Below are 144,179 nucleotides of genomic sequence, written 5' to 3'. Positions count from 1 at the left end.
ATCTTAGAATCCTTCAAGTCTTCTCCACAATTCCTCATGTCATTTGTAATGATCATAACTCGACTAAAATAGTCTGCAACTGGTTCATCTCTCTGCATTTCTAGCACCTCAAAGTTCCTGCGAAGACGGTTGAGTTGAGGTTTCTTTACCCGCGCGTTGCCCTGACACTTCATCTTCATGGAATCCCAAAGTTTCTTTGACGTCTTTTTTTGTGTAATTGTTTTCAAAATCGTGTTATCAAGAGACTGAAACAAATAGTTTTTATCTTTCAAGTCTTTCAGCTTTCATTCCTCTAAAACTTTCCGTTGTTTAGCCGTCAGCGTCTCTGGTTTGTCAGGCTGCTCGTTACCTGATTCCACCACATTCCAGTACTCCTTGGATCTCAACAGGTTTGCCATGACCATGCTCCAATGATCATAATCTCCATCAAATTTCGGAATAGCAGGTTGAGAAAAATTTTTGTTTGCTTCTGCCATACCCTTTTCCCTCTGTATTGTTTACCTCGCTCTCAACTTATATATTCAGATATAGCTCTGATACCAAAATGTTAAAACAAAGCTATTGCTCTCTGAATAACTTAACTTATTGATAGATAGCATTGGCTTATATAAAGCCTTACAAAAACAGAAATACATAAGTGTGCCGATAAACCAGCAACAAGCCTACGTGCCTACAAAAAAAGCAACAACCTAATTCTAATTCAAATAAACTTTGACTGATTAACAACTACTTACCTAAATAATAGGACAACTTTATTCAAATCAAAACTAATGCTAACTACTTCAAATATGCACAACTCAACAATTACACAAAGTATGTAAAGAGCTTTAAACTAAACACATGTTTTTGACGCAAAACCATAATGACAGGGGTGATCACAGAAAAGGAGTTTCTTACTTGATCTTCGGTTAATAATATGTTAAACAATTAACAATGGCAGTATAAATCGGAAATGATTTAATCATACCCGAAAAAGAACTGGTCATTGACAGCCCGCTCTGAATTCACTTGACTGAGACTAAAACCTAAATATCAGTTTGTACAGTTTTATAAAATGGATTTTCTGTGGTGTGTCCATGGGCACATAATAAGCACAAACTTTTATAATTTTGGCTTATTTTGATTGGTTAACACTTCTTAATAGTAATGGACCCCCTGCATCCACAACAACCACACCAATCAAAACACTCCAAATTTATAAATTTTAGTGCTTAGCATGTGCCCATGGGCACATACTAGACAAACTCTTTATAAAATACTTTATTGTCTAATCTACATATGATAGAAATCTTATGGCTTCCACTTTTGGGCTGGATAACAACAGATAAGATTAATGAGCAATAATATAAAATTATTAAAAATCAAAGAGAATTTACATAAGGATTACAATAAATATGAATAATGTAATTACTTTATAAAATTAATTTTATATGAAGAAAAAATTATACATACAAAATTACAGATTCTTACATTTGTTTCTCATTACAATAATTTCATCCTCGAAATTAAGGAATTTACCCGACTCGAAAAAGTGTGCATGACTTGAATAAGCAGAAAGATTGATTCTTCGCCCAAAATAGAATTTTCTTTTTCTTTTTGAAACAATATGGCTACTTAGTTATATAATAAGGACACTGAGTTTGCATGCGTAAACAGAGTTGGTCACGCACTAAAATTTTAAGGTGAGAGGAAGGCCCAAACATGATTATATAACTTTTAAGATTCACTCTCAATAATGGGAGCGGGAGGACTTGAACCCGACTCCCTCCCTAAACTGAAATCTTATACCATGTTAAGTAACCACTCGCACTAAAATCTTAAGGTGTCAGAGGAAGGCCCAAACATGATCTCATACTCTTTAATAAGTATCAGTTGTAGCACCTCTAGTCTCTTTATTATTTCCACCGTCGTCATTATCCTTGTGATTATTCAATGACTCCTTACAATTTTGAATCGTGTGACCTTGTCTTCTGCCCTTAAACATGCGCTAGTAGTCCAATGACAAGTGTTTTTACCGTGTATATTCCCGTAATGCTGACAACAGGACTTTTCTCCATTATGCACATTCCCATTATTTTTATTTCTTTATCGAAAGCTCCAAGTGTTGTATACATGTTCATTTTTTTGGATCCACCAAAAGATCCATTAGTTTTAAAATTATGGTTTTGCTCAGTAGTGTCATCATCTCGCTTCCTCTTCTGATTTTGCACCTCAAGTTTCTTGGCATAGTCAACTTGATGAAGCTCCTGGTTTTTAGCACTATCCACCAAACTGTTCATTGAAATGTAGTGGTTAGCTGTGATCTTGTTACGGATCGAAGTCTTCAGAGCCTACTTAATCATCTCGCTTCCTCTTCTGATTTTGCACCTTAAGTTTCTTGCATAGTCAAATTGATGAAGTTTCTGGTCTTTAACACTATCCACCAAATTGTCCATTAAAGTGTGGTGATTAGCTATGATGTTGTTACGGATCGAAGTCTTCAGAGCCCACTAAAATTTTATGATTTTGTCTTCTTCGGTCCCAATAATAGATTGTGCAAATCCGGCTAACCTATGAAACCGAACCTGAAAGTCAACCACAGACTCATTCTGCCTCTTGGACATACTCTTATATTCTCGAGCGTACTCCTCACGAATGCTAGCATGAAAATTTTTATAATCAAATTGAGCCTTGAACACATCCCAAGTGACAGTATCCTTGTAATCAGCTGCGTGAAAGCCACCACTGACTTCCACCAAATACTAAAATCTCCCTCAAGACGGTATATACCAAAACGAGCCTTCTCCTCCTCAAAATAATTCAGCACCCTAAATATTTTATCCAGATGATCAATGTGCGTCTATTGAAATTTTCCTGTCGGCCAGGGTATCCGATGTAGTGTCACCACCTCAAACATAAACAATTCTTGATGCACAAGGAAATGTTACACACACAAAGGAGGAGTTGATGGAAACAAGAGTTTCGACCATTTTAAGGTCAGATTCGATTGTTTAAGGTTCTTTAATGGACCAATTGCCTTTACAGGTGTTAGGAAAGGATACTGATCCAATATCCATATGTCAGTGGTCAGTGTCTACCTCCCCAGGCTTAAATCCACTGGATGCATCTGCGGATAGTGGATCTGACATAGGTGCAGATCGGCAACTTGTTGACAATGATTCAGATATTACCTGATGAGTCACAAGGAAATGTCTTCACAGACATTAGAAGGGAACTTTGATCTTTATGCTAAATTCGTTGGATCATTGTTTACCTTCCCAGAATTCAAATCTGGAACCCTAAAAGGGAAACTAGCAACTTGTAGATTATGACTCAGATTTATCTGACGAGTTTAACAAGGATGGGGATTTGCGAACTTCCATTGCACCACCTGTGACCTCCTTAAGGATGGCTAAGGTGATTTTCCTTGCAGGTACAGCTAAATTCTGGAGCTATGAGAGGAGTGATACACTTGTGTGAATGAGTGTAAACATGAGTGGAGAGAAGAGTGAAACACATGTGAGGTACACTAAACAGAATCACACACTCACAGTGAGGAAGAAAGAGAAACTACTTGTTATTTCTTTTCCAACCAAGTGAAATATGAGAACTCCTTCAGACAACGGCATACATTCCTTCTCTAAGGGGGAGATAAAATCTTAAGTAATAGTTTAGAGGATTCCTCAACTAAGGGGGAGAAATAGCAGGGAGGAAGAAAAAGATCCTACATATGTACACTACACCACATCATTGTTGTTTGTAACTACGGATCCTATTGTATGGGAGAGGTGGTAAACACAAGGTGATTTCCTAGTAATCAGAAGAAGTGGTTTGGTTCATCACTATTCTTCATAAGGGAAGAAGCTGTTTTCCAAAAGGGGAGTACCATTGGTTTTTATCTGCGGATCCTATTGTACGGGAGATGTGGTAAACAAAGGTGATCTCTTTTAAGCAGTTGATTCTCATAGGGGGAGAAACAAGAGAGATATGCGCTTCTCAACAGGAAATGTGGTTGTACAAATGAAGATGAAACTACTTGAAGATATGTTCAGTCTAGTGGAACATCTATTTGGAATCTGGAAAGTGTTAAATATAATCCAGAACTTTTCTGCTATTTACTTTGCATTTATGTTTACATCTTTTTCTTATTTATTAGTTGAGTTATCCTCTAGGTATTTGTTGTTATTGTCTAACAAACAAATAGGGGGAGATTGAAAGGCATATGTCATAGCATATTTGTTTATTCGAGGATTTAACTCAACTCAAATAAGAATGTAACAAGTAAATAGTGGATCTACCGTCAAAGAGATCTCTCAAAGTAACATTTGTCAAAGGATTCAGAAACAATGTTCATCTACAGACTTGAGGAATTAATTCATTGGAAGAAGTTCAAGAAATTGTTTAAGCCTCAGTGACATAAATCAAGATTGTGGATTTAATCAAGTGACAGAGATCTTGTCAGGGTATCAAACAATTACAGGGATTTAGTCTGAAGAAAATCAAGTTATCAAAGTCAAGACATGAACAAACGTCACGGAAGTTAGTCACTCATGAACTAGAAAGTACATCGAGTGTCAACATTGAAGTGGTGGAATTGATTCATAATTGACAGTGATTTTCAGAAGATTTTCTGAAGAATGGTTGTTGTTCAAGAGTAGTATTAATTCTCTATTAATTAATTAAGTCATATAATTTAATTAAGAAAATAAATTATATCTGCAAAGATTAATTTATTTATTAATTGAATTAATATTATGAATTTTCAGAATTGATTTTGAATTTATATTCAATATTAATTCAGCATGACAATCAATTGAACTGGTATGACAATCTGGATTGTCATACCGAAAGTCATACTAGTTCAACAGATTGTCATACCGAAAGTTCTACCATCTATGGGATTGCCTTGCTAGTTCAACAGATTGTCATGCCGATTGTCTTGCTAGTTCAAGTGATTGTCTCACCGATTGTCATGCTAGTTCAAAAGATTGTCTCACACTACAACATATTTGCAATCATACAACTGTTTTTTACCGTTGTGTGACAAGTATGTTTTTCGTTGTCTATCCAACACTCGTGTGATTGAACATGAGACAATGGTTATTTTTACCCTTGTAAAAAGAGAGATTAAACAACATGTTAGAGTGCTTGTGTTAACATGGAACATACAATAATTATTCTAAACAAACCGTTGTTGGAACTTTTTTAAACAACTATTTTTTATTCAACTATTGTCTATCTAACTTAACAACAATGGTTTTGTTGGAAAAACCATTATTGTTAACTTATTGGATATTTTCATAAACAACAGTTTATAAACATTTTTTAACTAGTTAAAACCATTGTCTTGAATGTTTTATATTTAAAAGACAATGGTATAAAAAATTTAAACCATTGCAAAGAATATCAAAAGACAACAGTTTTTTTAAAAAAAAATAAGTGCAATGAGACATACAATGGTTTTCATCATTTTTTAAGTGGTTTCACACAACAGTTTACAAAATTAATCTCATTATTTAAAATAAATCAATTTTATAATAAAATGATATTATAATAATTCAATTGTTATTTCACAATTGAAATTAAATTTATAATACAATGTTTTTCTACAAAAATAATAACTATAACTTAAAATCTATTTCTAAACATGCTCATTAAGGTACACATTTTAATGTCTCGGCTATTAAAAACATCAAGTCCCATTTCTGTTGGATCAGTGGCTTGCAACTCAACCTTGATGTTGTGGAGTTCCCTCTTGAATCTGACCTTAGAGCTTGTATTCTCGTCAATATACTTGTAGTTGCAGAACCACAGAGAGTAGCCTTCTGTGTTATACATGTCCAGACCAAAAGCAGTGTCTCATTTGATGTCAACTTCGAATACTTTGCACCAGACAGTGCTTCCACCGAGGAGCTCCCCAACAAGTAAAGCTGGTAAGATTAAATAATATTTTAGCTTCACCAGTAACCAGATATTCTACAGAGGAAATAAATCATGAACCATGTAGAATATAACAAAAAAAATCCCACATCTAAAACCGGAACACGAGTTTTATTAATGAGATGTGAAGCTGTATATAGATGCACAATCATATTTTTTAAACTTTCTGGGAAAACATTTACATTGCTCTGTGTAAACATATATTGAATGTAAAAGCTCAACAAGAAATATCTGAGGAGAGAGTGGTCTTTCTTATTTGACTCAATCATAAGGGCCTTCACCTGCAGAAAGACAGGCTATGATAACATATCAAGTGTTGTACAGAAGCTGGTGCACTACATAGCATACAATGTTGAGACCATTTCTTCTGTACCATTAGAAGCTAGGAAACCAACCACTTCATCCTCTCAAAAGGATGGAGTGAGTAAAAAGAAGAGAAAGTAGGAAAACCTGTCAATTATAAATGAGAGTGGTGAGGAACAAACTGAAAAAGAGTCACCCTTGGTCAAGAAAACAAAGAAGGCTAAACAAACTGAGCTGACCACTCAAGCCACCTTTGCATCCTCTCAAAAGGGTGTAGTTGTAAAACAGGGACTAAAACAGACTCTAGAGGCATCCTCTCAACAGGGTGTCTCTGTTGAATAAAGCATCCACCCTAATGCACCCTGTACAGAGACTACACCATCACTTGAACAAATTCAAGTGTATGAAATGAGACATAACGACGGCACACACAAGGAGAGCACATCACTTGAAGCTCCCTCTTCTACGCAGGGGGAGCTTCCAACACTCCAATATGAGATTCAAAGTCTAATTTCTAAAATTTCTTCATCCTATAATCAAACACTTGAATCTAATTCTCAAGTGTTGCCAACATCAAGTGACATGATTCTAGAAACTGTGCTCACCACCCAGAAACCAAATTTAGTTTGTGAGAGGCTACATGTTGGGGTAGACCTTGATGACACCAACACAAATACAGGGGTTTCATCAGTTTTCACTGAAGACTCTGTGATAGATACAAATGCACCTTCATGTACAAATCAACCTTCACGGGTTGTAAGGTTTGAGGGTAGTACTCCTGAGGGGGAGCTATTTAAATCCTCTCTAATTCAATTGGAGGTTCCTGTTGGGAGAACAACTCCCCTCAAAATACTAGCTGAGATTGCACTTACAGTTGAAGCTAGAAGTTCAATTGCCAATGACCCTGTTATGGGAGAGGCAAGTATATCACTTGTTGATGTGTATTTTAAGAGTATCGTTCGCAGGGAAGGACTGATATCAACACCAATTTCAAGTCTTTTATTTCTTACAGTTCGGAAGTGTGGAGAATAATTTGTGGTGTGTGATTATCAACTAATTAAACTAATAAATAATTAAAAATTATATAATCATTATGAGAGAAAATAATCCAAGAATCAGGGTTGTTCAATGACTATCATCAATGTCTAATTTGTGTTCTTGTTTCGTTAAAAACAATCATTCTAATGTTTATAAAATCCTCTCCCAAGGTAGATTATAGTGCCTACAAGTATCCATTGAACGCCACTCCCATGGTCATACAAAGTACAATTATAGACTATTAAAAGCCAGGGATTATAAGTTTCACAATTCTTTTTATCAATCTCCCGATCTAATACTTAAATTGTGTCTATCATATCATGTACTAGAATTACAACTCCTCTCCCGATTCGTTATAACTCCTAAAGATTCAATTAGAAGTTAGCTACTCCTCTAATTCTATAAAGCGCTCAATGACAAATTAACAATAACAAGAAAATCACAATATAATCAAACAAACATATTAAGCCAATTGAATACTACCCAACTCTTGGATAAAGTAATTAGCTACTCATGATGAGATAAACAAAATATATATTAAGAACTCAAACCATGAGTTTAAGAATTGATGCACAAAGAATACAACTTTAAAGTTTCTTTGAAATCCCGACGAATCCCTTCGCTCCTTCCTTCAACCTCTCTCTCAAAGTGTTTCTTCTCCTTTTCCTTCAAGAATTACAAAATATCTCTCTTCTATTCTCTAATACCATATTTTATGGTTCTCTCTATACAATATATAAAACATAATATATATTAAAGAGTTTTCATGCTTTTCCCAAAATTAATTGGATTCTATGTAAAATTCGAAGTCTTTTTTCCAGGCCTGATTCTGGGCTTCTCTATTGGGATTCTTGATGTTGGACCACTTCTAAACTGTAGATAATTCTTTTAGCTTCGCATGGGCTGTAAGATCGCCCAATTCTGATGTCTAGAACTCAAGTTACGGCCCAAACAGTGATGTATGTGCGTGTAGCCCAATAAATCCGAATTTCCTTATGATTTAAATCCAAATAAGCCCAATTCCATATAAAGTTGGGAATTCTTTATTTCCTATCATAAAACAATAAACTCTAATTAATAATATCCAATTAATGATATAATATTATAAATATGAGAATAAAATCCTTTAAAATATATATAAATATATACTCTATCATCACTTTCATGTGACAGTCCTTCGAAAGGAGCACAAGGGTTTGATGCTAGAGTGCATGACAGTAACCTAGCTAACTCCCCTCCAATTCCAATGGAGGTTCCCATCACAAGTGGAGAACAACAAACTATCAAAACCACAGAGCAATCTGTGAGTCAAACTGTGACTTCAGTCATAGGTGGTTTCACATATATACTCCCATCCACCTCCCACCCAACAGACCAATCCTCTACTTCTCAACCACAACAACCACACCTCATCTCCCAATGATTACAGGCAGATGATGCTCAACCAACAACTATAGATGATCTTCTAGTTAATCAGTCGTCTGGACTTGCTCAAATCTTTCAACAGCTACTAACTTTAGACATGTCCAACCAGGATTATCAGGCCATAATGCTCACATATCATACAGAGGTCCAAGAACAACAAGCTAAAATTGTCAATGAAGCTGAACAGGATGGCAACTATGATGCTTGGCTAAACAAAGACTACAGTCTTGAGATGGATGATGTTTTGCCAAATTCAGGGAAGACTATCTCACCATACTGAGCGGCAATACAAAAGCCTTAACTCCTGAAGAAGTCTATGATGCAGTTAATAAGGTCTACAAAGCTCAACTCAAAGCTTTTCACCTATTTGGTAAAGCACTAGAAGTGACTTTAACTGGTCATCAAGACAAGATCAGAAAGATGGTAAGAGACAAGATGGATGAAATCATTCCCCCACAAGTCAAGGTTCAATCAAGATTCAAGACTTTTACAGAACAAATGTCAAGATTTGATCTCACTTCTGTAGATACAAATATCAAGAATCTAAGGCAATCTTTTGTGGCCTTGCATGAATTGGTTCAACATCACATTGCTAAATTTAATGACACAAGACTAAAGCTAGACCAAATTCATCAAAGTAGGTATGAGCCATCTGCCCTTTTGATGGAGGGTATCAAACAGGCTGTGCAAGACAATTTTGGCATCTCTCATACTTCAAGCTCTCAACAACCCATCTCTACATCAACAAACTTACAAATTCAAGCTCTCCAAAATCAAGTTTTTACTCTTCAGTCTGTAAATGAGTCTTTAATATCTCAAGTCTCCCAACTCACAGCAATGGTAGCAAGTCAACAGGCTGATATCCAGACTTTGGTGGACTCTCACAAGCACTTACAAATGCAGAATTCTGTGTCTTTGGGAGCCATCATGGGAAAATTCAACATTCCATTGCCTGCACTTCCAGAAGCTGTGAGACCTGAAATCCCTACACCCCTTCTCATGCATGCCAACAAGACTAAGGGGGAGATAGAGGCTAGGCTACTAAGATCATCTCAAACATCCACATATGTTCAAGCTCAAGTTGCTAATAAAGGTGTAACACCCCCAAATCCGGGGTCGGGGATCCGGGTTGTCACGAGTTCCATTTCCCTTAATAACACCCAATCTTAATAAACAATCAACTACTCTGTACTGTGACCCCGCAATAAACACACACACCACAAGTTATAGTCTCAGAGATGAATACCAAAAATAATACAAGTCATTTTATTCCACAATTATAAACCATTTCGCCATAAAAAGGGTTTCTGAATAATTTACATATTTTTTGCCGTTATTACAATTCATAAATATACATAAGTTTGGTACATCAAAAGTTGAAAGCCTAGCCTATTGGTAGATCCTACCTCAGCTACGACGGGATCAACGCTTCCAGAAAACTGCGGAACGTTTCCTAACCGCTTGCGAATTGGAAGCTTGGTCCTGTTCATCTTGTCTATTTGATGTTGTGTGATGAAAGAAGAAAGCAAGGGGGAGTAACAAGCTCACCGAAATAATATGTATAATGATTAACAATATATGAGCATTCTCATAGTACTCATAAAAGTCTTGGTCAAGAAGAAATGAACCAAGTTTGAAATCTTAACGCGACCAAGTCACAAAATATTCAGTATATAGGTATATATACTTTTCAAAATCTTAGAATCCTCTTCCATGCATAATATACATAGAGTTCCAGTTTATAACTGTATAAAAATATCGTTCCAAAGTGATCTCATATATCTAATCTTGTCTCAACGTTTTTCTGAAAATCTTTGTCATGCATAAGATAATCATTAACTAGATATAAGTTGAAAAGGATGAAGTTACAAGATACTCCAATGTACTTATATCTTTTCCAAATACTACTTGAACTACCACCGTTCAAGTTATAATCAGTTTTAAAAGTTCATCACACCGATGAGACTACAAGATAAGACTTGAATAGATTCAATCTTTGAAATATCATTTGAAAGAAATGAAGTTACGAGATACTTCATTAAGTCCCGATATATATATACACCTATATATATATACATTTCATACACTCCTTGAAAACCTCTGTTATGAAAATTATAAACAGAGTTACAATATCCAATGACTTTGGAAAGGAGAAAACCTTGGCATAAACTTGATATCTTGCTGATCAGGCAAAGATACCAATAAGTAACCTTTTCTACTAGTAGATGGACGAATTCCCCACTGGTCATCACCCTGGCCGCAATAGGACCTTATGCTGGAATGCCACTCAGCCACTTACGCCTTTGATGGACTACCACTGAGCCACTTACACTTTCATGGACGCCCACTGAGCCCATGTTGCTTATGCCGACTCAATAGATGGACTTACTTCCCGAACGTTGGGTAAGTAATCAATTCATTTATCAAAACAACAACCTTGTTGCGAATAAAAATACACCACAGAGCCGGATCCCTCAGGTTTTGAGCGAGTATTTAAATCCCCTTTGAAAGGAAGATCTTAAATATAAAAATGAGTTTTGGGATCCGCTCTAACTTTTAAAATCATTTTGAAGACTCGAAAACACTTTTAAGAATGTTTGGAGTAATGCTGATTTAATAAAATAAATCAGTCCCAATATATTAGAAAATATCTGAATATTATTATTTAAATAATATTCCCATAAGGATAATCTCTATATAAATAATTTGAAGTAGAAGTTTTAAAACTCATACTTGAAATGAATATTAAATAACCAAATATATACTTATACGAAAGTACTATCTTTATTTGAATAATCGAAAATGAGTTTGATTATCGAAACATTATTCTTTAATAAAATAAAGAATATTATTTAGTAAATAATCGGAGTCATAAGTCCTCGAATGAATATTCAAAATAATATTCATTTAATAGAATAAACAGAGTCATAAATCCTCGAATGAATATTCACAGTAATATTCATTAAATAGAATAAACAGAGTCATAAGTCCTCGAATGAATATTCCAAGTAATATTCATTAAATAAAATAAACCGAGTCATAAGTCCTCGAATGAATATTCCAAGTAATATTCATTAAATAAAATAAACCGAGTCATAAGTCCTCGAATGAATATTCCAAGTAATATTCATTAATAAAAATAAAGTTATCGAATAAACCTTATTCGATTAATAGTTTTGAAAACTATATCTATATATCTATATAAATATATATAATATACTCGGGAACATCGACTCCCGGTTTTAGAAAATGTTCACCTTTGGGTCCCCTATACTAAGGGTATACGCAACTACTGCTTATCTCTGGCATATGTATTATGCAACTATAAGCATTGGAATCAACAGATAGATATCAGAATTACGAAACAGACATGCATATATCCCATATCATCATGCTCCAATATATCGCAAATTTTGCTAATTAACCATCATGCATCTATCACAAGATAATGCATATACATATATTTACATCACAACAACAGTATAACGGGTAGAAAACTTGCCTGAGTGCTCCCGGATAGACTTAAGCTTACAGTGGGTCCGATAACCTATGAACAACAACATAAGTCAGAATTAAACCCCGGTCGCTTAAAAAACTAGACTTTAACCAATTGAACCCTAACGTTCGCTTTTGCGCTTAACGATTCATTTAAGTCGCTCGAGTACCCTCGGCTCCACCATTTTTAATAAATTAACCATTAAGAATTTTAAGGCGATTCTTTCGTGAGTACCCTACCAACTGTCTAACCCACTTTACATAATTGTTTCATAATCCAATTAGTCATTTAAGGGCCTTAACCAATGTTTTAAAGTAAGGCGAGGGGTAATGGTTCGTTCGCGAAATGCCGTTACTTAAAACGGTCATTTCTCCTAAACCGTACATCGGATTCAAGCGAACCACATATCAAAACGAAGATCGTAACATGAACTATCTAATCATGGAAATGGTCAAAACCTAAATGTGAGTTCACGGGTCCTGATGTTAAGAACAAAAATAGTCTAAAGTAAATCGGGCATTACGACGGCTATGTTTACGCGATTACCAAAGTTTAAACTACTCCAAGTAACCACAAATCAACCCATAACCACCAATAACACCAAACTTCATCCAAACCTTACTAACTCAGTCCATAACCTCATGATTTTTCCAACTTATTCAATCTCAAACAAGAGCTACTAACTATACTTAAGGTTCATCAACCAACAACCAAGATTTATAACCCAAAATCATTATAATTCCAACCAAACTCTAAACATACAAGAATCATGCTCTTATGAAATATAACAAACAAAACCAAACCTAATACTCAAAGTAAAGTTAGGGTTTGGAGGGGTTATACCTTCCTTGGAGAGTGGAGAATCACTTAGAAAGCCTTAAATAACCACTAATTATCTCTACTAAGCTTGGATCTTGAAGAAAACATAAGAAAACACAAAGTTAGTTTCTTGAAAATACTATTCACCAAGAACTTTGATGAATTGATTAGCTATGTTAAACATGGAATCTTGAGCTTAAACTTATGGCTCATCTAAGTTATGAATTATGGAAGCTAAAGAAACAAACCTCTTGATTTTTGAAGGTGTGTAGCTTGAGTTTTGAAAATTTTCCTTTGCTTTTCATGGAAAAGCCGAGAGCAAGAATGAGGGGGGAGAAGAAATGCTTCTTGTTTGGTTGCCTAGGTATTTGTTTGATGATTTTCTTGTTAATTAGGTTGTTACCATGGTAAAATTTGTGTGGCTCACCATCATCCAACAATTCCTTCCCTTTTGGTCATGCTTATGTCATCCTCCCACACTTGTCCTCTTCTTGTTGGTGAGATGACATCATCCTCCACTAACTCTTTGATTAACTCCTAATCACTTGGCTAATGATCGTTGATCTGTTATACGGTTCGCTTAACTTTCGTTCTCTTTTATCGTTTGAGGGATCATAACCGGGATCTTATTACTTGGGTTCCCTTAACCTTTCTCAATACATTATATTCCTTTTTATGATCATCTCTTATACTCCTTGAATTTAAATCCTTTTTATCCTGTTACCTTATACTCAATTCTTTCGGTATCTGGTGGATTTTCGGGAAAAATCGAAGTGTTCGAATTTGGATTCGGACGATCTTTACATACACTTATATACCATATAGAGTACTAATATGATCTCAGAATGACAATAAAAGAACCTCTACAAAGTGTGGCATGAAAAGTTTTCTTATTCAGCATAATCAGTAAAAACACTATTCATAAGGGTTTCAAAAATTCCAAAAATTAGGGTTATTACAGTCTCCCCTCCTTAAAAGGATTCCGTCCCGGAATCAGATAAAAATGAATAGGGATACTTTCTTAGCATTGCGCTTTCTAACTCTCAAGTAAATTTTCCCACATTGTGGTTCTACCACCAACTCTGACTAGCTTGATAATCCCTTCTCCTAAGCACTTGTCCCTTTTTGATCTATAACCCTTCCTGGTTGCTCCATATAGGTTACGTCTGGTTGCATGTCTATGCGCTCATATGCCCCTATTTGTCTGGCATTCGAATTACACTTCCTTAACATTGATACGTGGAACACGTTATGAACTTGCTACATGTTCGGGGGTAGGGCTAGCTCATATGCTAACTTCTCAATATGTCTTAATATATCCAAGGGTCCAACAATTCGTGGGATTAGCTTTCCTTTCTTTCCGAACCTCATCCATCATTTCTAAGGGAATACCTTTAACAGCAATAGGTCCCCTACTTCCTATTCTTTGTCCTTTCGTGTCAAATCAACATACTTCTTATGTCCATCTTGGGCTACTACCAGCCGTCCTATGATTAGATCTATTATATCTTTGGTCCTTTGGACCACTGCTGGTCCAAACATCTTGCGCTCTGCAACTTCATCCTAACATAAGGGAGATCGACATTGTCTTCCCTCAAGGATCTCATAAGGCGACATCTCAATAATGACATATCATCTATCGTTGTAAGAAAACTCAATCCGTGTTAAGTGATCGTTCCAAATTCTTTCAAGTTTATTGCACAGACCCTCATCATAGTTTCTAGTATTATAGCTTTTGCTTCTCAATACTCCTTCTTTTCTTGTTCGTAAGCGTTACTATCTTCCGTATAGAATACTATTCTAGATATGCCTTTACTTGCTAGAGTTTTATAACCTTTTAATAACCACATCAACCTTAGTATCACGAACGTGTTAGATTTGGAATGCCACCGTACTTGGTACCACTTCATCTCTAGCTGCCTCCATCTTCGAAAGCTTGGTCCTTCGTGTAGAAGTAAAAGAATTTATTGAGAGATCACTATGATCATGAACACTTGTTCTATTGCATAGTTAGTACAGAAGGTGGCCAACCTTTAGTACTTGACAAGCAATTAAATAATAGATGGTATCCTACTAGGCTTCTATCACACAGATAGATAGTCATTCGGCAATACCTCCCCTTCTGGAAGTGTTTTTCTTCTCAGCTTATACAAAATGAAAAGGAGAGAATAGAACGAATTGAAGAGAATTGTATATATGAAAAAATATACTGCCACAAAATATCTGGCTTGGAATCTACCTCTGAAGTATAGAGGTTTGTCATAGGAGAACAAAACATATATGTATATATATATCAACATCAAATATTATCGCATCGCATTTCACGTGCCAGAATATTTACTATTCCGTCCATCATTCCATGGACCCATGCTCTTGCTCGAGCTCATAAACACTCACTTTTTAAACTCCCTCGACATCGAAACTCGAATAAGGGATTTCGTTCTAGATATCATCGTAGCATTACTATAGTCCACCACGGACCTACTGTAGTCATTCGTTTTCCATGAAATCTTAATATCTAACCATACAGAGTCCATACGTGTCGTATAGAACTCTTCTAAGGAGGTAACATAATCGCCATTCATGAGTCATGAAGAACATTCCAGATCCTGACATACATACATGACATGAAGCAGATAAAATTGCAGAAGAGTTTCAATCAAAGCAATGATAGCAGGTTAGTACCATTCTAAATCATATGCCTTCAATAGAAGACTTAACTCAAAGGTTTGTTTAGTCCTTTTTGAAACATGGTCCTGGCTTATTCTCAAGATAGGACCTTCTAAGATAGATAGCCTGCTCAAGGCAATTATATGAATCAAATCTTACCAAACTACTATCACGATTGAATATCGCACAATCATCAGAAGGAATGTCAATATTCCAAACCATAATACAACCTTCACGGCTTCAACCATCATCACTGTATTCCTCTGGCACGAGCGCCTATAATTATCCTCTTACATTTAAAGTGTCGGCCGCCTCATTGGCCTTTCCTGATAGTAATAGTTCCTTATAATAAATGTCTTTTGAACGATCTCCAACTAAATTTTCTACCTCATTTCAAATCACTGCTTATGTGAAAATGCTTTTCTTAAGTCCTTGTGATAAAATAAGTAAAAAAAAATTACCATTTTTTTTCCATAAGTCACTGCCTTAGTCTTTAAATGTAAACATTATCATGGCTGACTCTCGATCATACTTAGGACGTCTTTTATCTTGGTCCCTTCTTGCTTTAATAATTCTGACCTTCATTGGTTCAATCTATACTTCTTATGGTTAAACCCGTGCCCACCTGGCATTATTATAATTACGTCATATTTCCTTCATCAAAATTTCTATTCTTGAGAATTTTGAATATTACCTTTCTCCTTGTAAAACCTCTAAGGTTATCATGAAATCCTCCCTCCTGTATTCCCTAGATACAGGGCATATCAAAATACCATTTACTAATACTAGAACCATTATCTATATAGTTCTGAAAAATTCCTCTACTAATCTTTAAAGGTTGTTGTTACCTTAGTCCTTTCCAATTCATACTGTCAAAACTCATGCTGTCCCTATTAAGGGCGAAATGCCAACCTTTATGCATTCCCCTAGGATTCATTTTAAGTTACCGAGGTTCTATCCTTAATTCCACCTTTAAAAAGGTAAATGCATCCTTCCATGGATAAATCAAGTCATATATCCTTGATAGATTATCTTATTTAATCATTCCCATCTCGATAGTCTATACCAAATTTCACAATAGCATCCTTATTCAAAATGAGGTCAATCAATATGGCCTCCAAAAGATAACAACGGTTATCCGCTTTTCTTGCCTGATTTAGTAATGATAACATGGATGTTCTGGAAGATATTGGTCATGTTTAACGTGAACCTTTTAGTTCTAACTACTCATTTACCTCTTTTATTTATCTCCACAGTCATCTCAATGTTGGGATATCTTTCATACCTGGCGTCTCCCTTTCTGGGTATCATACCCCCGGTCTTACACTTCACATTCTTGAAGGTCACTTCCTTCATCCAATTTTCCTAATTTCTTACTTTCTTGTCTCCTTAATCCATCCGTGTTTCCTTATTAATCAATCGATCTATCTCAAATTTTCATCGAATACTTTCAACTTCAAGGGAATTAACTATACGTATCGCTTACGCCTTCAAACCTTGAATTTATCTCATGATCAGTCACCATCACACTGATGATGACACACTTCTCTATATTTATTAGAAGGGTTTCTTAGGGTTTCCCCATACCTAACTCCCTTATCACTTCTCAACTCTATTTCCTTTTTATTCATTTCCACTCCGGTCTTTATTTTAGTTTCTATTACAACCATTATATGAACCCACTAATCATTGACTTCAAACATCACGTCGTTCTGGGATTCTTGTCCTCAGAACGAATCTTTACAACTTTTACAACTTAGATTCATAATTCATCATACTCGTCCGCCTTTGTTCTGGCTCTAAAGCTTTTACACTATCTCCATAACCTTGGGAATTACTTTCCCGAAAACAATTGACTGAACTTTAATCAGTTTATTATAACCTCTAGCTCCGTGCCTTCCTTGGATTTTCACCAGCGGGTGGCCTCTCTCTTAGGAGGGTAAGTGATAAAAACAGTCTTTTGTGATTCGTCCATCATTTAGAATCTCAAATGATTCCTATATTTCCTTTAGCCAGGCTCTCGCCTCTACTGGGTTCGCTTGTTCCTTGGAACTCTGAGAGCTTAGCGACTTAAAGGTCATGAAATAATTTCCCACCGCATTGATTCCTCAGGGTGGTGGTTGGGGGTAAAAGTATAAGATTTGTTTAGGAAGGTCCATGAGTTGCCCCATAGGAGTACCGTCTTGGTGCTCCCTTCCTTGCTCGATTTCTGTTTTCTCAGTATGAAATGTTTCATCCTTCTCCCACAATCAAGGTTATCTTATACGTTAAAATCCTTGTTTTCCACTTCATTATATTATGGGCTCCTTCTTTCTTAATGGCAACCTCCCTGGCTATCACATTCGGGGTTTGTCCTAAATCTTATTCCTCGAATCATGGATTTCATCTAAGATCCAGTCCTTAAGCTCTTAAACGTTTGGAACCCAAATTCTATAGGAATACCTCATTATTCCCTTATCATCTTTCTTGGTATTAATCTCTTCTCCAGTCATTGACTCTCTACCTTCATTCATCACTTTTTCTTGGCACAATATGATCTTTTTCGATAATTTGGGCTGCATTGCATTCTCAAATAGCTTTTCGGTACCGGCTCCGATTACCTTCACTTCTATTTCCATTTTCTCAAAATCTCTTATCAACTCTCCCAAAGACATTTTCATCTTGAGTCTCTCTTTTATACTAAGGGCATTAGCCACCATTTTCGCTTTCCCTGGATGATAAAGAATCTCATAATCGTAATCCTTGATTAGCTCTAACCACCTCCTCTGGTGCATGTTGAGCTCTTCCTGCGTGATGTACTAGAGCACTTATGGCTTATGTAAATCTCGCACTTCTCTCCATACAAGTAGTGCCTCAAATCTTTAGGGCAAAACTATTGCCATGAGCCCAAGCTCATGGGTGGGGATATCGAATTTTATATTCCCTTAATTGTCTTGACGCGTACGCGATTACCTTGTTGTGCTGTATAAGAAGCACCCTAATTCCTTATGCGAAGCGTCACTACACATCACAAAATCTCCTTTTCCATCCGACAACGCCATCATAGGGGCCGTCACCAACCTTTGCTTCAGTTCTTAAAAGTTATTCTCGCATTTCTCTGTCCATTCAAACTTCTCAGTCTTACGAGTAAGCCGCGTTAAAGGGGCTACTATCTTTACAAACTTGAACGAACCTCCGGTAGTGACCGGCCAATCCTACCTCTAGTAGTCGCTCTAACCATAGTTATCAATTCCTCAGCGACCATCTCTTCAGTCTTGTTAGGATCCTCCACGAGATCCTTCTCAGCAACAATCCCTTTTGGGACAACATCATCAACCGCTACATCCTCAATATTAACATCATCCGGTCCCGCGTTGGGACGCTCTATCGGATCCACAATATGATCTCCAATAAGTAATAAAACATCATCGCGTTGTTGCTCCTCAACCTCAGGGTTCAGAGTCCCGCTACCATATACGATAACGAACTACGCTTCTATCACGTTATTTATAAGGGTTCCCATAAGGGTTTTAACTGTCAGTACTACATTAGGTAGTCCGACTATGAACTTGGCAAGAGTTCTTAATATCTTAGTGAACTTATTATTTTAACGTCACATCATCTCTGAGGTTTATAACGCTTAGCTCTGATACCATTTCTGTAACACCCCCAAATTCGGGGTCGGGGATCCGGGTTGTCACGAGTTCCATTTCCATTAATAACACCCAATCTTAATAAACAATCAACTACTCTATACTATGACCCCTCAATAAACACACACACCACAAGTTATAGTCTCAGAGATGAATACCAAAAATAATACAAGTCATTTTATTCCACAATTATAAACCATTTCGCCATAAAAAGGGTTTCTGAATAATTTACATATTCTTTGCCATTATTACAATTCATAAATATACATAAGTTTGGTACATCAAAAGTTGAAAGCCTAGCCTATTGGTAGATCCTACCTCAGCTACTGCGGGATCAACGCTTCCAGAAAACTGCGGAACGTTTCCTAACCGCTTCCGAATTGGAAGCTTGGTCCTGTTCATCTTGTCCATTTGATGTTGTGTGATGAAAGAAGAAAGCAAGGGTGAGCAACAAGCTCACCGAAAGAATATGTATAATGATTAACAATATATGAGCATTCTCATAGTACTCATGAAAGTCTTGGTCAAGAAGAAATGAACCAAGTTTAATATCTTAACGCGACCAAGTCGCAAAATATTCAGTATATAAGTATATATACTTTTCAAAATCTTAGAATTCTCTTCCATGCATAATATACATAGAGTTCCATTTTATAACTGTATAAAAATATCGTTCCAAGGTGATCTCATATATCTAACATTGTCTCAACGTTTTTCTGAAAATCTTTGTCATGCATAAGATAATCATTAACTAGATATAAGTTGAAAAGGATGAAGTTACAAGATACTCCGATGTACTTATATCTTTTCCAAATACTACTTGAACTACCACCGTTCAAGTTATAATCAGTTTTAAAAGTTCATCACACCGATGAGACTACAAGATAAGACTTGAATAGATTCAATCTTTGAAATATCATTTGAAAGAAATGAAGTTACGAGATACTTCATTAAGTCCCGATATATATATACACCTATATATATATACATTTCATACACTCCTTGAAAACCTCTGTTATGAAAATTATAAACAGAGTTGCAATATCCAATGAATTTGGAAAGGAGAAAACCTTGGCATAAACTTGATATCTTGCTGATCAGGCAAAGATACCAATAAGTAACCTTTTCAACTAGTAGATGGACGAATTCCCCACTGGTCATCACCCTGGCCGCAATAGGACCTTATGCTGGACTGCCACTCAGCCACTTACGCCTTTGATGGACTACCACTGAGCCACTTACATTTTCATGGACGCCCACTGAGCCCATGTTGCTTATGCCGACTCAATAGATAGACTTACTTCCCGAATGTTGGGTAAGTAATCAATTCATTTATCAAAACAGCAACCTTGTTGCGAATATAAATACACCACAGAGCCGGATCCCTCAGGTTTTGAGCGAGTATTTAAATCCCCTTTGAAAGGAAGATCTTAAATATAAAAATGAGTTTTGGGATCCGCTCTAACTTTTAAAATCATTTTGAAGACTCGAAAACACTTTTAAGAATGTTTGGAGTAATGCTGATTTAGTAAAATAAATCAGTCCCAATATATTAGAAAATATCTGAATATTATTATTTAAATAATATTCCCATAAGGATAATCTCTATATAAATAATTTGAAGTAGAAGTTATAAAACTCATACTTGAAATGAATATTAAATAACCAAAGATATACTTATACGAAAGTACTATCTTTATTTGAATAATCGAAAATGAGTTTGATTATCGAAACATTATTCTTTAATAAAATAAAGAATATTATTTAGTAAATAATCGGAGTCATAAGGTCTCGAATGAATATTCAAAATAATATTCATTTAATAGAATAAACAGAGTCATAAATCCTCGAATGAATATTCAAAGTAATATTCATTAAATAGAATAAACAGAGTCATAAGTCCTCGAATGAATATTCCAAGTAATATTCATTAAATAAAATAAACCGAGTCATAAGTCCTCGAATGAATATTCCAAGTAATATTCATTAAATAAAATAAACCGAGTCATAAGTCCTCGAATGAATATTCCAAGTAATATTCATTAATAAAAATAAAGTTATCGAATAAACCTTATTCGATTAATAGTTTTGAAAACTATATCTATATATCTATATAAATATATATAATATACTCGGGAACATCGACTCCCGGTTTTAGAAAATGTTCACCTTTGGGTCCCCTATACTAAGGGTATACGCAACTACTGCTTATCTCTAGCATAGGTATTATGCAACTATAAGCATTGGAATCAACAGATAGATATCAAGATTACGAAACAGACATGCATATATCCCATATCAGCATGCTCCAATATATCGCAAGATTTGCTAATTAACCATCATGCATCTATCACAAGATAAAGCATATACATATATTTACATCACAACAACAGTATAACGGGTAGAAAACTTGCCTGAGTGCTCCCGGATAGACTTAAGCTTAGAGTGGGTCCGATAACCTATGAACAACAACATAAGTCAGAATTAAACCCCGGTCGCTTAAGAAACTAGACTTTAACCAATTGAACCCTAACGTTCGCTTTTGCGCTTAACGATTCACTTAAGTCGCTCGAGTACCCTCGACTCCACCATTTTTAATAAATTAACCATTAAGAATTTTAAGGCGATTCTTTCGCGAGTACCCTACCAACTGTCTAACCCACTTTACATAATTGTTTCATAATCCAATTAGTCATTTAAGGGCCTTAACCAATGTTTTAAAGTAAGGCGAGGGGTAATGGTTCGTTCGCGAAACGCCGTTACTTAAAACGGTCATTTCTCCTAAACCGTACATCGGATTCAAGCGAACCACATATCAAAACGAAGCTCGTAACATGAACTATCTAATCATGGAAATGGTCAAAACCTAAATGTGAGTTCACGGGTCCTGATGTTAAGAACAAAAACAGTCTAAAGTAAATCGAGCATTACGACGGCTATGTTTACGCGATTACCAAAGTTTAAACTACTCCAAGTAACCACAAATCAACCCATAACCACCAATAACACCAAACTTCATCCAAACCTTACTAACTCAGTCCATAAACTCATGATTTTTCCAACTTATTCAATCTCAAACAAGAGCTACTAACTATACTTAAGGTTCATCAACCAACAACCAAGATTTATAACCCAAAATCATTATAATTCCAACCAAACTCTAAACATACAAGAATCATGCTCTTATGAACTATAACAAACAAAACCAAACCTAATACTCAAAGTAAAGTTAGGGTTTGGATGGGTTATACCTTCATTGGAGAGTGGAGAATCACTTAGGTAGCCTTAAATAACCACTAACTATCTCTACTAAGCTTGGATCTTGAAGAAAACATAAGAAAACACAAAGTTAATTTCTTGAAAACACTATTCACCAAGAACTTTGATGAATTGATTAGCTATGTTAAACATGGAATCTTGAGCTTAAACTTATGGCTCATCTAAGTTATGAATTATGGAAGCTAAAGAAACAAACCTCTTGATTTTTGAAGGTAGGTAGCTTGAGTTTTGAAAATTTTCCTTTGCTTTTCGTGGAAAAGCCGAGAGCAAGAATGAGGGGGGAGAAGTAATGCTTCTTTTTTGGTTGCCTAGGTATTTGTGTGATGATTTGCTTGTTAATTAGGTTGTTACCATGGTAAAAATTGTGTGGCTCACCATCATCCAACAATTCCTTCCCTTTTGGTCATGCTTATGTCATCCTCCTATGTCATCCTCCCACACTTGTCCTCTTCTTGTTGGTGAGATGACATCATCCTCCACTAACGCTTTATTAACTCCTAATCACTTGGCTAATGATCGTTGATCTGTTATACGGTTCGCTTAACTTTCGTTCTCTTTTATCGTTTGAGGGATCATAATCGGGATCTTATTACTTGGGTTCCCTTAACCTTTCTCAATATATTATATTCTTTTTTATGATCCTCTCTTATACTCCTTGAATTTAAATCCATTTTATCCTGTTACTTTATACTCAATTCTTTCGGTATCTGGTGGATTTTCGGGAAAAATCAAAGTGTTCGAATTCGGATTCTGACGATCTTTACATACACTTATATACCATATAGAGTACTAATAAGATCTCAGAATGACAATAAAAGAACCTCTACAAAGTGTGGCATGAAAAGTTTTCTTATTCAGCATAATGAGCAAAAACACTATTCATAAGGGTTTCAAAAATTCCAAAAATTGGGGTTATTACAAAAGGCAAATGTCAAGTTGTTGAAGTTGATGTTGGAATGGAGAGGCTTATCAAAGCAGCTGAGGGACCTAGTTTAAGCAAGGAATTTGAAGATTTGCTAAAGGCTCTCAGGGCTTCTCTCAACAACAACTTCATCACCTACAAGAGGGCTTTGAACAAGACCATAAACTTCATAGCGGTGATCTTAGTGACTAAAGGGAATTTTCAAGAAAATAGAGTGGTGATAAATATCAATGACTCAGGTGTAGACAGATGCATGCAAGTGTCCCTGAATTTTCTTATATCAAGAAGGGTATCTAAACTGGAAATCTTCATTGAGAAAGTCAAAAGTGTAATTGATGAAGACACTCTCTTGCTGAGGGAATTACAAAAAGCTCAAGAAGTTGTTTTCCGAGAAGCATATCTTTATCCTTACAAGGGAGTGGCCTACATATGTCCAAACACCAAGGAACTCAAGAATTTTCTTGTTCCCAAACATTATGTCATGGCACACAAGAAGCTGATAATAACCCTGGAAACTGCTTTGAAGATCAAGAAAAACAAGACAGAAGAAGATATAGAGATGATAAAGACTTTGGGGAGATACTTAAGAGATCCTGGGATGATGATGAGCAGAAGAAAGATGATCAAAAACCATCTAGCTCAAATCCAAGTCACTCCTCTAAGGCATCTGGCAGCAAAGAAGGAAATAAGAAAAAAGATGCACAGAAGAAAGGGAATGATGAGAAGAAAGGAGAAGAAAGATGAGGGAAGAAAGAAGATGGTTCAGAACTACAGAAAAATACCCTAAAAATCCAAATCAACCAATATCAAATCCCCAAACCAACAAACTCAAACACTTTACCACTTTTAACCTCTAAGCCTAAATTCTTATACAAACACATTGCTAACACCATACCGGAAATACAAATCACCTCAAGCCAAAATTCTCTAAAGAAAATCTCAAACCTACCTTCTTTTGAGCCACCAACCAAAACTCATTACAAATCTGTTGGAAGAAAACCAAAGAAAATGCAAGTTACTAAGAGGGCCATCTGGAACTGATTTAATCAAAAAGATTTTCTACCCTTGAACTGGTGCATCACATATGAAGACCACTTTCAATAATTAGCTGAAGAAATGGTCAAAGTTTAGGTTGTATCATTGAGGGAAGTAAGAATCTATTATCAAGATGGATCCTACACCTTATTTAGCATAAATTTAATGGATATATTTTCAACCACAGAGATAAAGAGCGTGACAGACTTATTGAAGGATAAGAATACTAGTACAATGGTATGGAGGTATGTGCTGTATGGTTGATAGTAAGGGAAGAAAGAAGAGCAAGAGAAAAGGCTGAAAGAGAGGAGAGGGAAAGAAAGTATATTGACGAGATAGAAATGTTTATACAAAAATCTGAAAAACTCAAGGCAAAGGGGATGAGCAGAATTACCAATGATGGACGTTTTTTGAACATCAAGGTTGACAGATTATCAAGAATTAGGGTTGGTTTCTTGAACAATTATTCATTAGATGAGAAGCTTAAGCTTGTAGAAGCTCTAAGAGGGACACAAATCATAGAGGAATTGGAAGTACTTGTAGAGTTAAAGGACCTCATTAGAAAAGAAACAGACTATGAGAAATTTATAAGATGAATGTATCTTTCAAACTCAAGAAATCACTTAATGTGTAAAAGTTGTATTTATGTCAATTTTTATGTAATGTTTTATTGTTCATTGTAACTTGGGGTTAGTCTTTTTACCAGGCATGAATTTATGATAAGCAATCTTCTCACAAATTGGGGAAGATTGTTGTGCAAGAAATGCCTATACTACAACAAGACTAAGTCAAATTGACAGCTCTAAGAATTAGTTTTATAATAATCTAAATTTGTATTTTGTATTATATTATTTGAGTCTATAAAAATATCAAAGATTAGACTGAAGTATTTTTCTGTAAACAGTCTCAAGCTTAAGAATAAACTCTGGAAGAAGATCAAGAAGATCATGCCTCAGAGAAATTGTGAAGAAGCTTGGAGTTGAATAAATCTGTTTTGGGAAAAATATTCTAAGTCAAGATATTTACAAGTCACAAATCAAATCATATAGAGAAGTCATTCGAGAACTCCAGAATGACTTATCGATAAGTCCAAAATAGCTTATAGAGAAGTCTCAGAGATATCGACAAGCCAAATGAAGACATGAAGATTGGAGATATCGATAAAGTCAAACTATCATTAGAGATCTCAGAGATATCGACAAGTCAAATTGCCTACAGAGATCTCAGAGTTATCGACAAGTCATTTCTGCATTAGAGTACTCAGAGATATCGACAAGTCAAAATGAATATATGAAGATTGGAGATATCGACAAGTCAAATTCTCATTAGAGATCTCAGAGATATCGACAAGTCATTTCTACATGCAGAAATTTGGGGACCTCGACAAGCCAAGTTCACTTATGGAGAACTCAGAGACCTCGATAAGTCAAAACACTGATAGAGAACTAAGATATCTCGATAAGCCATTATACTTATCGAGATATCAGTTCTCTATAGTTCAAACTGGAGATCTCGATATGACACTCAAGTACAGAATGCAGATAAGTTCAAGATTATCAATCAACAAATGATCTAATCACTTAGATTGAAAAGTCTACAAAAGCAGCTTGAAGAGTGCAAGATTAAAGGCCAAGATTAACTGACAAAGGAAAGTCATATATTCACAGGATCCGCAAAGATACACTAAGCCGAAAATCGAAAGCTTTAGAGATAACTTAAAATAGGGTTTAGTACATTCTATTGCATGCTATGTAAACCTGTATTTACTAATATATAAAGTAAACACTGGTCCTTTGCTTTTAAAATGTACCAAACAGATCTAGAATTTCTTGTAACTCTCTCAAGGAAGAAGTTGAGTTCTTAACATACAAAGAACCCAGAATTTGTAGCAAAATACTAGCTTGATTTTTGTATAAAATTAAGTGAGTTTTGGAATATTGTGTGCACTGTCTTTATTTCAGTTAGCATAATATTGTTACATTCCTTATCTACTTTGATCACCAAGTTAAAAAAAATCAAAAAGCCATTAAAAATAACCAAAACACCTTCACCCCACCCTCTGTGTTGTATTCATTACCTAACAAACATGGAGGGTGGGCATCCACGTCAGATGCCATGTGGGGGGACCCATCCATGTCATATGCCATGTGGATTTTTTTGGACATGTTGGTGGTAAATGGCAACATGTCGTGGGAAATATGGCAAATGACATGTAAAAAACATTTCCTACCACTCATTTACTACCAGCCTCGGTAGTAAATGACTTGAAGATGGTAGTAAACGATATGAATATGGTAGGAAATGACCTGGAGCTGATAGAAAATGGATTGAAAATGATAGGAAATGGCTTGAATGCGGCAGGAATTGCTGGTAAAGTTTCAAAAAAATATTCCACTGATTTCATATATTAAAAATTTCATAACACCAATGTCTAAATATCAAACATACAACCAAAATAAAAAACCATTCATCTTAAAACAAAATTTATCTCACCACTATCATTTTAGCCAACCAAAAAGTTGTCTTAAACTATAACATCAGCCAACCTTAAGGTTGGTCATTATCGCTTTTTCCGTTTATTTAGCTCTAATCCACAAATTCCGGCTTGCGTGTATTAAGTCCTATCAATTTACATTACAAGTAAAAAATAGAAAAAATATCAAAAAACAAAGAACTAATATATAAAGGAAAAACTAAAAAAATGCAACACACACTTGTACAATTAATACATATAGTTTTAGTAACAAAGAACTAATTACTAAAAAATTAAAACCTTTTCCTAATCGAAACAAAATAATAATAAGAATCAGAAACACATATTTATCTTTTATTTGAAAAGTTATCTTCATTAAAATATCATTGCAAACGAAGTTAACAAATTTTATTTTTTTGCAAACATTGTTACTTTGAAGTAAATTGGCATTTGTACAGTTAGATCACCGAAACAAAATTTGTAAGAATGTATTTCTTAACCCTAATCTAACCCCTAAATATCAATTATATTTTAAAACTAATTAATAAATAGCAGTTTGTGGGAAATATGAATAGGTGGTATAAAATTTAACAATAGTCTTGAGGAAAAACTATCATGTAAGCTCTTCCCTGCTTTTGTAAACTTGGAATACTTTTCATGATTTTAAACCCTTCGTTAATATCAGAAAACACTTTCCTTTATCTATTCATTATACACACTGTAGTTACCACGTTGTCATACACAAGAAGAAGTTCAAGAATTTCATCAAATACTCCTTACGCGGAGTTGAGAAACTAACCATTTGTTGAGACACTTACGAGCTTGGTTCGAACCACCTATATATTCCAATATCTCCAAACCCATATTCATTTATAAATCATTTGTTTGCATTCTTTAATTGTGTTGATTTTGGTAATCTTCCAGCCCATATGAAGATTATGAAATTATCTTTAATTAAGAGATGGCCCAATTAGTAAAGTCTGAGTGGAACATCCCAGGTCCCAAAAACAGAGGATAACAATCAGCTGCGAATTTGCGAATTTGAAATAAATAATCCTATTGGGTTATGGAAACTTACTTGTAATTGGTTTAAAATATTAAAATAGTTTTTATATTTTATATGGGACAGATGAGTAAAGACAAATGATTGTAAAGTAGAATAATTAGAATAGTATTAGGGTTTTATACAGAGAACTTAGAGAGAATCTATGGATTCTCATTCTCGTGAGAGGAATATGATTGAAGATTTTCTTATCTAAATTTCTTTTCCGTTCTTATTATTTTAATTATGTTTCTTTCTTATCTTGGTTATTTTACTTGTTTAAATTATTAGTGGGTGGTCGTTTTTAGGGCATAGAAGGGAAGCCATGTATACATTATAATCTTTGCATGATTTTCACAGTAATAGGCTGAAATCATGAATTAATTATATGCAAATAAGAGTAATAGATCGGGAGATTTTATTCAATAGAGGCACACATACAATTAGTAGAATTGAATTTGAGTGCGAGAGCATCAATTGAATTTCTGAGAGTGTTAATACTTGAGAAAGATTAACCATTTCTCTAATTATATAATCGTTTGAATTATCAAAGGTGATTATTTATTTAAAAATATTTTAGAAATTTTTGATACTTGAGAGAGATTAACATACTCTAGTTATGTGTGATAACCTTAATTCATTAGCTTAGAAGTTAGTTATTGTGTTAGCATGGTGGACTAGATTGTCCTAGGTTTTTAATTCATTGTTTAGCATCTTATAATTTGCATTTAATTTAAACCTCTATAATCGTTTTGGTGTTGAAGCAATTTGAAATAATTCGATTAAAATTGATAGAAGTTGTTTCCTTGTGCATACGACCCACTTGCCTTTCGTACTAACAATAGACACTGTGCACTTGTTGTTATATAATTAAACACATCAACAACCACATGGAAATAATCCCATATTTCGACATAAAGTCTAACATGAAGGGGGCCATCTATGTCAGATGCAATGTTAAGGGGGCCCCATCCACGTCATATGCTATGTGGATTTTTTTTTGACATGCGAGAAACCTATTAGGAGGAAATAGTATTGTGAAAATGTTATGAACTTGATGATTTAATTAACAAAACATCTTGGTAGATTTAACTTAGTGAAAAATGTAGCACTCGACGGATAAAGAATCTAGTCCCGTCGGATGACTCAATATAGTCCCAACGGATGATGCTTTACTTATCCATCGAGTGAGTAGCTTATGTAATAATAAGTCATGTAGCACATTCCTGCATACAGCTTTGTTTAGATTCTGTAGTGGCATATAAGTCATGATGACCTTAATTAGATATGCAGAATAGGTTGATTAATTATACATAGATGATGTCTTATAATTCTGCATAAATGAAATGAAGTCAAGTACCAAATAGCTATCCAACGGATGTTCAACAAAGTCATCGACGGATGATCAACAAGGCAACCCGACGGATGATCATGTACCCGACGGATAACTCAATATAGTCTCGACGGATGATGATGTACCCGGCGGATAATCAATTCAAACATCAGTCGACTGTGACAACACAGCCATATGCGCCAAATGTATGCAACAGGGATGTGGGAGCCCATTTGACAGGGTTTTGAGGACAAAGAAACATTGCCATTTCTATGCTAATATGAAGATGTTGACAGATACTGGAATAGAGCAATGAAGCAGCATTGTATTAGACTCGATGAGTTTTGTCTTACTTCGTCTTGTCTTCTTACTGTGTAATCTTGGTGTAATATAAACCAAGAAGTAGCAAATAGAACAAAAAACGTAGGCTACGTATTTTTTACACAGAGAAACATTTGTAAGCTGCATTCTTAGCATTTCTCTGTAAACTTAGTTGTTCATCTTTGTAAGCAGCTGTGAGCGTTAATTGCTACACAGAGTTCTCTTGGTATAATATATATCTCTGGTGGATACTTTCAAATCCACCAAAAAGTTTTTAAAGACTTGTGTTTTTAATTACTTGTGTTTTGATTCTATTAACTTGTCATTCTACACCTTGCAAATCAAACACTTATATATTATTAAGAAAGAATAAATTCTTTAATTAAGAAAAAGGTTCAAGAATTCTATTCAACCCCCCCTTCTGTAATTCTTGTTACATTGTTAGGGACTAACAATTGGTATCAGAGCAAGCTCTTAAAGAACAAAGAGTTTAAAGATCACAACAAACTGCAAGATGAACAAGAAGGATGTTGGAGTCAAGATCCCTTTTTTGGATAAAGACAATTACCATCATTGGAAGGTAAAAATGCATCTTCATTTGCTTTCTCAAGATGAGGCCTATGTAGGCTACATAGAGAGAGGCCCTCATGTACCAATGAGAGCTGCATCTGGGAATGAGCCATTGGTTGCCAAGCCAAGGCATGAATGGTCAGATTCTGACATTGAACAAGTCAGGAAGGACAAGAAGACCATGAACATTCTGTTCAATGGAGTTGATGGTGATATGTTTGACAACATCATCAATTGAAAAACTGCTAAGGAAGTTTGGGACACTATACAGATTATCTGTGATGGTACTGAAAAAGTCAGAGAAAACAAGATGCAGCTACTGATTCAGCAATATGAGCATTTTCATAGTGAAGAAAGTGAGTCTCTCACTGACATTTTTAGTAGGTTTCAAAAACTGCTAAATGCTCTTAAGTTGCATGGAAGGGTCTATCAGATAAAAGACTCCAATCTGAAATTCCTTAGATCTCTTCCAAAGGAATGAAAACCAATGACAGTCTCATTAAGAAACTCACAAGATTATAAGGAGTTTACTTTGGAGAGACTGTATGGCATCCTAAAAACTTATGAGCTTGAAATAGAGCAAGATAAGAGGATGGAGAGAGGAAAGAAGAGAGGAGGATCCATTGCACTAGTTGCTGAGTTGGAAAAAGAGAAGGAGGTGAAGATGGAAGCTGTTGAGTCAACTTCAAGGGTCTGTGAAAGCAAGGGCAAGGGGCTGGTATCTGAAAATGAAGATTCTTTGAGCTAAGATGACATGGGGGACATTGATGAACACTTAGCATTTATTTCCAGAAGATTTGTCAAGCTCAAGTTCAAGAAGAACTTTGGAGCAGCCAAGCCAAATAGAAACATGGTGGATAAATCAAAATTCAAATATTTCAAATGTGGCTTGGCAGGGCATTTTACCAGTGAGTGTAGAAAGTCAGATTCCAGCAAGAAAAAGTTTGAGCCTGTGGACTACAAGCAAGAATATTTTGAACTGCTCAAACAAAAGGAAAGGGCTTTCATTACACAAGAAAATGACTGGGCAGCAGATGGTCTGGATGAAAATGAAGATGTCAGCTATGTCAATCTAGCCCTAATGGCCAAGTCTGATGAAACAGAAACAAGTTCTTCAAGTAATCAGGTAATTACTACAAACCTTGCACATTTATCTAAAGTTGAGTGTAATGATGCTATAAATGACATGTCTACAGAGTTATATCATTTGCGTGTTACACTTAAGTCTCTTACTAAAGAAAATGCTAAAATCAAAGAAAACAATTTGTTTTTAATTGAGAGGAACAATGTGCTTGAGTCTCAGTTCATTGATTTTGAAAAATTAAGAATTGAGTGTAAGATTGCCAAGGAGGAATTAACTGAGTCCTTGAAGAAAGAAGAAATTTTGAAGAAGCAGGTCGAGCGTGAACAGAAGGTGATTAAGGCATGGAAAACATCTAGAGATGTCCATGCTCAAATCACCAAAGTTCAAGGAATCGAGTCCTTCTGTGATGCAGCCTGGAAAAATAACAAAGAGAAACTAGAACCAAATTTGGTGGATGGAGTGCTAACAGATGTAGACTCGACGGATGATGAGGATCATCCGTCGGACAACAAAAAGGGTTATCCGTCGAATGATGAAAATCCTCATCCGTCGGCTGTGAGCAAGCCTATCAGTAAAGCCAAACTTGTTAAGTTGAATGAAAAGTATGGATCTGTTTCCAAGAATTTTGTTCCAGGAGAATCGAGTCAAGTTAAGAAAGGAAAAAAGGCTAATGTTGGTCACATGACTGTCAAACAGTTAAGTGATAGACTTGAAAAGATTGAGGTGAAAACAGAGGCTAAAAAGAAAAATAATAGAAATGGTAAAGTAGGGATTAACAAACACGAAACTACACACCTGATAAATATGCTCCTAGAAAAATATGTGTCAAGTGTGGTAGTGTAAATCATTTGTCTGTTAATTGCAAATCTGCCATGCCTACTTCCATATATATACCATCTCACCTTCCCAACATGAATGCCATGCCTCCCATGCCTATGAATGCTATGTCTTCACAGAATATTAATGCACAGTTTGCTAATATGTCATTTGCACCTAATCCCTATTATGCTGCATTTAATATGCCACAAATGCCATTTAGCATGCCATACTGGAATAACATGTTCACAAATAACATGCCATTTCCTGTTAATTATAATATGCATGATAATTATATTGCAATGAATGGTTTCAAAGGCCCAACTCAAATGACTAAGGATGAATCTGAAATTCCCAAGTCAAATGAGATAAAGTCTAAGAAATAGAAAAGGAATGCTAACAAGGCAGGACCCAAGGAAACTTGGGTACCAAAATTAACTTGATTTGGTTTTGATGTGTGCAGGCAAATAGAAAGAATCTATGGTACTTGGATAGTGGTTGTTCAAGACACATGACTGGTGATTCTACCCTGCTCACAGAGTTCAAGGAGAGAGCTGGCCCAAGTATCACTTTTGGAGATGACAACAAGGGTTATACTATGGGATATGGCTTGATTTCAAAGGAAAATGTCATCATTGAAGAGGTTGCATTAGTGGATGGTCTTAAACATAATTTGTTAAGCATTAGTCAGCTGTGTGATAAAGGCAATTCAGTAATCTTCAACTCAGAAGCCTGTGTTATGACTAACAAAAGAAGCAACAAAGTGGTTCTCACTGGTGTGAGAAAAGGAAATGTGTACCTAGTTGATTTCAACTCATCTAATGCAGATTCTATTACTTGTCTTCTCAGTAAAGCAAGTCAGGATGAAAGTTGGCTATGGCACAAGAAGCTATCACATTTAAACTTCAAGACCATGAATGAGCTAGTAAAGAAAAAACTGGTTAGAGGCATTCATCTAGTGGAGTTTTCTAAGGATGGATTGTGTGATGCCTGCCAAAAAGGGAAGCAGATTAAAGCATCGTTCAGGAAGAAACTTGATTCAACAATTGAAGAATCTTTGCAACTGCTACACATGGATTTGTTTGGACCAGTCAATGTGTTGTCCATCTCAAGGAAAAGATTTTGCATAGTAATTGTAGATGATTTCTCAAAGTTCTCTTGGACATATTTCCTAAAGTCTAAAGATGAGGCTAGTGAAATCATCATCAATCACATAAGGCAAGTGAATAATCATCCTGATTTCAAGGTTAGAAGAATCAGGAGTGATAATGGATCTGAGTTCAAGAATTCTGTCATGAGAGCTTTTTATGAGGAAAATGGGATTCTGCATGAGTTTTCAGCGGCAAGAACTCCACAACAGAATGGAGTAGTGGAAAGAAAGAACAGATCACTTATTGAAGCTGCAAGGACAATGCTTGAAGAATCCAAGTTACCAACATATTTCTGGGCTGAAGCTGTAAATACTGCATGCTACACTCAAAATATTTCCTTGGTTAATCATGTTAAATGCATGATTCCCTATCAATTGTTCAAGAACAAGAAGCCAACCCTAAATTTCCTTCATGTCTTTGGCTGCAAATGTTATATCTTGAGGAATCAAACTGATCAGAATGGGAAGTTTGATGCTAAATCAGATGAAGGAATTTTCGTTGGTTATGCTGTTGGTAAAGCATATAGAGTCTACAATCTAAGAACCAACATTGTTGTGGAATCAATACATGTTGTGTTTGATGATAAAAAGATTGAAGGACTACAAGATGGAGATTACCATGAGAGCCTCAAATTTGACAATGTGGAGATGGTTAGTGATGACAGTGATGATGAAAGTGATCAAGAAACAGTGTCAAAGGATAATACAGAAAAATCTACTCTCAATGAAGCTGTTAACTAAACATCCATCGAGTTGCAAAATGCTTCATCCGTCGGTGGATAATCTGTATCATCCGTCGAGAGACAATCAGCCTCATCCGTCGGTACTCAAAATTCCCCATCCGTCGGGTTATCAAAAGGAGCTGAAAGTCAAACTAGATCAATTTCAGAAAATCCCTCTCTTTCAAATCATAGATTCACAAACTCAGGGAGAGTTTCTAACAATCTAAACTCAGTCACATATCAAGACAACAATGAGGCCTCTTCATCTAGAGCCAATCTACCTCTACAAAGGAAATGGACAAAGGAACACCCCTTTGAGCTTATCATTGGTGATGTATCTTCTAGAGTTCAAACAAGGAGAGCAACTCAAGAAGAATGTCTATATAGCAGCTTTCTTTCCAAGGAAGAACCAAAGAAGGTAGAAGAAGCTTTGTTGGATCCTGATTGGATTTTAGCTATGCAGGAGGAGCTAAACCAATTTAAAAGGAATAATGTATGGAAGCTGGTGCCCAAGCGTAAAGGAAAGAATTCAATAGACACCAAATGGGTATTCAGAAACAAGATGGATGAAAATGGCATAGTAGTCAGGAACAAAGCTAGATTGGTTGCTAAGGGCTATTGTCAACAAGAAGGAATATATTTTGATAAAACATTTGCTCCTGTTGCAAGACTTGAAGCCATCAGAATTTTCTTAGCCTATGCAGCCCATGCCAATTTCAAGGTCTATCAAATGGATGTCAAAAGTGCCTTTCTAAATGGAGATTTGGAGGAGGAAGTCTATGTTAGTCAACCTCCTGGTTTTGAAGATCCAAATTTTCCAGATCATGTCTACTATCTTTTGAAAGCACTTTATGGACTAAAGCAAGCACCTAGAGCCTGGTATGACACTTTATCAAAGTTCCTTTTGGAAAATCATTTCACAAGAGGTACTGTAGATAAAACTTTATTCTTCAGAAATGTTAATGGCTCAAGTATACTTGTTCAAATTTATGTAGATGACATTATTTTTGGCTCTACAGATGAGAAACTCTGCAAAAAGTTTGCCAAATTGATGCAAAGTAAGTATGAAATGAGTATGATGGGATAACTAACTTACTTTCTTGGTTTGCAAGTTAAGCAAGTTAGTGATGGAATATTCATTAGTCAAACTAAATACATTTTTAATCTTTTAAAGAAGATTGATCTAATGGATTGCACATCTGCAAAAACTCCCAAGGCTACTGCAACTAAGTTTGAATTAAACACTACTGAAAAGTCTGTGGATATTTCAAGTTATAGGGGCATGGTTGGCTCACTTTTGTACTTAACAGCTAGTAGGCCAAATATAATGTTTGCTACATATTTATGTGCTAGATTTCAGGCTGATCCTAGAGAATCTCAATTAATAGCTATTAAGAGAATTTTCAGATATCTCAAGGGAACACCAAAACTTGGCATTTGGTACCCTAGAGATTCTGGTTTTGATCTAACTGGTTATTCAGATGCAGATTATGCAGGTTGCAGAATTGATAGAAAAAGTATAACAGGAACCTGTCAATTTCTAGGAGACAAGCTTGTGTCCTGGTTCAGTACAAAGCAAAATTCAATTTCTACTTCTACAGCTGAAGCTAAATATATTGTTGATGGCAGTTGCTGTGCACAGATTTTATGGATGAAAAATCAATTGCTAGACTATGGTTTGCAAGTTGAGAGGATTCCTATCTTCTGTGATAACACAAGTGTAATTGCCATCACTGAAAATCCAGTACAACATTCAAGGACAAAGCACATAGATATCAAGTACCACTTCATAAGAGAACATGTAATGAATAGTACTGTGGAACTACATTTTGTTCCAAGTGAGAAGCAGCTTGCAGATATCTTTACAAAGCCACTGGATGAATCCACCTTTTCAAGGTTGGTAAGTGAGTTAGGTATGCTTAATTACTCTTAAATCTATATGAGATAATTTGCTAGTTGAAATGCAGCCAGAAATTTAATTGATTTTTCAGTCTTGGATGAAAATTTTGGCTAAGTCAAAATTTACATCTCGACGGATGATCATTATCCATCGAGTTTGATCATCCGTCGACATACAATTTGGAAATGAAATCAATTATTTTTCTGGAATATTTTATTTCTCGACGGATAACCGATTTATCCTCATCCGTCGACTTGTCTAATTATTAGCCATCGATTCTCTGAACATTATCCATCGAGTATACTTACAGTCTGTAAGTATAACACGACGAATAATGGATGGAATTTTTACAGTTTATTTTCAAACGGCTATTTTAGGCAATTTTAATTGGTTACTTTATTTTTACTTTATTATTTTTAGCAGTTATTTTTGAGATGGTATAAAAGCTTATTTCATTTTCATTGTTTTTCTTTTATCATTCTCAAATCAACTGCTCAAATTTCTTTCTCTTTCAAAGCACTTATTCTTTCTCTTCAAGCTCTCATTCTCTAACAATGGCGCCCGTTGTCAATATTATGTCTCAAACTGGGTTTATCTATGAGAAGAACAATTTCACTGCATTAGTAAACAGGGGTATTCAGCAATCTGGTGACTATCACAAGATAATGGACTTTGTGAAGAAATGCAAGCTTAGCTATGCCATGCTGGAATCACCCAAAATATTTTGTGAAGTTGTTGAAGAGATGTGGACCACTGCCACTTACAACTCGACAGATAAGACCATCACTCTAACCATTAAAGGTAAAGAATTATGTATCAATAGTGATATTATAAAGGCATGTTTCAAGATTCCTGACAACACTGTGACCTCACCACACACTGACACTTATATAATCAATATGCTTAATTTCATGAACTATGCTCTTTCTACCTCTAAGTTGAGTGACATTAGGAGATTGGGTCTTGGGAAAGAATGGAGTTTTATGTGTGATATTGTGACCAAGGTCTTTTCTGGTAAAGTCAGTAATTTTGATTCTGTTAATATTTCTATGCTCAATATGCTCTACATGCTAGTTACAGATAAGTATTTCAATTTTAGTGATCTTGTTCTATTTGAGTTGGGTTATTAATTGGGAGAGTTAAATAAGAGGGGTAAAAGTGTTTATCGTGCTAGATTTTTCATTATGTTAGCTAACCACCTCTGTAAAAGAATAGTGCTTGAGAACCCTAACAACAAATTAGATTGTTGGGTTTAAGAGAGAAGGATCATTACAGATTTGAACAGGGCCAATCATCACAAGGATGTGCCATTGTTCTATTTTCCTGTAATGGAAGCACCTCAGGTAAGTGAGGTAAGTTCATCTATCCCTTCTACTACTCCAACCTCACTAATTTCTTTGAGTTCCAGTGTAGCTATGACAACTGTGTCAATGCCCAAACAGTTGCCTACCCAAGCTACCAAACCATCAAAAATTTCAAAATCCAAATCAAAGAAAGCCCCCTCTGGTATCTCTCAAAAGATGCCAGTTGCAAAATCCACCAAAACCAAAGAGGGGAGTGTGCAGGTGGGTAAGACAGGTGAGGGAAGGGGTGAACATAAAAGAAACCCTAAGGATAAGGATGGAAAGTTGAGTGGTTCCCAACCTAGCCACACTGCAGTTTCCCAATAAACTGTAGTGCTTAAAAAGGATAAAAGCTCATTTCTTGCTGCATCCTCCCAAAAGGATGTAGTTATTGAACAAAGCTCTCAACCAAGAGCACATGCCAAGAGGGTTAGGGACACAAGCTCACCCCAAACTTATGCCAGAAAGAAGAAACCTAAAACCCTTGGGGATGCACAGGGTACACATACTGTGCAAACTGGTGCTAAAGACACAGTCACTGCACCTTCACAAATTCAGCTTGATGTGACTCCAATAAATGTGGAGTCACAACCAAAATCTCTAGTAATAGAAGCACCTCAAACACCAAACTCACCCACTAACTCACTGGATGTGGATATGATAAACACATCAATTCCTGATTCCCCTTCTTTAACTTTGTCGGGGAAGCCAAAATCTAGTGCAAGTGAGCATCATCTTTTAGATGATTTGTTGGCTCACTTGCCTATTCTTTCAGGAACTGTTGGTTCATATGTGCCCAAAATAAATTCAATCAGCACAGAGTCCACAATAGTTTCTATTCCTAGTTCATTCATTTCTACTCTCTCGATGGATATTGCTCATCCGTCGAGTAGTGATTGTATCCCGACGGATAAGCTTAACAGCAATTATCCGTCGGATATCAAAACCACTCATCCGATGGATATCACTCATCCATCGAGTATCTCTACACAGCCTCAAACTTTGTTTACTTCAAGTGCAGAAGAATTAGTGGTTCTACAGTCACTATTAGGATTGAGAGAGAAGAATGTTTTGAGTGAGAGTCTGGGTTGCTCCCAGGAAAAAGGAGAGGAAATGAGTGACATTATGCAATCCACTTCTTCAGGATTGGCAAAAGAAAGTGGGAGGAGTCCCACCTTAGAAGGTGAAGGTGAGGGTGTGAGGGTGGGGAGCCAAGGTGAGACCCTGATGTAACAAAAGGGAGAAAATGAGAGAAATGCAGGTACTGAAGCTATAAGAATGGATGTCATTGCTAGTGAGTCAATGAATGTCCAGGATGTAGACAGGGAGGGACTATCTCAGCAACCTAAAGTTGTTATAGATTCCACATCCCTTGATGCTGAGGCATTTACTCACCCTGTTCCAGCTTTTCAACTTCTAGCTGAACAGGGCAATGACAATGCAGAAAGGATGCTCAATCTGGTGCACACCACCCAGTCTATGATAAGGGCTAAAGATGTCATCACAGCTTTGCCTTCTACAGCTGGTGATGTGAATCATGAGACTGGTGGCTCAGCTGATTTCTTTGGTGATGATAGTGGGGATAGTGAAGCTGATGCAATAATAGGGGGATAAGTAGGCTCAAGTTCAAGATCAGGTCTGCCATCATGGGCACTTTCAAAGCACTGTGATGAGCACTACTTCAAAACAACCTTGATCCAACTAATCAATCAGACAAATACTGCTCTTCAAACCACTACAAATGCCAGCATCAAGAAGCTCCTTCAAGCACATCTAGCCTCTCTGCAACTTCAACAAATTCAAGGCCTCCAACATGCTAGAGATGTTAACACCATCAAGGGTGATATTGATGAGATGAAAAAGACCATTTCAGACAAAATGGATTCTAAGATTCCAGACACTACCATACTTGACATCAAGAGGCAATTAAGGAAAATTTTTGATCTTGCAACCAAGATAAATGCCTTGGATACAAGAATGTCATCCATGGAAGCATCTTTAACAGTCATTCATCTTCATCAAGCCCAACAGACAGATTTACTTCAAAAATTGATGGCTGCTCAAACCCCCTCCACAATTCAACTTGATGATAACAAAAAGGGGGAGAAAGGATCAAGTGAGGGGGAGAAGCTTCAAATTTAAATCAGTAAAATAATTGTGCCTTCAATTACTATCTCAAAGCCACCAGTTACAGACAGTATAGATCTGATAAATGCAACAACAGCATCCAACTTTAGAGTAGCCGAAAAGAAGTAGTTGAGTCCACTCAACTGGGAGAAAATTGATGAGGATATTCAAAAGAAGTTTGACCTAGCAAAGGAGCCAGAAAAATCAACCATTCATCACTTTCAAGTCAGGCAAATTTCAGTGAATAATATGAGCATGGACTATTTGGAAAGAGGCCAAACATCCTGCATCAAAACTCCAAAGGCAGATCTCATCATGAAGCGAAAGTTGAACTACTCAAAATAATCATTGAAGAACCTTTTGGATACGGTGTATGAGACACCTAAGCCTGATGAAAAGAAGATTCTGTCAAGATCAATTCCTCTAATAAAGATCCAGCTGATTCAGCTTTGAAAAAGAGAATTGCTAAAGTTTTCAGGAATGGGAAAGAAATTTGTGTGGTGTCTGGACACCCTCAATTTGCTCAAGCAAAGAGAGAAGAAAAGGCTAGATTGAAGCAGGAAAAGAAGCAAGCTGCTCTAGATGCAAAAAGGGCTAAATAGAAGAAAGAGCAAATTGCTATCTTGGCCAAGCTACATACTGTAAATCCATCACAACAAATTCCTGCTCAGCCATCTGAAATCACTGAATCTCAAGATCCAAAGAAGCAAGTTGAAAAACAGAAGAAAGCTCCAAGAACCAAGGAGGTGCCTAAAAGAACCAAAAGGAAACTGGACTTTGTTAATAAGGAATTGGAGAATCAGTTTCCCAAGGAATCCACTCCAACTAAAACTCAAGCATCAAAACCCACTGTGGTATTTGAAGACATCAAGGTGGTGGATCCTTACAAGAACATTCATGGTGAACCTATTGTGCCTAAGGATGAACCAATAGACTGGAAAAGTCTACCAATTCCTGACTTTAATCCGCCAATCCTTAGCAAGCCAAAAAGAACAAAGTCAAGAGCAGTCAAGAAAGTGAAGTTATCACCTCTCAAATCCAAATCTCTAGTCAAAGCTTAATCTAGAGTCAACAAAGGAGATTATATGTACTTGTATGACATCAAGGAGTTTTCTGATCTAAACCTCTATCTAGATGAACTAGATGAAGTGAGGGGAATTGATGCATACAGAAACCTACCTGAAAGGTTAGTGTTCAAACACATGGTGTAAGTCATATGTCATAGTCCTATTTGTATATTCGAGGATTCAACTCAACTCAAATAAGAATGTAATAAGTAAATAGTGGATCTACCGTCAAAGAGATCTCACAGAGTAATATCTGTCAAAGGATTCAGAAACAAGGTTCATCTACAGACTTGAGGAATTAATTCACTGGAAGAAGTTCAAGAAATTGATCATGCCTCAGTGATATAAATCAAGAGTGTGGATTTAATCAAGTGACAGAGATCTCGTCAGAGTATCATTAATTACAAGGATTTAATCTGAAGAAAATCAAAGTGTCAAAGTCAAGACATGAAGAAATGTCACGAAAGTTAGTCACTCATGAACCAGACAGTACATCGAGTGTCAACATTGAAGTGGTGGAATTGATTCATAATTGACAGTGATTTTCAGAAGATTTTCAGAAGAATGGTTGCTGCTCAAGATTAGTATTAATTCTCTATTAATTAATTAAGTCATATAATTTAATTAAGAAAATAAATTATATCTGCAAAGATTAATTTATTGATTAATTGAATTAATTGATTAATTAATTAATTCTGAATTAATATTAAGGTTTTTCAGAATTTTAATTGGATTAAAATCTGCATTAAATCAGCAAGAGAATTGAAAATGAACTAGCATGACAATCAGGATTGTCATACCGATTGTCATGCCAGGCCATTTTCAATAGTCTCACCGAAAGTTACACTGGGAGGAGATTGTCTTGCTAGTTCATTCTGATAGTCTTGCTAGTTCATTTGATTGTCATACCGAAAGTCTTGCTAGCTGTTGAGATTGTCTTGCTAGTTCAAAGGATAGTCTCACCGAAAGTCCTACCAGCTATGGGATTGTCATTCCAGTTCATTCCATTCTGTTGATTGATTAAAAAGACAGAAGCAGCCATTCAAGAATTATCTATCCAATACACAAGTCAAAAACAAGAACACAGCAGCCGCAGCAAATATTTCATTTTCATCTGCTTTATTCAAGATCAATTTCTAGATTGTAAAGTTAAATCCAATCAACTAGAAATCTTTATCTTGTTCTTGTGTAACAATCTAGCGGATCAAAATCCCTAGAACTTAATCTCAAATTGCGTTTAGCATTTGATTCTAATTATTACAAAATAGAAAAAGTTTATGTCGAATTTATTCTAGATTTGTGATAATTAATTTGAGATTAATTCCTTATAATCGATACAGTTGTTGTAACACCTTTCAAGTTTAATAATATTCTTATTTAACTTGAATTTTGTTTCACATTTTTTATTCCGCATTTATTCGATTATTTGGTACTGTTTGTATTCAACCCCCCCTTCTACAAACACATTGGGACCTAATAATTGGTATCAGAGCCTTCTGATTAACGAACAAATCAAGATCCTAGACTTTTGTGATTTTTCAACTCCTTGAATTTTTATTTATTCAAAAATTCATAATGACTTCACAAAAAGTTGGAACCGTTAAAATTCCACTATTTGATAAAGAAAATTATATCATGTGGAAGAAGAAGATGCTATTATTTTTACAAGTTGCAAATCCCAAATATCTGAACTTGTTAAAGAAGGGTCTAAAAACTCCGATGGTTATTGAACCAGAGGTGATAGTAGATGATGTTGTGATTACCAAAGCTAGAACCTATCCAAAAGAGCCTGAAGATTTTACTCCTGGTGAGAAGAAAGAAGCCTCCTTGGATGCCAGCCTTCAATTAATATTAATTGATTCCCTTGATCCCTTGATGAACAGACATGTGATGAACTGTAAAAATTCCAAACACATGTGGGAAACTATTAAGGTGATTAATGAAGGCACAGAGGAAGTTAGGGAGAACAAGTTGGAGATCCTAACCTCTGAGTATGAATATTTTAAATCAAATCCAGGAGAAGGAATTACTGAAGTGTTTGAGAGGTACAATGCGTTGATCAACAACCTGAACATAAATGGGAAATATTATTCAATCAGGGAGGTCAACAAAAAGTTCCTTTTAACACTGTCAACTCATCTTGAACATAGAATCACTGCCATTAGAGAAGCTAGAGATCTGAGTGAGATTTCTTTGGACAGGCTCTATGGAGTGTTAAAAACCTATGAGTTGGAGCAGATACAACAGAAGGAAGTCTACGGGAAGGATAGAATGGTCAGCACATCTACTGCACTTGTAGCTGAAGGTCAACAACAACAGCAATCTCAACAATTGGAGAGAATGGTACAGTGTTCCAAGGCTGAGGAAAATATGTTAGTAGCAGAATATGATCCTCCTACTACAAATTAATCAAGTGATGATTTTTATTCCTTGGAAGAGTTGGAGCAATTGGAAGACGAGTCAATGGCCCAAATTGTCAAGATATTCTCCCATGTCAGATTCAAGAGGAATCCCAAGCTTAAGTACAAGTCCAACTACAACAAATTCCAGAAAGGTGGATCTTCATCCTCTAACACCAGCAGTGGTGGATACAAAACAGGGATGGTTGATCGGAGCACCATCAAATGCTATAACTGCAATGAGTTGGGACACTTTGCCACAGAATGTAGGAAGCCAAAGCAAGTAAGAAAGAACTCTGAAAGGGCTTATCTGGCAAAGGGAAGAAGCTGGGATGATACTGACAGTGAAGATGAAGATGAAGGAAATCTTGCTCTTATGGCTATTGATGGAAAAGCTTCATCGTCAAGAATAGAGGTAAAACTTTCTGATGCTGAAATGGTTTATCATCTAAGAGGTAACTTAGATTGTGCACGTCGTGATAATGAACTGTTAAGTTTACAGATCACAGACCTTGAGAAAGAGGTCAATGAATTAAGACTTGTGCACATTAATCAAGACAAATTAAAAGAACAAGTATCTTTTCTAGAGAATAGAGTTGACTGTTATAGAAAACTCGAAACTATTCTCAAAGACAAGATCACCGGTCTTGAGACTAAGGTTAGAGCCTACTTCAATTCTTGTTCGAAGGCTAAAGAGTTCTACAGTAAGCAATCTGTTAATCAAACATCTAGAATAGGTTATGATTACAATGTTGCTATTGGAGAATTAGGCATAAACTCCCCTCCTCGTGTCTGTGCTAAAGGGAGGGAAGTACCACATGTGCTTAAGGGTGTTGATGAACCCCTCTATAAACCATCAATTGCTGAACCATTTGATGCGACCTCTTCTGTTATTCAAGAAGAAATACGTGCTGAAGATCTTGCTAATGAGAAGGTTGTTTCCAAGTCAAGTGTGTCGAAAGTTCCAGTCAAAGTTGTGAAAGCAACTGATACTAACTCAGACACACATGAGTTGGATAACAAAAATGCCATGTCTACCATACATAAATTGCCTACTATTAATCACTCTCATAAAGCATGTGGTGTTTCTAATTGTATGTCTTGTGCTTTTAATATGATGTATGCTTATTTTAATGGTAAGCATATTTCTAATGATAAGACTACTCCTCGTCAGCATGTGAATAACAAGAAGCATGATAGGTCTAAGACTGCTAGTCCTTCTAAGGCTAGAAAGGAGTCATTTGTGCCTAAGCTTAAACAAAAATTTGTTAAGGCTGTTTACAAGGTCAAATGTTCAGTCATTGAGAAAATTGAGGCAATTAAATTAAAAATGTTGTTTTGCCTGACAAAGGACAGTTCTACAAGTATGCCGGGCCCAACCAAGTTTGGGTTCCGAAGAAGGTCTAATCCATTTGTAGTGCAGGGCATTAAACAGGTGTAACCGGTAGTGTGGATTCTTGACAGTGGATCATCAAGACATATGACCGGAGATAGAGCCCTGCTATCAAATGTGGATTGAGAAAGCTGGCCCCCTGGTTACCTTTGGAGATAACAGCAAAGGTTTATCCGAGGGATATGGCTGTTTGCAAGCTGGTAATGTTATCTTGAACTTGTAAATAGTTTCTATATTTTTGCTATATTTATATAAGTTTTTATTTGTATTTTCTGTAATTGTAAATATTGTATGATATATGAAATTGAATGCTGATATCTTGTTGATAGATATTTGGTATTTAATTCATTGATATTTGTTTTTATTATTATCTGTATTGTATTATTATTTTTATTTATTTTATTTTTATTTTATTTTATTTTAAATTTTATGCAACATAACAATTAGTATCTAAAGTACTTGACAAGTATCGGTCAATGATATGTTGTTAACATTATGTTGCAGATATTTGTAAGCTTTTAACATGAATGAGAATTACTTAGACTTTACCCTAAGTGATCAATGTTTTATCAAAAACTCATTCATATTGAAAAACAAAATCAAACTTCTTTCTACAGTAGTGATTTCTTATTTCATGTAAAATCTTTTGAAATCACTATTGTACATCATTTTCTCTCTATTACCATATATTTTGTGTTACAGGTTCAGTCTCCAATGACGTTCTTTCATTGACAGTCATGAGGTTGAAAACCCACAACATCTATCCCAGACTGTAAAGACAAACACATAAACAGAACCAACCAACACTCTCTTACCACTAAATGTAGTATGAATGAGCGTGAGGGAGATAGTGCCTTAGTGCACCACATAAGGAAGGTTCTGTAGTCAACCCAGAGCTCTGTCTCCTACATAGATGAGTAGTATTTAAACCGAGACAACTGCTAGCCCCCATACATCTTCTCAAAAAGATGTAACGGCTGAAAAGGCACAAAAACAGTTACTAGATTCATTCTCTCAACAGGGTGCGTCTATTGAATTTTGCCTGTCGGCCAAGGCATCCGATGTAGTGTCACCACCTCAAATATAAACAATTCTTAATACACAAGGAAAGGTTACACACACAAAGGATGAGTTGACGGAAACAAGAGTTTCGACCATTTTAAGGTCAGATTCGATTGTTCAAGGTTCGTTAATGGACCAATTGCCTTTACAGGTGTTAGGAGAGGATACTGATCCAAAAGCCATATGTCAGTGGTCAGTGTCTACCTCCCCAGGCTTAAATCCCCTAGATGCATCTGCGGATAGTGGATCTGACATAGGCACAGATCGGCAACTTGTTGACAATGATTCAGATATTACCTGATGAGTCATAAGGAAATGTCTTCACAGGCATTAGAAGGGAACTTTGATCTTTATGCTAAATTCTTTGGATCATTGTTTACCTTCCCAGAATTCAAATCTGGAACCCTAAAAGGGAAACTAGCAACTTGTAGATTATGACTCAGATTCATCTGACGAGTTTAACAAGGATGGGAATTTGCGAACTCCCATTGCACCACCTGTGACCTCCTTAAGGATGACTAAGGTGATTTTCCTTGCAGGTACAGCTGAAGTATGGAGCTATGAGAGGAGTGACACACTTGTGAGAATGAGTGTAAACACGAGTGGAGAGAAGAGTGAAACACATATGAGGTACACTAAACAGAATCACACACTCACAGTGAGGAAGAAAGAGAAACTACTTGTTATTTCTTTTCCAACCAAGTGAAATATGAGAACTCCTTCAGACGACGGCATACATTCCTTCTCTAAGGGGGAGATAAAAGCTTAAGTAATAGTTTGGAGGATTCCTCAACTAAGGGGGAGAAATAGCAGGGAGAAAGAAAAAGATCCTACATGTACACTACACCACACCATTGTTGTTTGTAACTACGGATCCTATTGTACGGGAGAGGTGGTAAACGAAGGTGATCTTCTTTAATCAGTTGATTCTCATAGGGGGAGAAACAAGAGAGATATGTGCTTCTCATCAGGAAATGTGGTTGTACAGAAGAAAATGGAACTACTTGAAGATATGTTCAGTCTAGAGGAACATCTATTTGGAATCTGGAAAATGTTAAATCTAGTCCAGAACTTTTCTACTATTTACTTTGCATTTCTTTTTATATCTTTTTCTTATTTGTTAGTTGAGTTATCCTCTAGGTATTTGTGTGTTATTGTCTAACAAACAAATAGGGGGAGATTGTAAGTCATATGTCATAGGCCTATTTGTATATTCGAGGATTCAAATCAACTCAAATAAGAATATAATAAGTAAATAGTGGATCTACCGTCAAAGAGATCTCACAGAGTAATATCTGTCAAAGGATTCAGAAACAAGGTTCATCTACAGACTTGAGAAATTAATTCACTGGAAGAAGTTCAAGAAATTGATCATGCCTCAGTGATATAAATCAAGAGTGTGGATTTAATCAAGTGACAGAGATCTCGTCAGAGTATCATTAATTACAAGGATTTAATCTGAAGAAAATCAAAGTGTCAAAGTCAAGACATGAAGAAACGTCACGGAAGTTAGTCACTCATGAACCAGACAGTACATCGAGTGTCAACATTGAAGTGGTGGAATTGATTCATAATTGACAGTGATTTTCAGAAGATTTTCAGAAGAATGGTTGCTGCTCAAGATTAGTATTAATTCTCTATTAATTAATTAAGTCATATAATTTAATTAAGAAAATAAATTATATCTGCAAAGATTAATTTATTAATTAATTGAATTAATTGATTAATTAATTCTGAATTAATATTAAGGTTTTTCAGAATTTTAATTGGATTAAAATCTGCATTAAATCAGCAAGAGAATTGAAAATGAACTAGCATGACAATCAGGATTGTCATACCGATTGTCATGCCAGGCCATTTTCAATAGTCTCACCGAAAGTTACACTGGGAGGAGATTGTCTTGCTAGTTCATTCTGATAGTCTTGCTAGTTCATTTGATTGTCATACCGAAAGTCTTGCTAGTTGTTGAGATTGTCTTGCTAGTTCAAAGGATAGTCTCACCGAAAGTCCTACCAGCTATGGGATTGTCATTCCAGTTCATTCCATTCTGTTGATTGATTAAAAAGACAGAAGCAGCCATTCAAGAATTATCTATCCAATACACAAGTCAAAAACAAGAACACAGCAGCCGCAGCAAATATTTCATTTTCATCTGCTTTATTCAAGATCAATTTCTAGATTGTAAAGTTAAATCCAATCAACTAGAAATCTTTATCTTGTTCTTGTGTAACAATCTAGCGCATCAAAATCCCTAGAACTTAATCTCAAATTGCGTTTAGCATTTGATTCTAATTATTACAAAAATAGAAAAAGTTCATGTCGCATTTATTCTAGATTTGTGATAATTAATTTGAGATTAATTCCTTGTAATCGATACAGTTGTTGTAACACCTTTCAAGTTTAATAATATTCTTATTTAACTTGAATTTTGTTTCACATTTTTTATTCCGCATTTATTCGATTATTTGGTACTGTTTGTATTCAACCCCCCCTTCTACAAACACATTGGGACCTAACACATGGGAGGAAAGGAAACTCAATGGCCACTTCACAGGATCCTTTAAGAAAGCCAAGCTGTACTGATAAAGGTTTATTCATCTTTCAAGAAGAACTTTGGGTACAATGTAACTGCAAGAAGATTGGTTCTAAAGAAGATTGAAGAACTGAGGAGTATTAGAGCCAAAGATGCACTCCCAAAGACTCTATCTATTCCTTACACAGGGAGTAGAGTGCATCTAAGGCCCTACTGGCTGATGGAGTTAATGGATGACAAATGTGTGAGAAGATTTTTCAGATTAGAAGACCAATTGAGCATCTCTAGCAATGAGACTCTTTTGGAAATGCAAGAAATGCTAAATCTCTCAGAATCTGATGAATTGGAATTCCACAGGCAGCTCCAAAATTAGATTGAAGAAAATAACAGAAAGCTTGGAAAGAGATCCAGACATTCAAGGAACTAGATAAATCTGCTCAGACTAGAGGAGCATCTTGAAAATGACTGTGAGCTAAACTTTGTACATTGTGTCATTTGAAGCACTTTATGGTTTTATCTATCTACTTTCATTTAAATCTGTATTTTTAGGATGTTTTGTTATCATCAAATTTCTCTTAATTTATGGCTACAATTCTAGTAGACATAAATTGGGGGAGATTATTGTGAAAATGTTGTGAACTTGATGATTTAATTAACAAAACATCTTGGTAGATTTAACTTAGTGAAAAATGTAGCACTCGACGGATAAAGAATCTAGTCCCGACGGATGACTCAATATAGTCCCAACGGATGATGCTTTACTTATCCATCGAGTGAGTAGCTTATGTAATAATAAGTCATGTAGCACATTCCTGCATACAACTTTGTTTAGATTCTGTAGTGGCATATAAGTCATGATGACCTTAATTATATATGCATAATAGGTTGATTAATTGTACATAGATGATGTCTTGTAATTTTGCATAACTGAAATGAAGTCAAGTGCCAAATAGCTACCCAACAGATGTTCAACAAAGTCATCGACGGATGATCAACAAGGCAACCCGACGGATGATCATGTACCCGACGGATAACTCAATATAGTCCCGACGGATGATGATGTACCCGACGGATAATCAATTCAAACATCAGTCGACAATGACAACACAGTCATATGCGCCTAATGTATGCAACAGGGATGTGGGAGCCCATTTTACAGGGTTTTGAGGACAAAGAAACATTGCCATTTCTATGCTAATATGAAGATGTTGACAGATACTGGAATAGAGCAATGAAGCAGCATTGTATTAGACTCGATGAGTTTTGTCTTACTTCATCTTGTCTTGTTACTGTGTAATCTTGGTGTAATATAAACCAAGAAGTAGCAAATAGAACAAAAAAACGTAGACTAAGTATTTTTTACACAGAGAAATATTTGTAAGCTGCATTCTTAGCATTTCTCGGTAAACTTAGTTGTTCATCTTTATAAGCAGCTGTGAGCGTTAATTGCTACACAGAGTTCTCTTTATATAATATATATCTCTGGTGGATACTTTCAAATCCACCAGAAAGTTTTTAAAGACTTGTGTTTTTAATTACTTGTGTTTTGATTCTATTAACTTGTCATTCCGCACCTTGCAAATCAAACACTTATATATTATTAAGAAAGAACAAATTTTTTAATAAAGAAAAAGGTTCAAGAATTTCATTCAACCCCCCTTCTGTAATTCTTGTTACATTGTTAGGGACTAACAAATAGCAAAATGCGCTGGGAAATATGGCAGACGATATGTAAAAAGCATTTCCTACCACTCATTTTCTACCCGTCTTGGTACGAAATATCTTGAGGATCGTAGAGAATAACTTGAATATGGTAGAAAATGACTTGAATATAGTTGAAAAAGGCTTGAAGATGATAGAAAATGGCTTGAATGTTGCAGGAATTGCAACATGTTGCAGGAATTGCTGGTAAAGTTTAAAAAAAATAGTATTCGTATCATAAATTAATTTGCTGGTAAACTATTAACTTGTGTGCAATTTACTTCAAAATTTGTAAAATTAATTGTATTTATTCGTATCAGAAAAATTGAAATTAGACTTTTCGTTCAAAGTTTTAACTACCCATTTCAAAATTAATACACTCTGTAAAGTATCTAGTTAATCATACTAATATTAATTCAATAATAATTGAACAAATGCTACTCTAATGCTACTTTAATACTCCGTCTATTTTTTTGCATATTAGTTTGATTTTTTTACATACAATTTCAAATTCTTTGACTGCATATATAAAATAATATTTTTTAGATTTTTTTGTAATTAAGTTTTAGTTATATATTTTTATTCACAAAAAAAATTAGAAATTATTTTTAATGATGTGGTCAAAGACTTAAAGTACGTGTTTAAAAGTTAAATGACATATATAAAAATCTAAATTTTACTTAAAAATCTAAATTTCTCAAGACAACTGCAACAATGATCTAAACATCCAAATTTGTGGCAGATTTCCAATTTTTTTTGTCGCTGTGATTTAAATGGTGAACTAAATTTGGATCAAATTTTTCAGCAGTCGTGATTCAAATGTTGATCTAAATTTTGATCGGTGGACAATACTGATATAAATTTGGATCAACACTATTAACTGATCCAAATTTTATTTAATATAAAATAATAGTTTAGTACTTCATATATTTAGTTTATTGGATTTCAAATTGATTTTTGACTTTTTAATTATTTAATTAATAATAGTATGTAATTAATATTTGATAAAATATATTTTTTAAATAAAATTAATTATAAAGAGAAAAACATATTTCATTAAATTTCAAATAAAAGTACATGAAATACTTAATAAAAAGTACATCAAATGCATAAGATAAAAATAAATGAATGTAAGTAGCTAATAGAGCTTCCACATTAAATTTAAGATTAAATGATTTAACATAAAATTTTGTAATATAATATATACATATAATTTGAATTAAAACAATTTGGATGAGTGCTGAAATTCATCATGAATTTGAAATCGTTTGATAAATTAAATTTAAATTTTTGAATCACCTAGAGGTTCCGTCCCTCCGTAAAGTTGTACTCCGTAAAAGAGAAAATAATGGCGGTATAAAAATGTACTTGTAGTATTATTATAATTACAGATAGAAAATGGAAAGATACAGTAAGGGAAAATATAGAAACAGTGATAGAAAAAGTAGAAGGAGAGCATTAAAGGCACAAGCTTCCACACCCATCTCTCTCTTCTTTCATTACTAGTACCTTTTCCCCATTTTTCCCAGTTTGAAAAACCTGTTGCTAAAAGCCCCAGCTAGCTTTTCTAGCTTCAATCTCTATCAATTTTCACCCATACCCATGTACTGAAATAGTACTTATTTGAAGTTCTTGATCATTGTTTTGTGTAAAGGTCTGTGCTTTGAGAGAGTAAAGATCTGAGCTTTTTTGGGTTTGTTTTAAAAGGTGTTTTTAGTGTTCTTGAAGTTCAAGATTTGAGATCTGAGGGTTGTGTTGGTTGTAATTGGATTTTTGGCTTGTGGGGTTTCAAGATTGAGCTGAAATGTGATAAAGATTGAAACTTTCTTTGGAATTTGTGTGTTTGTGGTTTTGGTGAAGATCAGCATTTTATAAAGTTGGAGTCTTTATATAGTTTTAGGTGGTTTTGTTGGTTTTGATATTTGTTACATTGGGGGTTATTGTGGAGGTTAAGAGAAAGTGATTATGTTGGTTTTGGGTGAGAAAGAAGGGAAGGAAGAGTCTGTGAAGCACTTTGGGATTGGTTTATGGGGGAATTTGTACTCAATTGTTGGATTTAGTAATTTGTTTTGATCTTGATTTGTGGGTTTGATTTTGGGTTCAGGGTGTTGCATCTGCAAATATGAGGTTATCTTCTGCAAGTTTCAATAGGCAGTCACCTGAAGGTATATATGCCTCTCTCTCTCTCTCTCTCTCTCTCTCTCTCTCTCTCTCTCTGTGTCTCCCCCCCCCCCTCTCTCCCCCTCTTTCTCTATCCCTCTCTCTCTCTCCTCTCTCTCTCTCTCTCTCTCGCCTCTCTCTCTCTCTCTCTCTCTCTCTCTCTCTCTCTCCCTCCCTCCCTCTCTCCCCCTCCCCCCTCTCTCTGTTCCCCTCTCTCCCCCTTCATATCTCTCTCACTCTCCCCCTGTGTGTTTTCTATAATGTAAGCTATAATTGTTCTCAGAATGCTTGTTTAGACCTTTGTGTCCAAATTAGTTTTGATCTTTTCATTTGATATAGATGATATCTGTAAACTTTGGTTTCTGTCTTTAACATGTTCTTTGGTTTTGAGGGTAATCTTCTTTTCTCAGCAATGAAAATTATGACGTGTGCAATTTTTTTGTTGAATGTTAGTAGCTGTTAGACTTCTTTTTCATTATGATATACTGTAAAATAGTTTGGTAGAGGTTTCCATATGTGATTTTATTATCAATTTGCAACCTACAGCAGGTGCTTCTTTAACATTTACCGTTTCTCCTCCAATTTTCAGGTGAAAAAACTTGTCTAAATTCTGAACTTTGGCATGCGTGTGCCGGACCTCTTGTTTCCCTTCCTGCTGTTGGAAGCCGGGTGGTATATTTTCCTCAGGGTCATAGCGAACAGGTTTTTTTCTGATATAATCTTTCTGAACTCTTCATTCTTTTATGTATTTACTGTATCTATGTTTAAGGGTAAGCAGTAGCTCTACTAAATATCAAACACTGATATTGTATTTCCGAGTAGGCTAAAGCATGTAAAAAGATCCTGCTATGCTCTAGTAACATTCGTAGTCTCCTCATAATATTCTTGCCTTGAACTAAGGAGTTGCACTTGAATGTAAGACAGAAGTTTAAACGTGTAACATCTGATGAGAAGTCATAGAGCATATTTTTTGTGCCTGTTTAAATCTTCTGTTGACGTTCACTTCTGCTAGTGTGTTGATTAAAATGGTTTATCAATATAAATGGCTGAATTTAGTTTTGTAATGCAGCATATAGGTTACAATTACTCATTTCAAATCTTTGTGTAGGTTGTTGCATCAACAAACAGAGAAGTGGATGCTCATATCCCTAATCATCCAAACTTGCCACCACAACTCATCTGCCAGCTACACAACATAACTATGCATGTAAGCAGGCTAATACTCTCTCTATTCCATAGTGATAGTTGTTTTAGACTACTTTTGGTATTCCACAATGTATGTCATTGTCTACTTTTGATGTATAATGCATGTTTTCTTTTTTACCGTATACTTTTATTTCTTTTTTTTATCTGCTATTTCTCAATATTTAATTTTAAATGTGTTGTAATGACCTCTCTTTAATCAGTGAGAAAATTTCTTAAACGGCTAACAAAATGGAACGGAGTACTTGTTATTCTTCTCCGATTGCTAGCCCTTGTATCCCAGAGTCCTGATTTTTCACTTGCAGGCTGATGCAGAGACAGATGAGGTTTATGCTCAGATGACTTTGCAACCACTAAATTCAGTATGCAACTTTATCTATGTTTTCTTCATCTATTTGTTTTATTTCTTGATATGTTTTCCTCATAACCATCCAAATATGTAGGAAGAGCAAAAGGAACCATTTCTTCCAGCTGACTTGGCTGCCCACAACAAACAGCCGACCAATTATTTTTGCAAAACATTGACCGCGAGTGACACAAGTACTCATGGTGGTTTTTCAGTCCCTCGCCGTGCAGCAGAAAAAGTTTTCCCCCCCTTGGTGCAGTTTTTGGCTTCTCCAGTCTTAAATTATATAGCTATTTTCTTTGGTTGAGATTTCCCTTCATCAACTGCCTTGTAATTAAGACCATGTTTTTCTTTACAGGATTTTTCCCAGCAGCCTCCTGCCCAAGAGTTGATTGCGAGGGATCTACATGAAAATGAATGGAAGTTTAGACACATATTTCGTGGTGAGTATTATTTTTAACTTACTTTTACAGGAAGCATCAGAATAAGTAGCGTCAACCTTTTCTAATTTTTTCAAGTCCGTACCTCTGATATCATACTTACCGGAAAACTCAACTTTGATGTCCTTATCACAATCTTTGATTTTGTTGGCCTGCTGAAGACCTGAGCTTGTAATTAAATGGACTTAAAATTAAGTCTCTGCCCGGGTTATTATGATGAGTACAAGGCATTATATTTCTTAGAAACTTTTGTTCTTATTACAGGCCAACCGAAGAGGCATTTACTTACAACAGGATGGAGTGTGTTTGTAAGTGCAAAGAGGCTTGTTGCAGGTGATTCTGTCTTGTTTATATGGTAAGCTATCATTCTTATGTTAGGTTGGAGGCTTGGACCAACAAGTTTATTATGAGTGTTTACTTCTTATCCAATCAGTGCATTAAATCATGCAATATCTTCACTTGTAATGTTTGATTTCAATGATTTACATACAATATCACTGAAAAAAACTTGCTTTCTTTTAATCTATTGTGAAATTATCTTTATAGAATATAGTTAGCGCTGTGTTATCTATCTTTTAGATAGAACTTATAATTAATAGCTGAGATGGGACCAAATTGCTTAGTTCTTTCTCTTACTCCAGGAATGAAAAGAATCAATTGTTTCTAGGCATTCGACGAGCTATTCGGCCACAAACTGTTATGCCTTCTTCAGTATTATCATGTGACAGTATGCACTTGGGCCTTCTTGCTGCCGCAGCTCATGCTGCTTCCACTAACAGTCGTTTCACCATATTTTATAATCCACGGTGCGTTGGGTTGCATATTTGGTTACTCTGTCAATGTAGAATCGTTCTTATGTCTCAATTTCATTTTTTATTTAGGGCCTGCCCATCAGAATTTGTCATACCTCTTGCCAAGTATGTTAAAGCAGTTTATCATACTAGAGTTTCTGTTGGCATGCGCTTTCGGATGCTTTTTGAAACAGAAGAATCAAGTGTCCGTCGGTATGTTTCAAACTCTTATACAAGCCAGTAGAGTTTTCATCTGCAGTTTACCTCTTTAATCAGTTCTTAAATTTCAAATCTATTGGCTGGGTCTTTTTTTTCAATAGATTAATCTAGTAGAGAAGTATTACATGATAAGGTAACAAGTAAACAAATGCAAAGAGAAGACACATGGTAATGCCTTGCAAAGTCCGGACACTAGGCTACTCCATTAATTATTATAACATAAATCACTTTAAAATAATTCTGACATTTATATTAGGCTTTAATGGATATTATTAAGAACTAAAATTGTTTAGGGGCACTAGTCTCTTACTATATGACGCATGTATGTCGAATATGTCATAAAATTTAAAAATCCGTGCTTTCTTGCTTTATTAGATTAATCTACTGTTAAAGGGTTGTAGTTTGAAGTTTTGAACAATGAGATACCATAACAAGAAATTGTCAGTTTACTATGAATTCTCAAGGGTGGTATCTGGCCTAGCATGTTCCTGATATGCGACACTATGTTGGAGGTAGTCAAATGGCCCTACTCATGCTAGTATGATACAAATGCATTATTAGGATTGTTGCGAGTTGGGTCAAGTATCACACGGGTGTTCGAGGCTTTTTTGTAAAGGAGTTACCCTAGCTATTCTGTCAAGTTGACTCCGGTTACTAAATGTCTAGTAGGAAAAATGTTAACGTTAGTATAAGATCTTAAGACTTGTGATGGTAAACTTAATGTCACTACTACAGGTTGTAGAAGATTCTGTATACTATTTATGTAATTTTAGTTATTAACTAAATTTTTTCTTAAACTAATGTAATATTTGCAAGTGCTAAGTATATATTAATTAATGACAAGTTTAAGACATTAAGTTTATAATTGCAATTATGAGTGTTGAGACCCATTCGAGTGTTTTCAAACGTTTCACATGAGCAAAATAGCTTATTTAAGCAAGTACCAATAAAGTCTAAAAAATCCATTCAGCATTTTGTTTTGTTTCTAGTTGATATTATATACTTAGTTAAAAAGTACTTAATGTACTTGGCCCATTGCAGCTATATGGGCACAATTACTGGTATAAGCGACTTGGATACTGTTCGGTGGCAAAACTCACATTGGCGTTCAGTAAAGGTCTGTTTGTATATTAGAGCTGAAGATTTTGCTAGTTTTTCTTCCTGTCCTTGCATTTATTTAGTAACATTGGCATGAAATTTACATGGTAAACTCAGGTTGGCTGGGATGAGTCTACAGCCGGGGAGAGACAGCCAAGGGTATCCCTCTGGGAAATTGAACCTCTAACAACATTCCCAATGTATCCCTCCCCATTTCCCCTCAGACTCAAGCGCCCTTGGCCACCAGGATTGCCCTCATTTAACGGCAAGTTTATTCAGTCTTTATCATAATAGATATGATACAACTCATGATTACATTCTTTCATCCGCCTTGTACTCTTTTCCACTCTGTACTCCTTAAACACTCTTTAAAACATATACTCTTGTACTGCTATGGAAAGTTTCTACAACCTCATTTTTTTACTATCACTTATTTATCCCGAGTTACTATAATAACTGGTATTCGCTGTTGCATGCAGGGATGAAGGATGATGGTCTAGGTATGAATTCCCCACTTATGTGGCTCCGTGGGGATAATGGAGACCAAGCATTCCAGTCACTTAACTTTCAAGGGATTGGAGTAACACCTTGGATGCAGCCAAGAGTTGATTCTTCGATGCTTGGCATGCAAACTTCTGATATATACCAGGCTATGGCTGCTGCTGCGCTTCAGGAGATGAGGTCTGTTGATGCTTCTAAACATCCTAATCCATCAGCTGTGCAGTTCCAGCAAACTCAAGGTGTTCCTTACACGATGTTACAACATAATCAGATGTTACAACAGTCGCAGCCTGGAGCTTCATTTCTTTACAGTGGAGGGGAAAATCAGTCCCAAGCTCAAAGTCAGTCGCACCTTCAGCAACAGTTGCAGCACCAGAATTCATTCGGTAATCAGCTGCAGCATCAGAAACAACAGCATCAGCATCAGCAGCAGCAGCAACAGCAGCTTCAGCATCAGCAGCAGCTTCAGCAACAACAGCAGCATCAACAGCAACAACCTGTAACATCTCAGCAACACCAACTTATTGATGATCAGAAAGTTTCCGTGGTCGGTCCTCTCGTTACTCACTTCTCTTCTCAAGCTCAGTCACCATCCTTGGATAAATACACATCCATGCAACAGCAGAGTTTTTCAGACTCAAATGGGAACCCTGTCACCAGTCCTGTTGTATCTCCCCTGCATAATTTTACTGGTTCATCTGCGCAAGATGAAAATTCCCATCTTAATTTTTCTAGGTCTCCTGCCCTATTGACTTCAGCAGGATGGCCACCAAAACGAGTAGCAGTTGATCCTCTTTTATCATCCGGAGTATCACAAAGTTTTTTACCACAGATGGAGCAGCTAGAATCCCTTCAGACTAACATTACTCATAATGCTTTTTCAATGCTACCATACTCTGGTAGGGATTGCTCAATTGATCAAGATGAGGACAATGATTCTCAGAGGCGTCTTCTGTTTGGGGTTAATATAGATTCAACATCCCTCCTTGTGCAAAATGGGATATCAGGTCTTGGAGGAATTGGTGGTGATGGAGATTCCACAACTGTACCTTTCACTTCCTCCAATTACATGAGTACTGCAGGCGTTGACTTTTCACTCAATCCATCAATGAAAGCTTCCAGTTGTATCGATGAAACCAATTTTCTGCAGTCTCATGAAAATCTGGTACCAGAAGATACACCATCAACTTTTGTTAAGGTAATTTTCCATCATTTATCCAAGGACTCTAGATTATATCACATATCATGCGTACTACTGCTTTCTGTTAAGGTTGTCACTATTGCATCTTAACGCTAGCAATTCCTGTCAGGTGTACAAGTCAGGGTCCTTCGGTCGGTCGCTAGACATAGCCAAATTCAGCAGTTACATTGAACTGCGTAGTGAGCTTGCTCATATGTTTGGCCTTGAAGGCCAATTGGAGGATCCTTTGAGATCAGGCTGGCAGCTTGTATTTGTTGACCGGGAGAATGATGTTCTTCTCCTCGGTGATGACCCCTGGCCGTAAGTTCTTGTCTATAATGTTAAACCTTTTTTTTTTGCTAAGCATCTATAATGTAAAAGTTGCATTACCATAAGTTATACTAGCTTTTAAATTTTGGAGATTAAGCAAACTTTTTAGTACTATGTACTACATTGCACAGACATACAATTGTCAGATACTATGTATATCGGAATACAAAACATAATAAACTGTACAACTTGCAAACGGTATTTTTATCCATAATGAATGAGCATTATGTAAGCATTTGCACTCTTATGCTTAAGTAACTTCTCAACGTAAATTATGTAAGCATTTGCATCCTAAGGTTGCACTGTTATGCTTAAGTATCTTGATTGGCTTTTTAATAAGTAGATGTTGCAAACAAGAACATTATTGGTTAACTTTAAGTGTATATCATGTTTATGCATTCCAGGGAGTTTGTTAACAGTGTCTGGTGTATCAAGATCCTCTCACCGCAAGAAGTGCAGGAGATGGGTAAACAAGGTCTAGAGCTTCTGAACTCAGTTCCAGTTCAAAGGCTCTCCGGCAATAACTGTGACAACTATCCGAGCCAACAGGAGTCGAGAAATTTGAGCAATGGGATTGCCTCCGTGGGATCTCTCGATTACTGAAAAATATCAACCAGAAAAGTTACTAGTTTCGTAATTTAGCATTTCATCGAATATAGTTTGCTAGGAAGAAGTTCCTGATTCTAGCTTAAAAGCTTTCTTCAAGAGCTGATAATGTAATTATGATGTTTTCTATGTCATAACATGTGAGCTGTGTTTATTAAGAGACTAATGTTGTTAAAGATGAACCATGGGTATCAGTGGACTGTTATACTAAGGTAGCTATATTTTGGATTTTTCCTCATTGTTACCTCAATTGATATGCGATTTATGCGATTGCATGTGAGATTTATTAATGAGTAAAATTTTGGATTCAGCAAGTCAAATTAATCAGTTTGTCAGTATCATTTTCTCATTCTATACTTTTTCCTACTAAAAAAGATGGCCTTTACACTTAACAACCTTTTTCTTCTGCACATTTAGGGGTGGCAATTCGGTTTCGGGTCGTGTCTGTAAGGGGTAATTTCGGGTCAAGTTAAAATTATCTAAAATAAATGAAAATAAACTTTTAAGTAAAAATGAATGAAATTCTTAATAACGGGTCATTTCAGGCCACTTTCAGTTTGTGTGTGTGGGTCGTGTTCGGTTCACTTTCGAATTTTTTTTTAGTAAATCGGATTATGAATCGAATCGGATTAGGTTTCAGGTCGTGTCAGATATTATCGTCCCTACCGACACATTCACTTCATATCATGTGAAGGTCTGACATGTCATGCCTGATGACGTATACTAAGCGAGACATGCTGATGTCATTAATCAATCAATACAATATCGAATTTAACAATTAAATAATTCCAATGTCAACTAGTCTAACAACCAAACAGGCCAGCCTATTTATCATTATTAAATGTTATTCTGATCTTGATCGGTTGAATTCATTTCTAACAACTTTTTTATAATATCTTTAATGTGTCTAGTTCTAACAAAAAAACCACTAAATATACAAGCTAAAATGAGAAATATAAAAATTTATCAATTTTTTTTATTGAATCATAATTATTTCTTATATTTCATGTGTCGAATGCTTCATCGATGATTTTAGATAAATTCTCAATTGCAAGTAAAATTCTTACTATCCTATGAAACTGATACGTTTAGTTGAACCCTCCGTCTAAAATAAATTAAAACCGTTGAACCCTCCGTCTAAAATAAATTAAAACCGTTATCACTCGAATTATCTCAACATAAGATAACTCGTTATCACTCTAATTATTTCATTGCACTTGTATGTTTAGAATGTTGAATTTACATTACACATGCATTACATTTTAATATATTTTAAATTGCGTAATTATTAACAATTTTTTCTTTCATGAACACACAATAACTACGAAAATTTATAAATTTTGGATATTTTGATTAGTATTTTTTTTGTGGATGCAAAGGGTTCCATCACTATTAAAAAGAATGAACCAGTCAGATTAACTTAAACTTATAAAAATTTCGCGCTTATTGTATGCACCGTGGCGGAAAATTCGAAAGTCGGTCTACCACTAAGCAAGCACGTCTCTTGGTACCTCAAGCAACCATATCATGCAGGGTGCCTATAAATGCTAGTACTTTTTTAGTTTCTATGAACACACAACTTGATAGAAAAACAGAGAGAAAGAAAGGGAACATGGAAAACCCAAAGGTGTTCATGGATATAGAAATTGCTGGTGCAGCAGCAGGTCGCATTGTTTTCGAGCTTTTCGCAGACACAACTCCAAAATCAGCTGAAAATTTTCGGGCACTCTGTACAGGAGAAAAGGGAAATGGAAAGTCTGGCAAGCCTTTGCACTACAAGGGACAGCATTTTCACCAGTTATCTTCAGGAGCATATATCTGGGCTTTTGGCAATCAGGAGTCGATTTACGGGGCAGACTTCGACGATGAGAGCTACGTGAACAAACACCACAAGGGAACTTTGTCAATGGGAAGGTTTCAGAGTGATAAGTGTAACTCAGGCTTCTTCATTTGCCTCTCTGAGCAAAGCTATTGGGACGGGAAACGTGCTGCGTTTGGGAAGATTGTAGAGGGCATGGATGTGGTTCAGGCTATCGAAAACTGTGGAAATATAAGATGTGTGGTGATTGCTGATTGTGGTCAGGTGGAGGAGGAGGTGCCTTACTAGAGTCTCTAGTGTTTTATGTTGGCACTATTTATTTCCGTTGAGAATAAAAATTGTTAAGTAACCAGCTCATCTAAAATCTTAAGGTGGTAGAGCAAGACCCGAACATGATCTTATACTGTTTAACAAAAATGATCCGATCTGGTTTTTGATTCAGTTACTTTTCCGATGAATCTGTTTTTATGTTATTTTGTAATGTACCATTCCTTTTTCTTTGTTTTACAATTCAAGATGAGCTGAAGTTCTTATTAGCTTATTGGCCATACGAGCAACGAATCACAGCATGAATTCGATACAAGTTTAGATTAATTATCTTCCATTCTGAACTTTAAATGTTCAGCGCGGCCTATATCATACTCCCTGGTTCATAAGATGAAGCATTGACTTGAGCTTATAGTTCTATAAAGATGTAACTATGTGTCTCTGTCAACCAGCCAAACAGCTAGATTTACGCTTTAAGGAAGCATTGACTTGAACTTATAGTTCTTTAAAGATGTAACTAGGTGTCTGTCAACCAGCCAAACAGCTAGATTTACGCTTTAAGGGCAGCTTAATTACATGACTTGGTATTAGTGATTATCAGAGTTTCCCTTTAATTAGTTATTGCTCGATAGGATCATCTTAAGCATCACTTTCGTCAAGCTACAATAGAAATTGTTAGCTAACCACACGAAAGAGTGTTCTATGATTTTATACTTATCACCGGTAAGCGCATTAAGCGGACGCTTAAGCGGAATCGGAGGAAGCGCATTAAGCGGACGCTTAAGCGGGGGCTTAAGCGGAATCGGAGATCAAAGTGCTTGGATTAGTGCAAAATCGGATATTTAAGCGTTTAATAAATTTAAGCGGGTTTAAGCGGAATTAAGCGGATTTTGACCGATTAAGCGGTTTTTGACCAATTAAAAGGGGAATTAAAAATAATTAGAAAAAAATAAATCTTATTTTTAAAAAAGGTATAATTTGATATTTTTAAATGTTACTTGTATTTTTTAAGTTGATTATGACTTTGTGAATGATTATTTTATTGATTTATTATAATACGTGAATGTTATCTCTTTATTTAAAAAATACTCATTACTTTTAATATATACATATTTATTTATTTATTTATAATCCGATTAAGCGTCCGTTTTTAAAACCGCTTAAGCGCTCGCTTTAGGTGACCTCACCGCTTAGGTCCGATATGCGCTTTTTACAACACTGCTCATCACACGTAAAACAGACATGAGACAACTACTTGTGTGTGCACTGTGCAGCATTTCAAGAACTCAACTAGTCTAAAACTTAAACCAGTGCCTGGAAGTAGACACATGTATCAATAATATAACAAAGGGGAGAAAAAATTCTCTAACCATAAAATGGGATTGCTAGAAAGAGGGTGATCAGAGAAGTTGTAATACACAAGTAAATGTTCTATTATTTACTGTTCAAATTCTTAAGACCATCCACAGCACATATAAGGAGAAGATGGAACATGAACTGTTTCATAAGAGATTTTTCTCTTACATGTATAGGAACTGTACTGTCTAGTTAGCCCTGATTCGGTCATTATTAACCATTGCACTAAACAAAGCACATTCAAGCATATGTTTACTTGAAACTAAAATCGAGCAAAGCAAGATACAAAATGACTACGACTTGCAACCATATTATGCAGGGCACATGCATAACCTCTGTCAATATCTCTCTCGAATAATTCAGGACATTGCTTAGTACCAACGAAAAGTGGCTCACAATCAGTAAATAATGTGCATGATGCAAAATCTTGATATAGTATGTACCTTTTGCATTGGAGGTTTTTTAATAGGTGAGATGAGCTTTATCGCAGGAAGAACTGTTCAATAATATGATGCTCTGGTTTTCAAACAGAACTGCATATGGTACGAGGGACTTCACTTCTGTTCTGCAGAAGAGATCTATCAAAATATCTGTTGGCAAATACTTTTCTTTGTAAAGGCTTGATTTATATTTGCTAGTTCCTGTTTCAATTTTATCAAACCCTAATCCTTTATTTTTACACTATTATTCTAAATATCCATTAAAATTTAAGCATTCATAATAGTTTCTGTCCTATTCTTTCGTGTTTGTCTACTCAAAATATAAACAGAAATACTAAATTTTCGAGTCTTTTATCAAATTGAAGGTAGTAACAATAACCAACAAGGAACAGACGGGGAAGAAAACAAACACAAAAACACAAAAAAAAATGCATATGATCATCTCCGTTATTTTTTAATCCCAACAGCAAAAGGAGACTATTGCAGTACGCGAAAAAGCAAAGAACTGGACACCTGCAGCTGCACCTGAAGATAAGGAAAATCAGTTATCTTATTTGTAACTAGTTGAAATATGAACACTAGCTCAGTATTGGATAAACAGGCAAATTGTAAGACAAGCTAAAGGCTCACTTTTGAGCAAACAAAGAATCTCTGAACTGACACCACCGCAATGTATAAAGAAGAAATTTGTGCACTTGACCAAAAACTAACAATGTGATACTAACATGTGCAAGACCTAAAGTGGTATGAGAGCTTTAACATGTGCCTAATTCAGAAATCTCTGTCTAAAACGATGGAGCTAATGAAATTTAGAATTTTTGTGTTTCTTATAACTGAATAGTGACACATAAAAGAAGTACATTAGTGGTTTATCAAGACTCAGAGTAGATACTTTTCAGTTGCCAATTAAGTTTTTGTATAAAAAAAAATCTGCATAGAAGATTTTACCTTCTCACTTTTCTCACTCTGTCCTCTTGCCTCTTTTCTTTCACCTCTTTCGTTTTCTTCCATTCTTATTCAGATCATAATTCAATGTAAACAACATAGAACCGCAGTTAGAGTACTCCATCTCCATCTCCATCTCCAGCTCCATCTCCATGTCCACAAAAGGATCTACGCAGTCTTCATTGAGTAGAAGAAGGTTCTCTACACAAGCAGAATCTATTTTGCAGCAATAGTCTGGATAATCTTGTGGAGAATGATACTCCGTAACCTCATCAGATTCCAAGTCGTACAAAAAGAAAGCTGTCTGCACCCCATTTGGATACATGAAAGACGTCATTACCATATATTGATTATCATTATATATAAAACCTACAGGAAGAGGATCAGATCGAGCTAAGCCTATATCATTAGGATGATCACGAGCTTCTTTCAATTTAGTAACAACCTTCTTTTCCCAAGGTTATTTTGATGAACATTTGTCTCGATTTAAAATCAACATGGCTAGATTTCCAGGATAAGTATCACACACCATAACAGCTATCGTTTCTCCACATGCTTCCATAGTATATTCAACATTATGTCCAAGAAAATATTCATCCGGACACTTGAACTCTTGAATAGTCTCATCTCTTAAATCAAAACATACTGTCAGTGGCGGGGTTGCATTTGATATCGGCCTTCTCCTACATAAATCGATAATCATATATGCAATACCGTCCACAAACTTAGTAGGTTGCATAACACAAAAACCATCAAGCCGGCCTTCAATTTTGTGCTCATAGTAACAGTTAGTATCTATAACATTCCAGCAATTACTAGTCAATCCGTAAACAGAAACAACATATTTACGATCAACACAAGTCACTGCTATCACCTTATAATCGTTATCGTGATATCCAAAACACACACCACCCTTCGTGACAATCCCATCTTCTTTAGAATCTTTAAGTTCCGGGAGCTTTTTGACTCTCCTACAAATCGGGTTCACCAGATACAGATCATCACCAACACAATACCCCCGAAAAGGATTGTAGGTTCCAGTTCCATCATCAGAAATACATAACAAGCCATCCGAGATCCCATGAATCCTCAGATTACATGCATCACTAATGTCAACACCATCCTCGAATAATTCGGGACTAAAGTATATTCTAAATTGTTTAGCACAATCAAGAACTGGCTTAATATCAGTAAGTAACGTGCATGACTTAGAATCTTGATGCAGTATGTACCTCTTACTATTGGAGGAGGCTTTTTAATAGGTGAGATGGGTTTTTGCAAAAGAAGGAGTGTTTATAATATGATGCCATGATTTGCAAACAGAAGTGCATCGGATGATATGCTGTACTTCAAGTTTGCAGAATGCAAGCACCAATAAATCTGATGGCAAGCAAGATATGTTCTTAGAGGAGGCCATTAGATGTATTCTTTGGGAGGGCGAGAGGGTTGTTGTATTATTTTCTTCTCATGTAACCCTAATTTATACACAGATTTGGATAGTTTAACGGACGTGGTCACTAATAAAAAAGAGAGTTGAAGAGAAGAGTCGTGTAATTAAAAGCTGTAAGCGTTTTTTACTTTTAGTAACGTCATTATTAAGTTAAATTTTGAGTAATTGGACAATTTTTTAAGAGGGGTGTATATTTTAAAGGATTTTTTTGGATTTCTGAAATCAAGAGGTTTTCAATTTGGATTTTAAAAAATCCTTTAAAATCTGATGATATTCAATAGAGATTAGAAAAAGTTTATTAAAATCTAAGTGTATTCAATTTAAATTTTAAAAAGTTGACTCAAATCTGGCGGTATTCAATTTGGATTTTTAAAAATCCATCAAAATCTGATGGTATTCAAAAGTCGGTGGATTTTTTTTTATTTGAAAAAGTGGTGGATTTTGATGGATTTGCTAGTTCATTTTTAATCTTTTGAAATCTCTTTAAAATACATGAGATTTTGAAGGATTTCAGGAAAACTTCACAAAATCAGCAAGACTGATCTGCTAGATTTTTTTATCAACTCCGACAAAATCCACGAACAATTAAAATCAGTGAAAATCTTTTAAAATTTATGGATTATTTTCAATCCTTTAAAATCTGAAATGAATACACCCCCTTAGTTCAAATTGGTCGGTCATGGATTCCAAGGACTCCAAGTAAATAGGTGACTCCATAGAACATAACTTATGATTTATAATCTGTATATTTCATGGGAAATACTATTTGGTACATAAATTAACAAATTATCTGAAGGATGTAAAATTTTCTAATTTTTTTGTATAATATTTAATATTTAAATGATATAATATTTAATGTTTGGAGGCCTGCAAATGAACAAAGACGTTCATAAATAAAACTTGGTATTGTCTTGTTAAAGTACACTCGACGCCACTCGTTTCCTTAAACGAACCGGTCTCGAACATCAAAATAAGCTCGATGAATAAACGAGTCGAGCCAAACATGGGCTCGGACTCGGCTTGTTTAGCTTGGACTCGGCTCGAATTCGGTAACTCGACTCGAATCGGATAAAGTTTATAATTAATGCAAATAATAATTTATTACTAATCATTGAAATACTTTTATTAATACATTTTCTCATCACTTACTGATAATTAACATTATAGCTCGTGCGAGACATGGACCATTCTCTAGTAGTCATTAAAATACTTGTTGACTGTCACTTTGGACGTTAGATGTTAAATAAAAAAAATCGTTTTGTAATGAAATTTCTACATTTCTTAATTATGCAAGCTGAATGTGGAAGAAATAGGATGAAACCAGAAACTTAAGTTTGCAATTATTCATGACATACAATTATATTTATATATCCTTTACGAAAAGGAAAATAAATTGTAAAATATAAAGTTCTAAAGTTTGAATATAGAATACATAATATTTTTTATATCAAAAGAAAAAGTATTTTTTATGGGTGATTTAAAATCCTTCTGATTTTTCAACTTCGTACCAGAATCATTATCGTCGTCAATTTTTGTAAGTGATAAGCACTACAATACACATGTGATAGTGTATTTCTCAAAGTGTTGGATAATAAAATATATTTATGATTTTAATTTGGAATGCACAGAGTTTCAGAATGATATTCATTATATAACATCAAGTATTTTTGTGATATTTTCGGTGTGTTTAATATTAAACAGGTCACTGAAATGGAGCCATATATCATTTTGTTCGCCGAACTCAACAAGTTATCATTTAGAGTCACTTAAGGTGGTCTAATTATCAGTTTTTTAGCTTTCAATTTTAAAAATAAGTGAAAATATATTTAAAAATTAGAAAATAGGAAAAACAATATTGACATTAAAGTTATATAAAAAATTTGTTCTTAAATTTTATCATGAAAAAAGACAAAAAAAAAGTTACTTTTATTTTTAAAAAACTTTAATACATGTTTTGTTAGAAAATAAATGTATAGTACTTAAATTTTATTTGAAGTGTAGTAAAAATATCACTCGAAACAGCTTATACCCAATAATTGTTTAGACTTTTTAGTAATGAAATATTTTATAGTGTTTCAGTTTTTTTTTCAGTCATTGATGATTCTGGTTATAATAGATATTTTGGATAAATGTCATCTTTGAATTAAAGATTTTTCGATACTAATTGTAATTTGTGTAGGTCCAATATTTAAGATATAATTTTATTTAAGATAGAATTTTATTCGTATTTGATTCGGATTGAGTTTAATTCGTATAAAAAATGGATGAATTTCTTATATTAATTTGAAAAATCTGAACAAATATTCTTAATTATTAAAATATCTAAATGCTATATAATCTGTATATTTTATGGGAAATACTATTTGCTACATAAATCAACAAATTATCTATAGGATGTAAAATTTTCTAATTTTTTCGAATAAAATTTAATATTTAAATGATATAATATTTAATGTTTGCGGGCTTGTAAATAAACAGATCTTTTCATGAACAAAACTCGATATTGACTTATTTAGGTGAATTCAGCGCTACTCGTTTTCTTAAACGAGTCGATTTTGAACATGAAAATAAACTAGGATGAATAAACGAGTCGAGCCGAACATTTTGCATGTCTAGCTCGGACTCGACTCGTTTAGACAACACTTAACCAGAAAATTGTGTCCAAAAAAATCATATAATGGTCGGGTTTCACCCTGAAAACAAGCATTATCTGAATTGTGTAATTTTCACCTATATTTATTGGTTCCTCGTGTTCTTTAGTTTTTAACTTTTTCCATTGACTACTTTTTTTTTATCGTAGGTAACCCGCAGCCGCTACCCTTTGGGTGCGCACCGGGTAAATCCTACGGGTTCACGCAATAGCCTGCAAATCACGTGAACCAAGTTAAACTGCATTTAAACGACATGCTCTGACTCAGGAGGCATAAGCATAAATTCTCCTCCCGTGGGATTCGAACTTGTGACCAAGAGAATAGTTATCCCCTCTTTAACCAACTGAGCCAACCCTTGCGGGCCCATTGACTACTTTAACATCTAATGCTATTGTATTATAAAATTTTAGTTCATATCAAATATAATGTTGTGTGAATCAGTGCATACATGTGAAGAAATATGATTAGGTGGTGCAAATTTGTGTAGAAAATAATATGTATTGTATGTAGTCTGGTTGCATGCTTGGTATAATGCATTTCTCGACTCTATGGTTTGCTAAAAAATAGTTGGGATATATATAGGGATTTGCTCAAATGAGAACTTCCACTAATATGAGAACTGAGATCTAATCCCAGCCATATATTATTTATCCCAATTAAATCATAGCCACACATTTAATATCTTAAAATATACATTTTTTTTACTTCATCTCTCACCTATACCCTATTTTCTCTCCACCCACCATAACCACCTGCCTGCACCCACTACCTCCGTTGCCCAAACTCATGCCGCCGTCCACTGCCGCACTCCGCCAGCTGTAAGCGCAAATCTGTTCATCGTCGTCATCATCTCTCTCTCCCTCCTTCCCCCCCCCCCTCTTCCTCTCCTCCACTAACTCCGCCAAATACCACTCCAACTATTCTGTCACCACTTGCTCCGCCATTTCTGCTACCAAAACACTCTCAGATTCGCTCTCGAAACTCCGACCCGATTTTTTCCGATGAAACTCCGATTAATTGAACTCTCATCTAAATCTAGTAACACGATTTGATTTTTCTCATACTTTCATTCAGTGTTTATGATTTTATACAACCTGGTAATTACTTGGTGATTCTATATTATTGATCGAGTTATTTCCATTAAGTTTTGTTGAGTTTTATGATGTTTGTGTTGATTTTGGTGATTTTGTAGGAGGTGGTGTGATGGTTGTAGTGTTTATAGTTTATTTGTGGTGATTTTGTTATGATGTTGGTTGTCGGAGGTGATGAATGAAGCTGGTGGTGGGATCTGGTAGAGAGAAATAGTGGCTGAGTGTGGTGATTTTTGTTGGACGACGGTGATTTTTCATTTTTGGGGGTGATTTTTGATTTTTCGGTGGTGATTTTTATTTGATGGTGGTGATTTTTTATTTGACGCTGGTGATTTTCTTGTGGTCGTCGGAGGTGGTGGTGGTCGCCGGTGGTGGTGGTGGCCAAAAATGGTGGTTGCTGGATGTTTGAGGTGGTGGTGGGTGGTAAGTAGAAAGAAGAAGATGGAAGAAATGAAGGTTGGAGAAGATGATTAGATTTAAATGCATGGTCTAGATTAAAAATAGATTTAATTTTTTATGGTTGAGATTAGATCTCATATCTCACCAAAAAAAAGGTTCTCAATGGAGTAAGACCCAATATATATATAGGGCTACTCTAATAAAAAACCAATTTTAAAATATAAACTAGAAAATAAATAATTTTTTTTTAAATTATTTCAAAATATAACATATATGGTATGCAAATCGATCGTTGAGAGATGTAGAAAAATACAGTGAAATCGGATTTAAAAAAAAGTTACGGTTTGACGGGAAAAATCAAATTAAAAATGGAGGGGAAAAGCTGAAATTGGGTGTGGGATGGTGCAGAGTAGTTGGGTGAGGTGCATTTAGGGGGGCATTAGATCAAGTTGATCAAATGGTTGAGATTAGTTCTGAGTTTCTATTTTAAATTTGGTTTGTATTTGATCATTCTCATATATATATATATATATATATATATAGGGCTACTCCAATATAAACCAATTTAGATTAGTGACTAGAATTCAAATATTTTTTTAAAAAAATTACTTCGAAATATAACACATATGGTATGCAAATTGATCGTTGAGAGATGTAGAAAAATACAGTGAAATCGGATTTAAAAAAACTTACGGTTTGACGAGAAAAATCAAATTAAAAACGGAGGGAAAAAGCTGAAATTGGGTGTGGGAGGGTACATAGTAGTTGTGTGGGGTGATTTAGGGGGACCGTTAGATTAGGTTGATCTAACGGCTTAGATTAGGTTGATCTAACGACTTAGATTAGTTCCTAGTTTCTATTTTAATTTTAGTTTGTATTTGATCATTATATAGGGGAATGATCAAATACAAACTAAAATTAAAATAGAAACTAGGAATTAATCTAAGCCATTAGAGCATATTCAACGCTCCTCACCTGTTATGTATAATATCTACATGTCACCCTATTATACCTAACATGTAAAAAATGGAACACTCCAAGGGGAAGTCCTGTTAGGTATAATTTTAGATAACCAAAAACAAGCACGCCACATTTGTTGACCTATCATCTATAATACTCCACGTCATCTCCTGCCTATATTAACCCTAATCTAACCTAAATTTTATTCTAAATTTTATTATCTATAATTTTTTATAACATGTTTAAGATTTAAATATATAATATTATAATATGAAAATGATGTATATATCATCATCAAAATGTTGTATATATCTTCATAATTATTATATGTATAGATGTATATATGTATGTTTATTTATAAAAAAAATGTTATGTAATATTAAGTGTGATAAATAATTTATTGTTAACTAAATTTATAAAAATTCTGATATATTAATATATGTTTTAGTCATATATTTTATTTTGTATGTAAGTAATGTTCATAATAATTACTCATTTTTATTTTATAATGTTTACTTTAAAATATTGATATAAATATAAAAATGTTATAATATTATAATAAATATCTTTTTATTAAATATATTATTTTATTTCCACTAATATAAAATATAATTATTTAAACTCCTTTTCAAAAAAAATAAATAATTAAACTTATTTATTTATATATATAATTAATAAAAAGAATAATATTATGAATATAACTAATGGTTATAGTTAATGTCACCGGAGTTCAATAAAATTTTTGCAAACCATGTTTTACCCTTGGAGATGCTCTTAGATCAACCTAATCTAACGGCCCCCCCTAAATCACCCCACCCTACTACTCTGCACCCTACTACTCTACACCCTCCCACACTTAATTTCAGGTTTTTAACTCCGTTTTTAATTTGATTTTTCCCGTCAAACCGTAATTTTTTTTAAAATCCGATTTCACTATATTTTTCTACGTCTCTCAACGATCGATTTGCATACCATATGTGTTATATTTTGAAGTAATTTTTGAAAAAAATTTATTTGGTTTCTAGTTTCTATTCTAAATTGTATATATATATATATATAGGCATTTGTTCAAATGAAATAAAGTTTAAAATGAAAACTAGAAACTAATCTACACCCTTAGATCAATCTAATCTAATGGCCTCCCTACATGCAACACACATAATTAAACTACACCCTCCCACACTTAATCTCAGTTTTTCCCCTTCGTTCTTAATTTGATTTTTCCCGTCAAACAATAATATGTTTTTTTAATCCGACTTCATTGTATTATTCTCCATCTCTCAACGATCGATTTGCCTACCATATGTGCTATATTTCGACGTGATTTAGAAATTTTTTATTTTAAGTTCTAATTTTCATTATAAGGATATTTCTAGTGGAACAGCCTTATATATATATATATATAGGGGAATGATCAAATAGAAACTATAAACTATTCTAAGCCATTGGATCAATCTAATTTAATGGTCTCACTAAAAGCACCACACCCTAAATCTGCACCCTCCAACACACTATTTTAGCTTTTTCCCTTCGTTTTTAATTTGATTTTTCCCGTCAAACGATAATTATTTTTAAAATCCGACTTCATTGTATTTTTCTCCATCTCTCAACGATCGATTTGCATACCATATGTGTTATATTTCGAAGTAATTTTAAAAAAAATAATTTGATTTTTAGTTTCTATTCGGTAGCCTCATATATATATATATATATAGAAAATGATCAAATATAAACTAAACTTAAGTAAAAACTAGAAACTAATCTAAGTCATTAGATCAATCTAATCTAATGGCCTCCTTAAAAGCACAACATCCAACTAATCTGCACCCTACCATAGACTATGGCTTAGAGAATCCCGATCATGGTCTTACCAACCTGAAACAATTTCATCAAATTCTAAGAGATGACCTCTCTTTCTTAGACGAGGCGCTTTATTTCTCGTCTAGCAGAAACGAATCGAGCTCCGTTTGATCTCCAATAAGCGGAAGCTGAATCAGTTGCAGGCTATAATGTAGAATATGCGCGGGATGCGATCCTTAAAGTAGTTCACTGTTGGCGGAAGCCAATGTCCCGGGGTTTCAGAGACTTTCCCTCCATATTTAATTTGATTTTTCCTGTCAAACGTTAAGTTTTGTTTTTAAATCCGACATCCAACTAGTCTGCTGTTGTATATCTCTCCCCAACTTTTCACCTATTTTCCCCGTCATCCATTCTTCATCTCTGATTAAATCCACCTACTCACCTCCTTCACTTCTCCTTCTTAATAAATTAAATATACCTCCAATTGCAGTAGATCACTAACTTCTCTGGCCAACAAGATTGACGATATCATCAATCTATATAGAAAATACATGCTCATGTATATATCTCGTATATATTGTTCGGTAATCTTTATAATACAAGCCGGTGATTTGTGTTATACAAATTAGTGATTGTCGTCGTATGATTTGGTGATTAAAGTGTGAATCTGGTGAATTATTTCGTAAAATATGATATTTATGTTCATATATCATGTTCAAATTTCAGATCTGGTGAGTTTCATTAAAAGTTATTGGTTGTTGTTTACAATTGTCAATGATTATATATTTAATATATCTCCCTCCTATTTCACAGTAATCATTCAAAACTTTACTCACCTACATCTTTGCGGCCTATACATTCAACTCCGATCATCTCATCATTACATATTATATAAGTTACTGATTTATGTAATATAAATATTGATTGAATATGGATCAGAAAGTTTAGTTTTAGGTCATGGTGGCAGACAAAGGTAGATCGGAGATGATGACGGAGGTAGTTCGGAGATGGTGGGTTTGACTGACTAGTTGTGATGGAAGATGAAGATGGTGATCAGAGATGAAATGGTGTTACTATTTTTGTATGTATATCAAACGTTTATTTTTTAATGGGTTGGGCCATTTTAATTAAAAAGAATTAAGCTAATTTCTAATTTTTATTATAAGGTTATTTTTATTTGAACAGCCCCATATATATATATTCACTTTACTGTAACCCAAAGCCCCGACTCCTCCCCCAAATTCCAAAACACCGTCATTGACCCTACCAATTAGGGGTGAACGCGGGTCGGGTTGACCGGGCTTTAGCTCTAATAAATCGAACCAACCCAATTAATTCGGTTTTTAAAAAATTGAACCCGTTAACCAAAAAAAATTATTTTCAACCCAACCTTATCCTTTATACATTGGTTCGGGTTGGTTCGGGTTAAAACTCGAATAAAATTACTTAAATATTTTTAGGAGTCAAAATTACAAATAAATTTAATTAAAAGTTGAAATGTACCCCATAATTTAACATAAGATAAATATTATTGGATACTATACGTATCGTGCACTCTTCTAGTTTAAAATCAATAACTTGTGGTGTGTTATCCGTAAAATAATAATTTTATTTCGAATATATTATTTATTACAATAAATAATTTAATTAAAATTTTAAATAATAATACTATAATTATAAATTCGGGTTGGGTTGGTTTAATAAGGGTTTAAATTTTTTGTATCTTGACCTAACCCATTATATTCGGGTTGACAAAAAATTAAAACAATTAAACTTCGGATTTTAGATATTTCGGCTCCATCGACCAAAATAAGGGGCGGGTTCAGTCGATTCTGCGGTTTGATCGGTTTTTTGTTCACCCCTACTCCCAGCCTGCTACCACCGCCATCGCCCCACTACCTCCATTATTCCTCACCATCGCAATCCATCGCCATCCCATTAGTTGCCCTCCATTTTTCCTCCATTTTTCTCACCTTCCTCCCTCCATATTCTTTAAAAAAAATTGATGGTCTCTCTTCCGCATCTCTCTTTACACATAGTAATATTATTTAATAGTTGTATTTTGTGATTTCTACTTGAGGTTATGAATGTTGCACGATAACGATGGAGAATTAATTGGAGGTGACGGTGATGGTGAGATAGACAATAGTGGTATAATGAATGTGTATAATATATGATAACTCGATATCAATTTTTAGTAATGTTTACAAAATAAATCAGTGATTTCTATAGCATACATTAGTAATTTGTGTAAGAAAAATTAGTGATTTAAACGTTAACTGATATTTTAGTCATTTGTGTTATATAAAATATGAAGTTCAGTTAAATTTCTGAAGTGTTGGTGAACTTTGTGTGTAAATCGTTGATTTATGTTTTTATATTAGTGTTATTATGTATAATTTTGATGAATCGGTAATCTAAGAATGGAGTATTGGTTGTTTTGTTTGCATATGTATGTATTATGTACGGATCTTTTGCTAAAAAGAAGAAGTGTGTCGGGGAGATAAGAGTAGGGTGCAACGTACTGGGTCAAAATTTAATGAAATGGGTCTGAATTTTTAATTTTTATTTTAAGACCCTTTCTCTCTGTGTATATATATATATATATATCATATTTTGTAAGTATACAATTGTTCAACCTTCTCTCTACGTTTCTAAACTCTATATATTAACGTATGTCTAACCCAGTTGACGAAACACTATCGAATATTTAAAAAATTGTTGTTCGGCCTTCCCGTACTAGTTTTCTTAATTGACCTATTTTCGTGCAAAGAAAAATTAGTTGAGACAATTTTATTACAATTAAGTCTAATATGTATTGGTGTAATTTATTTTCTACTCAGCAAATATCTAACATTAATTATTTACGAGTATCTGCTGAAAAAAATATCAAAATATACATATCGCGTCTATTGTATTGACGTGTATGATTTTTCTTATTCGAGAATTTATGTGTACATGATATCCTAGTTTAAGGTTGAAGTTATAATTAAATCTTAAAACAATTTTTGAGATATTGTAACTTGAAAGTAGATATTTGAAGGGAGGTGTCACCAGCTGCTGGCTGGTCTTGTGATCTTAATATATCCATAAAATCCTGTACGGTCCAATAACTTTCTAGAAAACTGCCATGTGTGCATTTTCATTCAACACATGCAACCAAAAATATACAAGAACAGGGAAGTAACTCAGCTACACACACACAATGCCGCCACCAGCAGCAGCACTCCATTCTTCCCAAAGCTTTTTAGCTTACAAATCATCACTCTCAACGATATCATCTCAAGAACCAGCAAATGTTTCTACAAGAAAACCCAAGACCTTCCTCCAAAAGCATCCACTTTACACACCCAAAACCAAACAAAACCAAACATATACTTTGTATCCCACTCGTAAAGCAGAGTCACGGGAGGATAAGATGTACTCAGACCATGTACTTAAAAATATCGTTTACGATAACGCGTCCGACTTTGCCGATGCAGAAATGAATCCACTTGAGACACCAACACATCAAAATATCTCCCTTGAATTTAAAGAAAAAATACTTTGCCTTGAAATCATGGGTGTTGATTCAAGTAGAGCACTATCCTTAAACCCTTCTCTTCACAGAGTCTCCTTGTACTCCATTCAGTCTGTGATCACTTTCCTACAATCGAAAGGCATTCATCAAAAAGACTTGGCTAGAATCTTAGGAATGTGCCCAAGAATCCTAACTTCTGACATCAAAACTGATCTTAACCCAGTCTTTGATTTTCTCTACAATGACCTCAAAGTCCCGGAACATTATTTCAGAATGGTCATTAACAAATGTCCTAGATTGCTCGTCTCGAGTGTGAAAAACCAGCTCAAACCAGCTCTGATTTATCTTCAGAGACTTGGGTTTAAGGATTTAAAGTCACTGGCTTACCAAGATGCAATTCTGTTAGTCTCTAGTGTCGAAAAAACACTCATTCCTAAGTTGGAATATTTAGTGAGTTTAGGACTTTCAAGAAGTGATGTTGTAGGGATGGTTTTAAGATGTCCAGGACTGTTTACATTTAGTCTGGAGAACAATTATAAGCCGAAATTCGACTACTTTGCAAATGAGATGGGGGGTAGTCTGGAAGAGTTGAAAAAATTTCCTCAGTATTTTGCTTTTAGTCTAGAGAAGAGGATAAAGCCTAGGCACATCGAATGTGTCGAAAGTGGGGTGAAAATTCCTTTGCCTGTAATGCTCAAGACTCCTGATGAAGAATTCAAGAAGCTGACAGGCCAGGAAGGCGGATAGGCTTATGAAACATCAGATCATCTGTTATTAGTAACTTATGATTTTAGCTATAATGTAAGTTATAGGTGTCTGATAGATAAGATTGAACATGTATAGTAATTCATCGTTTAAGCATTGGGATATTCGATAATTTGAGTCGATTACATATTAGTGCATGTACTTATGCAAGATTCCTATCTTAAAATTTCCGGTACTTCAAGTTTGAAATTTACATGAGCGAGAATGGCCATATCCGGGATCTTATATTACTCTAACACTCCCCCTCACTCGAAAGCCCATTTATGGGTTAAAGAGTGGATCACGGGCACCATCTTTGGGGCATAAATTTGCCTTTCGTGTCCCTTATAAATTTTCAGAAATGTTGGAGGTGGCAGCGATCGAACCTGCCAGTCTGAGCTGTGATACCATGTCAAGGGACCAGTTACGATAAAAACTCAAGGTGCTGGAGAATGGCCATTTCCAGCATCTTATATTATTCTAACAGGTATTACTACAGCTGATGCATTGTTCTATTGTCACTTCTAAGTTGTAGCTGGTTCATAGAGTCTGCAACAGAAAATGACCCTGTTTATAAACGCAAACGTGACCTCAGTTTCACCATCCTCAAAAGGAACTATTCGATGCTTAATTCATACAGAGGCCAACCGTGACTGGATCCTAAATCTAATCAATTGGATAAATCTGTGTCAACAATGTCATGTAAACTCCTTATAATGTACTCAAAATTCATTGAACTTAGCTACTGGATCAACTTAACAACTTTCTTTTGCATTACAGAAAACGCCAGACCTTAATGTAACAGCAATACATTACACATCCACTAAAACTGATACAAAGTACTTCACATTACACCACTATATATGATACAAAACTTGCATTCCTGCGCGTATCTTTACTTTCAGTTGCAGAACTGATAAACGATAAGCAGTTCAGTCTGGTATATAAATGTACAAAACACAAATAGTTTCCACAAACTCTGTTTAGATCCAAACTCTTATCCGAGTTGAATATATATTGCTACAAGCTTTTACCAAATAATCTATCCTCTAGCTGTATTGAAATCTTGGGATATATATGTAGCCCAGGCATCCTGACACAGAATCAACCGTACTATAAGAATCACAATCAATTGTAAGAATAAAAGGTTTAACTGCATACGTGTGTGCGTGGGAAGAATAACAGACTGTTCGATATTATATTTCATGGAGGCATGTCTTGGCAGTTCAAATGAATCGTTTGAGAAAAAAAATGCATCTAGGTTACACAAATTCAGTATGAAAATGCTAATCAGATATGCAGCATACTGGAAAAGCGTTTATACCAATCTGTCGAGTTTCTGTATAATAGCAAGAGGCAACGATAACTTGATTAGCTTTGGGCTTTTATGATAAGCAAGATAATGGGTAATCATGCCCCTTTGTGTTTTGGATTGACATTATGCCAATAATTGTTTGTCGCTTGTTGCTAAAAATCCTAATCATCTCACTCTTCCACTGGCGCAGCGTTTTCTTAACAATAAAGCAAATATAACTTAAGATCTCTAAAATTCAATATTGCTATCCAAAATGTCACATTTATGCTTTTTTATGTCATTAGTTTGTATATATTTGGCTACACTGTCATTTGTAACGTTTGAAGACAATGTTAGTGCAGTACCAGTCTACCATAATCACCCTAGGAAGTGATATATTACAGTGGTCGGTGTGTGAGGTCACAGAGAGACATTAAAACCGATACACGTGTACATAAGTAGGCAAGAAACAGTGTACCTGAAGGATGGTAAGTGCCTTCTCTGCAATATATTTTTGAGGGGGAGTTGCACCCCTTTGCTGCAGTTTGGCAGGATGCAGACACAGCCGTGCTTTCTGATAAGCCTTGTTCAAGTTCGAGCTTTCAGTCAGGATCGCTAGAGGTACTGTGCACCAGCCGCTACTTGGCCACAATATCTAATATTTCAGCACCCAAAATAGGAGAATTAGTACTAACTCCAACGTTCTCAATCATAGAGCAGTATCTTGGGAAATTAGTTATTACATTGTGTAAAGTTGAGATTAGCAATTGAATGTTCCTTTTCTTTCCAGATGACCACAGCCTTATCTCTTCATCTAGTAATGCCATTTCCTTCTGTACTACACATAAAGAAGAAGAAAAGTGACTTTTAGTCAAAACTTGCTTCTGATTCAGAATCTGAAATGAAGAAAATGGTTAGAAACATAAAAACATTGACAAAGTAGTCATTTCAAGTGTCCCGACAAGGGGATAGCGCTCTGAAAAATGGAGCAAGTAATCATGTTACATGAAAACACATGCATAAATGGGGACCTATTAACAACCAAAACTAATTATTGAGTTACAGGCAGATCCAGAATTGATCATTGGGATATAGCTACCGGATCATCATCCACAATCCATCGCTAGATTTTTAAGACAAAAAGTAGTTCAGCTGTAAATTTGTTTCAATATTGTTTCGGACCCCCTCAGTTTTCTTCTCCACATCAGTCATCTACTAAGCAGACACTGGTACAAATAATGCCACCACTACTTTATCCCGTACAATATCTACAACCACCAATGTTTTCCTCCACGCGTCAGTTAACATTGACAGACAGTTGGTAGTTATAATGTCAGTTTTTTAACCTAAAACATCGACGATAAACACTTTTTTCCCTTTAAATAACATTACACTTATGCATAACAAAATTACCAGTTGTAAGTCCAGTGATGCATATCCATATAATTGTGCATCAGTAAGCGGAAGCACAGCAGGTGTTTCTGCGAGTCCATGAACATTCATAGTTAGCAGCAACTCATAGGATTACAAAATGATGATTATCAGTACAGTTGTAAGGAGATTTGTAAACTTACCTGGCATCTCAGCAGAAACTTGTTTCTCAGGTTGTCTAATGCCCCAGTCTTCTAGTAAACTTTGCGACTGAAATTTCCCTTTTGCCCATTCAATAGCTTCAGCAACACCTCCTACATTATCTGTTTGTTCCTTATCATCAGCATTAATCTCAATAACGTAAGAGCTCATTACTTCATCGTCATCACCTTCCTCCTCTTCTTGAATTTTGTTGGTCCTATATTGTTGTTCTTGAAGAAGGGAGGATACAACAGATGAAGGGGAATTGACCTCTAGATCATCTACTGATACTTTGAAGCTACTATATGAATTAGGACCAAGGTTGGACGTTTCCGGAGAAGACACGCGTCTAGAGAATCCAAAATCGGTGTTTTTCAAACTCTCAAAATGTTCATTTTCAGCAACAGAAGGACGGCTGCATGAAAAATCTGGCATTCCCTGTTTCTGTTGCACTACTTTTTGCATCGCTGTTGATGTCTTCCATCTAGAAGGAACATTTATTGGCCTTCGAATAAAGATTAAAAAAAATAAGTGCAAAGAACATTTAAGAAACCACATCTGAAACATGCATTCAGTAATATAAGCTGTTCATAAGCCTTCACTTCAACACTTGCACAATGTTAACAACATATTGTGTCTTGTGATAGCAGAACAACATATGTCTGGCTCCTGCTCAAGCTACTCAGTTTTTTAAATTGTGTCACAATTTCGCTGGTCTAACTTACATTATTACTCTGCGATTTCACGCCTATTTTATAAAGAAACGGGGTAGCACAAATTTAAAATGCTTGTCAGCCTCTCAAGTCTCTATCGAGACTTAAAAATTTAACTTTTCATTACCGAGAAAGAAAGGTAACCAGTGTCGGACAATACTTAAAAATTTAACTTTTCATCACCGAGAAAGAAAGGTAACCACTGTCAAACAATATATGATCCAGTTAAATCCTCCTAACACCTCCTTTCTTATGATTTCCGAAATTCCTCAGGATGAAATTCTTTCCTCAATTCCGAAAATAAATCAATATCTAAAACAAACTTGCTATCCACACTGACTAATGAACCCAACATAGAAGGCCATTACTTATCATATCATATGCTGTGACATAATAGCTCTTTTTCTTTAAGGCTAAACCATAAGCCTGGTAGGGTCTCCACTAAAGAGAGGTCGGCCATGAGTTTAATTATTATTTTTGATTTATATGTTCCATTTATCCAAAATCAAAATTGCAATGTGTTTTAAGCAGTGTATATAGATTGAAAAGAGTAAACTAAACTCCCCTAAACATAATCTCCAGTTTTATCAAAGAAAACTATAAAACCAGCACATTTAAGCATATGAACTCTAGAGGAGATCTCGGAGTTAGGTGAGAAATTTTCAGTAACACGGGAAAGTAGATTTTAAGAACTCAAAAAACATTTAATATGATTTTATTAGGCTCTTCTCCTAGCATCAGAAGAGCTGAACTGATAACTTGATATGGTATCGAGTTCTGATCCCTCCTACCCCTAATATCTCACAGATGTCTGTTTTGGACACAAATGTAGATTAGTGCCCCAAAGACGAGTTTCTAACTGACTCACTGTTCGATCCAAAAATGAATTTTGGAGGTAGAGGGTGCTAAGTTGTATAATGATCCATCAAACAAGATTCAAATTTGTTTTTCTTCCATGCAATAGAAATTGATCACAATTTATCAACTTAGTGTTGGTGCAGTGGTTGAGCTCTTGTACCCCTTGCAGGAGGTCGAGTTCGATTCCTAGCGTGTGCGTGTGTTATCAATTAGCAAAAAGATAAATTGATCACAATTTTTATTAGTCAAAGGACAGGTCTAGATTATTACTCACTATCATCAAAAATTAGCTACTTATTCGAAGTTGATGGAAAATTTTTTATGGTACAAATTTATTAAAATTAAATGTATTAATTAAAAAATAAATAAAAGGTAGTACCTGAGCTTTGAAGCAAACACAGGGAAAGAAGCATCTTCATCACTGATCATAGGCTGGAAAGGACTAAACTCCTCCGAACTCAACACCGACGACGAATTCGACTTAGAATTCGTCGTTTTCGACTTTGATCTCGACCTACACCTCCTACTCTCCTCCGTCTCATTCCTAAACACGTCAACATAAAACTCATCAACTCTCTTCCCTCCTCCGGCAGCCGGAATCCTAAATTCCGGCAAGTTCCTGCCGGTAGTCGCCGGAGAAACAAATTTCTCCGGCTTCCGAAAAATGTGCTCGTACGAAAGACTTTGCATGTCGCCGCGGGAGAATTGGCGGGAAAGAACAGTCCGCGGTGGGCCCCCAAAGACGTCGTCGAAGTCTTCGGGGTCTAGTGGCGTTGGCTCACCGGAGAAAAGCTTACTAGATGCATGTTCAGTTGATTTTCGACGTGGGATTGTAGGGTTTGTGGAGGACAATCCCATTGGCATTCTCCATGACTCGTCCATTTTCTTGCAAAAATTTGCTTAAGAAATGAAGTTTTATAAGTGAAAAATGTAATATATGTTAAGAGGATGCTTTTCTAGAGTGTGTAACTGTGTATGATAGATTGCTTAGTCAAAAAGAAGTATCATAATGTCACTTTATATATGGAGGTTTTGGGACCTAATTCATGGAGGGGTGTTTGCAACGCGAGAATGAGTTTACTTTTGTATTTGTAACTTTTATTTTACTATTTAATTAAAGACATACGTATCGTACCAGTAATTCGAACCGAACCGTCTCATACTCGATTCGATAAAATAGGCTCAACTCGATTTGAACTTGTTATTAAGCTCAAGTTCGAACACATTTTTGGGCTCATTATTTTCGAAATGACTATTTTATACTTAAAATTTAAATTATATTAACTCTTTTAGGCTAATTACTTACAAAATATAATACTTACAAGGTTATATTTATACATAGCAATCAATAACTCGAATTAGAGAATTTGGCATCAACTAACATTATAAATATAATGAAAATATATTTTTTAATAAATAAGATAGTTAGAGTGATATATATTAAAAGTTATTAATATTATTGAAATGTATCTTACATCTCCATTATTACCATATGGTTAATTATTTGATAAGTCGATGCGTTAAGTTCAGTTGTTAATTATAAATATTATTTATAAGTTGTAACTTCTAGTTGCAATATATAACGTTATAAAAATTACTAACGACTCTTGATTCATGGTGCCAATTTTGAAGAAGCAATATTCTAATTTGTTCACGATAAAAAAATTATAATTTTTATAATTATTATTGTATATTATTTAAGATGTTAAGTTCGCAATAAAAATAAAAAGCATATTTTATGAATTGATGATATTAGGATATTATTAATTGATTGGAAAAGTAGAGTACTAAAAGTATTAAGTGTATTATTCTGAAATACTTTTAAATGAAATGGTATTTTTAGGTTAAATTTAAAAATAAGATAATATAATCAAATAAGTTTCGTGAATTCGAAATCAAAATTGGAAAACTCGATAATAATCATAATAGACTCGAAAACTCGTTAAAAACTCGATAAACTCGAAAACTTGATTAAAAACTCAATAATCTCGAAAACTCGCAGACAGCTCAAACTCGAGTCGTTTATTTTTCAGGATCGAGTTCGAACATAATTTTCAGGTTCGATTATTTTTGAGTTCAACTTGACTCGATAAATAAACTCAAACTCCAATATGATGAGAATTATTTTTGAAAGGAAATTCATTTGATCGATATAATGTCATCAGGTTAAAATAAAATAATAAACACGTTAAAATAAAGATAAATATTTGAAAGAATTTTTTTTAGCTCATTTAGTGTCATCATCAGACTAAAATAAAATTAAATATATTATCCATTCGGTCTATGAGAAAATGATATTTACCCCGGACTAAAATAAAATTAAACAAAAAAATAATAGCCCTAAATGCCCATCACAGATAATAGATGGCCCAAAATGCCCAAAATTTAAAATTAATGGCCAAAAATACCGACGTGACACACATGTGGTACATACGTATCTAGAGATACGCATTCTTAAAATGTGCATCATGGGATACGCATGCTTTTATTTCAGTAATCAAAAACTGAAAAATATAAAAAAAAATAGTAATTAAAATTAGATACGCATTTGTGTAATACAGATCTTTAATAAATATTAAAAAAATAAGTGAAGATAGACATATTTGAAATATGTGTCGTGGGATGCGTATTTGTAAAATATATGTATTTTGTAAAATCGAATACTTCTTTCCCATGCACTCCAAATCTCAATATTTTGGATCGTTAATATTCAAATACGTATATTTTGGGCATTTTCCCCCGAAAGTTCTCGTCCTAGCAAACATCTTTCTTATGACCCACCCCTCTGCTTTTTTAACTAACTTTGGATTTTTGTTCTTGCATACACACCATTTTAAACATGAGAATGTGTAGATATACAACAAAATTACAACTATTTCCCTTGGTCCTAATAAGTCCCGTCCATTCAAACCATCTCTCTGTGGAATAAAATGATATAAACAATCACATTCCCTCACTACCTAACATAAAAGAACATAAAATGTATGTATAATTATAAACACTAAATAACAATAAAATATCTGCTTTTTTGGTGTCAATGTCATGATTTTACTTGACAAATTAAGATTACAACCTTTAATGAAGCTTTTGTTAATAGTGACACTTACCAAATAATTTTATTCTTCCTTTTTATAATTTGATTAACTTTTACCTTTCTAATTATCATTAGAGTTTTGTGTCTAAGCTACTCAATATTATGGACTTTGTCCCCTTTACACCTCACCTTCGCTCGCCAAATCCTACGCTAAAATTTTATTCCTTAGGTGCTATAAATTTACTTTTTTAAGGACCGATCTGAATATTAATTTATATTCACCTTTTTATTGCGGAATAATGGTAGGTTTACACTCAAAGACTCTTAAATAATTGATGGAGGAAAGTAACAAATCCGTCTAAAATCTTAGGAGGCGTTTGATACAAGATATTTAATAAAGGGAAAGGGAAAGAATTGGGCTGATTCCCTTTGTTAATGTTTGTTTCGTAAAAACAATCATTCCGAAAACCCTTTTTTAGTTGTAGGTTTATCCCTTATTCCTCAAACCCCATTCCTCACCTCTCGCTAGGTATTTGAACACTCTTTCCCACTTTTATTTTCTTATTTCAATTATAATTTAAATCTTGGATCAAAAAATTACATCAGTATGAAATTAATTTTAAAAATTAAAAATGATTTATAATTTAGTTTTTATAAATTAAAAATAATTTTTATATAAATTTATATGTTAATTTATTAAAAAAGTTAATGGTGCAATTAAATAATTAGATTTTTATATTTATTATAATGTTAATATATTATACTGTTATAATATAAATATATTTGACTATATTGAGATTGCTTAATATTAAAAAATCAAAAATAAATGTATTCATGTAAATTTTCATTCCATTTCCAGATCTGAACCAAACACGTAAAACAATTCTGAATCTTTCCTTTCCTTTCTCTTCCTTTCCCTTTCTCGATTCCATTCCGTTTCCCCGAGACGAACCAAACGCCCCCTTAAAGTGTTATTTACATTAAATAATTGGGGGTCGCAGGACTCGAATCCGAGTTCATCTCTAAATTTCTAAATTGAGCTCTGTTAAATAATCCGTCCGTCTAAGATTTTAAATTGTTAGAGCAAGACCTGAACTAAATCAAACATAAAATCGAGTAATATACTTGGAGAAAAATAAAAGAAAAAATATACCTTCCCGCTTAATTGTGGATTTGAATAGATCAAATCTAGAGTCTGTTTCTAGACCGAACGTTTATATATATTACATTTCGAGGATAAATGTATATTCTCTCCGTCCCATTAAATTCTCTACGTCACTTTTTGACACGCTTTTCAATGCTCATTTAAAGTATAATTCCATTATATATTTTTTATTTTCTTTTCTGTATAAAAGTTTTATGTTTAAACCTTTATTCATGAAAAAAAATTAAAAAAAAATCATTACGGAACACTATTTTATAGAAGCCTCGAAATGCGTGCAAATAGTAAACATATCTAAATCAACAGGACGGAGGGAGTACCATTTTATGTGAAAAAATATATGATTTGACACGTGTATATTTGTGGGTAATTTAAATTTAGGTACCCAATCAAAGAGTCAGAAGTGAAAGAAAGGAAGAAAGGATTGGCTCTGTTGTGGTCCAGATAAATGTAACCAAAAGACAGAAAATAAGCACCACCAACTGACTAATGTTGAGGAGACATTCGACAGCATGTTCAAAAAAAATCATTCGAATATGATAACAATCTTGGGACACTCTTCTTTTTCGAGTTTTTGTAATGAAAATCCAGTGTGAGGAGGAGACATGCATTGTTAAAGTAATTGGTGTAATGCAATACAGTATGATAGACATTATGGTATAGTGTGTGCTTTAACTATATTTTTAGAAAGGTGAGATTCATTGGTTGGCTTCATGATTACAATTTATGTAGTATAAAGGGGGGGGGGATTATTTAAGATTTAGCATAAACTTATTGTCAATCTCCAAATTTTAGCATGAGGAAATATCCTAGCTACACTACCAAGACAAAACCGACCGTAAGAATGTGATCGGTTCAAAATTGGTCGCCTATATTGGTCGGCTTTACCATTAAATTGATCAAATTTTCAGTCAGTTATGTGCCATTGCTTATTAAAAATACGTGAATCCACTTTGTACACGTGTCATCACGTACGCATATGTGGAGTGACATACACTCGGTTTTGTCTAGAAAACGAGAAATTGACTAAAATTCAAAAAAGATCAGGGCCAAAATATGCATAATGATCGGTTATATTTTGTCAGATTCCAAACGGTCTTTTTTGTGTCCGCAAGTTTTTAACATGTTTTCTTGTAGTGTTGGATACTTAGAGGATTAAATATAGTGTATTTTTTAAGAGATTTACTAGGTTTCCCAAATTATTTCTCCAAAAAATTTCCCAAATACTTATGTGTCACGTTGTAGATAACAACTTATCTAATAATAATATAGGATCTCGGGTGCATACATATGCGCTCACAAATTAAAAACCGTCATGTATTTGCTACATCATTTAATAAATTTTTTGGTGAAATTTTTTGGGAACCTAACCGTACTCATTTTTTAAATAAATTTTGCAATTACAAATATGTTGCCTCACATACTTGGGGAAGTTTTATTATATCATCTATCATTAATTTGTTTAAAAAAAATTCATTTTGCGAAAAGGATTACGCAAACTATGGTTCTGGAACAATTGAACAAGGATAAAGATTATAGTCATATTAGATTGTTAGCGCAATATCTTATCAAAAGATATCTTATCAAAAACCTAGCCTCCTCGGCAAAATCAGCCTCTTTTAACCGTGCTTCTATCGGTTTATCCGGTGAAAATCCCCAAATCTGTTGATTTGTTTTATATTTCTTTTATTTCTTTCAATAATTTTTCTTTTCAGGGAAGAATTTTTACCTATTTAGTTTGTTTTAAATCTAATTGTCAGAATTTGGATTTTCTTTCATCTTGAATTCAAGCGGAACATATTGGATTTGAGGGTGAAATGATTATCTCTTTTTAAGTTTCATTTTTTCAGATCTGAATTTTTTATTTAGATTTTCAGTTTATTTTCTCTCCTTGATGAGAGTTTGTTTATTTCTCTCCTTTATCATGAGTGCTGGATCTGATTTAGTGATGAAGGTTTATACTGAGTTATATTTATGGTCGATAGCTCAAACGCGTTGGGATTGTGATTGATGGTCGTTGCACGAAGACTTGCATGAAGACCGACGATTTGATCCATTTTATGTTTGTTCGACTGGATCATTTGTGTAGATGTCGTATGACTTTTTATTATTGAATTAAATCTATTATTCTTCAAAAAAAAGGATAAAGATTATAAGGCAAATCAAATCGTCATTTGTGAATTTAAAATTTGAAGAATTCTCATTACATTTGTGTGTAAAATATTATAGTAGGTTGATATTGAATATAATTAACTTACATTAAATTATTAATTAAATAAAAAATAATAATTTAATGTTAAATAAATAGAAAGAGAGAATTACATTTTACACCCCTTAAATTTGGTCAAAACTCAACTTTGTATATCTATTTTCGGAAATTGCAGTTTGCATCTTCCATTTTTTAAAATCCGTTCCAAGTTACACCCCTTTTGCCAAAATTTATCAATTTTTTAGCCCAAATTATTTTCTTCAACAACATATATTATCTATTCTTAAAGAGAAAAGATGAGATATATTATAGGAGACAATAAGTAGGGCTAATTAATTAGGCAAAAAGGATGCATGTTGAATCTAATTTCAAAATAAAGGGATGAAAACTTGAATTTATAAAAATAGATATACAAAATTGAGTTTTGACTAAATTTAAGGGATGCAAATATCATGCTCTCTAAATAGAAAAGATCATGAAATAAATACTACATCACATGTTGTATTCTCAAACAATAAACTTGTCAAATAAATAAACTTTTTCAATCTTAACATATTTGCAAGAATTTATTTCATTTTTAAATTCGATAAATGATCAAAATTTTCAGATCTCCAAATATTTATATACACAGGTTAACAGCAGTTGATTTGAGTTCGAAACCAAACATGCAACTCCACACTTCTCAACTCTCAAGACTTATGAAACCCTACACTTTCGCTCCAAAACTCATGCCCATTTACACAACCAAAACTCAATCTTTCAGCTCAAATCTCCCTCTTTTAAACCTTCTTAACAACCCAAATCACCTCCTTCAAATCCATGCAAGATACATTCTGCATGGCCTTCATCAAAACCCTACACTTTGTTGCAAGCTCATTGACAACTACACCACTCTGGGCCTGTTCAAACAAGCCCAACAAGTCTTTAAATCTTGTACCAACCCAAACCCAATAGTATATAACTCTTTTATTTGTAATCTTTATGAGTTTGGTGAGTTCAAGAAAGCCCTTGTGGTTTTTCAAGAAATGATCAAGAATTGTTTAAACCCTAATGAAAATTCTTACTTTTGTGTGTTGAAGTGTTGTTTGGAGCTTTGTGATGTTGAAAATTATAAAAAGATTCATGGGCATGTTGTAAAACTTGGGTTTCATAGTTTTGAGTTTGTGAATAGGGTTGTTGATTATAGTGGTTCTTGGAATGCATGTGATGTGACTGAGGAAATGACTAATGGGGGAGTTGAGTTTTGGAATTTTTTGATTTTTGAGGCGTGTAAGAGGTGTGAGTTTAAGGAGAGTTTTCGGGTTTTTGGGAGGATGAGAGTGAGAGGGGTTTGGCCTAATTCGGTTACGATTGTGAATTTGTTGAGAGGGGCTTGTGATATGATGTCGTTGGAAGTTGGGAGAATGGTGCATTGTGTGGTTAATGTGAGTGGTTTGAGTGATGATTTGGCAGTGAATACTGCGTTGCTTAGTTTTTATTCCAAGGTGGGGTGTTTGGAGGTTGCGAGATTGTTGTTTGATCGAATGCCTGGAAAGGATTGTGTTGTGTGGAATTTGATGATTTCAGGGTATTCGCGGAATGGGTGTGCTGTAGAATCGTTGGAGCTTTTATTGGGAATGGTGAGATCGAGGATTAGAGCTGACTTGTTTACAGCATTGGCTGCTATTTCTGCTATTGCGGAAGTGAAGTCTCTTGAGAGAGGTAAGGAAATGCACGGTCATGTGATACGAAATGGTTTAGGCTATCAGGTGTCTGTGCATAACTCCCTCATTGACATGTACTGCAAATGTGGTGGTTTGGCTAGTGCCAGAAAGGTATTTGATTTAGTTACAAACAAGACTGAAATCTCATGGAGTACGATGATTAAAGGATTTGTTAGCCATGAGCAGTTTGTTGACGCTGTGTCTTTCTTTGGAGAGATGCAATTGGAGGGCTATAAAATTGATTTCATATCGATGGTTAACATCTTGCCTGCTTTTGTTAGTCAAGGGGCATTAGAACAAGTAAAGTACTTACATGGATATTCAACAAAATGCGGATTAACTTCATTTCCCTCTGTGACTACAGCCTTTCTTGCAAGTTATGCTAAATGTGGATGTATAGAAATGGCACAGAAGCTATTTGACGAAGATGAATTTACTCATAAAGATGTAATAGCCTGGAATTCTATGATTAGTGCGTATTCTAAGCATGGGAATTGGTTTCAATGTTTTAATATGTATGTACAATTGAAGCGTACAAACTTGAAGCCAGATCAAGTTACGTTTCTCAGTGTCTTGACGGCTTGTGTTAATTCTGGTTCTGTAAATGAAGGATGGGAGTGTTTCAAAGAAATGACTGAGAGGTATGGTTGCCGACCTAAAGAGGAACACTATGCTTGTATGGTAGATCTTCTAGGTCGAGCTGGACGAATTAAAGAAGCATTGCAGCTCATAAATTGTATGCCGTTTAAGCCAGATGCTCGCGTGTGGGGGGCTTTGTTGAGTGCTTGTAAGTTACACCCTGACATGAAAGTGGCTGAGTTGGCAGCTGAGAGGCTAATAACAATGGAACCAAAAAATGCTGGGAACTACATATTACTATCCAATATATATGCTGCAGCTGGGAAATGGGATGAAGTAGCAAGAATGAGGGTTTTTCTCAGAGATAAGGGACTAAAGAAAACGCCTGGTTGTAGTTGGCTGGACATTAATGGAAAAAATCATGAATTTCGTGTTGCTGATCAGTCTCATCCACAGTCACATGATATTTATACCATTTTAAGAAGTCTAGAACTTGAAATCAAGATAATTATGAAGAGTGAAAGTTCGGGAAATTGTTTTATTGACAACATATAAGTACAGGAGAACCTACCTGGTACTAAACCAGGAAACTTGGTTTCCTAAACACTCTGCCAGGAAACCGGAAGAACATTTAAGTCGCAAAGCGTCGGTGAACAGCATGTTCCAGCTTCCTGTGGTTTGGGGAAATGTCCAAGAATAGAACGCAGAATCTTATATAACATTCAGAGTAGAAATTGAAGTGACAGCATAATGAAATCTCAGAAGATGTTGCTAAACAAGAATCTTGAACTAAAGACCAGAATATAAAGAATACATGTATGATATAAACCAGAATCCTTGAATGTCCTTGATTTCAAGTTTCTCTGTTTCTTCTCCCCTGATTTCAACCTGTGTGAAAGCTGCGAAGAAAAAATGTCTGTATTATTTTTTCGTGTTTAATTGTAATTGGTTGAATTATCACCTTGATTGATGCTATTAAAGTAAGGAGTACCTCAAAATTTGATTCTCATTTTGAACACAGTCAAAATGGGAGAAAAAGCTGCACCGGGAACAATAGTAAATCCATTCGAATAAATTCATTAACTGTCTGCAGATTCCGCAAAACCGATCAATGTTGTGATAAACTCTTGGCAGACAAGGAGAAAAGATAAGAGGGTGTTCATTGTGGCTAATAATTTGGCGTTGGGTGAAGGTATTAGTATTAGCACAAAGCTGGTGAAATGTAAGATCACAATCATTGCAATGATAGAACCAATAGTTTGTGTCGATATCCTCAGAGCAAAGCTCGCAGTTGAAGTCGTGCTCATGATCCATCACCATACTAGAATCATATATCAAACAAAGGGGGTGAGGATCCCACCGGTGTTTAAGTGTTGCTGCCTTCATCAGACATCCTCCACATACATAGAAATCGCAATTTTCACAGCCGTGTTTACATTGAGTATTATTTTTTCCACAGGCTTTGCAATCGTAATTAGTTGTGTGATGTTGAACAAGTTGGTGATGGTGAGCTTCGTGTTTGATCATTTTTGGTAGCATGGCACATTCGATATGAAGTTTTACATCTGATGAATGTAGAGGCATGCTGCAGTTGCTGAAGATTATACCGTTGCAGATATCTCCACAAACATTACAAACGATATTTTCTCGTTCACTGAACTTAAATGCAAAAAGCTTCATTCCTGGCCATAGGTGGTGCTCCATCTCTTTGGGCAACTCTGCACAGACTTTGTGAAGAAAGTATTTACAACTTACACAACCATAAAATTGCTCGCCATCAGTCCGGATTGGCTTGACACAACCATCACATAACAATAATGTTTGATCAATATCGTTCTGATTATGCAGCTCATTAATAGTTATCAGTTGTAGATGATGTTCATCATGAGCCCAATCCTTAATATGATTTGTTGTGCCTGATGAACTACTGTTGTTATTACCGTCCAGTGTGCTCATCATAACCTTGACAAATTTTTCAAGTAATGATGATCCATCAGTAGCCGGGAGGTGCACCAAATCCGGATATATATCATTTTCACTAGAGCTGAAAATGCCATAAGATGTACAAGATATTAATATCTGCAGGACTGATAGGCAGAAAAGTGACCAGACATTGAAATCAAGTAGATATGACAGAAGTATTACCTGATCAGCATTAGATTTGATCTAGCACATTGAAAATGGACAAAAAATCGACATTTTGAACAATAGTATAGCCAATTTAATCGATTCAGTGTTTCATGACAGAGTCGGCAATACTGAGCAAATTTGTGATAGGCTTTTGGAAGAGAAAATTTGAGGATAAGAGGGTGTTTATCATGAAACTGGAATAAGAAAGAAGAAGGAGCATCCGCGCAACTCTTGTGAATCCAAAACTGACATATGGCGCATATATAAGACAAGTCTTTGATGTTATCCTCGACTTTGCAAGCATAACATTTGAATGAGGATAGATTCTGGATCAAGGCTAATGGGTGTTGAGTGTGAGCTGGATGGTGAATCTTCGTGTCCTCTACGGACGGAAATAGGCAAATAGCACATTTGAGGCAAACAAAGAATTTTCCATTAGGATGACAGTACGAAAACCATTTCCATTTTATGCCGCAGATGGCACACACATCCTTCAATTGGTGTGTATGATGCATGTACCGCTGCCACACAGTTGGTTTGACAGGTGTGGGATGGAGGGAAATAAATTTAAAGTGGTGCTGGCCACTGGTGGTCTGCTGGCGAGTCACGGATATCATACTAATAATATATTCAAAAAACTTGTTGAGAAGGATATCATTACGTGTTTTGGGAACTTCAGCACTTAATAGTATTTTGGGAAATTCTGCACAGCTTTCAAGTAGTGGTTTTTCGAGTCTCGGGGGTGATTCTGCACAGTTTTTGTGGAGTAAGAATCGAAGACATTCATCATCCACAGGACCACCAGTATCAGTACACGACATGCATCAGCCTCCCTAGCAATGTAGTTCTCATTCAGGATTAGTAAATGGCCATGGCTAAAGTGCTTCATTCTGTATCTCTTTTCGTGTTTTTGTGGCCTTAACTGTGGTAGGATGAATGCAATGTTTGTACTTATAATGCACCAGGTCATCATCTGTTCTACATTACATCTCCAACTTTTAGTTGCTTGCCACTAAAGGCGCGAATATCTTGTATTCAACTCTAAGAACCTAATATTAAGAAACAAACTTGTAAATTGTACTAATACTCTTTTGCAACTTATAACATAAGTATATGTTCTTGCCTTCATGTGTATAAAACTAGCATATGTTCTTTTGAAGTATCTTGCGCCAAACTCCAAGTATATGTTCGTAATTGACCTCTCTTGTTGTAAATGTAGCTTTCAGCAGTATGATCCTACGGAGAACAATCAAACGAGATATGTGTCATTATATTGTTCTGTTACTGATAATTGCATATCCAATAGACTATACACATGAGTGTAGTACGATAAAATTACTACATTTTTACATTTTTTTATCTGTATGCCAAGTCTTACATCTTGAAGAACACTAGTGTTAGTTGCAGGTTTGCAAGTTAACTGGCACACCTGCAACTTTCACGTCGATGAATTTTTTTAATTTCGGACTGGGAGTAGCACCTGCATTTTATTATATCTGCACCTGACAGTAGCTACCTGAGACAGATTTACATTCATGTCGTTTTATTACAATTCAGTGTCGATATAAAATTAGCAAGATGTGACCCCAATATTGGTGGCAAACTCGTCGGGAAGTCATTGATTAGCAACATTGATCGATAGTGTTGGTGATTGACTTGCTTGACAAAGTAGGAATTTGCTTCTTTGCTTGTACATCCCTTATCAAAATACACCACAAGTTGCCGAGTGTAAGCTAACCTGGAGCCTACAGAAGGACTGAGATGAAAATCATTTTCTTTTCGAATATCAGTAACTTCAAAAAAATCTTCTACTTTTGCTTGGGATAGAGTTAGGTCCTCATAAGATCATGAAGAGAACAAGATTTGAACTTTGTAAATGACGAGTCCACATCATTGAATCTCACTTGAACCATACTCTTATGGACGAGTTCCCCCATTTACGATTCAGCTACTTCCATCATTGTTTCTTCCATCCTTTGAACGTCTCTGGTAATGTCTGAAACAAACATTCATGCAAAAACACTCATTTAAAAAGAATTAAAAAGCTAATTACAAGATAGGGTCTCGGACACTGCAAAATAATAAAAAACCACAACAAAATTATTGTCACTAATGTGATCGCACATTTCAATTTAAATTAGCATGTTTTTTCAAGTTTCTACCAAATTAAACCTGCATTTTATTCTAGTTTCAGAGCACTTCTCTGCAACTTCAAAATCTATCAGTTGACTCTACACTGGATCAAATCAGCTAAATTTGCAAAAGATGTTTCTTAACTTTGCACTAGATTGGGTTTTGTTCTTAGAGTGGAGTGAATGAAACATGTACCTAAACAATCTCCGCTTTAAAGAGCTTTCAATCGAAGAAACTCCCAGCTTTGGTCTGCACTCAGAAGTACAGGTCGGTGAATGAACCCTTTTGGATTTACATGCTTAGCAACATCAATTTTATGACTAGTAAGCAATAATTTGCTTACAGATTTTTCAGCTGTGAAGGCATCTTTTAAAGAATCCCAAGCATTGGTTGACCATATGTCATCAAGGACTATTAAGCATTTTTTCCTTTGCTGAATTTGCAGTAGATTCTCCACTAACATGTCATCGTCCATCATTAGGATTTCATTTTTTTTCTCAGGTACAAGACTTACAAGAATCCGCGGCAATACAAGTTTTGATTGCCACTTTCGTGAAATGGAAACCCAAGCTAAACCAGCAAAATGAGTCTTTATTGTGGAATGATGGTAGATTTTTTGCGCGAGAGTGGTTTTACCTAGACCTCCCATTCCACAAATAGAGATAAGCGGGTAACAAATGTTCAGGCAGTGATTATAGTGACTGATAACTCAGGTGAGTGGGCGGCTCCGTCCGACGCCGTTCCTGGACCTTCTGGGTGTAAATGAGGTGTAGCGGCTTGTTGGGCATCTGCAAAACAACACCGGAAGGGGGGTTTGGCTCCCACGGCGCCTCCGGTGTAAGAATAAGAACAGAGTTTTGGAGATGATGAAGATGTATGTAATTGAGAGGCTACTATGTCTGTATGAATATGAGAGAGAGAGTGAGTGTGCAGATTGTGAATATTTTCTAACCCCTAAACCCTTCAGCCTTGGGGGTATATATAGCCCAAAGGTAGGGTTTAGGGGTAGTTACCTCTAAATCAGGGCCGTTGGATCTTGGGAGCAGAGGACGCCTGGCTTGGGGGATTGTTTACACGTGTCCAGGGGAGGACCACCTCCAGAATGTCCTAACGGCCTTCTGACACGCGTCGTGCTTGTCTGGTGGGTTGGTGTTGATAGCTGTCATAGTCACGTGTCCACGTACCTTTCCTTGGTAGGTTGTGGGATGTGCATGTGCTTGCTGGGGCTTCCTTCATGGAGGTCTTAGCCCTGATCTGGACCTATGCAGGCAGGTGGATCCGGATCCGGGTCATAAGATGGACCCGGGCCTGGTCTCTCCATCTGAATATTCTGGGAGAGGGGGGTCCCGGTCTATCGATCGAGCCTGGTATCCTTTAGATCCAGGTTGATTCCTAGTCGGGTCTCTTATACCTTATCATTTGCCCCCCACTCCCTTATGCAGATTTTCTGTATGAGGGAGTAGAATTAAATAGTTGCTTTAGGAGAAAAATTTCTGCTCCTGGTTGCCCCCCAATCCGGATCTGGTGTGGTAGATGCCAATCCGGATTAAGGTAGAATGGTTGCTTCAGAAAAATTTCTGCTCCTGGTTGCCCCCCAATCCGGATCTGGTGTGGTAGATGCCATTCCGGATTAAGGTAGAATGTTTGCTTCAGAAAAAATTATGTTCCTGGTTGCCCCCCAATCCGGATCTGGTGTGGTAGATGCCAATCCGAATTAAGATAGAATGGTTGCTTTAGAAAAATTTCTGCTCCCGGTTGCCCCCCAATCCGGATCTGGTGTCGTAGATGCCAATCCGGATTAAGGTAGAATATCTGCTTCAGAAAATTTTCTGCTCCTGGTAGAAAATTTTCTGCTCTTGGTTGCCCCCCAATCCGGATCTGGTGTGGTAGATGCCAATCCGGATCAAGGTAGAATATAAAAATCCGAATTAGGTTATATTAAATTGCCTTGGGAAAATTTCTGCTCCAAAATCTTTAACCGGTTTAGAATGATCTGGATTAGGGTCTTTGATCTGGGTAGTGGGTTGTGGAATTTGAAAAGTTTAGGATTTGTAACGTTTTTTGCTAATCCCTCCATGAATTTGAATTTTTTGCAGTTAATTCCTAAAAAATCGCCCCCATAATGATTATTGGTCTTCAATGCAGTTTTGTAATTGCTATTCCAGCCAACTACACCCTGCCACGTGGCAGGGGTTGTTCCTTTTCTCGGGCCTATAAAAGGCTGTCTCCCCTCTTCTCTTATTTTTTATTTTCTCATCAAAGAAACACCCAACCGTCACTTATCTCTTGTTCTCTCCTAAAGTTCCCGAAGTCTCGCCGGCGATTTGAAGCTCTCGATTGTTGTTGCCTTGATCGTTGTTCTCCTTGCTCTTTCCTCTTTTGCTTGTGATTTATAAGCCTTCATCTCTTGTTTTTTTTTCCTTTCGAGTTCTCGCACTTTTCTCCGAGCTTTTAGATGCTTCGACTTTGTTGTGGATTCTTTGTGTTGCGGCTTGTTTTTTGGTGGATGTGTTTGTTTTTTGCTGATTTGTGTTTAGATCTGTTGTTTTTTGGGTGTTTTTGTTTCATTTTTGTGCGAAAATCAGGCTTTTGTATTCTATTTTTCTGGGTTTAGTCTCTTTGTTCTTCGTGTTCTTGATAGAAAAACTGTGTGTATCTATAAAACTCATATGTTTTGGTGTTTGATTCTTATAGACGGTGTTTTTGGTTGAGGGTTTTTATTTTGGGCCCGGGTAGGGGGTATCAGATCCGGATCCGGTTCAGTATATTTGGGTAGAATTGCATGCCTTAGGATTTGTAGTTTGTGTTTGGTTGCTCTGGATTCGGGTTTGGGTGTTTGCCATGGGGATCCGGGTACATGGGGGTGTTTTAAGCTTTTGGCTGTTATGGATTCGGATCTGGGTATTTATCATCAAGATCCGGGTCCATGGTTCTTTGGTTTTTTGTTTGTAGTTAGCTTGATCCGGATCATTGATGTTTTTCCGGGTTGGACTTGCATTGGTGGTCCGGATCATTAGGTTATGGTAAAACTAACATAACGTACCTGATTTGGACCGCTTAGCAAAACAAATAAAATCCGTAGGGCCCAGGCTAACTGACCTTCATTTTAATAGGTATATGGTCCGGACCAAGGAGCGAGCTAGGAAAGTCTATAACTGCTACCCCAACTTTTTTGACGAAGAGAGTGATCCGGATTCGTCTGGTAGGGAACAGATCCGGGGCGAGATGGTGAAGAAAGGGTCCGGATCAGTGGGTACAATTACAAGCTTCCGGTTCAAGCGGCTTCCCGAGAATTTGGTTATCTTTACACCGGAAGGCCGCTGGTCCGATATTAAGTACCATTTCGTCAGAAAGCCACCCGGGTTCGAAGATAACATTTATTATGCCCGGATCAGATACGAGAGGCACGAGGATGGCCACCCAGGTGTGTATGACCAAGGTGCTCTGGAAGCAGCTTTTGCCTCGTTTGGGATTAGCCGGGATCATTACCAGCTGAAGAATTTCTATGCTGAAGCCGACCCGGATGATATGGACAAGGCGATCCGGGCTGCCTTTCAGTTAACTCCCGATATCGCTTGGAGGTGGCCCGAGCCCCATGAGAGGATTTTCCACCGCCCTTCAGACGGTTTCGTTTCGGTCTGGCTGGAGCACCTAAGATCCGGGTGGAGTCCTCGCTGCCACATGTTTATCAAGCACTTGTGCAAGTACGTCTACAGGATATCTCCAATGCAAATAACCCCAAACGGAATTAAGTTTATGACCTGATTCATAGCTTGCTGCAACAAGGCCGGGCTCCTGCCCACCTTCAAGTTGTTCCATCATATTTTTTATCTCTCTAGATCAAGCGAGAAACCGTTTTATGAGCTCAGGTTCCGGGCAGCAGAGTGCGGCTTTGGTCTGGGTAGGTCCAAACCGGTTATGCACCAGACCTCGTTGAAACACTGGAACGGGGAGATTTTGATGTTGAAGGGCTTCGACCTGGAGTTTCTCCCTTATTTTACAACCGGGGAAGTTAAGACAAAGTTCAATCCGGATATCTTAGAGGGGGAAGCTGTTGATCAAATGAGAAAATTATGTGGTAGCCTCGGGTTCCAGCCAACCCGGGATACTTTCATGAATCATAAACTTCTCTTCCAACTTGGATGTAAGTTCCCAACTGATCTGGATCTTCCCTTCAATGTCGTCCCGGATTCTGGTCCTCCCTGATTTGCTTTAACTCTCTTAGATATAATGATTTCCTTTGATCCGGACCTCTCTCTCTGTTGGCAGATCCAGGTCAAAGGCCTTTTGTTTCCTTAAATCCATTTTTGCTCTTTTACTTGTGATATGCTTTCAAGATGTTTTCATATGATCCGGGTCTTTTGCCTGACCTATCGATCCGGATCTACTTTTAGCTTGCTTTTTACTTGTAGCTTGTTTGAATAAAATGTTTTCCTATGATCCGGATCGTAGTACATTTTGCTTTGTTGTCCCTTGACCCGGGTTTTGCTATAGTATTTTCTTTCCGGTTTTGGTTGATTTGTCCAGTATATTTATCCTATGCTGATAGTTCTATTTTCCCCTTTTGCAGGTTTGCCACACTATAATCCTTCAATCAGGGCGATAATGTCTTCTTCAGCTTATGCAACAGCTTTCAACTCTCTTGGCCTGGCCAATAAGACAACTAAGGGGGCTCCTGGGACCGGATCCGGATCTGCGGATGCAGAGGGTGGAGCCGAGTCTTCTGCCCCCCGGAATGTGGCTGATCCGGTTAATGCGCCCTTGGCTGAGGATCCGGACGTCCAGGAAATCTCTGACGAGGACCCTCCTTCGAAGAAGAGGAAGTCCGCCCCGGGAAAGCCTCCCCGCGGAAAAGCTGTTGTTGTTGACCGGGTCGTTTTTGATTCGGAAGGGAAGGGCCTAGACGGGGGTCTTATCAAGATAGGGACAAAGAGCCTGGTTGACCTAGCCGGGTTCATGTCTAGCATTCCCTCCGAGAAAGACTGGGAAGAAGTTGAAGACTACAACATGGCCGCTTCCTTGAAGAGGGTAACCGGTCAGTGGGGGCAGGTATTCAACTTTCCATGGTTTTAGTTCCGGGTTCTGTCCCCCAAATTATTATGTACTTAATCTCTTCTTTGTCTCCTCTCAGCTCGGGAGTGCCATTTCTATCTGTTCGGACGTTGCTTTCACGGAGATCCGGGAGGCAAATAACCGGACTAGGGCTGAGAAGTTGCAGGCTGATAATTTGAAGGATGAGCTGGATGAGGCCCGGGAGAGCTTCCGGACGGTGGAATCCGGGTTGAATGAGAAGCTAAAGGATGCAGAGGACCGGGCTGAGGGACTTTCCAAGGAGGTAGAGAGGCTCAAGGCTGAACTCGCTGCCAAGGAAAACTTGAACAAGGAGGCTATAATTGCCGAATTCAAGGCCAGTGATGTTTATGATTTTGAGGTTGCCCAGGACGGGATTCCTGAAGTCCGCAGATCCTGGGTTGTTGCTGAGCGTCATATCAAGACCGATCCCTTGGCATCCTGGGAGAGCTTCATTCAGGAGTTCCTTGCTGTGAAGGCTGCAGTGGAGCAGGATCAGGGGGAACCAGAACCCTATGACGGTCCAAGCCCCAGCTTCCTTTAGATCCGGACCAGAACTGATAGGCTTCTCGGGCCCAGCCCTGTAACTTTATTTTTACTAGGATTTGTGATTCTCGTACTTTGATTTGAATGATTTATAATATTTGGATTTGTTCCGGGTTGGTGGAAGTCCGGATTATGCTTTTAATTTTGCTTTCGTCCCCTTGACCTTTTCTTCAATTGCAAAAAATATATGCTTTAGTTTCCATTTGCAGTTTTTATTTTTATGAGTTGTCCGGATCCTTGCACAAATGCTCCTGATCCGGGTTGTGGCTAAGGCCCCCAACCCGGATTGGTTTTATATCAGGGTTGTTCCGGGTATGGAGCCTTATCCGGGTTGTCTTTGCTTTTGTATTTTCGCTTTAGTCCGGGTATGAAACCAACCTGGGTTGATGTTTGCTTGTATGCTTAATGTACTTGGAAAATATAAGTACATAACGGTTGTTTTAACCCGGATTCGAATGCTTATCCGGGTTGCTTTTTGATTTCAAATTTGATCTCAACCCGGGTATGATACCCACCCGGGTTGATATTTTCTTTTTTGCTTTATGTACTTAGAAAATATAAGTACATAATGGTTGTTTTTAACCCGAATTCGAATGCTTATCCGGTTTGCTTTTGCTTTCAAATTTGCTCTCAATTCGGGTATAAAACCCACCCGGGTTGATGTTTGCTTGTTTGCTTTATGTACTTAGAAAATATAAGTACATAATGGTTGTTTTAACCCGGATCCGAATGGTTATCCGAGTTGATGTTTGCTTTTGAATTTGATCTCAATCCGGGTATGATAACGTATCCGGATTGATGATTGCTCTATTTACTTAGAAATTTTCTAAGCAAATAGTGGCTGCTTTTGTTTTATGCTTTGAATCCGGATATTAGACTATATCCGGATTGTTTTTTGCTTTGTTTACTAGTAATTTAAGAGTAATAACTTTCTAAGAAAGGAAAATTCTTTTCATTGAATTGAAAGTTTTCTTCATACAAAATATGGTATCATAGATTGGTTGCTTGCCAGAGGTTACAAGTTTTGGCTGCTTTTGGTTGCTTCTTCTACTGATAAAATTTTCTGAGCCTGAGTCCATGCCATGTATTTGGTACTTCGGACTCATCCATGTTCATGAGCTTGTATGTTCCTGGCCTTAGAACTTCCTTGACTTTGTATGGGCCTTCCCACTTTGGCATTAGCTTTCCAGTGTTGGTGGGATCTGAATCTTCCGTGTCTCGAAGGACCAGGTCTCCAACTTGAAAGTTTTTGACCCAGGACTTCTTGCTGAAGTGCTCTTTTATTTTCTCTTTATACTTTTCCATTCTTGCCACTGCCTGGTCTCGGACTTCATCAATTAGCTCAATATTCGTTCTGAGCCCCTCCTCATTTGCTATCTCATCAAAGTTGATTGCTCGATGGGAGGGGGATCCTACTTCAATTGGTAGCATGGCTTCAGTTCCATAAGCCAATTTGAAGGGGGTTTCTCCTGTGCTTGTTCGGGGGCTTGTTCTATATGCCCGGAGTACATTAGGCAATTCTTCTGGCCATTTGGTTTTGCTTTCCCTGAGCCTTTTCTCGATCCCCCGGAGAAGTATTCGATTGGTTACTTCGACTTGGCCATTCCCTTGAGGGTAGGCTACAGATGACTTCTTGTGCCGGATACCCCGTTCTTGAAGGTAGAATTCGAATTCTGAACCAATGAACTGTGGCCCATTGTCTGAGACCAACACTCTCGGGATTCCGAACCTCATCAGAATGTTATCCATGAACTTGATGCAATCTTGCTGGTTTATTATTCTCATTGCCTTTGCTTCTACCCATTTTGTCATATAATCAATTGAGACTAGTATGTACCTGAGGTCTCTTCTGGCCCTGGGGAAGGGTCCCATGATATCGATGCCCCATACAGCAAATGGGATTGGTGACAAGACTGAGGAGGGTAGGACTGGGCTCATCCGGGTGACATTACTGAATAACTGACATTTCTTGCACTTTTTCACAAAGTCTATTGCATCCTGGTGAATAGTTGGCCAGTAGTATCCTTGTCTTATGATTTTATGAGCTAGGGCCTTTGCGAACATGTGATATCCGCATATCCCTTCATTAACCTCCATCAGGCAATACTGTGCTTCCCCTGGGCCTATGCACTTCAAGATTGGGGAGGAGAAGGTCTGGCGATAGAGTATACCCTCTTCGATGAAGAATTTTGCAGCTTTGGTTCTTAACCTTTGAGCCTTCCCTTTATCCTCTGGGAGTTCTCCTTTTTCCAGGTAATTGATAAATGGAGTCATCCAGTTTGGGCTGTTGTCTATTTCCATGACCTCTTCAGACTCTATGCTTGGTTTCTGCAATTCTTCGAAGTAGAAGGAGCAATCCAGGTCTGAGGAATTTTGAACAAGTTTAGATAGTGTATCAGCTTCTGAATTCTCCTCTCTGCAGATTTGGATGACTTGGGTTTTTGGTATGAAGGTGAGGTAGCTTTGGACCAGAGCCTGGTACTTGGCTAGAACTGGATCCTTGGCTATGTACTCGCCGTTTTTTTGCTTTAGCACGATCTGGGAGTCGCTGTAGATTTTAAGATCCTGGATCCTGAGTGTTTTTGCTAGCTTCAACCCTGCAATCAAGGCCTCGTACTCTTCCTGGTTGTTTGTTGCTGAGAAGCCAAAGGAGATGGTTGTTTGGATTGTGAATCCTTCGGGGCTCTTTAGGATGAGTCCGGCCCCTGATCTTTCATTTGTTGAAGAACCATCAACTTTGAGAGCCCAGGCTCCTATGTCTTGATCATTGTTTTTTCCAGGGTCAATGCTCATCGGCACAGGCTCTTCTTTCGGGAAATTGCATTCTATGATGAAATCAGCTAGAGCCCAGGCTTTGATTACGGTTCTTGGAATGAAACTCAAGTTGAACTGACTCAGCTCAACTACCCAATTTACCAATCTTCCTGAGATATCTGGCTTGTGTATTATCTTCCTTAAGGGTTGGTTAGTTACAACCCGTATCTCCCTTCCCTGGAAGTAGTGTCTGAGCTTTCTGGATGCTGTGACCAAGGCAAAAGCAAACTTTTCTAGCCTCGGGTATCGGGTCTCCGCATCTTTTAGCACTTGGCTCACATAATAAACTGGTTGTTGTTTGCCGTTCTCTTCCCTAATCAAGGCTGCTCCAACTGCCAGGGCCCCTGCTGATAGGTAAATGGATAGAGGCTCCCCGGGCTGGGCTTTGGTGAGCACGGGGGGTTGAGAAAGGTACCTTTTGATTTCTTCAAATGCGCTTTGGCATTCTGGGCTCCAATTAACTTCTCTCTTATTGGTTGCTCCTTTTAACAGGTCAAAGAAGGGTAGGCATCTTTCAGCTAACTTTGAGATGAATCTTCTGAGCGCAGTCAGTGACCCTGCTAGCTTCTGCACATCTTTTTGCGTTCTGGGAGGCTTCATCTCTTGGATTGCCTTTATCTTTTCGGGATTGGCTTCAATTCCCCGGTTGCTTATCATGAACCCAAGAAATTTTCATGCCCCTACTCCGAATGTGCACTTTTCTGGATTGAGCCTGAGTGAGTGTTTTCTTAAGTTGTCAAAGCATTCTCTTAGGTCTCCTATGTGCCCGGGGATGCTTGTAGACTTTGCAATCATGTCGTCGACATATGATTCCAGATTCCTTCCAATCTGATCCTTGAAGATTTTATTCATTGCTCTTTGATATGTTGTTCCCGCATTAGTCTATCTGAAAGGCAGCATCACATAGGCATAGACCACCCTGTGAGTTATGAAGGTTGTCTTTAGGATGTCCTTGGGATTCATCTTGATCTGGTTGTACCCCGAGTAGGTGTCCATGAAACTTAACATTACGTGCCCTGAAGTTTCGTCGATCAATTGATCAATATTTGGCAAGGGGTAGGGGTCTTTGGGGCATGCACTGTTCAAGTCTGTGTAATCGATACACTTTCTCCATTTTCTGTTTGCTTTTTTCACCATCACTACATTTGCCAGCCATTCCGGGTACTTGACTTCGCATATTATTCCAGCTTTGAGTAGTTTCTCAATTTCTTCATCGATTGCTTTCTGCCTTTCTGGGGCAAAATTTCTTCTCTTTTGCTTTACTGGCTTCCTCTCTGGGTTGACTTCCGGGTTATGCATTGCTATGGATTCATCCAACCCGGGCATGTCTCTTGGGGTCCAAGCAAATATATCAGAGTACCCTTGGAGTAGTGATACCAGGTCTTTTCTGAAATTAGTCTTGAGCCCGGACCCTATCTTTATCTTCTTAGAGGGATTGCTTTCATTGATCAGAATCGTTTCTGTTTCTACAGCGACCTCTATCTTGGATTGATCCATATTTGATACCAACTATTGGATTCGGGCCTCTGTATTCTTCTTCATATAGATTTGACCTTGGGTTGTCATCTCATTTTGTTTGCTTTCCCCTACTACAATTATTTCAGGGTTGGTTGCTTGCACAGTAGGGTTGGTTTGGCCAAGGCCTAGGCTCAATTCAATCCCTTATGTGACTTGGTTGCTTTTTTGCTCTTCTGAGCTTGGTTTGGTTGCTTTTGGATCTGAGAGGGACTCTATGATCTGAACTTCTTTTCTCACGTCATCCCTTGAGTGGGGGCGATGTTTCTTAATACTCTGCTGTTTCCGGAGTACCACAGCTTTTCTCTTGTTGTCTTGATGAGTTTCAGCCATTACCAGAGCCTGGCTATAGCATCTTTCAGCTACATCATAGTTCCCCTTGATTTCTCCTACCCTGGTTGGAGTTGGGAATTTGATTTTCAAGTGTGATATGGAGGTGATTGCTTGGATCCTGGTCAATGCTGAGCGCCTGATCATGCCGTTGTAGGATGAGGGAGTATTAATCACGTAGAACTTTATCACATGGGTAACTTGGTTTGGGCCCGATCCAAATATGACTGGCAATTATAAGGTTCCCTGGATCGGGACCAAGTTGTTCCCGAACCCATACAGAGGGTCCTCTTGGCATTCATTGGAGCGTACGCTCCCAAGCTTCATCCTGTCCACAGTATGCTTGAAGAGTATGTTTACTGAAGATCCATTATCTATCAGCATCCTTCTTACTTCGTTGTCAAAAATGTCAGGTGTTACCACCAAGGCTTCGTTGTGATTTGGGTTGACCCCTTCATAATCTTTGCTGCTGAATTAGGATTGAACAGAGAACACTTCATCTCCTAAGCCCGGGCTCCTAGGGGGAGAGTGCGACCCTCCTAGGACCACATTTACTATATTCTTACCTTTTCTTTGCCTTTCTTCTCTCTGATTTGTCTCCTGGAAGATGTACTGGTTCAGGTTGCCCTTCTTGACTTGATCTTCAATGAAGTATTTGAGAGAGAGACAATTCTCGGTTTTGTGCCCATGGGTTTCATGATAGTCGCACTGCCTGTTGTAAGGCCTGCTCTTTGGGGGAGTCTGCATTGGCTTTGGAGGATAATATAATGGCTTTCCCTTGATCTCCTTCAGTATTTCTTCCCGGGTCCTGTTTAGTGGTGTCCACTCTGGCTCTTGCCTAGGCTCCCTTGCTTGCCTAGGTGGACCGGGATCGCTTTTGGATTCTGTCTTAGGACCCAATCTTTGAAATATTGGAGTGTTTTGTACAACATTTGTCTGATGGGTTTGGTTGCTTTGTTTGAACTTTTTCTCCTGATGGTAACCCCCTTTCGGTCGGTCATCAGAAGATTTGTTCCTGGTTCCTCCATTCCGAGTCATTCTCATTGCCTGGAGAACATCTGTTTCTTTTATGAACCGGGCTGCCATTGAGTAGGCCGCAACCAGGCTTTGTGGCTCTTTGTTTATCAACTCCACAATGTACCTCTCATTGTGTTCTGGATCCAGGTTCCTTCGAAATATGCTTAGAGCCTCCCTTTCATCGAGATTCGAAACTTTGTTGATGGCTTCCTGGAATCTCTGCATATAAGTTGAGAGTGCTTCGTTATCATACTGGCGGATTGTCTCCAGGTGGCACATGTGCATTTCATGTGTTTTATTGGCTCTGAATCTTCTAAGGAAGGTTCCTCTGAATTCTTTCCAGGAGTGAATGCTTCTTGATGGGATCCTGCTGAACCATCTTTGAGCCCCCCCTTTGAGGGTCGAGGCGAAGAATCTGGATTTGGTTAAGTCATTGTAATAATATATCTGAGCTATCTGTTCGAAGTAGTTGAGGTGCTCTTCCGGATCCCCCAGTCCATCGAAAGAGTCGAAGTTGTAGTGTTTGAGATTTTTCTGTCGAGGGATGGCTTCTAGGGAGTGGCTGAAGGGCGTGAGGGTCTCCCCAACTTCCAACCCGGAATCTTTCTCCATTTTCCTCTGGAGCTCATAAATCATGTCTTTAAGATCCTTCTGGCCCTCCTCTTCGTCGTCAGAAATGAGCTCGGAGGTAGGGTCCCTCCAAGTTTTTTTGCCTCTTGTTTTAGCTAGGAGCCTCTCCTCCTCCAGTTGCATTCTTCTCTGGATTTTTTGCTCCAGCTTTGCCTCTTCTTCCTTTCTTATCTGTTCTCTGATTTCTTCTAATTTTTTCTTTCTGGTTGCTTCTGTCTCCTTCTTACTAGGTTCTTTTTTATTCTTTTTTACCTTAGTTCTGATTCGGTCGAAGACAGATCTCCTGGATTGCTGAGAATCCCCGGACTCTTCTTGCTCATCATCTTGTTCAAATTCTATCTGAGCCCGGGCTTGTTCGTCTCTGTAGAGCCTGATTGCTTCAGCAAGTTCATGGCTTGTTAAGTTAGTCATATGCTCCTCTGCAACCAGAACATTGGTGTACTTGTACAGATTGAGTTCTATGACATTTCTGGCAGCCTTTCCAAGACCGGGGTGTGTTGTGTCAATGGTTGCTCCCGGAGGGTCTCTCGATCTCCCCCAGGTTCATAAGCCTGAGAGTGGTCCTGATCCTGGACCTGGTTACTGGCGGAGGGTCTACCAGCCATACTTTTTCCTGCTCTTGCCATTACCACAATTGTACAAACAACTGACCAAGATTTGAGGCTACAAATGTGGATCTGAGGTTGCTTTTTTGAAGATTACAAAAAAATTCCAGAATAACAAACAAACTTTCTGGGCTTTGCTAACAACAATACTAAACAAGAACAGCAGGCTCTAGAACACAAAAAAAAATATGCAAACTAAAACAGTTCTGGGTTTTAAAATTACCAAGACTATTAAACCCCAGGCTTCAAGACTATCAAGATTATCAAACCCTAAACAACCAAAATTTAACAAACGAGAGCGGGCTCACAGAAACGTGGCCTAAAGTAATGAGCTCACGTAAACGTGGCTAAAATGAACATTCATATTCAAGAAAGGTTATGGTTGCTTGTGTTCTTACAGGCTTAAAAGTGGACTCTCTCAAGAGTTTGCTAATGAAGATGAATCCAGGGGCACCGAGACCCAAGGATGGAGCCCCCTCCTTCTAGCGCCAAATGATAACTCCGGTGAGCGGGCAGCTCCGTCCGACGCCGTTCCTGGACCTTCTGGGTGTAAATGAGGTGTAGTTGCTGGTTGGGCATCTGCAAAACAACACCGGAAGGGGGGTTTGGTTCCCACGGCGCCTCCGGTGTAAGAATAAGAACAGGGTTTTGGAGATGATGAATATGTATGTATGTAATTGAGAGGTTGCTGTGTGTGTATGGATATGAGAGAGAGAGAGATAGAGAGTGAGTGTGCAAGATTGTGAATATTTTCTAACCCATAAACCCTTCAGCCTTGGGGGTATATATAGCCCAAAGGTAGGGTTTAGGGGTAGTTACCTCTAAATCAGGGCTGTTGGATCTTAGGAGCAGAGGACGCCTGGCTTGGGGGGATTGCTTACACGTGTCCAGGGGAGGACCACCTCCAGAGTGTCCTAACGGCCTTCTGACACGCGTTGTGCTTGTCTGGTGTGTTGGTTGTTGATAGCTGTCATAGTCACGTGCCCACGTACCCTTCCTTGGCAGGTTGTGGGATGTGCATGTGCTTGCTGGGGCTTCCTTCATGGAGGTCTTAGCCCTGATCCGGACCCATGCGGGCAGGTAAGTCCGGATCCGGGTCATAAGATGGAACTGGGCCTGGTCTCTCCATCTGAATATTCTGGGAGGGGGGGTCCCGGTATATCGATCGAGCCTGGTATCCTTTAGATTCAGGTTGATTCCTAGCCGGGTCTCTTATACCTTATCAGCGTCAATGTGCCAATGTACAAATGCCCTGATCTAGTGATCTGTGTAGTTTGGGAGAAAGGACATAACTTACATTTAAAATCTTTACATTCTTTACATGTCTGTTCTTTCTATGTTTAAGGTAGGAGAAAATTTAGATATGCAATCAACCCAGGTAAGTAAGTGGATTGTCATGCTCGGTGGATACGAGTGTGCTAGGACTTCTCCGAATTAGTTTGAGAATTGAGATGCGCGAAAGATATAAAAAATAGATATGGAGCTCAAACTCCTTGTTTTGCAATCAACTGAACCATGATCATAAAACAACCGGGGTTAAAATAAATTATTGCTGATTTTTATTGTTTACCTGGATTTAAAATAAAGTTTTACTAATTTTTAAATAAAAAGTATGATTATATAAAAGTTTCTTACTAAAATTTTAAATTTAGCCGGAACAGGACACACCAAGGCTGAAGCTTGGCTGAGCCGAAATTTTTAATAGAGGTTTTTTTTTTTCTAAATTTCAATTTGAGTAAAGAGTTACTCCTTCTATTTTTTAATATTTGACGCTGTCATTTTTGACACACATTTTTAGCTGTTTTGACCATATAGCTAAAATTAAAAAAAAAATCTTTTTGTGAAAAAAATACACAATCAATATTTTAATTTACACAAAGAAAATTAAAAAAAAATAAATTTAATTATACGATCAAAATATTTAAAAATATGTGTCAAATATTAAAGACGATATTTCATTTGGTAATGAGAAGGCGACCTGATTATCTGTGGTTACCAAAGGAATTTGACAGGGTTCTATTAGTTTGGGCTGGATAAACATGAATTCATGTTGGATATTGTGAAAATGTTCATTATTGAGAGCATTCGATATTATTAAGGCCCAACATGATAAGGAAAGGAATGAAAAATTGTAAAGCCTTCTGCAAAGTGTTAAGCCACAGCCTCAATGTGTACACAAAACAACTGGCCCAGCCCACACATTTTGCAAACTACATTCAACTTATTGACGAGTTATATTCAGCGTTACAGATTTCAGAAACGGAATTATTCGGTTGAGGTACCGATTTACGATTTATCGGACGATTTTTAAAAAATCGGATGATTAATCGGCCATTTATCGGAAATCGGTCAAATCGGAAAAATATTTTTAACCGATTTTTGAGCGATTTATCGGCGATTTTTAAAAAATCGGCGGATTTTTATAACAGAGGTTATATTATATTTTACTTTTAAAATTTCTTTTTAAAAGTAATAATAATATATTATTTAAATATATAGCAATCCAGAAATCCAATCTTATTGGAACAAACCATGCTACGGGTTCGGTAAAGTTTAAATAATCACTAAATTATTAAATTTTAGCTAACTATTTATTTTAATCTCACCGGAAATATTCTAACTATATAATTAGGAACATTTTTCTCCTAAATAATTTATTTCCGGCAGTTAGACTATTCCTTATTAGTAATAAAAACCATCAAAAGTATCAAATTTTCTTTTAAATAATTATTTTACCGAAAAAATCAAATTTCAGAACTAACTGTATTTACACTCTTTATTAATTAGAAAAACATTAATTCGATGAAATATAACAATACCAAATTATTAAACTTTATTAATAAGAAAAACACCCTTAGCGCGAAACATAATTTTACCGAATATCAAATTTTGCTTATCACTTGAACATGGGTCCAATATTCTCTCCAACTACATAACTATATATAATTTATTTAAATTATTTTTTTGATTTCACACGGGTTCAATTCCTTATAACTACGTATTTAATTTATATAGAGTTTCATCCTAATTTTAGGTTGTATTCTCTACAATCTAAGTAATACCATTAATTATACTTATTCTCGATAATTTATTATAATTAATCTTTTAATATTAATTTTTTATTCCTAGTTCGTGCTAGGTTATATCTCTTGTAATTCAACAAATAAAATTGCAATTATAATTGATTTTTTGGTTTTACTAAAAAATATGCAATTTATTTTTATTGTTAAAAGTCACCTATAAGAAGTAGAACTTGACCTTCGTTGAGAAAATAAGATCTCGATCACGCACTCTACTTTATTGATAAAAATAAATAAAAAATGTGCATTTTGAGGACATGCTACTTGACAACTTGTTTGGAGCTGGCAAATTTTGTGGGCTAAACAAAAATAACTTTGCCCCTTGATAACTAAATTAGGGCATTAATTTGCGAGCCCACTTTTCACACTCATTCTTTTGTTAAATCTAGTTCAACATTATTTGTTACATTTCGGGATAGAACTGTCAAAAAAATTCGAAAAATCTGATATTCGTCCGAAAAAACCGTATTTGTATTCGAAAAAAAGCGGATATTATTCGTATCCGAGAAAAAACGGATATTATCTGTATCCGAATTCGGGATATTCGAATCCGAAACTAAATACATATATGATATATAAATTACATAAATATATAATTATATATAATTTAAAATTTATTTTTTTAGTTTATAGTGTATGTAAATGTATTAAATAATACGTTTATACAAATTTTATATAATTGTACACATACTTTATACATATATAAATATATTATTTATATTTAATCGTAAAAAATGTTCTATAATCATCGTCAAAACGATAGGGGCGACAAAAAAATTCAAAAAATCTGATATTTGTCTGAAATATCCGCATTTGTATCCGAGAAAAAACGGATATTATCCGTATCCGAAATAAAGCGGATATTATCCATATTCGAATCCGATGATTGCGGATGCAGATACAGATACAGATATAGGCATATCCGTATCCGAATTATCCGTTTGACAGCCCTATTTCGGGATAAGAATTGACTTTGGTCCTACTTATTCCGTCCCGATTCCCGCACCGAAATGGTGAGAATTCAGGATTTTTTGCGAGAACGGGTCGGGGAACGGGGACGATTTCAAAAAAAATTGGAAAATGGGTTGGTAACGTTTTTTATGTCTAGTCGGCCCGATTCCCGTCCCCGACCCGATTTTTCCAGGCTCTATAATATATTTATATATATTTTTATTTCTTCAAAAAAATATTTAAGTGTTAGAGACAATTTACATTTTCTATTTTGTCAGAGATATTTTTGAATACCTTTTTTTTTTAAAGTATAATGTTAGAGTGAAGTTAATACAAATGTACTTTGATTTTACATAAATATTTTATGTATTAAAAGACAAAATTATTAGAATTTGCAATATAATATTTAGTTTTTGCTACTTCCTTTTTACATCTTGCATGAAAAATTTATTTAATAAAAACTTTGGTTGAAATAAAATATCCCCGATTACTATATCTATATTCCTCGTTAAGGCCGGAGACATAAAATGATATATAATCCCCGACGGGGAATGAGTCAGGGACGGGAATCAGATTTGAAGTGGAGAGTCGGGATGGAACCAAACATCCATTTCCCTAAAATTTAATTAAAGCCCTAACTTTTACCTTCTCTCTCCAAATAAATTACTTAGTCTAGACAAGAAAATTAGACCTGGTTAGCATCCAACCTTACAATTTGAGGCTGGTTGGCAAGTACACAATTGTTGAGTGTACTCACATATCTATTAAACATAGCCTCTGATACTAATATGCAATATAAATCTCACAATGTTTGAAATAAGTGAATGCATGAACCAGTACTTTTAAATTGTGTACTTTATTATTTATTATCGTTTAGCTGACTAGTCCAACTGTACAAACAAACTGTTGAAGAATTGGTAGGTGCCCTGTTAGCTTTTTACATGAAAAAGCTTGTTGTTTGTAGATCTGTAAGCAAGTTAATAGTACACATTTACTGCATGCTTGACTCAAAAGTATATATGGAGATATCTACTGCTCCCTCGGTGCCATTGAATTCTATACGTCATTTTTTGGGACGCTTTTCAATACTCATTTAAAACATAATTTCACAATACTTTTTAAAATTCTTTTTTTTTCTGAATAAAAATTTAATGTTTAAATTTTTATTCAAAAAAAAATTTGAAAAAAACATTATGAAACTATACTTTATAGAAGTCTCGAAATACTAGCAAATAGTAAACGTATAGAATCAAACGAGACGGAGGGAGTATGTTAAAAGTACTAGACCCCTCTGATTAGCATCTGATGCCTATTTATTTATCATTATAAATCTTTGAATTTATTTATCTAGCAAAGACTTGTTACCCTCAACTCAACTAATTCTGAACAAAGCTAGCTTATCGTCTAAGCGTCACTATTCCTACTTAAATTCGAGCGTGCACCTTGAACATTGAGATAGTAAGCACCTAAGGGTCTTAAGTAACTAGCTAAGCTACCCGCATAGGTTCGTAGGTTTTGTGCTACTGTTTAAGATGCTTGGCGTTGGTTTTAAATCACTGCAAAAAAGCTTCAACCGTAGCTTCCTCGACTTTTCTCACCCTACCCGTGAACAGGTATATACTACATATACATATACTATAGGACAGGAGATTCTTAACTCAATATTTTTATAACATATTTTATCGGATTTATGAGTATTCTAAACATTAGTTGGGTCGGATGAGTACACAGAAAGCGGAGATCAGCTGACTTAAGAATTTAAGTGAGTATCACTTCGACGTTGAAAACGAGTACTCGGATTTCTAATATATGATAAGTAGAACTGATTTTCGAGTTTAATTTATAACCTTAATTTTTACTAACTGTACTTTCAAATATGAATTATCGTTTACACGATATAACGATACATGATGTTTAGTAATATAATTTTATCACCATTATTAGCGATAAAAGTTTAATTTTACAATTATTTGTCAGGAATCCGACTCAGTTAAAGAACGGACATATTTAAAGACTTGCAGATATGGATGTGTGTAAAAGAAGCCAAAATGGTCTGAATAATGGTCATTAATGCAAAGGACATTAGCACATATACTTAGTGCACTTACATTTCTCTCTCTAGAACTTAGGTCTCTAGTCTTTTTCATCATTCAAGTCAAGACTTTCTCTTTTACACACTGTAAAAGATTAAGATAAAGAAACCTAAAGTGGGTTATATAAAGAAAGGTATGAAATTGTTATGGAGGTGGATGATAAGTTTCCAAGAATTGTAATCAATAGTAACAAAGTTATTCAAGAAATGGATGAAGAAGAGGACTCAGAAGCGAAACGAATCGCCTCTGGAAATGATTTTCGAAGGCTTTGTGGATGGCCTTCGTCTCGAATTGTTAGGGTTTCGAGAGCTTCTGGTGGTAAAGATAGGCATAGCAAGGTCTGGACATCGAAAGGTCTCCGAGACAGACGTGTTCGTTTATCGGTCACTACAGCAATTCAGTTCTATGATTTGCAAGATCGGCTAGGTTATGATCAACCTAGTAAGGCGGTTGAGTGGTTGTTAAGAGCTGCTGAAAGTTCGATAGCTGAGTTGCCTTCACTTGACTCATTTATGGATATGCGTAATCAAGTTAGTGATGAAATGAGATCTACTGGAGAGACTATTGAACATGGATCTGAAGTAGATCCGAGTTTTTTTCAGCAGCAGCAGAATGTTTCATTGTCGAAATCTGGGTGTAGTAGTACTTCGGAGACTAGTAAGGGCTCGGGTGGATTGTCAGTGAGGTCCGAGAATAGAGTCAAAGCTCGAGAAAGGGCACGAGGAAGAGCAGCAGCTGGGAAGGTAAAAAATGAAAGTCCACAGTCATTTGAAGGTCAGCCAAAAAATGTGAAACAAACCTCCTCCTTCACTGAACTACTAACTGGAAATTTTAGTAGTACTAATAGCCCTACTGGATCAGCTTATCGCGCTCCGATGGAACATTTCTTGAGTAGTTATTCGGGACAAATTCAGATGGGAAATTCCCATGAACCTTTTAGTATTACTTCAGGAGATCATAGACATCCCCAGGAGCATCATCAGTTTTCGTTTGTCCCGGATAATAATAATCTTATCCAAGTTGCAGCTGCTAACGGAGGAAATGACAATTACAATCTCAACTTCTCAGTCTCTTCCGGCCTTGCTTCGGGTTATAGTAGGGGGACCCTTCAGTCCAATTCACCATCAATGTTGCCTCCTCACCTTCAGAGGTTTGCTCCATTTGATGGATCCAATGTACCTTTCTTCATTAGCCCTGCGGCGACAAAGGGGGACAATCATCAACACCATCCTCAGTTTTCTGCTGGATTAGATGCACCATTGCAACTTTTCTATGGAGATGCTAACTGGCATTCAAATCAAAAGGGCAAAGGAAAGAACTAAGGTAATTAATAGCATTATCTTAATTAATTTTAATGAAATTGATTGTTCTGCATTATCTTTAGCAAAAGCTTTTTGGACCCTTTCTTGGATTTGTGTGCAGCTGTACTATGAATGGTTTAGTTTATTTGCTACATAAAAAGAGCCAAACTATTTGCATATTTAATAATGGTGCTACTAGCCTATTAGGAATTGTTTTTCATTTTTATTGCATGGGAGATTGTAATTCTGTGAATGTGGAATCGGCTGGTTGTCTCTTGGTTTGTTTTGTTTCTGGTTCCCTTCTCTCTAGCAAGTGTAAACTAGCCAGGTGTTGGTCAATGAGCCAAGATAATGCAATATGTGGTCAATAAGATAGATGTTAATGTTATAGTTTATAAATTCCCAGTCTTTGCACTGCCCAAAATTTGTCCCACTTCAGCCATCTATGTCACTGTAAAAGAAACTATCACTGGATTGCCAGGCAATTTAATGGCTAGGTGTCAAGCTTTGGCTGACTACATAGGTTTATGATAGTCCTGCAAATTTTGTTTTTAAGACTTTGGGATCCTACATAAACACCATTAGGCTACATCTCATGCACGAATTAACCCTAATATTGCAGTTTGAAATTTTTGTCTTGCCCCATGTAGTGACAAAATAATATTTGAAATGAAGTTTTTGACACGTATTTTAAGCTTATTATCTAATATAGTTGTATAACTTATTTTGGAAATTTTCTTTTTTTGAATAAAAGTTTAAACATTTAATATTTATTCAGAAGAAAAAAAATTAAAAATAATTTATGTAACTATACCTGATAAAAGCCTTTAAATGCGTGTCAAACACTTCATTTCAAATCTTAACAACTCAAATGGACGGAGGGAATAGTAAAATTGCGTTTATCATGATCTTTCATTAGGGTCACCCCTGACATTTAGGAGACCCTAGTAGAAATCAGTTTATACGGCCTATTTATAAAAAAAATTGAAAATTTTCTGGGCACTATGCCTAGGGGGTCTTTGACACAAGATCTCTTCACCTGTGGTAAAGGCCACCTGTGCCTTCAGTTGGCCTTCACGGATTGTGTACACCCATTTTCTCTACTTTTAAGAGTAAGCCCTATTACATATCACTGGATACCCTTCTTAAGAGCTTATCCAGGACATTACACTTGTTTATTGTGATTTTTACATTTTGTATAAAAATTATAACACATATAGTAAATTCTACATCAAGAATAATCTTCCTTTGTACTTAAATGTTATTTTTTAGTTTAATAAACTACAAAAATATGTAACAATACATTTATTTACATGATCAAATTCTAAAAAATACACCAAATTTTGTTGTGTAGCTTAATTTTGATGGCAAACAAATAGTGTAATATATGAAGTTGGATGGTAAGGCGACTTTGATACAAAAATGATGTTTTAGTGTATTTTACTATCCTCTTGCATGCGTTGATACAAAAACATGCACATGCATCATTCTCTAAAAATTTTGCTTGATTTCAGCTTAATACTAAAAGCCTTTAAACACTGTTGAATGTAATCACCTGCGCATTAACCAACCAACCAATCACAGTTTAAATTTTTCTTAATCGCGTTCGTAGTCTTCTTGTGGACAAGTGTTTACTCTAATGCCCCTTAGATACTCTTCTTTTTTAGGTTAGTGATCCCCTTTCAAGGTTGGTTTCAATAGAACTCACCTTGTAATTTTAAAACATTAGATTCCTTCTTTGAGAAAACATAATCATATTATGAAAATGTGAAAGGTACAGAAAAGGCTTAGAACACACTGGAACCGGCAAAAGGGAAGTTAACAGGATAGTAAAATGGAGAGTACAAATATGCAAAAATGCTAAAAATCTATGCAAATTAAATTAGTTTCCATCATGTTGTTCAAATTATCCGGTATTCTGACTTTGTAATTTAGTATTTAGTTTGTTAGTAAAAACTTTTTAACTGATATCTAGCTGCAGAGACAAAACTAGGACATGATAATAAATAGACAGTCATATAAAATTATGTCGATAATTGCAACACCATTCTGACCTTCTCAATTGATCAGCCCTCGAATACATGAGATTGTATTCAATATGTAGTTGTCGAGAGCAATGTCATGTTTTCCCTACAATCTGCAAACCTGGCAACCAAATTGAAATCTTGATTGACGCCAGTCCCTCTTAAATTACTGTCCTCAATTTAGAACGTTGCAACTTGGTTCTTTTTACAAATCAAAATATTTAGAATTTGTCAAACTGAAACTGATACGCATGTTGGATATGTACTATTCCAGGGTCACAAATTTATACAATTTGAATTCATTCATTCCTCCATTATCATTTTATTTGCATCTCTCATTATAGAAAAAATTGCACTCTTATTTTTCAAGACCTTTTCCTTATACATCCTTTTTTTCATTCTGTCTTTAGATTTGTCGTGCACAAGATGCTAGGAGAATGAGTATTGATAACTTTAATATTGTCACGTTATGTAGCATTTTGGACTTACACAACCATATACGTTCTATCATATTCTGCATTTTCCTGTTTAGTAGCTATATCCTTCTTAGCACTTCCTGTTTTAGAGTAATCAGCTCACGGTCATCTTGCTAGAAACTAGTATGTACAGATAAGAATATGACAGTATAAGTTCTCGGTGCTAATGTCATACAAGTTACAGAGTTCTACATTAATTGGTTGCTATGAATGTGTGGAGGACTAATTCAATGTTATTGGTATATACATGCCTTGTACACGCCTTCTGGAGTAGAGACTCTTTATATATCTGACTCAAATACTAATTCATATGTATAACATCTATTCATTAATGTCAAATGCAGGTAGAGGAAGGTGAAGAAAACGTAGAGCCTGAACTCTCTTGGTAGAACAAAAGTATTATGATCAATGGCTTTGAAATTCTCATGTCTTGCTAATTCGATTTGAAGTCATTCTCGGGCTCCTGTGTGGTTTCTTTTGACTTAACTTATCTGTGCACCTTGATTTCATTGTTTAATTGTTCTTGAGGTCTTTTTTAACCAGAATTTCTTGTTTTTGTCGCCTTCTTTAACCTGAATGAAAATCTCAGTCTTTGGTTACTGGTACTAGCTAGTGCTGTGTATCATTTCAGAAACAATCCAAGTTCCTCATTGAAAAAGGGGTGCAATTAAATTATGTTTCTGTTTTTGATCCCTTTCTTAAATATTGATAATCTTGGTATATGTATGGTACCATGCTCATAAGTACATTTTAACCGTAAAAAAGTAGGACTTGCGAGAATGGAAAGGGCGACTTATATCCAATAATAAACGAGTTACTCCCTCTGTCCTAATTTATCTAATTTATCTATCTTATTTGACTTTTGAAGGTCACATTGTCTCAACTTTGACCGTGAATAGAAATTCATACTTTTATTATTTTGAAAAACTGAAAAAATACATATTAAAGTATATTTAACATTTCTAATGATATATTTTTTATAAATATTTTCGATAATATGTTATTTGAAATTTTCGGTCAAAATTTGATCAATTTAACGGTAAAAAGTCAAATACGACAGATAAATTTATAGTAATTTATTTGATAAAATTAATACACAAATCCAATGCATAGGACGAGCCTTAAGCTAGTTTTTTTAGTTTGTTGGAATGGATAAATTCAAGTTATTACGAGAAAAATTTATAAATGTGACTCAAACCTCTTGTTATGTTATCAATGGTGGAACCAGTCTCACAAAATTGTCCGAACTAAAATGAATTATCGTTAATTTTTAGAGTTAACTTGAAATTTAAATTAAATCTTATATTGGTTTTTAACTAAAAATGATAAAATTTGTGATTATTATATAAAAAAAATTTTTACTAAATTTTATAACTTAACAAGAACTTTAGCCTAGATTAGCATGAGTTCCCCTTGATCCCACCTGTAAGACCCTTAGGCTGGATTGGAATTTTGGGTTCTGATTTGCTAGGAAGCCAAGTAAAATTGGGACCAAGCGTCACCAGGAGGCGACACAGACTGTTCGACAGGCGGCGACAAAGATTAAGCGCCAGGCGGCGACACGGACTAGTCTCCAGGCGGGGACTCATATTGGGCACTATGGCGACTCGGGTTAAATTTGGTTAACTGATTTATGTGAGGGCAACAGTGAGCTGGGAGTTTAGCTTGGAGTCCACAAATGAGTAAGGGGCAAGTCAAAACGCGGGCACATGTGTAGCACATGGGGGATGATTTATATATATGATATATATGTGTATATTTCTTGGTATATGCACTAGTGGGTTGCTGGAATAACTACCTTGCAGTTGGGGCTAAGGACTTGGTGGGAAATTCGAATTTGAAGGCATTTGAAATCCTGGAACTGCTTGTAACGGCTAGCAGTTGGGGCTCCTGGGGCTGTTGGTGTTGTGTGGGCTGCTGGGGCCGCGACCAGGCTCAAATATATATAGATAAACATTTTCTGAATGTAATCGAATTATCATTCTGTACAAGTTCATATTGTATTCTGCACTTGTACTATATGATAGGCCGTACGCAAAGTCTGTAAGCATATCTTGTTGGTCAATAAAAGGTTGGGCATTCAAGCTCGTAAATCTGTTGTGTCTTTTCATTTACGTGGTAATTAGACACACTTGCACATGCGATTGGATCTTAGTTGTGCGTGGATTTCATAGTTACATTCGTTGTGTTAGGATTGTTGGGGGTTGTTGGGCGACAAACTCTGGAGAAGGCTGACTAGTTGGGCGCTGGAGCGATCGAGTAGGCCGCATGGATCAGAAAATTCAGTGTTGTAAATATGACCCTGTGACAAGTGGTATCAGAGCTGCTTTGATAAATTTGTTGATTCAACATCATGGCTGGTGAAAATTCTACGGGTGAAAGGTTGGCTAGGCTTGAAGATTTTTCGGGGGTGCCTTTGTCAATAGATGAGATTCTTTTAGCGAATCGACGTTCAGGTTCTAAGGGAGGGCTTGGATGAATTCAAGACCGCGGTTGATGATCTTGTGAGGGTTATGAAGGAGGGATATGATGCCCAAATTCAGGCGTTGCATGATGAACTAATGTTGGTGAACGGGCTGCTTTTACTGATTCATCGAGTGGAAGGGAGGGCCACTCAAAGATGAAAATTCTGGAGCCGAAACCTTATGATGGGGCGAGGGTCGCCAAGAATCTAGAAAATTTCTTATGGGACATGGAGTAGTATTTTAGGGCTGCCCATATTGATGTTGCGGAGCAAGTTTCAATCACAGGTATGTACTTGGTTGGGATGCAAAATTGTGGTGGCGGACTCGTACCGATGGTGATGCGAGTGTGGACAGGTCGGAGATAACCACATTTGAGGCATTGAAGAGGGAACTTAAGGAGCAATTTTTGCCACTTAATGCTTCTTGGCTTGCTAGGGAGAGTTTAAGGAATTTCAAACAAACGGGAACTGTTCGAGATTATGTTAAAGAATTCAGTTCTTTGTTGTTGGATATAAAGAACATGTCAGATGAGGATAAGTTGTTCAATTTCTTGGATGCACTGAAACTTTGGGCGCAGGCAGAATTAAGGCGACAAGCTGTGAGGGACTTGCCGACTGCTATCGCTGCTGCTGATGGTTTGGTTGACTATAAGCAGGCTGGTTCTCATGATGGTGAAAGGGGTAAAAACAGTGACAAGAATCACAAGGTTGAGGACATAAATAAGAAGAATGATAGGAGAAATAGCAATGGTGATGCCAAGGATAATAGGCAGTCTCAAGGGGTTAGCGACAAGGGGTGCTTTATATGTGGAGGGCCACATTTTGCAAGACAGTATCCCAAGAAAGAAAGACTGCATGCTCTTCGTGTTGATGAAGAAAATGAGGAAAATACTAAGGGAAATAATGGGGTTCAATTGAGGGTGAATCCTATGCGTTTGGTTGCACTAAGGACTGAAAAATCCGTGAAGGGGGGTGAACTTATGTATGTCAAGGCCTTAGTGAATGGGAAGGCAGTCATGGCTATGGTAGACACGGGTGTCACAAACAGTTTCATTGAAATGGATTATGCTGCAGAGCTTGGATTATAGCTGGAACCAAGTTCAAATTAGATTAAGATGGCTAACGCTGATGTGCTGAAAACTGGGGGTACTTCGAATGTTGTCTTGACTCTGGGTAATTGGCAAAGTAACTTTACGTTTCATATTGTTGCCTTAGATGATTTTGATTGCATCCTAGGTATGGACTTCTTTACGATGACTAGTAGCGCTATTATATTGCGTTATGGTAGGATTATGATCATGGATGAGGCCTTTCCATGTTTTGTGAAAGTTATTCCTATGCATATTGATAAGGGTAAAATGAAAATGAAGAAGTTGGGGGCTGTTCAGATTGTGGTCGGCGACATGGTTTGTGAAATTGGATCACAGGTTGGCGACTCATCTCTATAAGGCAGCGAACTTGGTAATTTTCTGGTTGGGCCTAAGTCAATGTCTCCCATGGTTGGAGGCGCTGCTGGAACTTAAGTCAGAATGGAATTTGATGTGTGGGCGAAGGGGCGTTTACACATGGTCATCAGGTTTTGGTGACGAGAGAGAGAAAATTGTGGAGGTTAATTTGATCAACTTATGGTAGCTGGTTGGGTTTGACAATGGCAGGAACCGCAAATGGATTTGCAGCCTTGGTTCATGGGCATTGGTTTTGCTACTTGGAGATACGGACTTCTCAGAATTGTCGATAATTTGATGAGGACATCAAACCCAGGCGGTGTGAGAGGGTTTGTAAGACCCTTAGGCTGGATTGGAATTCTGGGTTCTGATTTGCTAGGCAGCCAAGTGAAATTGGGACCAAGTGTCACCAGGCGTTGACACGGACTAGTCGTCAGGCGGCGACACTGATTAGGCGTCAAGCGGAGACACGGACTAGTCTCCAGGCGGGGACTCAGATTGGGCGCTATAGCGACTCGGGTTAAATTTGATTGGCTGATTTATGTGAGGGAAACAGTGAGCTGGGAGTTTAGCCTGGAGTCCAAAAATGACTAAGGGGCAAGTCAAAACGTTGGCACATGTGTTGCACATAGGGGCTGATTTTTATATATATAATATATATGTGTATATTTATTGGGATATTCACTAGTGGGTTGCTGGAATAACTACCTTGCAGTTGAGGCTCAAGGACTTGGTGGGAAATTCGAATTTGAAGGCATTTGAAATCCTGGAACTGCTTGTAACTGCTAGCAGTTGGGGCTGCTGGGCTGTTGGTGCTGTGTGGGCTGTTGGGGCCGCGACCAGACTCTAGTATATATAGATAAACATTTTCTGAATGTAATATAAGTATCATTCTGTACAAGTTCATATTATATTCTGCACTTGAACTATATGCTAGGCAGTAGGCAAAGTCTGTAAGCATATGTTGGGGTTGTATCCTTATATTTTTGGTCAACAAAAGGTTGGGTATTCAAACTCGTAAATCTGTTGTGTCTTTACATTTTCTTGGTAATTAGACACACTTGCACACACGATTGGATCTTGGTTGTGCGTGGGTTTCATAGTTACATTCGATGTGGTATGATTGTTAGGGGTTGCTAGTCGACAACCTCTCGAGAAGACCGACTACTTGGGCATTGGGCGATCGAGTAGGCCGCACATATCAGAAAATTCAAGGTTGAAAATCTGACCCCGTGACACCACACCGTATATACAACCGGAATATTTCAGTTTTTAAAGTCGGGATGTTTTAAAGACGATAGGAAGTGGCCATGCAGTGAGACGGTGGTTTCTCAGTTTTTGTGGTTAAGCAATAAGGAATAGACATATATAGTAGGGGTGTACGCGGTTCAGATCATATTAGTTTTTGGGTAAAATTCGAACCAAACCGCGAATAGCGGTTTTAGAAAATTGTCATCCACAACCACATTTGCGGTTGCGATTAACCGCGTCAATTGCGGTAGCGAATTTGCGGTTATTGCGGATCGATTTGCGGTTCAACCACTTATTTTAAAATAATTAATAATTTGTAAAAAAATAAATTCGGAATATTAATAAATTGAAGTTTAAGTTAGGTGATAAATTTACATTCAAAAATAAAATATAAACTAATGCTCAGTGTCGAGCAAGGATATTAAAAACATACAAAAATGTGGAGAGAGAAAAAAAAAGAAAAGGATAAAAAAAATTATATGATTACATTTTCCATTTGTTTGGTTATATATCATATAATTGTAAATCTTATGAACAAAGTCTTAATATTAACCTAAGATTAGTTAATAAATGTTTATACTTATTATTTTATATGATATCAACTACATTTTCGGAAATATATTTTATTATAAATATATGTTAGAGTTGCGGTTGCGGTTGCGATTTTCAAGAATTTAAAACCGCATCCAAACTGCGAATGGGCGGTTTTTAAAATTTAAAATCGCAACCAACCCGCATTTCGCGATTATCCCCAAAATGCGGTTCGATTGCGAACGATTGAGCGATTGAATGCGGTTAAGCGGTTCGTCTGTACAGTGCATGTTCGGGCTTCTGGGCTTCTAGGAATATGAACATTATGAGGCTCAAAGCCCGTTTTTGTTTTGGTGACAGCGTTTGGCTAAAATTTTAAACGATCAAGCAACATAAATTTCCACCCTAAGTTATTCGTAACTAGAGAACCTAAATATTATTTTATTTAAATTTTATATATTATTTTAAACACAACCTCTTGCTTAGTTCATAATTTAATTTTTTTTAAACTCATTCTCAAAACCTCAATATAAGTTTCTCATATCCAAAGGGTAGGTGAGTTCCCTACAACTTAGAAAAAGTTCAGTTGTTTTCTCGATAATTTTAATTTATTAAAAAAATTAAAAACAATCAATATACGACCTAAGTGAGTAATAAAATGTGCCGCAATACCTCACTGAATAGTTAATCCTATTGTAGGAAAAATATATTGAGTCAATCCTGCAATGTTTGTTTTTATAATCCAAACTAGTGCCAGCAAAATATTTAGAATTTTTTGTTATTTAACTCTTTCAATGATTTTTAAATTGACATTTTTTTTCAAAAGACTAAATTATATATTTATTATACAGATCTCCTACTGATTGCTATTTTTTTCAAAAGACTAAATTATATAATTATTATACAATAAGTTATTTTAATAAATAAATATGCATTTTAAGGACATGCTACTTGACAACTTGTTGCTGTATAAAGGGAGTTGGGCGCTTTGCCTGACTGTCAAATCTTACCCATCAAAGCTTTGGCAATTTGCTGGCTAAACAAATACTCGCTCTGTCCCTCCCATTTGTTTACACTTTCCTTTTTGGATATCCTTTCAATTATTTATATTTCAAAATTTTTCAAAAATAGTAAAATTTTTATAATTTTTAAATTAACTACCTCCACTACTTACTCCACTATACCCACTTTATACATATAATATTAATCGGTCCTACTACTTTACTCATTTTTTCAACTTTTCTCCACTAATTTATCATTTTTCTTAAACTCCGCGCCCCACCTAAATGTAAACATTTGGGAGGGACAGGAGGGAGTACTTGTAACTTTATCCCTCAACTAAATTAGGGCATTGATTTACGAGCCCTCTTTTCACACTCATGGTGCTTTTGCTAAATTAGTCAAATATTTGTTGTTCCATTAAATCCCTAAATTTCACCTTCTCTACAAGTAGATCCCTCGGTCTAGAGAGAGAAGATAGGAAAATTAGAGATGATTAAAAAAAAATTATCGTAGGTAACCCAGTCGATAGACCCTTAAGCAATAGCTTGCAAATCAAGATAAATCGTATTTAAGCGATAAGCTTCGGGTGATATAATCACAAATTCTTCTTCCGTAATTCTCCTCCCGTGAGATTCGAACTTGTGACTCAGAGGATAGTTATCCCCTCTTTAACCAACCGAGCCAATTCTTGCAGACAAATTAGAGCTGATTAATGTTGTAGAACTCGAAAATTGGATTGACTCATTTACATATTTAATATTTGAGTAATTGATAGATTTTTTTACTACTCCTTTCAGTATTCGAGTTCTCACTTAAATTCAAATATGTTAAACTCCGATTTCCGAATACTTACTCGAGTACTCGTCGGAACCGACCAATTTTTAGAACATTAATCAAAGTATCAAACCATGGATTTTTCAACATGTAAAACTTTTATAACCAATAATTTATTTATTTATTTCAAATTATTTGTATAGATGAAAAGATTACGAAAAATCAGTGAATATATAAAACTAAAACATGTGAAAATATTTAAAAACGAATTCATGAAATTATCATGTACTTTGTCGTCATCTATATGTCTATGTTTTGTGATCAAACTGATCCGAATTTGAATGAAAATTATAAACTATTATTTTATAACTTTAAATAAATGAAAAGGATATATTCAATTAAATTAGATATACTTTCTAGTAATATTAATTTTGTAAAACAATCAATTATATAATATATATGAAATTTTCATTCAAATTTTATTCAATTTGACCTTAAAAAATCAAATCATAAACATAAAGTAGAGCTAGGTTATCCCACTTTCTTTCATTTCAACTAGAGGGGAATTACTGATTACACTTGTTGAGTGTACTCACATAGCTATTTAAGACACCCTTTGATATAAATATGCTAGTTAAATCTTACAATATTTGAAATAAATGAATGCATGAATCTGTACTTTTATTAAATTGCTTAGGTCACTAGAACATGTACAGACTGTTGAAGAATTGCTGGGTTCTTGTTAACTTTTTACATAAAAAGCTTGTTGCCTGTGGATCTTTAAGTAGGTTAATAGTACACATTTACTGCATATTTGTATGTATAATCAATGTTCTGATAGCACATGTTAAAAGCACTCAAGCCCTCTAATTAGCTCTGATGCCTATTTATTGTTGTATATTTTTCAATTTATTTATTTCTTTAAATAGTTTGGTGTTGTGTTTTCCTTTGGCGTCGGTTTTAAATCACTGCAAAAAAGTTTAAACATAGTTTCCTTGCTTTTCTTATCCTACATGTGAACTAGTCAATTATGTAACCTTGTTCGATTAACTCACATTTTTAAAAAATTATGTATCTTAACTTTAATTTTAACAATAAATGTGATAATAAATACCGTTAAAATAAGTGTATTACAAATATAGGTATATAATATAAATGTTTGGTTGTGATATTTTTAAATGAATGATATATTACTAAACCATTTATAAAAGAAAACTAGATCATTTAAAATTGGATAGATGGAGAACATATATTTGTTACAAAATAATGAAATATTTCATCTTATTTTTCGATGTTCTAAAAATTGACCAACTAGAATAATTATCGAAAAATAGAGATCAAAAACTCAAATTAAAACTAGTACTACTCAACGGGACACTTACTGGTACTCCAATTTTGAAGATGCAACGAGTGGAACTGATTTTCGAGTTTAGTTTATAACCTTGGAGTCTGAACTCTTGTGAAGTACGGGATATATTTAAAGAATTGTATATATGTGTGTAAAAGAAGCCAAAATGGTCTTTAATGCAAAGGACATTAGCACATACTAAGTGCACTCACATTTCTCTCTCTAAAACTTAGGTCTTTAGTCTTTTTCATCATTCAAGTCAAGACTTTATCTTTTACACACTGTAAAAGATTAAGATAAAGAAACCTAAAGTGGGTTATATAAAGAAAGGTATGAAAGTGTCATGGAGGTGGATGATATTCACAATCAAGTCAATAAGTTTCCAAGAATTGTAACTAATAGTAACAAAGTTAGTCAAGAAATGGATGAAGAAGATGACTCAGAAGCGAAACGAATCGCTTCTGGAAATGATTTTCGAAGGCTTTGCGGATGGCCTTCGTCTCGAATTGTTAGGGTTTCGAGAGCTTCTGGTGGTAAAGATAGGCATAGCAAGGTCTGGACATCGAAAGGTCTCCGAGACAGACGTGTTCGTTTATCTGTTACTACAGCAATTCAGTTCTATGATTTGCAAGATCGGCTAGGTTATGACCAACCTAGTAAGGCGGTTGAGTGGTTGTTAAGAGCTGCTGAAAGTTCGATAGCTGAGTTGCCTTCACTTGACTCTTTTATCGATACGCGTAATCAAGTAAGTGATGAAATGAGATCTAGTGGAGAGACTATTGAACATGGATTTGAAGTAGATCCGAGTTTTTGTCAGCAGCAACAGAATGTTTCGTTGTCGAAATCTGGGTGCAGTAGTACTTCGGAGACTAGTAAGGGCTCGGGTGGATTATCTGTGAGGTCCGAGAATAGAGTCAAAGCTCGAGAAAGGGCTCGAGGAAGAGCAGCAGCTGGGAAGGTGAAGAATGAAAGTCCACAGACTTTATTTGGAGGTCAGCAACAAAATGTGAAACAAACATCCTCTTTCACTGAACTACTTACTGGAAATTTTAGTAGTACTAATAGCCCTACTGGATCAGCTTATCACGCTCCAAATGAGCATTTCTTGAATAATTATTCCGGACAAATTCAGATGGGAAATTCTCTTGAACCGTTTAGTATAACTACAGGAGATCATCGATATCACCAAGAGCATCATCCGTTCTCGTTTGTCAACCCGGGTAATAATAATTTTGTCCAAATTGCAGCTCCTACTGGAGGAAATGATAGTTACAATCTTAACTTCTCGGTCTCTTCCGGCCTTGCCTCGGGTTATAATAGGGGGACCCTTCAGTCCAATTCACCATCAATGTTGCCTCCTCACCTTCAGAGGTTTGCTCCATTTGATGGATCCAATGTACCTTTCTTCATCAGCCCCGCGGTGGCGACAAAGGGGGACAATCATCAACACCATCCTCAGTTTTCTGCTGGATTAGATGGACCTTTGCAACTTTTCTATGGAGATGCAAACTGGCATTCAGATCACAAGGGAAAAGGAAAGAACTAAGGTAATAGCTTTATCATATTTAATGAATCTAATTATTATTAATATGAAATTTATTGTTTTACATTTTCATGCTACTTAAAATCTGGGTTCATGTGTGGTTAATTTAGTTACACTGCTTTTGCAAAAGTTTTTTGGACCCTTTCTTGGATTTGTGTGCAGTTGTACTATGAATGGTTTAGTTTATTTGCTACATAAAAAGAGCCAAACTATTTGCATATTTAATAATGGTGCTACTAGCCTATTAGGAATTGTTTTTCATTTTTATTGCATGGGAGATTGTAATTCTGTAAATTTTGAATCGGCTGGTTGTCTCTTGATTTGTGTTGTTTCTGGTTCCCTTCTTTCTAGCAAGTGTAAACTATCCAGGTGTTGGTCAATGAGCCATGATAGTGCAATATGTGGTCAATAAGATAGAGATGTAAATGATATAGTTTATAACTTCTAAGTGCTTTGCACTGCCCAAAATTTGTGTCCCACTATATGTCACTGTAAAAGAAGCTATCACTGGATTGCCAGGCAATTCAATGGCTAGGTGTCAAGCTTTGGCAGCTTGACTGCATAGGTTTATGATAGTCCCAAATTTTGTTTTTAAGACTTTGGGATCCTACTTTAACACCATTAGGCTGTCTCTTGCACTAGTGAGCCCTAATATTGCAGTTTGTTTTTTTTGTCCCATGTTAGTTAGAAAATAATGGTACTCCCTCCATCCCATAATAAGTTTTCTATTTTAACTTTTGACACTGTTCATGGTAAACGATTTGACTATTAATTTACGTCTAATTTATAATATCAAATATAGTCATAAGTGATATTGTTGAATTCGTATTTATGAGTATTTTAATACAATGAAATTTTTATATTTAATACTAATACGAAATTAAAGATATTCAGAATCAGAAGTGTGCATCGGCAAACGTGTCCAACACAAATATGAAACATTTTTAGGGACGTAGGGAGTATAAGTTTGCATTCATTAGGACCTTCCATCAGGCTCTAATAATATCTTATCCTGCATATAGACTAAATTTTATACTTATATGCTGCAGATTCCTTGGCGCAATAGGCTGCAGATATAGGGCTAGTTTTGCTTTGAAACTAATAACCACCGGTTGGTATAGAAAAATGATAAAAGTTGGAAGGTTTGATGGGCGATAGATATGTTTTGAAAAGCACAAATTACAGCCATTCTTTAGAGTAAATTATTAGTTTAAAATTAAAATATTATTAAACAGTACTGCATGCTTTTAGTTAATTAACGTCTGAGTAATACTATTGATTTATGATAAAAACTATTTTTACTTTCAGTTTTGTTTTGCTTTGGTTTTGGTTTATTCACATTTAACAAATAGTCTGTTTTTCTCATATTTGAGGCTAGCTAGCTTCTGTAATTTCAAAAACCTTTGGTTTAAGTTTCGAAGCTGTTAATTAGAGAGAATCAAGAGCCAACTCAATCAACCGTAGCTAGTCTATACTAAATAGTTTCACCCTTCGTTCTCTCTTATTTCATATTGGAACACCGGTGGCTTGTAATTCCAAGGATACTCAGTATACAACTTAATATATACTGCAGGATCTGGTGTGGAAATCGACAAATGTCCTGTTGAATGTTTATTTCACCTTAACGCCGTCTTTATTTAGTAGTACTATATCCTCTTGCATGCGTTGATGAAAACATGCTTATGCCACTTCCTTAAAATTTTGCTTAATTTCAGCTTAATACTCAAACTCTCTAAACATTGTTGAATGTAATCACCTGCACGTTAACCAACCAACCAACCTCAAGTGTTCACTTTAATGCTCTTTAGGATACAGTTGTTTGGAGGTTAATGATCATCCACCTTCAAGGTTGGTTTTTAATAGCACTCGCCTAATAATTTTAACATTGGATTGCTTAGTTGAGAGAATAGACTCCTGTTATGAAAATGTGGAAGGTACACCAATGACTCCAGTGTGCTGATCACTTTATGACTCAGTGTGTAATTTGTTAAAAAAATTGAACTGATGTCTCGCTGCAGACAGAGGCGTAGGCACATGGGGGCCTCAGGATGCCCATGCCCCCGTAGGTTTCAAAAAAGTATATATGTTTTTACATGAAACTTATATATTTGACAGTATTAATCTACAAAATATTACTGTGCCTCCGAAATGTTAAAAATTTGAAAAGTGCCCCCTCGAGTAATGTATTCAGTCTCAGCCACTAACAGCAGATCGGCCCAACCTGGACATGATAATAGATAGTCATATAAATTTGTGTCCAATTTGTCTAACCATGCACACCATTTTTACCTACTGAATTGATCAGACCTCAAATATATGTGATTGTATTTACCATAATGAGATAGTAATCTACATTAATTGGTTGCCATGCCAAGATATACTGGTTTTATTTTGTTTTTAATGTGTGGGGACTGATTCAATGTGTTATATGTACAGTAGAGACTCCTTAAATATCTAACTGAAATACTAAACCATGTGTATAACATTTATTCATCAATGTCAAATGCAGGCAGAGGAAGGTGAAGAAAAAGTACAGCCTACACTCTCCTGGTAGAACAAAAGTATTATGATCAATGGTTTTAAAATTCTCATGCCTTGTTAGATTTGAAGTCATTCTCGGGCTCATGTGTGGTTTCTTTTTACTTATCTGCACACCTTGATTTCGTTGTTTAATTGTTCTTGTGATCTTTTTTAACCTGAATGTAAGTCCCGTTCTTTGGTTAGTGGATGCATTCATTATCTTTCTTTCGAAGATCCTGGTTTTGTTACCAAAGTCATTCTCAGGGTATTGCTTGATTTCTTATTTTTGTCGTCCATTTTAACCTGAATTAATATCTTGGTCTTCGGTTACTGGTACTAGCTAGCTAGTGGTGTGATTCATTTTGGAAATGATCCAAGTTTCTTATTGAAAAAGTGGTGAAGTTAAATTATGTGTTTGTTTTCGATCCCTTCCTTAAACAATAATATTGGTGTAAGATCCTTTCGATCTCACGCTTTAAGGTATAAGAAGAGCTGGTTACTTAAGATAATATTATTGAAAAACATAAGATCATGTTTGGGTTTTGCCTAACATCTTAAAATTTTAGTGCGACCGGTTACTTAACAGATATATCTATCATGCTCATGTGTTAAATTATCATTTCCCGAAAATGGGATACATAATCCTTTCATTTCACTTGTAAAATAATTAATGAAGATTAAGTTTAGGTTAATGATGCATTCTTGACATAACTTCCTGTCTTCCTGCAGAAGCTCCTTGGTGGGGAGCTGGTCTAACTTTAGCTTCTGAAGTTATAATAATTTCAAATGATTGAATAAGAAACCTAAAACATACTGAACTGATATGCTATAGAGCTGCATTTGAAACAACAATTTTAACATCATACTTCTTAACTACTGATTAGAAAAAAATTGTAGAATTAATAAATATAAAACATATTCAGTTTTAATACTTCCGAGAACTTTGAAACATTTTCATTTTTTAATTTTAATGATACAAGTGAATAATGAAAAGACTCAATTTTTTATTGCAACATGTTTCTTAATTTGAAATTAGAAATATTTACTCTCTCCGCCTCCCATAAAAGTTACAAAATATTTAATATATTTACCAAAACTATATCAAATTGAAAAGAACTATAGTTATGACAAACCCTAATTTTACATAATTTGTTTTGTGTTATTCTACGAGATATTAAGGCTCAAATGATTATAAATTTTTTCAAAAAAAATTGTATGTATTCAAAAATTGTTCCAAATATTTTCTGAAATGTTGAATACATAACTGGTATAACTGTTATTTTTTTAAAAATAATATGAAACATCTCTTATATAAGCCACAGATCAAAATCTCCCATATGTGGCACCTCATTTAGAAAAATTTTACAAGAAACCTAGCACTATTCTAAAACAACTAAAATTAAAGATTCAAAACCCAAATTTGTAATGTAAGTTTAAAAAACCTTTGAAGCCAGCTTGCAACATATGAAAATGTTGAAAAACATTGAATTCATTTATTGTTGTACTATAAAATTCATGATATATACACACACAGCATAGTCATACTCTTGAAGAATTGGTAGGTTCCAGTTAGCTTTTATCATAAAAGCTCTCCTAAAAGTTGCAGTTAGTAGAACTGTAACTGTGTTACTAGTACACAGTTACTGATAGCTTAACTCATAGGTACATACGTGTGTTTAAAGATATATATTTTTTTTATATATAATCTAATGCTACATGTTAAAAGTAGTAGGCCCCTCTTAGCTAGCATCTGATGCCTATTATTATTTTCATCCCTGACTTTTTTCTTTGCCTTTGGTTTTACTGTTTTGCAGGCTTTTCTTTACGTTGGTTTTTAAATCACTGCAAAAAGCTCCCTCCCTGAGCTTCCCTCAGTCTTTACTATCCTGCCCGTGAACTAACATATATAAATGTTCATTTATAATTCCCGCTTCCCTGAGATGATTGTTACAGTATACTTTAATATTCTGATAGTCGTAAGATATAACTAATATAAATGTAGACAATTGTTACAACATTTTTTGGTAGTTTTAATGTGCTTAGGATTCGAGTTTCAAGGTTTTTATCTTGTCATACTTAATAAGCGCACGATAAATATGTTGCAACAGTCATTATCCGAGCTCCTGTAGAAGCCAAAATGGTGTGCATAATGGCCATTAATGCAAAGTACATAAGCACATACTTAGTGCACTTACATTTCTCTCTCTAAAATTTAGGTCTTTAATGTTTTTTAACATTATATTTAACACTTTTTTCTTTTACTCACTGTAAAAAGATTAAGATAAGGGAACTTAAAGTGGGGTTATGTAAAGAAAGGCATGAAAGTTTCATGGAGATGGATGGTACAAACAAAATAATTCAAGAAATGGATGAAGAAGATGAGTCACAAGCCAAAAGAATTGCTTCTGGACATGTTTTTAGAAGGGTTTGTGAATGGCCATCGTCGCGAATTGTTAGGGTTTCGAAAGCTTCAGGTGGTAAAGATAGGCACAGCAAGGTCTGGACTTCGAAAGGCAAGTTAAGAGACAGGCGTGTCCGTCTTTCAGCTACTACAGCTATTCAATTTTATGATTTACAAGATCGGCTTGGCTATGAGCAACCTAGTAAAGCTGTGGACTGGTTGTTAAGAGCTGCAGAAAATTCGATATCGGAGTTGCCTACACTAGACTCATTTGTCGATACTTCTAAGCAACTTAGCTATGAAATGCCGTCGAGTGAAGAGACTAATGACCAAGAATTTGAAGCAGATCCGAGTCAGCAGCAGCAGAATGTTTCGTTGTCGAAATTTGCTACCAGTAGTACTTCCGAGACTAGTAAGGGCTCGGGTGGATTGTCGGTTTGGAGGTCCGAGAAGAGAACGGAAGCTCCTAAGAACGTAAAGATCGAAAGTAATCAATCTTTTCAACAAAATGTGAAACATACCTCTTCTTTCACTGAACTACTAACTGGAAATTTTAGTAGTACTACTACTAATAGCCCTAATGGATCAGCTTACGGAACACAAATGGATCATTTCTTAGGAAATTATTCGGAACAGACTCAGATGTCGAATTCTCTTGAACCGTTTAGTATAACTAACGGAGATCATTACCATCACCAACAACTTCATCAGTTCTCATTTGTTCCGAATACTAATCTTGTCACAGCTAACGGAGGAAACGAGAATTACAATCTTATTAACTTCTCCGTCTCTTCGGGCCTTGCTTCTGGTTACAATAGGGAGACCCTTCAGTCCAATTCACCGTCAATGTTGCCTCCTCATCTTCAGAGGTTCACTCCATTTGACGGATCCAATGTACCTTTCTTCATCAGTCCAGCTGCTCCGAAAGGAGACAATCAGCAACACCATCATCCTTTTGCTGCTGGACTAGACGCGCCCTTACAGCTCTTCTACGGAGATGCTAACTGGCATTCGGATCAAAAGGGCAAGAGAAAAAACTAAGTTAATTGATCATAGCAAGCCCATCTACTTTATCAGGTAATATTTTTTACATTTTTGTTACATTATATTTGTGATGGCTTATGTGTAGTTTTCATTTTGTTACACTATTCTTGCAATATACTCGGTATGTCCTAATTTATTGGTGAATTTAAAGTAGATTAGATTAAATTTTGGGATTTTTGCATAAATATCCAAATTACAGAAAATATTTGCAAAAATACGGATTAACCTAATATGCAACCACATATGCAACCGTTTCAACCTCATATACAACCAAATATGCAATCTGCGTCCGTGTTTTTGCAAATATTTTCATAAAAGTGGTATTTTTGGTAAATTTCCTTAAATAATTTTTCAATATTATGATATATGCAATTTCCGGTTAAAATTAAGTCAAATTAATCATAAAATTTGAACAATACAGATAAACCAGGATGGAGGGAGTATTTATTTAACCCTTTTTTGGATTTGTGTGGATTTATGCTATAACTGGATTAGTGTCTTTTGGTTTCATGAAAGAGCTAAACTAGAAGACATATTTAATTGTATGGCTACACTGCAACTAGCATTGTTTGTCTGTATGGTTTCTGGTTCCCTTCTTTCTAGCAAAGGCCAGGTGTTGGTCAATGAACCAAGGCAATGTGGTCGTAGATTGTAAAAGATACTTGTGTTTTTAAAGTTCCACATGTTTGCACTGCCCAAAGTTTGTGTCCCACTAATGCCATGTACTATGTCACTGTAAAAAGAAGCTAGGCACCGGATTGCCAGGCAAGGATATGGCTAGGTGTCAAGCTTTGGCACCATGAGTGCCAAAAGTTTGTGAATATGGTGCTTCTTGTGTTTTTTAGAATGTGGGACCTTAAATTAAGCACCATTAGGCTAGGTTTCATGCACATATGAACCCTAATGTTTCAGTTCAAAATATATTTTGTTTCAAAATTTTCTGCATTCTGACAAAATATTTCGTAGTGTTAACTACATGATCTTACTGGAACCTTTCTCTAACATCTTAAGATTTTAAATTTAAGGTTTTAGATGAGTTGATTGCTCAACAGCTAGAATGCTTATATCAAGACCTTCGACGGACTTTGGTTGTGTGAACCTTGCTACTAGATCTTTTCTAGCAGAAGGAGCATCTTTGCACAAAATTTCTGACATTGTAAGACTATGTATGATCCATACATTCTCAGAACGGTGAATTAGTTGCATATTTAAGAACCGTATAGGAGTGATTCCCCCGCACTTAACTATCATAGAACTCGATAATAAGAAAACTAGTAATAAGGAAACATATCATTTTCTAATCTTGGCCATACCTTAGGAATCGATTTTATGATAAAAACATTTTTTGCTAATTGATAACACACGCACACACCAGAGGTCAAACTCCGAGCTCGACTACACGTAACAACATGCTAATTGTTACAAGCATGCTCTAGGTTTACAGGTAACAGAAAAGAAGAATATAGGTGAACTTCGGTATGTGTATATAACAAGAGAGGACAATATACATAAACTTTTGAGTATTTTTATGGTAATTTATTCATTAGTGATTCACACCGCTAAAACTTAGTTGTGATCCTCGGTATTAACATGTAAAGAAGGTAGAGAGAACTGTGAAGTTTGGCCTAGTTTTTGGTTGAATGATCAGCTCAAGGGGGCTTGAAGATAGGGCTCTTTCGCTTATAACCCTTCAGGCTACGATCATGGTCTTAAGGAAGCTAATCAATTTAAAGACCCTCTTCACACTATCAAATGCACCAGGGAAATTACCCTAGTCTCTTTAAGTTATTGTAAGTCATGTATCTGCTCAGAGTTTGAGTAGAAAACGCTGTTTGTTTTGATGAATGCGATTCCAGAACTATATAGTACTGCAAAATCACATTGTTTTGTTGCAAGAATATAGAAGCTCACGCGGATAACTATTTCATACATACACACTGATCCAGAAGCAGAAGATCAAATTGCATTTGAATTCTGTATGAGATCAGAAGCACATACCTTGGTTGATGAATGTTACTGTTTAACTGTAGTGTTATCTCTGATAAGCTGTTCAGAGTAATTTATGGATTGATAAAGGTCATACTCAGTACACAAGGCTCCATACCATCACGCTCCCTGGACTATCCGGAGTCTGTGGAAGATCTAAATATATTTACCTTTATTTTTTTGCATGGAGGCTGTCTCCAGCGTGTTCTTACAAGTGACCTGTATTAGCTTATACACTTGATCATCATGCCAAGCACGACAATCTAATCGCTAACTTGTATATTTTCTTAATCAAAAGGACATCCCACCTGTAGTTTAACTTTAAACCCTTCTCTTTTCAACCTTTCATATTTCTTGTTCCAAATTGTTATATATTGTCCTGTGTTGGTCTGTCTGCGGTGAACTGACTGAGTGTGCCAGAATGCAGGTAGATGAAGGTGAAGAAGAAGAAGAGCAACTCACACTCTCTTGCTAAACCAAAAGTATTTGGATCAATGGCTGCGTAATTCTCTGTGTCTTTTAAATTACTTTTGAAGTTATTTCCCAGGCTCAGTGTGATTTCAGAGGACATAATTTATTAGTAAACCTGGATTTCATCGTTTTCTTGTTATGTTTTCTGCTGACTGCTGTCTTGTTAACCTAAACGAAAGTCTTGGTCTTCCCTTATTGGATGAGTTTATCATCTTTGTTTAGAAAATCCTGGTTTTCGAAACAATCTGAGTTTTTACTGCCCTAAAGTGAGAATTAGATTATGTTTTTTGCGGGTAATAGGGCCCTGAAGAAATTCTAGTCGATTTTTTTAGTCGGTTTAAGTAAAAAACGGTCGGGTTTAACCCTTGACCAGTGACGATTGGTTACGTCTTGGTCGTTTTAAGCTCTGTTTCTTGTAGTGTCCTATGACAAGACTATGCTTTTGAATGGTACAACACATGCTTTTAAGCTTTTGATCATGGCTGCTTCTGCTTTCAAGCTTTTAATCATGGCTGCTACAATACACGTTTTAACTAAGTTTTATGCCTAGATTAATTAGCTGATGGGTTTGCTGAGAGACAAATAGTTCATTTTGACCGGACCTAATTAGACCGGACAACGTTCCGTGTCGTGTATAAACGTTCCGTATATTTTCGTGTTTTCGTGTACCAAATCTTAAATCCGTACCCGACCCAGATTTGCATTCGTGTACCAATTTGGTGACACTAACCCGGGACTAATATATTCATGTTTACCCGTTTTAGTACACTAAAATATACGGATTATATACGAAAAATATTAATTTTTAAAAAATACAATAAATAATTAAATGAATAATTAAATGGTGAAGAGCTCGTTCACGTAGTCAAGTACCAATAAAATATATTTTAGTATTTATAATTATATATATGTTATTTAGAATAGGTAAAATTCATATTTGGTATTTAGTATATTTATGTATAATATATATTTTTAAAATTTTAATTATTTATTTATTTCGTGTACTTTCGTTCCGTTTCGTGTACCTATATTGGAAACCCAAATCTGATATTGATTATTCGTGTTTTTTCGTATTCGTGTACTTTCGTATTTATTTCCCAAATTTTCGAATTCAAACACTAATTATTCATTTCGTTTCATACCGTGCTCACGTGTCTTATACTAGTATTGTCGGGTCTAGACCTAATATATACGGAGGAAAACAAACTTTTTCAATATATTTATGCATCACATAATGACATCGTGTATATTGATATGCGTCCACTAATCAAAACCTGGAATCGGTAAAATTTTTGTATTCTATCACTATTTACATATTGTTATCTCCATTCTAATTTATTTATCTACTTTTAACTAAAATTAACAGTTCAAAGATATCATCATGACTGCCAGAAAATAATTATGAGGTACGGTTTACCATAGGATGTTTGACCTTGATAGCTACAGAAGTGGTCATGTCATACTCATGCAAGTTACTCATGATTGTTTTGAGTGAAATTCATTAGCTTGTTAACAAAGATTATATGACAATTAGTAGTTAAACTGGCTTCCGGATGCGTACTTCAGTAGTTCTTAAAGTGCAGCATAAAAAACTTGAAATGCATCGGTGCAATATGAAATGTAATTGAAAGTTCATAGCCTTACTAGGAGGGGGGAAGAGCAGGGAAATTTAAAAGGTTACTCGAAAATAAAAATAATCTGTCTTAAAGTTATATAGAGACTGAAACATCTACATAGTTCAGGGACGGATCCAGGAATTTTAGTTTAGAGAGACACCGGACAAATCTTAAAAATACCCCTTTATATTCGAATTTTGAGGAGACACTTGCATATATTTTCAAAAAATTTAATGACGAAAATGCGTAAAATTTGATTTTATAGAGGACACGCGTCCCCCGGTGGTCCTTACCGGATCCTCCCCCGGTACAAAGTCACCAAAACCTGTCCATTGCTTGGAGCCCTGATGGAGCTCTGATGACTGTAGAATAGTGAACAACCTGTACATTTCCATTTTTTGTTCATGTGGTCAATCATATGAACGCCGTAATACATCTATACATATTTATAAAATACATCTATACATATTTATAACACGAAATTATGCGATATTACGACGATTCCAGAACTTTATCTCATCTCAGTGATTTCATTCACACAACATATAGAGAGAATGCACTTTGGGGGAAAGGGTTAAGAAGATCAATTTTATTAAGTGCCTCAGGTATGTTTATTTTAATTTAAACAAACAAAGCCTAGTTTAGATTTCTTCTCTAGATTCCACTAAAACAACCAACATGCATTAGTTACTAAAACAGCCAACAAGCCACAAGTTACCTTGACAACCAAAATCCCATGCATTAGTTAAATCTGATGCCACCCTCCAGGAATCAGACTGCATGATAGCAATACCTAGAAGTTGGGTAAACGACAATCTTCCTCGACCAAAACTTTAGTAAAGAAAAACATAGAAACGCCTAAATGGCAACTCAGGAGTACATAGAAAGATATGAAAGGAATTTCAGTATCCATAATTCAGTTTTGCGGTGGGAAAGAAGGGTTATTGCTATTATTTCAAGGTAGAAATTACAAAGGAGATTGCCTTGTATGACTTCCATTGTATGACTACCAGACTCCCCTAAAAAACAAGAATACGATAGGCAGGGGACGAGGGTAAAGGGACTGGTGTAATTTTGTGAGATTTGTTGCAATTAATCTGTACCTGGAAAATACATGCAGATCAAGTACAACAGGAATCTGTGCCTAGCATTCTATGTAAAAAGATCATTCCAGATTTGGATATTATTTGTTATATTCATCATTAGATAAACTTCTTAGATTTGATCAGAGGAACCTAGATTACCAACTCATGTGAATGTAATTAAGTAATTAACTATATTATTATGAAAAGGATTCTATGCAAATAGATTTCTCTAGATTTAAATGTCATCTTCATAGATTTGATTATAGTAGTATAGATTACCAATTAATGTAGATTAAGTTAAGCAATCAACTAGAGTTTTATTAAAAGGCTTCTAGTACTAGGAATGCGTATATCATCACAAATATATCGTCACAAATTATGCAGTAAGAGTTTTTAAACTTTAGTAATCTCTGCCCCATTAATATAATCTATCATGTCCTATTTGGCATTTTAAATCCTGGGTTCCTCAACCCCTTGCATATATGCATAAATCTCCCAACAGAGTATGTACCTCGTCTCTAGAGGTATCCTATTAACAAGTTGATTCATACCGATCTAGCATGACACATAGACCCTAACTTTAATACATCATCATCAATACATAGATAAAAGTCGTGTAACACCATCATTACTGAAAAAACAAAATACACATTTACCACATCTAAACATCAAAAAATAGTGGAAAGAGATTATCTCAAGACACAAGTTTGCCTTCTGACAAATATCTTAGCAGCAGTTCCTAATGGCGCCTGGATAAAATAATTTCCCAAACAAATTCATAAAAGGTGCTTGCCATTTACCTATCTTGGGACTAAGGGAGTAGTTCAGTGAAATCCTAGTAATCCAACATTGAAATGCTAGTCATCCTAGTAATCTAACAGTGAAATACTACTTTATCTAGTATTATAGTTGGTTCACTATTTCAGGACATAGGCAGTAGTTTACTGAGAGAAATTCTAATCAACCAACAGAGTAGATCATCATCATAAAGAAACACAAACCACCCTGCTGCCTTTATCACATCATGGCTGCAGCAGACTCCTGGTAATCAACTCTATCCATGAGTCAAGAACATCAAACCATCCTGAAAACGAGATAGCCTGTTGGGCAATGGTATAGGGTGACATAAGCAAATTTCGTTACTGCACGAAGCACAATATCCTTTCGCACATCTAAGCCCTTGTTCTACTTATTCAGCTACTTCCGCATACAATATTGAACGTTATGCTACAGATTTAGCTACTTTTGAACCAAGTACAGGATAGAGATTTCAAAGAATAAAGATACCTACAGAAGCACTGAATAAGGACATGAGTATCTACTGATGGAACACTTAGTAAAAATGGAAATGAATTCTACAATACCATTGCAAGAAATACTGAACTAGCCTACACGGAAAGTAAAGTAGATTGATGATCCAACCGAAAGGGTTCACATAAACATTCCCAGTTGTATGTGCAATATTCACAAAGATATAGACGACTATAAATGTAATTAATTAATTTCAAGGGCACAGAATATAGTGTAATGTTGATCTAGGAGTACAATTCCAATTTAAAAGCATTGCTTTCATTTGTAGAATCACATGCCTGAAACAATACTTGAAGCATATGCATATCATCCAATGAACAGGACAGCAGGAAACAGGGATCTTGGCAAATCATCAACTCGCTAGCATTAAAGTGGAAGCACTAAACTGGATGACAGGGTATGGCTTCATGAATAAACTCCATTGGCTGACCAACATAAATAACAAAATTGCAGTTTCAATCTGTTAAACAAAACACATTGTATTCAGCATTGATCCAGAATATGAAAGATAAACCAAAGAAGACAGAATTCTATCATTTAGAGCACAGAAAACAGCACAGACATAAATACTTAAAAGCTACGATCAATACTTGTATAATACAAGCATAATAAGCTAGCCTACAAACTTTTTAAACTTGCAGCATTTTTAACATGTTGACTGAGCTACCTCTGATACATTACAATCAACCAAACAACAGAAACATCAACAACCTCAACTTATATAGCAGAGACAGTGCAAGTCATGGTTTCAGATACATATAACTCGTGCAAGCGCACATTTTCTATACTGAGCAAGGATCTGATACTGTATGTAGTGCTTTGTGCTTAATGAAAACTACAAAGTTAATATGAATATGCTAGTTATTTACTTCATTTCAACTATTATACCTAGCATCAATTGAAGGTAAATTAGTAATCTATAAACGCAGAGAACAGATATACCACATCTACACAATCTAAACTTTAGGGAGTCAAACCATACAAAATTAATTAATAAGTAATGACATGATAGTAGGGTCGTCAGTAAGCAAAACAAAATAGAAAACTACCTCATCCACACAAGTCAACACTCTCAAAAAGAATTCATCTCTAGACAGTAAGTCCTCCTTTTAATCAACATCTTTGCAGCAGTTCGATAAGGTTCCTCAAACGCAGAACACACCCACGACCCATCCGCCACCTCCTTTTTGATTACCGTTTGCTCACTTGGTCTAATTGCAACCAAAGTCGCCCCCTTCAACACACTCCCATCAGGCAACTCCAGCTGTGGTGCATACCATAACCTCATATTCAAAGCCGGCACAAGAGTCCTCTTAGAAGCACTCGAAGCCGACAAAGGCTTCACCCTCAACTCCTCCAACTGATCCTTACTCATACACAACACCCCTTGTCCATCCGTATCCGTCAAAACCAAACTATCCAAAGTCTTATGCTCACATATAATCGGTTGTAACAAATAATGTCTAGCAGAAGCAGCAATCAACGAACTAATCGTCCACACAACCCTCAATTTCAATCCACCATTCGTGTAAAACGACTCCGGTATACTCCCATTATCATCCTCACTACTCAAATTCCCACCACCATTCTCCAAACCCTTACAATTCACCACCGAGCTCGCACCAAGAATCACACAATTATCCAAAGTCGACCCGAAATCAGCCCTCCATTTCAACAAAACCCCATCATCAATCCCAAGCTCACCGCTCGGTAACTCAATCCTCAAAACCTTAATTTCACTAAAATTCTTCAACACCTGAGTAGGTGAATGATGAGTAACACCCCCTTGATCCAACTCCTCATAATCCTCCCCATTAACCGACAAAGACGACAAATTTGAACCATACCCACCACTACTAACACTCCTCTTAAACTGCAAAAACTGAGTAATTGTAGTCAAAGGCTTAACAATCCCACCAAACATAAATCGAAACAACGACGAAAAGGGTGAGTTTGATTTCGATACAGAACTCGAAGTCGAACCCGAACTCGAACTCTCCTCATCAGAAATAACACAATCAACCCTAACAAAAATATTATCAACTTGAGGAACTAAAGAATGAAATCTTCTACAAACAAGACAACACCGACCTAAAGACTTAACATCACCAATCTGATTAAAAATAAGCAGTAAAAGAGAGTCAGGCAAGTCATCAAAATGGTCAATTTCATCACCAACTGGCTCCGGATAAATCTTGTGAGTGAGATCTGATTTGGACATGATAGAAAAAATGAAGATCTGGGTTTTGTAGATCTGTGAATTTGGGATCTGGGTTTCGAAAATCTTCGATTTTTATGGAGTGATGTGAGAGAAATTGAGGATTGAAGATTGGGGTTGAGAGTTAAAAATGATGAATTTATGATGATAAAAAAGAGAGGTGGTCTTGTTAGTTTCTATCTTGTTTTTGTAACAAAAGATTGTGATATGCTTACAAATTACAATAAATTGCATGTCTGTATCCACCAATTTTGTCTTTCTTTAATTTTTTAACTTTATTTTTCCGAAATAAATAAAATAATAACATGTTACTGATTTTCCAATAACAAATAAAAAAGTTGTCTCATGGCTATGTAATGAATTTTTGTTGGATAAGTGTAGGCAAGTACTTGGTACCAGGTCTGTCAATGGATCGGAAATCCGGTCCGATCCGATCTTATCCGAAGGCTAATGGAGCGGATATGGATTATTTAAAAAAAAATCCGATCCGAAAAAAATCCGATCCGGTAACGATCCGATCCGATAAGTACCGAATATGGATTTAGACCGATCCGATCCGTTAATGATCCGATCCGGATAATTTATTATATTTCAGAAATATATATATTTATATATATATATATTTTTACATATATATATAAGAAATTATATATAAAATATATAATATATTTATATATTATTTTTTGTTAACATTTTATGGAGCACTCTCACTTGATAATTCTAATGTGTGTGATGTCTAACGCGTGTTTAGTGGCTGACGACTAACAGTGAGGACCATTACCTAAGTGTAGCAGAGAGAAGGTATATGGCGTGTCAAGATTCATAAGTTAGAGAAATGCTACACTAATAAATTATTATTAGTTATTAAACATAGTTATTATTTTTATTCACTGTGCTTGGATGTAATGTAAGAAATTGTGTTCGCATTTCATTTTTTTAAAAATATTAATGGATCGGAGCTCCGGTCCGTGATCCGTGATCCTAACGGATCCGGATATGAATCGGGCTATAAAAAATCCGACAAAAATCCGATCCGGATCCGAATCCGAATCCGGTAAAATTAAATGGATCAGGATATGGATCAAGGCTGATCCGATCCAGATCCGATCCATTGACAGCCCTACTTGGTACTCCCTCCGTCCCTAAAAGCGTTTCCTATTTGTGTTGTACACGTTTGCCAATACACACTTTTGATTGTTAATATCTTTAAATTCGTATTAGTATTAAATATAAAAATTTCACTGTATTAAAGTACTGATAAATACGAATTCAACGAGATCACTCATGATTATGTTTGATATTATAGATTAGACGTAAATTAATAGTCAATCGCTTACCGTGAACAGTAAAGTCAATATAGGAAGAACAAAATGGGACGGAGGGAGTAAATTTTAAGTTAGAGATTTATAAATAATTTTAAATTTTTTAATTATATACTGATTTAAAAATTAAAAAAAAATACAGAAAATCATGAACAAAAATGTCATGACAGCAGGGGCGGTTAAATGTGTAATTCGAAGATTATATTTTGCAATTCAACAAGTAATTCAATAATTAAGTTTTGCGATTCAATAAAATTTGACGATACAGTTTGTTGCCCGTTTATCTCGCACATTTGTAATTTGATTGTTTTATTTTAAATATGAATAAGAGATTAAACTAAAACATTAAAATAGTTTTTGTGTAGCTACAACCTTAGATTACTAAATAAGTAAACCAAATTAAAGGATAGTTAGTCCCTGCCCCTTTGACTTTTTCACCTTGGAAGAGGTGGTTGTAAAATTGTATAAAAAAAAGGTGGTGTAAGATTAAAATTTGAGTAAGATTTTAATTAGTGATAACTAAGACAAGTTTGGATTCTCATTCAATATAAAAAAGGTAATTAATATTATGAATCAAACTTCAAATAATAATCGAAATATTAACAGGATTGATATAATAAAAATTCAAAACATGTTAGGATTGTAAATTGTATTAAGAGCCGTAGCAGCGTAGCCTATATATATGGACCTCTAATACATGATTTTTATTCATTAAGCTCTCTGCATTATATTCATTCTCTTGATTTTATATCTTTAAGAAGATTTAACACATATATATTGACATGGATCTCTTCAAGCTGTGTCTTGCTCTGCTTCTTCTTTGTACTGGTAAGATCTTATTTCTTAGCTCCTTATTACAACTTTATACATGTACGTGTTCGTGTTCGTGTATCAGGTGTGTGTTTCATATTTGATATTCCGCATGATGTGCATCTCGAATTTATAACATATGTATTAATCTTTTGAAAATTTTGGCTTCAATTCAGTTTGACCTTCAAAAATTAATTCAAAATTTTGACTTTAGGTTCGATAGAATTTGAAAATTTACCAGAAAAGAATTCAAATTGTTAGGAATGTTATGTTCTCAGATTATTTTAACGACAACTTTTTTAAAATCTTGGTTACGAAACTAATGAATTTTGATATTTGTATAGGTACATATGGAGCAACATTCACATTCGTTAACAAATGTGATTACACAGTGTGGCCAGGCATTCTCGCAGGTTCAGGCACTCCTCCTCTTGAAACCACTGGCTTTGAGCTACCTGAACAAACTTCCCGGTCCTTCCAAGCTCCAACCGGCTGGTCCGGCCGGTTCTGGGGTCGAACCGGCTGCAAATTCAATGGAACCGGGCCTGGTTCATGCTCAACCGCAGATTGTGGGTCGGGTCAAGTAGAATGCAATGGCGCTGGAGCTTCACCGCCTGCTACACTAGCCGAGTTCACACTTGGCACAGGTACTCAGGGCAGTCAAGACTTTTATGACGTTAGCTTAGTTGATGGGTACAATGTGGCAATGATCGTCGAAGCGAGTGGCGGTTCGGGCTTATGTGCTGCGACCGGGTGCGTTACGGATTTGAACCGGTATTGCCCTGATGAATTGAAAGTGAGCAATGGGGACGCATGTAAGAGTGCATGTGAAGCATTTGGGAAACCAGAGTATTGTTGTAGTGGTCCGAATAATACTCCAGCTACTTGTAAACCATCAGCTTACGCAGCTCTGTTCAAGATGGCTTGTCCGAGAGCTTATAGTTATGCTTATGATGATTTAACTAGTACGTTTACTTGCGCTGGTGCTGATTACACTATTACGTTCTGTCCGTCCATTCCAACATCACCAACAGCTCTTGTTAATGCCACCCCGACGACAACAAATGGTGATAGATCACGGTCATCAGTCACGGGTGCTGAACAGCCACGTACAATGAACGGTGCTCCAAGTCCCGGCACTTTACGGTCTGGAGCTGGATCAGGACTGATAGCAGGTGGATCAAGTGATTCACATTCTGCTTTACGCTATTTCTACAATATTGCCTTGAGTTTCATCTTTTTCTTGTAATCTTTTTGCTTTGATTCATCTAAACATTGATCGAATGGTCTTTATCTTAGTTTTCAGAT

At 35.9% G+C, this 144,179-nt stretch overlaps 12 protein-coding genes across 16 annotated transcripts; 8 read left to right on the top strand and 4 right to left on the bottom strand.

The window, feature by feature from the left end:
• Positions 1–50,979: 50,979 nt before the first annotated feature.
• Positions 50,980–58,681, top strand: LOC141697950 (auxin response factor 6-like). Of its 2 annotated transcripts, XM_074502524.1 has the most exons (14): positions 50,981–51,739; positions 52,324–52,436; positions 52,843–52,941; positions 53,243–53,299; positions 53,381–53,536; positions 53,642–53,726; positions 53,988–54,078; positions 54,365–54,529; positions 54,605–54,727; positions 55,775–55,850; positions 55,949–56,096; positions 56,311–57,530; positions 57,643–57,833; positions 58,247–58,681. In XM_074502524.1, the coding sequence occupies exons 1-14, from the start codon at positions 51,697–51,699 to the stop codon at positions 58,443–58,445; spliced, it is 2,766 nt and encodes a 921-aa protein (XP_074358625.1). In that variant the 5' UTR covers positions 50,981–51,696; the 3' UTR covers positions 58,446–58,681. The 2 variants fall into 2 exon arrangements, with proteins under 2 accessions (XP_074358624.1, XP_074358625.1); XM_074502523.1 differs by having other exon boundaries at positions 50,980–51,739; positions 54,365–54,727.
• Positions 58,682–60,004: 1,323 nt separating this feature from the next.
• On the top strand, positions 60,005–60,803 carry LOC141697785 (peptidyl-prolyl cis-trans isomerase-like). The gene has a single exon (XM_074502332.1). It carries the CDS (start codon positions 60,016–60,018, stop codon positions 60,553–60,555), a length of 540 nt encoding a protein of 179 aa, XP_074358433.1. The 5' UTR covers positions 60,005–60,015; the 3' UTR covers positions 60,556–60,803.
• A 13,984-nt stretch (positions 60,804–74,787) lies between these two features.
• On the top strand, positions 74,788–76,009 carry LOC141695115 (transcription termination factor MTEF1, chloroplastic-like). Its single transcript, XM_074499373.1, has one exon. The coding sequence runs from the start codon at positions 74,832–74,834 to the stop codon at positions 75,891–75,893; it is 1,062 nt and encodes a 353-aa protein (XP_074355474.1). The 5' UTR covers positions 74,788–74,831; the 3' UTR covers positions 75,894–76,009.
• Positions 76,010–76,593: 584 nt separating this feature from the next.
• On the bottom strand, positions 76,594–81,324 carry LOC141695096 (uncharacterized). Of its 3 annotated transcripts, none has more exons than XM_074499353.1 (6): positions 80,707–81,323; positions 78,759–79,261; positions 78,598–78,665; positions 77,928–78,017; positions 77,663–77,839; positions 76,594–76,983 (listed from the first exon to the last, which is right to left on the bottom strand). In XM_074499353.1, exons 1-6 carry the CDS (start codon positions 81,207–81,209, stop codon positions 76,933–76,935), a joined length of 1,392 nt encoding a protein of 463 aa, XP_074355454.1. In that variant the 5' UTR covers positions 81,210–81,323; the 3' UTR covers positions 76,594–76,932. The 3 variants fall into 3 exon arrangements, 2 of the variants coding, with proteins under 2 accessions (XP_074355454.1, XP_074355455.1); XM_074499354.1 differs by having other exon boundaries at positions 78,759–79,240; XR_012564274.1 differs by lacking the exon at positions 76,594–76,983 and having other exon boundaries at positions 77,701–77,839; positions 77,928–78,022; positions 80,707–81,324.
• A 6,433-nt stretch (positions 81,325–87,757) lies between these two features.
• On the top strand, positions 87,758–89,569 carry LOC141696551 (pentatricopeptide repeat-containing protein At4g19191, mitochondrial-like). The gene has a single exon (XM_074500677.1). The coding sequence runs from the start codon at positions 87,758–87,760 to the stop codon at positions 89,567–89,569; it is 1,812 nt and encodes a 603-aa protein (XP_074356778.1).
• LOC141695117 (uncharacterized) lies at positions 89,528–93,940 on the bottom strand. Its single transcript, XM_074499375.1, has 5 exons — positions 93,621–93,940; positions 93,473–93,526; positions 91,160–93,140; positions 90,006–91,058; positions 89,528–89,913 (listed from the first exon to the last, which is right to left on the bottom strand). Exons 3-5 carry the CDS (start codon positions 91,963–91,965, stop codon positions 89,898–89,900), a joined length of 1,875 nt encoding a protein of 624 aa, XP_074355476.1. The 5' UTR covers positions 91,966–93,140; positions 93,473–93,526; positions 93,621–93,940; the 3' UTR covers positions 89,528–89,897.
• LOC141696549 (putative disease resistance protein At1g50180) lies at positions 93,489–93,926 on the bottom strand. The gene has a single exon (XM_074500676.1). It carries the CDS (start codon positions 93,924–93,926, stop codon positions 93,489–93,491), a length of 438 nt encoding a protein of 145 aa, XP_074356777.1.
• Positions 93,941–111,897: 17,957 nt separating the features above from the next.
• LOC141697621 (transcription factor TCP2-like) lies at positions 111,898–116,431 on the top strand. The gene is made up of 2 exons (XM_074502106.1): positions 111,898–113,251; positions 116,074–116,431. Exon 1 carries the CDS (start codon positions 112,075–112,077, stop codon positions 113,248–113,250), a length of 1,176 nt encoding a protein of 391 aa, XP_074358207.1. The 5' UTR covers positions 111,898–112,074; the 3' UTR covers position 113,251; positions 116,074–116,431.
• An 8,288-nt stretch (positions 116,432–124,719) lies between these two features.
• LOC141697654 (transcription factor TCP24-like) lies at positions 124,720–128,839 on the top strand. Its single transcript, XM_074502146.1, has 2 exons — positions 124,720–126,091; positions 128,597–128,839. The coding sequence occupies exon 1, from the start codon at positions 124,888–124,890 to the stop codon at positions 126,088–126,090; it is 1,203 nt and encodes a 400-aa protein (XP_074358247.1). The 5' UTR covers positions 124,720–124,887; the 3' UTR covers position 126,091; positions 128,597–128,839.
• A 1,931-nt stretch (positions 128,840–130,770) lies between these two features.
• Positions 130,771–134,895, top strand: LOC141698594 (transcription factor TCP2-like). Of its 2 annotated transcripts, none has more exons than XM_074503319.1 (2): positions 130,771–132,085; positions 134,459–134,895. In XM_074503319.1, exon 1 carries the CDS (start codon positions 130,937–130,939, stop codon positions 132,047–132,049), a length of 1,113 nt encoding a protein of 370 aa, XP_074359420.1. In that variant the 5' UTR covers positions 130,771–130,936; the 3' UTR covers positions 132,050–132,085; positions 134,459–134,895. The 2 variants fall into 2 exon arrangements, with proteins under 2 accessions (XP_074359420.1, XP_074359419.1); XM_074503318.1 differs by having other exon boundaries at positions 130,774–132,085; positions 134,466–134,895.
• A 3,704-nt stretch (positions 134,896–138,599) lies between these two features.
• On the bottom strand, positions 138,600–140,932 carry LOC141697664 (F-box protein At4g18380-like). The gene is made up of 2 exons (XM_074502154.1): positions 139,571–140,932; positions 138,600–138,981 (listed from the first exon to the last, which is right to left on the bottom strand). Exon 1 carries the CDS (start codon positions 140,740–140,742, stop codon positions 139,594–139,596), a length of 1,149 nt encoding a protein of 382 aa, XP_074358255.1. The 5' UTR covers positions 140,743–140,932; the 3' UTR covers positions 138,600–138,981; positions 139,571–139,593.
• Positions 140,933–143,193: 2,261 nt separating this feature from the next.
• LOC141696548 (thaumatin-like protein 1) lies at positions 143,194–144,134 on the top strand. Its single transcript, XM_074500675.1, has one exon. The coding sequence runs from the start codon at positions 143,194–143,196 to the stop codon at positions 144,118–144,120; it is 927 nt and encodes a 308-aa protein (XP_074356776.1). The 3' UTR covers positions 144,121–144,134.
• The last annotated feature ends 45 nt before the right edge of the window (positions 144,135–144,179 follow it).

Source organism: Apium graveolens, chromosome 11 (genome assembly GCF_009905375.1).
Source record: "Apium graveolens cultivar Ventura chromosome 11, ASM990537v1, whole genome shotgun sequence".
Classification (NCBI taxonomy): domain Eukaryota; kingdom Viridiplantae; phylum Streptophyta; class Magnoliopsida; order Apiales; family Apiaceae; genus Apium; species Apium graveolens.
This window is presented reverse-complemented; position numbering and strand designations above follow the sequence as displayed.

Coding starts and splice junctions, on each gene's coding strand:
- LOC141696549 (XM_074500676.1), bottom strand. CDS start 93,926: ATGGGAGGTCTAGGTAAAACCACTCTCGCGCAAAAAATCTACCATCAT.
- LOC141695115 (XM_074499373.1), top strand. CDS start 74,832: ATGCCGCCACCAGCAGCAGCACTCCATTCTTCCCAAAGCTTTTTAGCT.
- LOC141697654 (XM_074502146.1), top strand. CDS start 124,888: ATGGAGGTGGATGATATTCACAATCAAGTCAATAAGTTTCCAAGAATT.
- LOC141695096 (XM_074499353.1), bottom strand. CDS start 81,209: ATGGACGAGTCATGGAGAATGCCAATGGGATTGTCCTCCACAAACCCT. Junction 78,018..78,597: donor CATCACTGGACTTACAACTG/GTAATTTTGTTA, acceptor TGTGTAGTACAG/AAGGAAATGGCATTACTAGA. Junction 77,840..77,927: donor TAATCTCAACTTTACACAAT/GTAATAACTAAT, acceptor CTGAAATATTAG/ATATTGTGGCCAAGTAGCGG.
- LOC141698594 (XM_074503319.1), top strand. CDS start 130,937: ATGGAGATGGATGGTACAAACAAAATAATTCAAGAAATGGATGAAGAA.
- LOC141696548 (XM_074500675.1), top strand. CDS start 143,194: ATGAATTTTGATATTTGTATAGGTACATATGGAGCAACATTCACATTC.
- LOC141697950 (XM_074502523.1), top strand. CDS start 51,697: ATGAGGTTATCTTCTGCAAGTTTCAATAGGCAGTCACCTGAAG. Junction 51,740..52,323: donor CAATAGGCAGTCACCTGAAG/GTATATATGCCT, acceptor TCCAATTTTCAG/GTGAAAAAACTTGTCTAAAT. Junction 56,097..56,310: donor AGGATTGCCCTCATTTAACG/GCAAGTTTATTC, acceptor TGTTGCATGCAG/GGATGAAGGATGATGGTCTA.
- LOC141695117 (XM_074499375.1), bottom strand. CDS start 91,965: ATGTCGTGTACTGATACTGGTGGTCCTGTGGATGATGAATGTCTTCGA. Junction 91,059..91,159: donor TCAAATCTAATGCTGATCAG/GTAATACTTCTG, acceptor TGGCATTTTCAG/CTCTAGTGAAAATGATATAT.
- LOC141697664 (XM_074502154.1), bottom strand. CDS start 140,742: ATGTCCAAATCAGATCTCACTCACAAGATTTATCCGGAGCCAGTTGGT.
- LOC141697621 (XM_074502106.1), top strand. CDS start 112,075: ATGGAGGTGGATGATAAGTTTCCAAGAATTGTAATCAATAGTAACAAA.
- LOC141697785 (XM_074502332.1), top strand. CDS start 60,016: ATGAACACACAACTTGATAGAAAAACAGAGAGAAAGAAAGGGAACATG.
- LOC141696551 (XM_074500677.1), top strand. CDS start 87,758: ATGATCAAGAATTGTTTAAACCCTAATGAAAATTCTTACTTTTGTGTG.